This window comes from Rana temporaria, chromosome 10, assembly GCF_905171775.1.
Source record: "Rana temporaria chromosome 10, aRanTem1.1, whole genome shotgun sequence".
NCBI lineage: Eukaryota > Metazoa > Chordata > Amphibia > Anura > Ranidae > Rana > Rana temporaria.
The window spans coordinates 144,623,864-144,768,042 of record NC_053498.1 but is presented as its reverse complement, the minus strand read 5'-3'; the positions used below and the strand labels follow the sequence as shown (position 1 = coordinate 144,768,042).

General features: G+C 48.8%; 5 protein-coding genes across 7 annotated transcripts in view; 2 read left to right on the top strand and 3 right to left on the bottom strand.

Annotated features, from left to right (window-relative positions):
• The window catches only part of VAMP3 (vesicle associated membrane protein 3), a 31,507-nt gene extending 88 nt beyond the window's left edge, over positions 1 to 31,419 (top strand). The window contains exons 1-5 of the mRNA XM_040326485.1: positions 1 to 17; positions 19,596 to 19,671; positions 21,802 to 21,960; positions 23,201 to 23,252; positions 31,292 to 31,419. The exon at positions 1 to 17 is cut by the window's left edge and continues 88 nt beyond it. Of these exons, the coding sequence (XP_040182419.1) occupies positions 16 to 17; positions 19,596 to 19,671; positions 21,802 to 21,960; positions 23,201 to 23,252; positions 31,292 to 31,311 (309 nt within the window). The 5' untranslated portion in view covers positions 1 to 15 and the 3' untranslated portion in view covers positions 31,312 to 31,419. The remainder of the gene's footprint in view (positions 18 to 19,595; positions 19,672 to 21,801; positions 21,961 to 23,200; positions 23,253 to 31,291) is intronic.
• A 28,255-nt stretch (positions 31,420 to 59,674) lies between these two features.
• On the bottom strand, positions 59,675 to 61,616 carry LOC120915728. Its single transcript, XM_040326484.1, has 2 exons — positions 61,350 to 61,616; positions 59,675 to 60,548 (listed from the first exon to the last, which is right to left on the bottom strand). The coding sequence occupies exons 1-2, from the start codon at positions 61,559 to 61,561 to the stop codon at positions 59,849 to 59,851; spliced, it is 912 nt and encodes a 303-aa protein (XP_040182418.1). The 5' UTR covers positions 61,562 to 61,616; the 3' UTR covers positions 59,675 to 59,848.
• On the bottom strand, positions 61,572 to 63,455 carry LOC120915885. Its single transcript, XM_040326697.1, has 3 exons — positions 62,910 to 63,455; positions 61,694 to 61,992; positions 61,572 to 61,628 (listed from the first exon to the last, which is right to left on the bottom strand). Exons 1-3 carry the CDS (start codon positions 63,292 to 63,294, stop codon positions 61,572 to 61,574), a joined length of 741 nt encoding a protein of 246 aa, XP_040182631.1. The 5' UTR covers positions 63,295 to 63,455.
• A 4,426-nt stretch (positions 63,456 to 67,881) lies between these two features.
• Positions 67,882 to 129,385, top strand: RNF207 (ring finger protein 207). The gene is made up of 17 exons (XM_040326696.1): positions 67,882 to 68,599; positions 71,110 to 71,302; positions 80,278 to 80,410; positions 84,481 to 84,625; positions 86,203 to 86,284; positions 87,078 to 87,153; positions 92,303 to 92,428; positions 96,884 to 96,930; positions 100,259 to 100,331; positions 103,746 to 103,814; positions 105,881 to 105,949; positions 109,169 to 109,290; positions 119,852 to 120,041; positions 122,400 to 122,585; positions 123,544 to 123,595; positions 125,955 to 126,072; positions 129,301 to 129,385. Exons 2-17 carry the CDS (start codon positions 71,112 to 71,114, stop codon positions 129,383 to 129,385), a joined length of 1,764 nt encoding a protein of 587 aa, XP_040182630.1. The 5' UTR covers positions 67,882 to 68,599; positions 71,110 to 71,111.
• A 12,797-nt stretch (positions 129,386 to 142,182) lies between these two features.
• The window catches only part of LOC120915727, an 8,089-nt gene continuing 6,092 nt past the window's right edge, over positions 142,183 to 144,179 (bottom strand). For all 3 annotated transcript variants that reach the window (XM_040326482.1, XM_040326481.1, XM_040326483.1), the window contains one exon: positions 142,183 to 144,179. This exon is cut by the window's right edge and continues 925 nt beyond it. In XM_040326482.1, coding sequence (XP_040182416.1) covers positions 142,515 to 144,179 — 1,665 coding nt within the window. In that variant the 3' untranslated portion in view covers positions 142,183 to 142,514.

Here is a 144,179-nt window from a genome sequence, read left to right as displayed (position 1 = left end):
TCTCCGCCCGCAGTCATGTGAGTGTCCGGGGAGGGGGAGGGGGTCACTTCATACGGTAATACTAAATACCATCCCCCACATATGTCACCTGACACCCCCCCCTTCACCTCATAAGAGATATGTCACCTCACACCCCAAACTGCCCCCCCCCCCCACAGTCACCTCATATATGTCACCTGACCCCCCCCCTTCACCTCACCCGAGATATGTCACCTCACACCCCAAACTGCCCCCCCCCCACAGTCACCTCATATATGTCACATGACTCCCCCGAGATATGTCACCTCACCCGAGATATGTCACCTCACACCCCAAACTGCCCCCCCCCCCAGTCCTCTCATATATGTCACATCACCCCCCCCCTCCCCCCCACCTCACCAGAGATATGTCACCTCACACCCCAAACTGTCTCCCCCCCCCCCCCCACAGTCACCTCATATATGTCACCGGACCCCCCACCTTCACCTCACACCCCAAACTGTCTCCCCCCCCACAGTCACCTCATATATGTCACATGACTCCCCCGAGATATGTCACCTCACCCGAGATATGTCACCTCACACCCCAAACTGTCTCCCCCCCCCCCCCACCATCACCTCATATATGTCACCGGACCCCCCACCTTCACCTCACCAGAGATATGTCACCTCACACCCCAAACTGCCCCCCCCCCCAGTCCTCTCATATATGTCACATCACCCCCCCCCCTCCCCCCCACCTCACCAGAGATATGTCACCTCACACCCCAAACTGTCTCCCCCCCCCCCCCCACCATCACCTCATATATGTCACCGGACCCCCCACCTTCACCTCACCAGAGATATGTCACCTCACACCCCAAACTGTCTCCCCCCCCCCCCCCACAGTCACCTCATATATGTCACCTGACCCCCCACCTTCACCTCACCCGAGATATGTCACCTCACACCCCAAACTGTCTCCCCCCCCCCCCACAGTCACCTCATATATGTCACCTGACCCCCCACCTTCACCTCACCCGAGATATGTCACCTCACACCCCAAACTGTCTCCCCCCCCCCCCCCCACAGTCCTCTCACACCCCCTCCCCTAAGTCCCCTTATATGTTACCTGACACCCCCCACCTTCACCTCACAAGAGATATGTCACCTCACACCCCAAACTGTCTCCAACCCCCCACAGTCACCTCATATATGTCACCTGACCCCCCCCCTTCACCTCACCCGACATATGTCACCTCACACCCCAAACTGTCTCCAACCCCCAGTCCTCTCACACCCCTTCACCTAAGTCACCTCACATATGTCACATGACCCCCCCTCCCCCTTCACCTCACCCGAGATGTCACCCCACACCCCAAACTGTCCCCCCCCCCCCCACATAGTCCTCACACCCCCTCCCCACAGTCACCTCATATATGTCACATGACTCCCTTGAGAGATGTCATCTCACACCCCAAACTGCCCCCCCCCCCAGTCCTCTCATATATGTCACATCACCCCCCCCTCCCCTTTACCTCACCCGAGATATGTCACCTCACACCCCAAACTGTCCCCCCCCCCCACAGTCCTCTCACACCCCCTCCCCTAAGTCCCCTTATATGTCACATGACCCCCCCCCCCCCACCTCACCCGAGATATGTCACCTCACACCCCAAACTGTCTCCCCCCCCCCCCCCCACAGTCCTCTCACACCCCAAACTGTCTCCCCCCCCCCACAGTCCTCTCACACCCCAAACTGTCTCCCCCCCCCCCCCACCCACAGTCCTCTCTCACACCCCCTCCCCTAAGTCACCTGACCCCCCCCCCCACCTTCACCTCACCCGAGATATGTCACCTCACACCCCAAACTGTCTCCCCCCTCCCCCCCCCCACAGTCCTCTCACACCCCCTCCCCTAAGTCACCTCATATATGTCACCTGAACCCCCCCCCCTTCACCCCACCCGAGATATGTCACCTCACACCCCAAACTGCCCCCCCCCCAGTCCTCTCACACCCCCTCCCCTAAGTCACCTCATAACCTCATATATGTCACATGACCCCACCTTCACCTCACACCCCAAACTGTCTCCAACCCCCCCCCACAGTCCTCTCACACCCCCTCCCCTAAGTCACCTCATAACCTCATATATGTCACATGACCCCACCTTCACCTCACACCCCAAACTGTCTCCCCCCCCCCCCACCCACAGTCCTCTCACACCCCCTCCCCTAAGTCACCTCATATATGTCACCTGACCCCCCCCCCCCCCTTCACCTCACCTGAGATATGTCACCTCACACCCCAAACTGCCCCCCCCCCCAGTCCCCTCACACCCCCTCCCCTAAGTCACCTCATATATGTCACATGACCCCACCTTCACCTCACACCCCCCCCCCCCCCACAGTCCTCTCATATATGTCACATCTCCCCCCCCCCTCCCCTTTACCTCACCCGAGATATGTCGCCTCACACCCCAAACTTTCTCCACCACCCCCCCACACAGTCCTCTCACACCCCTTCCCCACCTCATATATGTCACCTGACCCCCCCCCACCTTACCCCCCAAACCTTTTCCAACCCCCCCACAGTCCTCTCACACCCCCTCCCCTAAGTCACCTCATATGTCACCTGACCCCCTCCTCCCTTCACCTCACCCGAGATATGTCACCTCACACCCCAAACTGTCTCCAACCCCCCCCCCCCAGTCCTCTCACACCCCGTCCCCTAAGTCACCTCATAAATGTCACCTGAACCCCCCCCCCCCAGTCACCTCTCAACCCCAATCTGTCCTGTAAACCCCCCCCCTCACACCCAAAACTGCCCCAAGTCACATTACACCCCCCCACCTCATACTGCTCCCCCCTTAGTCACCTCAACCTCACGAACCCCATCATCTTGCACCCAAAACTGTCCGCAACCTCCAAGTCACATTAATACCCCCCCCCCCAAACCAGCTCAGACTGGTTCTTCCCCTAGTAACACCCCCCCCCAGCTCACACCGCCCCCCCCCCCTCAGTCACCCCCATCCCCTTCACCTCACCCTCCAAACTGTCTCCTCCCCCCCCCCCCCCCCTTCACTAGCTCAAACTGCTTCTCCCCCTAGTGTCCCACAGAACGTCACCTTACAACCCCCCCCCCCCCCATTCATACTGCTCCCTCATCAGTCACCTTGCACCCAAAACTGTCTCCACTCCCTCTCCACCACCTCAAACTGCCCCCCCCAGTGACCCCACTGAACACCACCTACCCCCCCCCCCCACACCTTACACCCCCAGCTCATACTGCTCCCCCCTCAGTCAACTCCTGACCTCTCCCCCCCCCTTCCAGTCACCTCTCAACTCCAATCTGACCCCCCCCCCCGGTAACCTCACACCCAAAACTGCCCCCCCCCCCATGTCACATTACACCCCCCTCCCCCCTCAGTCACCCCCTCACCTCACCCTCCGTACTGCTCCCCCCTCAGTCACCTCACTGACACTCCCCCTTCACTAGCTCAAACGGCCCCCCAGTGACCCCACTGAACACCACCTACCCCCCTCACACCTGGTTAATTTTATTTTTAAAGCGAAAGATCCCCAAAAATATATATGGGCCCAGATTCATAGAGAGCAGGCGCACATTACGCCGCCGTAGCGCAAACCAATGTACGCCACGTCGATGCAGCGCAGAGAGGCAAGCATGGAATTCAGGAAGCCAGTGCTCCCCACGCGTCGGCGTGGCGTAGGTTTCGAAGGCGCAGGCCGGAGTAGGTGGAAGTGGGCTTGACCCATGCAAATGAGGCGTGACCCCATGCAAATGATGGTCCGAGCGCCAGACAAGTACTTTTAACGAACTGAGCATGCGCCGTGACGTGGACGCACCCCCCCTGCGCATGCTCACAACCACGTCGGAAGAACTGCCTAAGATACGCCCGATCACTGCGTACGCCATGAACGTAACCTACACCCATCCAGACACACGTCCAACGTAAACTACGCCGGCTTGTTTTCCGTGGTGCAGACCTGTGCATGTCTGCTGCTGGGTTACAACTCATTTATGGGGAATAACTTTACGCCGGACGTACAACTTACGCGCACCTCGCATAGCCTGCGTCGGGCGTACGTACGTTCGTGAATCGCCGTATTTTCCTCATTTGAATGGGAGCGCCACCATGCGTCCAGCCTAAATGTTCGCCCACCCTACGCCGGCGTAGGCACGTTACGTCGGCGGGATTAAGCCTGTTTTCAGGCGCATCTTAGTTTGTGGGTACGGCGCACAGATACGTCGGCGCACATTTGCACTTGTGTCGGCGCACATTTGCACTTGCGTATCTTGTTCTACGTCGGCGCAAGTGCTTTGTGAATCTGGGCTATATTTTCTTCCAGCCTGGACCGGAAGTGAGGTCATGACGTCGCTCTGGTCCTCCAAGGCCATAGAGTCCCATCAAAGAGTGATTGCCTATGGTAGCAGCCGACCGCACCGGATTATTTCTTGGGCAAACTGGCGGTTCGCTGGGAACAGTTTTAGGAGAAAGCCAGCTGATAATAATATTAAAAAAAAGACGATGCCAGAGTTATAGGTGATATCTTCAACCGTAAACCACTTGCAAACCGCAACGTATTTTCAACCTTGGTGTGTCAAGCCATCCGACGGTGATGTCATAACTGATCACGTGCAGATCTGAGGCCAAGATGGCGGCTTCCTTAGGATTCCTTCCTTCCTGAAGGATAGGAGGGTTTAGTTCTGCTTTCAGGCTTGGGGTGATTTTTAGGGATTGCAGACTCTTTTAGGTCAGAGTCTGGCTTTGGGGCGGTAAATATATTTGTGCTTCTCCTCTGCTTTGTCCAGCTGCCAGGAGCGAATTTCCTGCTTAGACAAGGCTGTAAACTTTTCCTGTGGACATTGTCACTAGGTGACCGGTCACTGCATGTGCAGGTTTTCCTTTATCACTCCCCCCCTCCAGGCACAAAAACATCCTTGTGGTGGCGCCTCGTTACACTCAGAGGGTTTAAATGCTTTTTGCATCTACAGGAGTGAGGATAGAATACTATTCTCATTACCCCTCCGCTCTGTGCGGCCGGTCACCCGAAGCCTCCTCTCTATGGTGCTCCAGCCGTTGGTTGCAGACGGACCTCATTGAGTACAAGAGGAATCGTTCTGTAATGTATGTGGGGGTGGTGAGGACCTACCTACAACCCTCCTACAAACTGGAGCACCAGAAGCCTGCTGGAGTGAGAAATTGGCCTATTTCTCTACCCCCCCCCCCCCCTAGAGTATTTAACCCTTGCACAGCAGAGAGAGCCAATGCAAGGGTCGTGTTCAAACCCAGAGCTGGGATTGAGGCTGCATTCACATCTGATTGTCTCGTTTTTTCGAGCGTTTCCATGTGTTTGTGTACAGCGTTTTTGAGCTTTGGTGGTTATTTAAATTGGCCAATAGAGAAAAATATCATCGGTTTCATCATTTGTTGCTAGGGGTGCAACGGATCAAAAAACTCACGGATCGGATCGATCCTCGGATCAGGAGTCACGGATCGGATCATTTTCGGATCAGCAAAAAAAAAAAAAAAGACAAATCTTGTTACACCCACCAGAGTTTTAGATTTCACAGTTCTTCTCAACACAAAACGGAGCTTATATGCTTAAATACAGTGTTTGGAAATCCGACGGACTGTTTATTGCTAATGTGACAGAACACCTCTGATTTTCACATTTAAACAGTCCGTCAGATTTACAAATACTGTATTTAAGAGTATAAGCTCTGTTTTGTGTTGAAATAACTGCATCTCGCAATACTTATATGTGCAGCCAAGTGGAAGTCGCAGCCCCATGTACGAAAGTGGTGTCACCAGTTCCCTACTGTGACCTGAACTATCCCAATCATCAGATCCCTTTAGTGTCATTGATCGGCGGGCTGAGTGTCTAGTGAAAATCCCCCCTACATGCTCAGTCCATACAGATCCCCCCGATCGCCTCCTCTCTCTTCTCTGGCAAGCAGCAGGACACCCGGTGCGGCAGCGGCTCCCCGTGTGGATTCCTCAAGGTGCAGCATGGAGCTCATCGCTGGGCTGTTAGGAGTCAATGACATATTGAGCTCAAGTGCCCACAAACTTCCGAGGAGCAGCCTGCATCCCCCGCGCCGGGTGGACCTTGATGGCCGCCGCTTCGATAGCTAGGCCAAAGCCGCGGCCTTTCCTATGGACCGGGAGGCCCGTGGATCGCCGTGTGTCCCGACCCGAAGGTGCTGATCCATACGGATCAGTTGCACCCCTAGTGACAATACTTGATGTGTTCCCACTGTCATATGGCATTCTTGTGCCACAGTGCCTACACACCGTCACGGTTTTATCCACTAAACTCTTTCCTTCATCATTATATTTGACATGGAAGACAAAATGCTCCCATACAGGGGATTTAAATGACGCGGGGCATTCAAGCTCCTCCGTTTGCCATTACCACGCTGTGTGTGGACTGAACATGTGCAAATTATTATTATTATTATTTTTTTTTTTTAGAAAACAATCCTCGGATCACGTGTGTGCGGTTCGGATCAATCTTTTTCGGTTCGGATCACGGATCAATGACGATCCGTTGCACCCCTATTTGTTGCTATGTTTTTCATCCGCTTTTTTTTTCATTAATCTATTATTATTTAATTTTTTTATACTTCTAATCGATTTTGGGTTATGGGGTTATTTTATTATATATCTTTATTTACTTTTTTATTTATTTTGTTAGGTTAGGGATTTATGTTGGGGTTGAGGGTTAGGGGCCAGTGTTGGGGGCTAATGTTAGGATTAGAGGTTAATGTTTGGGGGGGTTAGGGGGGGCAGTGTTGGGGTTAGGGGCTAATGTTGGGGTCTAATGTTAGGATTAGGGGTTAATGTTGTATTGGGGGTTAGTGGGGGCTAATGTTGGGGGTTAATGTTGTGTAGGGGGGTTAGGGGGGCCAGTGTTGAGGTTAGGGTTAATGTTGGGGGGGGGGCCAGTGTTGGGGGTTAGGGTTAATGTTGGGGCCAGTGTTGGGGGTTAATGTTGGGGGAGGGCCCAGTGTTGGGGGAGGTTGGGGGAGGGCCCAGTGTTGGGGGAGGTTAGGGGAGGGCCCAGTGTTGGGGGAGGTTAGGGGAGGGCCCAGTGTTGGGGGAGGTTAGGGGAGGGCCCAGTGTTGGGGGAGGTTAGGGGAGGGCCCAGTGTTGGGGGAGGTTAGGGGAGGGCCCAGTGTTGGGGGAGGATAGGTGGGGGCCCAGTGTTGGGGGAGGATAGGTGGGGGCCCAGTGTTGGGGGAGGTTAGGGGGGGGGGCCAGTGTTGGGGGGAGGTCAGGGGGGGGGCCCAGTGTTAGGAAGGAGGGCCCAGTGTTGGGGGAGGTTAGAGGGGGAGCCCAGTGTTGGGGGAGGTTAGGGTGGGGAGCCCAGTGTTGGGGGAGGTTAGGGTGGGGAGCCCAGTGTTGGGGGAGGTGAGGGTGGGGGGGCCCAGTGTTGGGGGAGGTTAGGGTGGGGAGCCCAGTGTTGGGGGAGGTTAGGGGGGGGAGCCCAGTGTTGGGGGAGGTTATAGGGGGAGCCCAGTGTTGGGGGAGGTTAGGGGGGGGCCCAGTGTTGGGGGAGGTCAGGGGGGGAGCCCAGTGTTAGGGGGGGAGGGCCCAGTGTTGGGGGAGTTTAGGGGTGAGCCAGTGTTGGGGGAGGTTAGGGGTGGGCCAGTGTTGGGGGAGGTTAGGGGGGAGGGCCCAGTGTTGGGGGAGGTTAGGGGGGGAGCCCAGTGTTGGGGGAGGTTAGGGGGGGAGCCCAGTGTTAGGGGGGAGGGCCCAGTGTTGGGGGAGGGCCCAGTGTTGGGGGAGGTTAGGGGGGGAGCCCAGTGTTGGGGGAGGTTAGGTGAGGGCCCAGTGTTGGGGGAGGTTAGGTGAGGGCCCAGTGTTGGGGGAGGTTAGGTGAGGGCCCAGTGTTGGGGGAGGTTAGGTGAGGGCCCAGTGTTGGGGGAGGTTAGGTGAGGGCCCAGTGTTGGGGGAGGTTAGGGGGGGAGCCCAGTGTTGGGGGGGAGGGCCCAGTGTTGGGGGAGGTTAGGGGGGAGGGCCCAGTGTTGGGGGAGGTTATAGGGGGAGCCCAGTGTTGGGGGAGGTAAGGGGGGGGGGGCAGAGTGTTGGGGTTAATGTTGAGGGTGATGGGGCTAATGTTGGGTGTAGAGTTAAGCGTTGGGGATATATCTTATTCTTATTTTGCATTTGAGCCGAAAGAAAAACACTCCAAGTGTTTGCATTTCTATGGAACAAACTCTTCACAAATGCACCAATCCGCCCAATTTGAGCTACAAAAAAAACGCTCCGAAACGTTTTTGAGCTTCAGGAGACTGTGAACCGTCTCCATAGAGAATAGTTGATTTTATTTAAAAAAAAAAAAAATTTCCTTTCTAGTTTTGGAAACGCTGAGGAGTGAATGGGGCTTTAGGGCTCAGCTCAGTTAGAGAGGGTTGGAGCTCTTTTTTTTTTTTTTTTTTGGCGCTCCTGGCTCCTCCTTTCCATGGGGGCACCCATGCAGGCTCGCTCCGGAGTTCCGCTCCTGTGTCACAGGATTTGATTGGCGCCATTGCGTCACAATTTTTTAAATTTAATTGCAGAATATTTCTGCCCACAGTTGGGCTTGAAGACACTATAATATGGAAGAACACTTGCCCTATCTCTATGCAAAACTGAGCATTGCTGCTTGCAGGGGTCAAATGACCGTAATAATAGAACAACAATCGTGCCGTAGTGTTTGGGAAGACACCTTTTGGAAATTCCCTAGCTGCCCATCGCCGGTACCAGCCTGATGACCTCAGTGTAAAAGTGAAAGCACATTCCTCTTCTTTTCAGTTATAGTGGAACTTCATTCCCTCAATCAACACTCGCTATTTGTAACATGTGTGCTGCGAGCATTAGTAAATAGATGGGAAGGTATATTATTATATTGTTTTGAACTTTTTCCTTTTTTTTTTCTTTAACCACTTCAGCCCCGGAAGGATTTACCCTCTTCCTGACCAGAGCACTCTTTTTGTGATGCGGCACTGCGTCCCTTTAACTTACAATTGCGCCGTCCGTGGCAACCAAAAAAATGTATGTCCCCCCCCCCCCCCCCCCACAAATAGATCTTTCTTTTGGTGGTATTTGATCACCTCTGCCGTTTTTATTTTTTGCGCTATAAACAAAAAAAGAGCGAAAATTTTGAAAAATATATTTTTGACTTTTTGCTATATCAGAATATATATAAAAAAACATTTTTTCCTCAGTTTAGGCCAATACGTATTCTTCCAAAAATGAACAAAACGCAATAAGCGTATATTTATAGCGTCTACAAAATAGGGGATAGTTTTTTACCTTTTTTTATTTTTTACTAGTAATGGCGGCGATCTGTGTTTTTTTTTTTTTTTTTTTTTTTTATCGTGACTGCGACATTATGGCGGACACATCAGACACTTTTGACACATCTTTGGGGCCATTGTCATTTATACAGCGATTAGTGCTATAAAAATGCACAGATTACTGTGCAAATGACACTGACAGTGAAGGGGTTAAAGGGGTTGTAAAGGTAAATGTTTTTTCACCTTAATGCATCCTATGCATTAAGGGGAAAAAACATCCAATGGTTTTACTTGCCTGACCCCTCGAAAGTCCCGCGCCCGTCCATGTGATCGTCTTAGGTTCCCAGCCTGGCCGTTGATTGGCTAGGCTGGACGAATTCATAGCAGCGCAGCCATTGGCTGGCGCTGCTGTCAATCACAGCGGATGACGTGGCGCGCCGGGGGGCGGGGCCGAGTGATGCAGTCGGCTTATCACGGGAGCGTGCTCGCAAAAGCTTTCCACCATGCGAGCTGCATGAAGGTAGAAAGCTTTTGTGAGGAGGAGCCGAGACAGCCGCCGAGGGACCCCAGAAGACAGGGTTAGGGGACACTCTGTGCAAAACGAGCTGCACAGTGGAGGTAAGTATAACATGTTTGTTATTTAAAAAAAAAAAAATGTCTGTCTTTTGTGACCCTTTAAACCCTAGGGGGCGATTGAAGGGGTTAAGTGTGTTCTTTGGAGTGATTTAAACTGTAGGGGGGGGGTGGGCTATCACTGACACAACACTGATCACTGCTCCCGATGACAGGGAGCAGTAGATCTCTGTCCTGTCGCTAGGCAGAACAGAAAGATGCCTTGTTTACATTAGCATCTCCACCTTCTGCCTCTCTGTCTCAGTCCCATGCTGCCGGCGAACATCGAGTTTGCGGGGCCCGCGGTCAGAGATTTAAGGGGAACGTACCTGTACGCCCATTTGCCTACCGCAGCCATTGTGCCTACCTATATCGGCGTGCAGCGGTCGGCAAGTGGTTAAAGGGCAACGGACCGCGATTTATTTTTTATTTTTTTAGCTGCTGACTTGAAATAAGGACGCTTATCTGTCCTAGGCACCCTTGATGATGGGCCCCGCCGATGCCGATCCGGATCATTGCAGATCCCGCGCCGCCATCCTCAGTAAGGGAATATATTAGGGCTGTTACTGATTAAAATTTTTGTGTTCGATTTAATCGTTTTATTTTTTTTTAATCTACCAATTCTGATTAATTATAATGCACATACATTTTTCGGATCACCACCATATATAGTCCCCACTGTAATATCCACAGACATCTCCCCCAGCCGGCCAAACACGAGCAGTTGAGGCCAGGTGATGACGTCAGCGCGCCGCTCTAGGCTCACCTAGGCTGCCGCCGGGTGGACCAAGATGGCCGCCGCTCCAGGAGCTAGGCCGAAGCCACAGCCTTTTCTATGACTGAGGCAGCAGCGGAGCTCTGCGGATCACGTGGTGTTGGGATCACGGATCATTTACGATCCGTTGCACCACTAGTACCGATCAAAAGAATATTGATCGATCAAAAAAATTTACGATTAATCAAGAAATTCATCTTTAATTTCCACAGCCCTAGAATACATTTTTAGTCTGTGTGTGTGTGTGTGTATATTTTATATATATATACACACACACATATATATATTTTATGTATTCTAACAGAAAGTTAACATTTTTGTTTTGTTTGTTTACAGCGCAAAAAATAAAAACCAGAGGCGATCAAATACCACCAAAAGAAAGTTCTATTTGTGGGGTAAAAAAAGGACGTAAATTTTATTTGGATACAAGGTTGCACGACAATTGTCAAACTGACAGTGGTCTTATTGCAAAAAATGGCCTGGTCATTAGGGGGTAAATCCTTCCAGGGCTGAAGTGGTTAAAATGGTTCATTCATATGCAATGTAGAAATGAATACGATTTTTTTTTTTTTTTTTTTCATTCAATTTTAAGTTTATTTTCAATAAAAGTACATACATTTGTACTATAACAGCAGTATACAAGTCAATAATATACAAAAAAAAACAATAAAGCAAGTGCATTACTCCACATATTAGACATTCTTGTCGTAGTAACTGTCCATCATATCTATCCATTTCTTATGTTCATCACCATACGGTGAGAGTAAAACAGTTTGTATAAGCAAAGAAGAAAAATTAGGTGTAACTAATAATTTATAATTAGATAAAAGAATAATTCAATATGCTATAGGATCCCTTAGGGCTACCGTTGCCATACAATAAATTATATATAAGAAAAAACCCCCATGGGTGTACTAGACCTAAGTTCACGGAACGAAAAAAGGATAGGATTTCTGGAGAACAATAACCCCTCCGACACCCCCAACGGGAACTGTCTGTGTCCAAGAGGTCAAGCAACCCCTTCAATCCCCCCTCCCTCCCTCCAATAGATGAATACGATTTTAAACTTTGGCCATAGTCGCGCTTTAACAAGACCGTCAGTCCTATCTAACCGTGTAGAATCGCTTCAAGTGCATGACAGGCCTTCTGTTTCCAATCATATTAGTCGGGGAATTTGCTGTACTATACATTGTGTGTGTTCCTGCTGACTCTGAGATACAATCGGCACACAGCCTGTAGTGTCCGGGTACATTCCAGACCACCGTCCTACCAGAGACCCCCCCACTGTCTTCATATTTTATTTCTATAGCACAGGGTTATCGGTTTGTTTCTTAACCACCTAAACCCCGGACCATATTGCTGCGTCCCTTTAACTGACAATTGCGCGGTCGTGCGACGTGGCTCCCAAACAAAATTGGCGTCCTTTTTTCCCCACAAATAGAAATTTCTTTTGGTGGTATTTGATCACCTCTGCGGTTTTTAGTTTTTGCGCTATAAACAAAAATAGAGCGACAAATTTGAAAAAAAATATATATATTTTTTAGTTTTTACCATAATAAATATCTCCCCAAAAAGATATAAAACCATTTTTTTTTTCCTCAGTTTAGGCCGATACAGATTCTTCGACATATTTTTCGTAAAAAAAATCGCAATAAGCGTTTAATGATTGGTTTGCGCAAATGTTATAGCGTTTACAAAATAGGGGGTAGTTTTATGGCATTTTTATTAATATTTTTTTTTTTTACTAGTAATGGTGGCGATCAGCGATTTTTTTTATTTTTATTCTTATTTTTATTTTCTTTCGTTTTGGTGTTTTTTTTTTTTATAAGGTTACCCCCATGATTGTCAAGTCTCGTTTTTTTTTCAGAATTGCCAAATGTCACCTTTTTATGTAGATCTGCAGCAGTTATTATTGACTTTGTTCCCCTTCTGCAGAATGCAACCATCCTTGGTTAAACTGCCCTCATTTGCAGACCGAAGATTATCCCTTTTGATCTAAAATTAAAATGATACAATATTTATTTTCATCTCTCAGAGATGAGCAATGTTGTGATAATCTTTGCTGGCTGCCTTTTTTTTTTATTTTTTTAACTATTTATCATGCAGCTCGAATGCTGGGTCCCTCCTCCGGGTTTAGGTGCATCGACCACCCTGCATGGCGTCATTTCCTGTTTGAAAATAACAAGATGCTACCAGCCAGCAATGCTCATTGACTCCTGGGATCGTTGACGCATCTCCCAGGAACCAATGCGCAGTCGGAAAAGGCATACCTCGCCGCGGCAAGGTTTTTAGGAAGAGGACAAAAATGCCATTAAAAACAAGGTAAATCGACCTAAAAAAAAACACGTATGGGGCAATGTTTAAATTGTGGGTAGAACTCCGCTTTAGGACCAGTTCACACTGCTGCGTGGTGCAAAATTGCATGTGATTCGCACTGCAGGGCAAATCACGTGCAATGCAATTTTAGCCATACACATAGTATGGCTGAAATCGCATTCAGACTAAACTCGCACAGGACCCTTATTTTTTTTTTTTGTCCGCGCCAGAATCGGATCGCTTGAGTGTTCACACATATACGATTCGATTCATGTCCGAACTGACAGTTCGCAGTGCGATATGCAAGCTGAAATGGGGGTGTCATTAACAATGTATTGACACTCCCCAGCAGTTCGCATACGGCAATGTGAACTGCCGTGCGAGTCGGGTGTGCGATGCGTGAAGCGGCAGCGGATTCGCAGGGTTTCCCGGCGTTGCACAAGTGTGAACCCGACCTTAAGGATATTCAGACTTTAAGTATTTCCGCTGCAAGAGAAGATCCTACAAAGCTCCTTTTCCAAGTCACAAGTCTTGGGTCGGGACTGGTTCACACCATACTTTTGCGATCTGGATGCGTTTTTTTTCTAATTGGTTTTCAATATGTTTCGGTGCATTATAACCAGATTGTTTTTTGCAAAATTTATCGCGTCTAAAAAATAGGGAGTAGATTTATAGCTTTCTTTTTTTTACTAGTAATGGCGATGATCTGCGGGTGAGGTTTAGCGGGACTGCGACATTCAGATTGGACACTTGACACTTTATTTAACAATTTTTGTTACATTTATACAGCGATCAGAGCTAAACAATAGTCACTGATTACTGTATAAATGTCACTTTCAGGGAAAGGTTTACACTACAGGGCGATCAAGGGGTTAAATGTGTTCCCTGGGAGGTGTTTCCAACTGGGGGGGGGGGCTGACTGGAGGAGAAGGAGACATCTCTCTCTCGCTCTTAAAGGAACTGATGTACAGCTACGCCAATTCGTAGGAACAAGCCGACCTGCCGCGCTCTCTGCTATGGCTCTTAAAGGAGCTGATGTACAGCTACGCCAATTTGTAGGAACAAGCCGACCTGCCGCGCTCTATGCTATGGCTCTTAAAGGAGCTCATGTACAGCTTGGCCAATTCGTAGGAACAAGCCGACCTGCCGCAGTATGACGAGTGCAATCTGCTGCGAGTGTCAATACAAAGTTAACACCCCCAAAACACAGGCTGCACTGGATCGACAATGCAATTCTGGTTCGGCGCCCCCAAAAAAAAAAAGATGCATGCACTTTTTTTTTTTTTTTTTTTTTTGTGCGATGCGAACCGAGCCCATTCAAAATGAATGGGCTCAAATAGCAGTGCGTTTCCTGCGCTATTCACATGTGGTGTACAGTGTGAACCGAGCTTAAAAGTATAATACTCAACACCTTCAGAAAACAAGTGTGCCCCCTGCATTTCTTCATGCTGGAGCTGTGAATGATTGCAACTTTGGGGGGGGGGGGTATAAGAATCCAGAAAACCTTCTAATGCAACTGAATGATCACCTCTTGGTGGACTGACCCTTTAAATACTGACCTGTTCTCGTAAGCTGCTGCATTGTGAAGTTTGTAGGAAGGCAGAGAGTTCCTTCCTACAAACACGACAGTTCTCAGGGCTGTCTGTTGGGTGTCAGTGATAACAGTTAGCTGAACTCTCTGTGTCAGGAAGGAATGAAGTCAGCTGACTGTTGTTGCACAGAAGTGTCACTACAGAGTACATAGAAGTGTCATTAGAGTCCCGGCTCAGAATGTAGCATGGATGTGGGAAGAGGGTTTTTTTTTTTTTTTTCTTATCACGAGCCTTAACTGTCATGTGAGTGGAGCAGCTTGTTGGGACTTTAAAATGTCTCTTTTTGTTTGTTCCCCCCCCCCCCCCCCCCCCCCCAGCAAGTAATTCCATTACTGCTGTAATCTCATACTTGGGACTGACTAGGACTCCTTTGCAATGGCATTGTTAAACCTTTAACCACTTCCCTCCTCCTACATGTAAAAATCATTATTTGCTTGCTAGAAAATTACTCAGAAATATATTTATAGATATATATATATATATATATATATATATATATATATATATATATACTCTGGGCCAGATTCAAGTACAATTGCGGCGGCGCAACGTACCACGTTTAAGTTACACCTCCGCAAGTTTTCAGTCTAAGTGGCCGATCCTCAAAGCACTTGTCTGGGCGGTGTATCGTAAACATGTCCGGCGCAAGCCCGCCCAATTCAAATGGGGCGGGTACCATTTAAATTAGGCGCGCTCCCGCGCCGGACGTACTGCGCATGCTCCGTTCGCAATTTTCCCGACGTGCTTTGCGCGAAATTACGTCGGCGCGACGTGTTTGTGAATCGCGACGTGCGTAACGTACTTACGCCGGGAAAAAAAAAATTTAAAAATCGACGCGGGAACGACGGGCATACTTTAACATGGTGGAGTAATTTTACGCCATGTTAATAGCAACCCTAACTTTGCAACGGGAAACTAAGACCTGTGCCGACGTAACGACGGGAAAAACCTTCGTGGATCGCCGTAACTGCTAATTTGCATACCCAACGCTGGAAACTCCACCCAGCGGCGGCCGAGGTACTGCATCCTAAGATCCGACGGTGTAAGTCAATTGCACCTGTCGGATCTTAGGGCTATCTATGCGGAAATTATTCTATGAATCAGCCGCATAAATGAATGACTTGTATAGCGCAACGCATGCGAACTGAATCGTTCTGGATAGAATAAGAGACGACGGTGTATCAGGAATATCTCTCTCTCTCTCTCTCTCTCTCTCTCTCTCTCTCTCTCTCTCTCTCTCTCTCTCTCTCTCTCTCTCTCTCTCTCTCTCTCTCTCTCTCTCTCTCTCTCTCTCTCTCTCTCTCTCTCTCGAATGGGCAGAAATGTCCCTCTCTAGATGTGGAAAGCTGGTAGAGACATCCCCAAAAAGACTTGTAGAGAAAAGGGGTTCTACAAAGTATTGACTCCGGGGGGCGCCATACAAATGTACCCCCCACACTTTTCACATATTTGTGAAAATCATTTTACTTCCACTTCACAATTATGTGCCACTTTGTGTTGGTCCATCACATAAAATCCCAATAAAATACATTTACGTTTTTGGTTGTAACATGACAACATGTGGGAAATTTCAAGGGGTATGAATACTTTTTCAAGGCACTGTAAATGCATGCAATCCGTTTTTAATGGTGCCATTCACACTGTGCATTTCCCTGAGTTTTGATGTATTTTTATGAATGAACATTTCCCTCTGGAAAGTTGCTTTGTTGTACATGCAATAGATAGCGCTGTGATGAAGTTTCCTAATACAGTGAGCGGTTGGGTAAGTCCCTGTATTGGTAGGTTGTTTTTATAGGGAAATGCAGGGCGTGAGCTTTAATACAGAGCAGAGTGCATCATTGTGACCTTATGGAGCTCTGCCAGGGAAAAATCCTACTAGGACAGCAACTTTTATATAACCAGTGTGCTCTACACTGACACCTAGTGAGCGGATGTGACATTACAGTCCAGTCTGCAGCTATACACCAATCGGCCATGACTATCGCCACCAATCTAATATTGAGTAGACCCCCCCCCCCCCTTTTGTTCCAAAGCACCCCACAGAAAAACACCACAAGACCTCTGAAGCAATGCTGTGGTATCCGGCACCACGCTGTCAGTAGTAGATCTTTTAACTTCTACGATGCCGGGCATTTTCACCCCCTTCCTGCCCAGGCCATTTTTCAGCGCTGTCGCTGTTTAAATGACAATTGTGCGGTCATACAACTCTGTACCCAAATTAAATGTTGATCATTATTCCCAGCTAGGTGGCAGTGTGTGTGTGTGACTAGGTGGCAGTGTGTGTGACTAGGTGGCAGTGTGTGTGACTAGGTGGCAGTGTGTGTGACTAGGTGGCAGTGTGTGTGACTAGGTGGCAGTGTGTGTGACTAGGTGGCAGTGTGTGTGACTAGGTGGCAGTGTGTGTGACTAGGTGGCAGTGTGTGTGACTAGGTGGCAGTGTGTGTGACTAGGTGGCAGTGTGTGTGACTAGGTGGCAGTGTGTGTGACTAGGTGGCAGTGTGTGTGACTAGGTGGCTGTGTGTGTGTGACTAGGTGGCAGTGTGTGTGACTAGGTGGCTGTGTGTGTGTGTCTAGGTGGCAGTGTGTGTGTGTGTGTGTGTGTGTGTGTGTGTGAGACTAGGTGGCAGTGTGTGAGACTAGGTGGCAGTGTGTGAGACTAGGTGGCAGTGTGTGAGACTAGGTGGCAGTGTGTGAGACTAGGTGGCAGTGTGTGAGACTAGACTAGGTGGCTGTGTGTGTGACTAGGTGGCTGTGTGTGTGACTAGGTGGCTGTGTGTGTGTGTGTGTGTGACTAGGTGGCTGTGTGTGGCAGTGTGTGTGTGACTAGGTGGCAGTGTGTGTGTGACTAGGTGGCAGTGTGTGTGTGTGTGTGTGTGTGTGACTAGGTGTGTGTGTGTGACTAGGTGGCTGTGTGTGTGTGTGACTAGGTGGCTGTGTGTGTGTGTGACTAGGTGGCTGTGTGTGTGTGTCACTAGGTGGCAGCGTGTCACTAGGTGGCTGTGTGTGTGTGTGTGTGTGACTAGGTGGCTGTGTGTGTGTGTCACTAGGTGGCAGTGTGTCACTAGGTGGCAGTGTTGCATTACATGAAAGGGATCTATAGACTTCTGTTGGAGCAAATAAAAAATTGGATTGCAGACAGTACTCAATATTTGCAATCGGGCAATAATTATTTTTATGGAAATATACAGTGGAGTTGAATTGTTATCCCTTTAAGTTTTGAGGCTTGTTCACATAAAACTGGTATTCTTTAACATGTGCAAACATGCTGAAGGGGGGGGGGGGGGGGGTGTTTTTGGCATTGCAACGTCTGAGAGATAAAAACCTATTAGGAGAGACGTGGGGAGTTGGGAGGAATGTAACATGTACGGCCTGAAGGAAAGGAGCATATTTGAAATATTCAAATACTTTTTTTTTTCCCACTTCAGCCCTGGACCATTTGGCTGGCCAAAGACCAGGCCACTTTTTGTGATTCGCACTGTATCGCTTTAACTGACAATTGCGCAACGTGGCTCCCAAACAAAATTGGCGTAAATTTTTCCCCACAAATAGAGCTTTCTTTTGGTGGTATTTGATCACCTCTGCGGTTCTGTTTTTTGTGCTATAAACAAAAATAATAAATATCCCAATTAAAAAAAAAAAAAAAAAAACGAATTCTCAGTTTAGGCCGATACGTATTCTTCATATTTTTTATTAAAAAAAACGCAATAAGCGTATATTAATTGGTTTGCGCAAAAGTTATAGCGTCTACAAAATAGGGGATAGTTTTATGGCATAAATATTGTGGCTGCGACATTATGGCGGACACATCGGACACTTTTGATGCCATTTTGGGACCATTGTCATTGATACAGCTATCAGTGCTATAAAAATATACTGATTACTGTAAAAATGGCAGTGAAGAGGTTGACCAGTAGAGGGCACTGAAGGGGGTTAAGTGTGTCCTAGGGATGTGTTCCAACCGTAGGGGGGGATGGGCTGTGTGTGTGCCACGACACTGATCACCGCTCTCAAATACAGTGAGCTATGATCAGTGTCCTGTCACTAGGAAGAACAGGGAAATGCTTGTTTATATCAGCATTTCTCTGTTTTTCCCCCTCCGTGAGACGATCACGGGTATCCCCACGGACATTGAGTCTGCGGGTCCCGCAGTCAGACTCGCGGTGGGCACGCGCGCCCACCCACAATGCCGCATCTTAAAGAGACGTACCTGTACGCCAATTTTTTGAGCCGTGCCATTGTGCCGACGTATATTGTCGTGCGCTGGTCGGCAAGGGGTTAGGAGCTGATTTCCAGATATAGTTCCATCAATGTGGAAGCAGAGAATTACCGTAGTAGTAGTAGTGTGTGTGTGTGTGTGTGTATATATATATATGTATGTGTATGTGTATATATGTATATATATATATATATATATAAAAAAATGTTCATACTTTGACCAATGCTTTGTTACCATAGTTACACTGTACACCTCTAGGGAGGTGATCAGGATTGAACACTCCTTATAACACTGTTTATCACTGTTATAAGCAATATTTTTTTTATAAATGGCATTTGATTGTCAGTTTATACTAATGTGATATATGTAATTAGCTACAGCTATCACATGGTACAGATGCCCTGTGATTGGCCTTGTCTGTACTATGTGATCACTGTGGCAAATCTTAGAGATGAACACAATGGTACACTATGAATGAAAACCGCTCATTGTCTTGAACGGTCATGTGATTGGTCACAGCAATCACATGGTACCATGGCCAGCCTGGTACAATGATCTGTCATCCTTTCTGTCCAGTGGATACGGGGGGGGGGGGGGGGGTGACAGATCGAGCCGCAGCACGGCCATTGGAGCAAAAATTGAAAAAATAGCAGTGCTCAGCTATAGGTCTACAATACAAAAACGGTCCCTGCCCCCCCCACCTATAACTGGTCTTCACAGCAAGGAGCACTGGAAGGGAAAACGCATGTCAAATAAAACCAAAGACTTTCCAAAGCTCAATTTACCACTTACTAATCTCGCTCTTTTTTTCTCTTTCAGGTCATCACCCGCAGCTCCTAGTGATGCTGGCAGCAGCAACAAGCGTCTCCAACAGACGCAGGCACAGGTGAACGAGGTGGGTATCGTATGCAGCCATTTTTTATTTTATTTTTTTGCCTGTGAAGAAACCACAAGAATAGCCTAGACTAAGGCCGGCCATACACACTTCAATGGGAACCAGCCGAGATTCGAATCGCTAAGGGGCAGTCTAAATGTACCAAGGTCATCACCTTGGGTACAAGCAGCCTGCTGGATTCGCTTGCGATTATCACAAGCGGCTGCTAAAGCCACTAGCGAAAAATCGCTGTCTGTCGGCTCTGTCTGTTGATGGGGCAATTTTGTGTGAATTTTTTTTTTTTTTCTTGCAACCCCCGGAATTCGTGTATGACCAGCTTTAGTTTAGCTCAGCAATGTATTATTTTTCTCTTTGCCCTCTCCGGCACGTCAATGATTTCCAGAAAGGTCAGATCCGATGCCCGGCAAGGGATAAACGGACTGACGTCCCAGTAAGTGTCTACAAATTATGGTAAATGTACTGGAATGTATGCCGCTATATACACTTTACAGGTAATGACGGTGACTGTGATGGTGCGACGGGCGATCTGGCACTAACAGACACCGACATCGCTAGTGACCGCAATACAGTGATTATATTGTACACTGTGCTAACGACACTGGCTGGGATGGGGTTAACGTCTAGGGGCATTCAAGGGGTTAACTGTGTGCCTACCTGTAATATGTGTGCTGCTTTTACTTATCAGGCTGTGGTGTTTTTTTTTTTTTTCCCCTGCTTTTCAGGGAGAAAAAACAGCCAGCCAGATTGCTGTTCATTGTATTTGTAAACACAGAACTCTGTGTGTGTGATTGGACACGGCTGATCAGCAGGTTTGAGCTAAACTTATTGGCTGAAATCTGCTGGCAAACTTGTGCTGTGTCCAATCACAGCACAGATTGGCAGGGTGCGTGTGCATGACAGTGGCGACTTGATGCTCAATTTTTGAGGGGGGTGCAAACTGAAAAATTCTGAAAAAAAAACCATTAATGGCAGCCTCACTGTGCCCATCAATCTGTGCCCAAACCCCCCCCCCGGCTGACGTCTGCCTGGCATTTACCCTGTCTGTGGAGCAGCGTGTGACTGCAGCGAGCGGTGTCCTCAATATCTTCTCCCGTCCTCTCCTATGATTGGACGTCCAATCACTTCGCCTGTCATTTCCGCCAATCAGGTGAACGGGTAACAGACCCGAGCACCTTATTGGCAGAGAGGCGGTTCAGTGTTGGGTAGGCGAAAATTCATTCGCGTTTCGAATACTCCTGGGTGAACTGCGAGTACCCAGCATGACGTCCGCTTTTTACCTTTTTTGACACCTATTAGAGCATGAGTCTTCATGTCTGTGAATGTCGGTGTGTTACAATGCCTCATGGGATGTGTAGTTCTACAACAGCTGGAGGGCCCTAGTTTGAGGATCCCTGTATTGGAGCCTATGGCTCTAATCAGGTGCTTCAAAAACACCAACCACCTTGCTCCCCCCCCCCTCCCTTGCGCTGCTGTAATTCGGATGCCCGGCGCCCAAAAAGGTCAATCAATGTTTGGGGTGACCCCTGTCTTAACACCAGCATCAGTTCTTCTAGGTAGACTTGCACACAGTTTTTGAAGGAACTCGGCAGGTAGGTTGTTCCAAACATCTTGGAGAACTAAGAACAGATGTTCTGTGGATGTCGGCTGCCTCCAAATCCAGGCTCCATGATGAGGTCGGGGCTCTGTGGGGGCCAAGCCATCACTTCCAGGACTCCTTGTTCTTCTTTATACTGAAGATGGTTATTAGTGACATTTTCTGTATGTTTTGGGGTGTTTGTCCTGCAGTAGAATAAATTTGGGGCCAATCCTACGCCTCTCTAAATGTATGGCATGATGGATAAGTATCTAGTACAAGGGTCTCAAACTGGCGGCCCATTATGCCTCTGCCTGTGGGAGTCATGCTTGTAACTGTCAGCCTTGCAATGCACCATGGGACTTGTAGTTCCGCAACAGCTGGAGAGCCACTAGTTTGAGACCCCTGATCTAGTAGAAGTTAAACTTCTTGTATACAGTATTTTACACCTGCCTAGGACTTTTGCACAGTACTGTATAAATAATCCCAAAGTCAGATCGATGTAACTATGCAATAAAGCTCATACGTGCACTTGTTTGTTTTTTTTTGTTTTTTAGGTTGTGGATATCATGCGAGTCAATGTGGACAAAGTTCTGGAGAGGGATCAAAAGCTGACTGACTTGGATGATCGGGCAGATGCACTTCAGGCTGGAGCCTCACAGTTTGAGACCAGCGCAGCTCGGCTAAAGCGAAAGTACTGGTGGAAAAACTGCAAGGTGAGTGGACTTGTCCCAACTTATTTGCATTGCATTTTTTTTATTTTTTGCTGTCACCCGATCATGGGGAACAGTAGATCCCTGACGTGTCACTAGGCATAACAGGGGAATGCCTTGTTTACAAAAGGCATCCCCCCTGTTCTGCCTTTGCCAACCGCAATTGTGGGCCGCCCGGGAACATCGAGTTTCCGGGACCCGCGAGCACACTCACGGGGCACGCGGTGGGCGGCAAATTTAAAGGGACGCCCATTTGCCTGCCCGTGCCATTGTATCAACGTGTGTGTCGGTCGGCAAGTGGTTAACTGACCAGATCAATATCCCAGGAGTTTCATTGACTTAATGCTATACGCTCCTCGTTCAGCAGTACCTCACTCCTGCTTCTGTGTCTCCGGCTCCTATTTTTTATTTTATTTTTGTCAACTAGGCAGGTTGATTGTCAGTTCTGGCATTGACAGCCAGACAAAGAGCATTTTCAGGACAAGTGGTAGCCTCCAGGTTGCTCTGACTGTTTGTGTTTTGTTTATTTTTTTTATTTATTTAAGAGCACAGTCCTTCCCTTAAAGTGGAGGTTCACCCTCAAAAAAAATTCTGACATCACATGGAGTAGAGCCATCCTACCGACAGAATGCCGGTGTTTTTTTTTTTTTTCTCTCAGCACATACCTCGTTATCGCGCGTTATCATTGCCGAAAAAACCCGAACGTCGGTGCGGCTCTATACGGCGCCTGCGCACCGACGTTCGGGTTCTGTCGGCAACCTGTGACGCGCAGTATGCACCGTTCGGAAGCCTGTCAATCACAGGCAGTGCTTGGGAACGCCCAGTCCCGCGGAATTGCCGTGAGGTGAAAATCGTGATAACGAGGTATGTGCTGAGAAAAAAAAAAAAAACACCAGCATTCTGTCGGTAGGATGGCTCTACTCCATGTGATGTCAGAATTTTTTTTGAGGGTGAACCTCCACTTTAACTTTTTTTTTTATACTAAATGCCGTGAAATAAAATAAAAAATTCCCCCATCCGTTTGAACTTTTTTACAAATTGTCTGTACCTGAAATATATCTGTCTAAATCATCATCTTATTGTCATGGGGGATACTGTCTGCAAATTTAGAATAAATGTTGCTTAATGACTGATTTTACAATCCTGTGACCACAGCATGTATACTGTGAAGGGTGTTGGGAACCTTGGTAGAATATGGATATTCTATACAGTGATGTTTCTTCTTCTTCTCTTCATTTTGTAGATGTGGGCTATACTGATAGCAGTCATTGCGGTGATCATCATCATTATTATCGGTGAGTAGTTCAACCTGCTTGTAGTCGGCCATGTGGCACCACGCCACCCTGGCAGTCTAGTATACTTTTACTGTGGCACTGCTGCGCCTGATCACGTACTTGGTAAGTGATTCAACACTTCTGGGTCACACACGCGTGCTGCCAGCGACCCTCTTCTGCTGTGATTTTATATACGGCGAGGAGCTGATCTGCGGGTACTGCCGACTCGATCTCTGCCGGCACCTGCCGATCATCCACCACAGTGGCAGAACAGCGATCTGCCAATGTAAACAAGGCAAATCGCTGTTCTGTCAGGAGGTAAGGCATGGATTTTGTGTTCATGCCTTCCCCTGTTACAAAGTTAACACCCCCCCCCCCCCCAAATACAGTGCGTTTTTTCTTGCACCGAATTTCAGTGTGGCTCCAAAAATGGTGCAGGCACTTCTTTGGTGTGATGCGGGGGAATTTGAGGCTATTAAAAATTATTATTTCTTTCCCTGACTTTTCTTTTTCTTGTTCATTACGAAAGCTGTGGTTGATTATAAAATATTTGGGAGGGAATTTTATAAAGCCCAAGTGTATAGTAACTGATAGAGGTTAAAATGGATGTCTGGGCCAATTATAAAATATATTTATTATGCAATACGTATACATGCATACGTACACCTTTCTGAATATCTTGTTGGCACAAGAGAAATGCCTGTTCAACCACTTGCTGACCGCAATATGTGTGTGTGTGTATATATATGTATGTATGTATGTGTGTGTATATATATATATATATATATATATATATATATATATATAGTTGCGATTTGCGAGTGGTTTAACGCGATTATGGTAGACAATATCATCCATAACCCTGGTATTGTTCTGTTTTTTTTTGGCCGGTGGCTGTCTTTCTCATGAAAGCGTTCTGAGCGTCTCATTAGCCACTGGATCGCTTACAAAAGAAAAACTATATTGAGTGCAGTAGGAGTCAATTATCACTATGGAGGTCCTTCATGACCGTTTATATACAGTGCATCTGGAAAGTATTCAGTGCTTCACTTTTTCCACATTTTGTTCTGTTACAGCCTTATTTCCAAAATGGATTCAATTATTTTCCTCAAAATTCTACAAACAATCCTCCATAATGACAACATGAAAGAAGTTTGTTTGAAATCTTTGAAAATCGATTAAAAATTATAAACAATCCCATGTACACGGCAGGAGCCCGCGATACTTGTGTACACGGGTGTATATATATATATATATTTCTCTTTCGTTCATAGACGGACACAGCCTTCATTGACCTTAGGGTTATGCTTCTTCCTACCAGGAGATTTAGGCAGAATTCTACAGCACTTAAGGTGTTAAAAACTTTCCTTCATGCTGCTCCTCCCAGGGGGCGTGGCTCCCCCAGGCATAACCCACACCCTGCTTTAGCAGCCTCAGTTTGTTTTCTGCCTAACGACAGGAGGTCAAGGCTATCTCTGGAGTTCCTGGACTCTGGAGTTTTTTTCTGGCGATTTTTCTCGCTTTTTTTATTATTTTGTTCCTGCATTTTTGAATCCTGCGATTCTTCTATCAACAGCCGACTGGGTGACAGGCTGGGTCCTCGACTCTTGTAGTCCCCCCATGTTCGGCCTTCGAGCGTGTGCCGGCCCTCAGCTCAGCTTTGGGACGTCCACGACAGGCCCCATTGCTCCAGGGGCGGCCGGGGAACTTTGGTTCTAGGGCACACATATGACCGGTCTCTATGGCTTTGTCACAGTGTGTCTGGCCGACAGCCATGCCGTTTACGGACGTTGGTTCTGTCTGGGATACCTCCAGCCGGGTAGTCGCAGGACAGGTAAGTAGTGGCCCCTTACTCAGGTAAGTGGTCTGGCTGGTGGTTTCCCTGGGGAGGTCGACTGAGGGTCCGCCCTGCTTTCCTCTCTCCCCTTCCTCTCCCTCCTTCCCCTGACTGGGTAGTGGCTGTGAAGGGGGGCCTCCTGGGTTTTCTTTGTTACCACCGGGGCCCGTGTGTTGTTAGGGGGACTGTGTTGTTACTCTGGGGGGTGCTGCTGTGTGCTGCTGTGTTCTATGAGGTAATTTTTACCTCAGACAGCGGCCGTCTTGGAAATCTCCTTGGTAACGCTGTGATTCTTTTCTGAGGTAACAGACAAAGCAGTCAGGGCTGCTGTGTTCTATGAGGTAATTTTTACCTCAGACAGCGACCGTCTTGGAAATCTCCTTGGTAACGCTGTGATTCTTTTCTGAGGTAACAGACAAAGCAGTCAGTGCTGCTGTGTTCTATGAGGTAATTTTTACCTCAGACAGCGACCGTCTTGGAAATCTCCTTGGTAACGCTGTGATTCTTTTCTGAGGTAACAAAGCAGTCAGTGCTGCTGTGTTCTATGAGGTAATTTTTACCTCAGACAGCGGCCGTCTTGGAAATCTCCTTGGTAACGCTGTGATTCTTTTCTGAGGTAACAGACAAAGCAGTCAGGGCTGCTGTGTTCTATGAGGTAATTTTTACCTCAGACAGCGACCGTCTTGGAAATCTCCTTGGTAACGCTGTGATTCTTTTCTGAGGTAACAGACAAAGCAGTCAGTGCTGCTGTGTTCTATGAGGTAATTTTTACCTCAGACAGCGACCGTCTTGGAAATCTCCTTGGTAACGCTGTGATTCTTTTCTGAGGTAACAAAGCAGTCAGTGCTGCTGTGTTCTATGAGGTAATTTTTACCTCAGACAGCGGCCGTCTTGGAAATCTCCTTGGTAACGATGTGATTCTTCCCTGAGATGACTCGGCACAGCCTCTGGTCAGTTTTAGTGCTGTTACAGTTTTAGTGCTGTGAATCTTCCATGAGGTGAATACACATCACAGTCAGCACATCAGAGCACACCTGAGGTTTTTCAGCTCCCTCTGCAGCTGGGTGGGGTGGTGAATACCGGGGGCCCCCATGCTCTGCAATAGCAGCAAGGAGGTGACCAGTGGGGTTTTTTTGTCCTGCCTTGCAGGGTGGGTGACTCAGCGCTGACACTATGGAACTCAAGCTATGCCTGAGTTAACCCTTACCGCCCCTCCCCCTGCCACATCTGTTATGTTGGCTGTCCTGGGTTTCTTGCCAGGTTTGAAGCAGCTAGTGCCCGGATGGGGGGTAAAAAAGCGCCCCCTCCCTGAAGCCTGCTTCTGGGGATGACACAGAATCGCTGTTTTTTTCTGGTTCTGTTATGTCAGAGGCTGCGGGTTTTAACCCTTATGGATAGTGAGGATGACTCTGCTGCAGTCAGTTGCTGGCAAGAATTTGTTGGAGCTCTTGTTTCTGCGGTGCGTGAGGCTCTAAAAATTGAGGATGTGGCGGAGACACCTCCGTGTCAGTACCAGCAGACTACCACGCATCGCTGAAGTGTTTCCTTGTGTTCCTTATTTGGACTATATGTTATACAAGGAATGGGATGCACCGCAAAAAGTTTGTCAAACTTTGCAACCCGTTACCCCCTTGAGGGGGGCTTTAAAAAAAAAAAAGTAGGTCTCTCCTCCGCCAGTGGACCCCCCTGTGTCCAGACTGCGCAAGGCCACCACATTGCCTGTGGAAGGGGCTCCTGTATTTCAGGATCCCGCTGATAGGAGAGTGGAGGCCGTGGCCCGCTCCCTATTCACGGTGGTGGGTTCGGCGGTGAGGCCGGCTCTGGCCGGGGCCCTGGCAGGCCCCGACAAAAAGGGCGAAGCTCCTGCTGCAGGAGCTGGAAGAAGGACCTCTAAGGTGGCCTTGGTGATCACCGTTAAGGGTGAACGGTCCTTTTGGGTCTTCCCTGACTGGCATCATTGAGGATGCCACAGGTGGTAAGCGCATGCTGTTCCCACGGTTTGGGAAGGGCTAGGGACCTCGCCCTGTGCAAGGACCCTCCTTGCCTACCTCCGAGCGTTTTTTCGCTCGCCCTGTGCGGTGGGGGTAGGTCTACATGGTGCTTGAATCCCCGCTGCGGGGTAGCAGCGCACCGGATACCGCATGCCTAACAAGTCTGCGGACATACCTGCTTCCGCCTGAAGGTCTGCTCCCGCCCGTGTCTCGGGTGGGAGACTGGCTTCGCATTGCGAAGTGTTTTCCTTGGGGTACAAGATTGAGTTTCTCTCTTGTCTGCCAAACAGGTTTTTTCCCTCCGGCTTCTGGCCTCCTCCGGTTCGCCGGTTGACTCAGTCAGGGGCTGTCCAGGATCTTCTGGTCAGGGGAGTGATTGTGCCAGTTCCCTCGTTGGAACGGTCTCGGGGTTTTTACTCCATTCTGTTTGTGTCCCCATGGAGGATGGGGCCCGGTCGATCCTGGGCCTCAAGTCCCTCGTTTTGTTTTTGTCAGGTTTTTCTGGCATCCTTGGATGTCATGAACGTGTACCTGCATATCCTCAAACCACCAGAGATTCTGTGCTTTGCGGTCGGGGGGGACCATTTTCAATGGTGTCCTTCCCATTCGGCGGGTTTTCGCCAAGGTGCTCGTACCGATACTGGCCCGGCTGTGACAGCGGGGGTTTGTTATCATGGGATGTCTGGACGACATTCTCCTACGAGCTTCTTCGAGCTCTGCATTGGTGGAGCCGTGTCTATCACGTGTCAGGCTCTCCGAATGTTCGGCTGGTTTCTGGATTGTCCTGAAATCAGGGTTGATTCCGTCTCAGGGATACCTGAGACTGGTCCTGGATTCCTCCGGGGCGGGAGTGTTTTTCTCCTAGCGGAAAAACTTCAGACTCTGCTATCTGCTGTGCAGCAGTTGCCGACCCAGAAGCGGTCATCTCTGCGATTCTGCAGGAAGGTTCTGGGTCAGTTGGTAGCCTCTTTCGAGGCGGTTCCGTATGCCCAATTCCACGCCAGGGTACTACGGAGGGAACTGCTGTCACGATGGGACTAGCTTCCGTCATCTCTGGATTACCAGATTCAGTTGAGTCATCTGATCATGTCTCCCCTGGTATGGTGGCTGGCGTTTCCGGTGCTTCGGGCCGGAAAGTCATTTTTCTGCAGGCCACTGGACAGTGGTCACGACGGATGCCAGCCTCTCCGGTTGGGGAGGGGCGCTTGGGGCACCCAGTCAGCCCAGGGGCACTAGACTCAGGTGGAGTCCTGCCTACTGATCAACGTTCTGGAGCTCCGAGCAATCAAGCTTTGCCTTACCAGGTGGTCCCTGGATCTACAGGGCCGACCGGTCAGGATCCTGTCCGATAACACCACGTCCGTGGCGTAGGTTGATCATCAGGGAGGCACACGGAGTTCTGTTGCAGCGACGGGGGTCGCGCGCATCCTTTCGGTGGGCCGAAGGGTCCGTTCCGGCTCTATCGGCCGGGTACATTCCGGGAATACGGAATTGGCTAGCCGACTACCTAAGTCGCACTGCACTGGGCCAAGGAGAGTGGTCTCTCCACCCGCAGGTGTTTCGGGGTCTGTGCCGAAAGTGGGGCACTCCGGACGTGGACCTTCTAGCGTCCCGTCTCTATATCGGTAGGTGCCACGGTTCGTGGCCAGGTTTAAGGACCCGTGGGCGGACGCGTCAGGCGCGTTGGTGGCTCCTTGGGGTCGCTGTCGCCTACTTTACACCTTCCCTCCTCGGAAGCTTCTTCCTCGCCTGCTGCGCAGAGTAGAAGCTGTAGGGATTCTATCGGTCCTGATTGCCCCAGATTGGCCGCGTCACTTCTGGTACGCGGACCAGGTGCGTCTGCTGGCAGACGCCCCCTAGCGTCTTCCCCTGGGAATTGATTTTCTGTTACAGGGTCCAATCTTCCACCCTGTTTCACAGCCACCGGCCTTAGCGGCGTGGCTGTTGAGAGCCAGGGGCTTAAGGACCGAGGCCTATTGGGCTCGGTGGTCTCTACCGTGCTGCCTGCACGGAGGTCTACCTCACGTAGGTTTTTTCCTCATACATGGAAGGCCTACTTCTCTGTTTGTGGGGAGATGAACTGGCACTCTCGTACATGCGTTGTGTACAGGATTCTGCTGTCTTTGCAGCAGGGAGTGGTTCAGGCTCTCGCCTTACGTACGGTTAGGAGCCAGATTTCTGCTCTGGCTGTTTTTTACTTGCAGCGACCCTTGGCATAGCACTCCTGGGTGCGTGCGTTGGGTCAGGGGGTCTGGCAGGTGGCCCCTCCGGTGCGCCCTCCATTACCCCCATGGGACTTGAATTTAGTCCTTTCAGTGCTTCGGGATGCTCCCTTTGAGGACATTCGGGAGGTTTTTTGTTTTATTGTCACAAAAGGTGATTTTATTTCTGGTAGCAATTGCCTCGATCAGACGGGTGTCTGTCTGTTCTGGTGGCCTTGTCTTGCAAGGCTCCCTGCTTGGTCATCCGTAAGGACGAGGTGGTGCTGCGGCCGCAGCCGTTTTTCTCCCTAAGGTCGTTTCGGCTTTTCACTTGGATGTGGACATTGTTCTTCCATCCTTGTGTCCTCAGCCGAAGAACCCGAAGGAGGCCACTTTACATTCTTTGGATGTGGTTCGGGCCCTTCGAGTTTACTTGTCGGCGACAGCTCCGTTCCGGATGTCGGACTCGCTGTTCGTGTCTGTGTCCGGTCCCAGTAAGGGCCTGGCAGTTTCGTCGGCCACCATTTCCAGGTGGATCCGACGGATTGTGCTTCAGGCCTACGCCCTGAAGGGGCGGGCGCCTCCCTTTCGGGTCACGGCGCATTCGACCAGGGCGATCGTGGCCTCTTGGGCTTCCGACACCAAGCCTCTGTGTGGTGTGTAAGGCTGCGACCTGGTCGTCGGTCCACGCTTTTTCAAAGTTTTATATGGTGGATGTGAGTGCATCTTCGGATGCCTCCATTGGCCGCAGGGTGTTACAGGCGGCAGTTTAAGGTTGGAGTTCCTCCGTTGAGTAACTCCGGTTTTTGTTTGGGGTGTAACCTGTTTTTGCTGTGTTATTTTTCCCACCCCTCAAATTTTTTTGACACTGCTTGGGGACGTCCCTAAGGTCAATGAAGGCTGTGTCCGTCTATGAACGAAAGAGAAAAAAGGATTTTTGTACTCACCGTAAAATCCATTTCTCTGAGTTCATAGACGGACACAGCACCCACCCCTCCTTTGTTTGTACTGCTTGTTACGAACTGAGGCTGCTAAAGCAGGGTGTGGGTTATGCCTGGGGGAGCCACGCCCCCTGGGAGGAGCAGCATGAAGGAAAGTTTTTAACACCTTAAGTGCTGTAGAATTCTGCCTAAATCTCCTGGTAGGAAGAAGCATAACCCTAAGGTCAATGAAGGCTGTGTCCGTCTATGAACTCAGAGAAATGGATTTTACGGTGAGTACAAAAATCCTTTTTTACACCCGTGTACACAAGTATGGCGGGCTCCTGCCGTGTACACAAGTATGGCGGGCTCCTGCCGTGTACACAAGTATGGCGGGCTCCTGCCGTGTACACAAGTATGGCGGGCTCCTGCCGTGTACACAAGTATGGCGGGCTCCTGCCGTGTACACAAGTATGGCGGGCTCCTGCCGTGTACACAAGTATGGCGGGCTCCTGCCGTGTACACAAGTATGGCGGGCTCCTGCCGTGTACACAAGTATGGCGGGCTCCTGCCGTGTACACAAGTATGGCGGGCTCCTGCCGTGTACATGGGATTGTTTATTATTTTTATTAGATTTTCAAAGATTTCAAACAAACTTCTTTCATGTTGTCATTATGGGGGATTGTTTGTAGAATTTTGAGGAAAATAATGAATTTAATCCATTTTGGAATAAGGCTGCAACATAACAAAATGTGGAAAAAGTGAAGCGCTGTGAATACTTCGAATGCTTGGTGGTCGCCTTAATCACTTGGTTAAGCGCACCAGGACACTTTTTTTTAGATTACCGTTTCCTGAGTCTTGTGGTCTCTGGGTTTCGACACTCTCACGTTTTATCAATTTCACTTCATTTTTTATTTTTTATAGATTTATTTAAAAAAAAAAAAATAATAATAATAATAATAATATTGGTTTAAAAAGTGGGTGAGATAAGTAAAGACTCTCTCTTGAATAAAATAACTTCTGTATTTTGCAATGCCAGGTTTTCTTTGGCGTTTTTTAATTTAATTTTTATTTTAATACACTCTGACCTCTCTCTCCTGTTGTATTTCAGTGTGGAGCGTGTCGACATAAGGCCCCAGGAATCGGAGGAAAGAAGCCGAAGTCTGTAAAAACAAGCTGCATTTCCTGATATCAAATCTGCTGTTTTCAATAGTTATATATATATATATATATATATAATATATATATATATATATATATATATATATATATATATATATATATATATATATATATATATATATATATATATATATATATATATATATATATATATATATATATATATATATATATATATATGTTCTCAGATCACTATGACTCCTTGTTTATGTTGGGCTCCGTTCACCCCCGAACGTGCGGGTGACGCGTCTTCTTTTTAATAGCACCCCAAACGGCGGTGCAATTTTTGCCGCGATTGTTGAACGTGCTATTTACGGCAAAAATCGCAATGCTAAAGGCTCCTTGCTCTGTGCCAAGATTGGATACCTGAGCTTTGTTTTGGAGCGGAGGGAGGCCCATTCAAATAAATGGTGCCACACCAACATTTTTTCCCAAAAAATCTTAATAAAAAAAACACTGTGCAGCAGCTATCGACGCACTACGCTTAGGTGTGAATGGAGCCTTTAGAGCAGGGGTCTCAAACTGGTGGCACTTCAGCAGTTTTTGCGAAACTACAAGTCCCATGTGGCATTGCAAGGCTGACAGTTACAATCATGACTCCCACAGGCAGAGGCATGATGGGACTTGTAGTTTTGCAACAGCTGGGTGGCTGCCAGTTTGAGACCCCTGCTTTAGAGTTTAGTATTTTTATTACTATTTTTTTTTTGTTCAGTTAAGTGCCTTCACTGGGATTTTGAACATTCTGGGGGGACATTTATCAAACAAGTTAGCATTGCAGTTAGTCGTATATCGGACAGCGTCTTCAGCGAAGTGTCTGACAGGTTTAAAGTGTGTTTCTACTTTTTCAGGCCAATTAGGCGAACACCTTTTGGATGTAGTTTACCTTTCTTAGACACTCCTATTCTAGATTCTCCTGTAAAATCCTACTAGTTCTCTTTGGTTGGTGGGGGGAGCTGAGAATCTGTGTTTGCATAAAATGTACCCTGTCTGTAGTGTTCAGGCAGATCTTCATTGTGTCATCTTTAAACATAGTCTGTCCTAACAAAGGGTTGCAGAGATCTCCAATCTATGGCCCTCCCGTTGTTGCAGAACTACACATCCCATGAGGCATTGTAAAAACTCTGACATGACTAGGCATGATGGGAATTGTAGTTCCTGATCAACTGGAGGCCTAGACAAACTAGTTTGGAGACCCCTGGTTTAGAGGCTTTTGGCATAATTTTCTGTAGATGAGGATACAACATAGTTGGGAGTCTTCTCAAACTTGACTGAAAAAGTGGAAGTACGCTATAAAGACAATTTATTACCGAAGGTAACCGATGCAGATTTTTCAGTCCAAGGCTCAGTTCGCACTGATGCGATGCGGGAACCAGCGTGATTCCAGTGCGGGTTCCCGCATCGCATTTCACTCGCAGGCAGTTCACATTGCTATATGCCAGTGATGGAGAACCTTGGCACTCCAGATGTTTTGGAACTACATTTCCCATGATGCTCATGCACGCTGTAGTGTAGTTAAAGCATCATATGAAATGTAGTTCCAAAACATCTGGAGTACCAAGGTTCACCATCACTGCTATATGCGAACCGCTGCCGGTGTCCATGTAAATTTAAGGGCACCCCCACCCAAATCAGATCACATGGGTGTTCACAAATCCAAAACCACTGTGGACCAAAAAAGGGTCCTGCACCATTTTGGTCCGAATGCGATGCAAATTCAGCTTTACAAACATTGCATGTGATGTCTGTGATCACACAAGTGTTAATTTGAGCCTCAACGGATGTATGTTGAGTGGTCAGGGTCAGGTCTCATTCACTGGTCAGTGTGACTTTAGAGCAGGGGTCCTCACTCTATGGCCCTCCAGATGTTCAGGAACTACAATTCCCATCATGCCTAGTCATGTCTGTAAATGTCTGCTTTTCAATGCCTCATGGGACTTGTAGTTCCGCAATAGCTAGAGGGCCGTAGTTTTAAGATCCCTGCTTTAGAGCAACCAAAGGAAGAATTTACTTGGGTGTATCCTTGTAATCTGTATCTCACTGCGTCTATTTAGCATTGCCTTTCCTTAGGATAGAATTGATAAATGGCCCCCCTTTGTATTTGTACAGCTTGCACAGTTTGCACTGTCTGTCTGTTACTACCGCGTGATGTTTTTTCAAGGCTGTAACCTCCTTTTATACTCCATGTTGTTTCACTGTACTAAAGCTGGCCATATACTAAGTGTTTTTTTTTTTATTTATTTTTTTTTCGTTTAGGCTGAGGTCACACGCATGCGACTTGGAATGCGGATTTTCCTCCACATCCAATTTGCATGACAGTCAAGTTTGACCAGCTCTGTGGAGCTAGTTCACACAGGCCCAAGGTGGCCACGGTTGAAGGTTCCTGTGCATCTTTTGGATCCAATTTAGGGCAAAAATTCCGACCTGAATAGCACCTGAACCGGTAGAACGGACACACCAGACCTCAGGCACGAACCTGCGGCTGCACATATGTGAACCCGGCCTAAATGGAAAAAAAAAATCCAACCTATTCTCTCCTGCGGCTATTGTATTTTAACAGCCAGCCTAAACGTCAGTGGCATCAGATTGGATAGCAAACATATATTATTGTTGCGCTACTTGAAATCAAATTACAAAATGGTAGTCATGTGGCAAAGTCAAGCAATGATGCAATACTATAAAAATTTAATATACATCCATGATTTCAAAAGTCCTTCCAATCAAGGGAAAACATGTCCTGATTTGATACCACAACTCCAGTGCTGTACGGCAAACACAAGCTCCGCCTCAGTGTTATTAATGCCCTCACCTTTAATGCTCGGACCTATATAAAGGTCAACTGCGCATAACACCCTTTCTTGAGGGTAACAAATGAGCTTTTGAGGTCTCTTCACAATTGGTATTTTATCATCCACCATTCCAGAAAATGTGTGTTCCCCCTTTAAGAAGCAGACAGTCCCACCTTGAAGCTGCAAATATGCTCAAAGCATACGAGAGACCACCATAGTGCAGTATTTGCACTCCACAAAAAGCTTTACTAAAAAAAGCTGCATTCACATAGGTCATCCTAGCATTCACATATGGTATCGCTGTTGTAAAATTCCAACTCTGTGCCGCACTTTCCTGCGTCGGTAATGGTATCGCCCATCTCGGCCCCAACGCGTTGCGTCTTCTATCACTTGACTTCATCAAGGGGAACACGTGACTTCTTCATCTAATTGGATGCAGAATCTGGCCAACAATTTTTCTACATGGCTGCTTCAATTTTTCAGTTGCAGGATATCTGGCGGGAAGCTGCTTACAGCCACCTACTGAGCAAATTTTCTGCAGTGTATTTATTTGCACATTTTGTATGACCATCCAACGTTTCTTGGTACTATCCGCCGTAAAATTTTGTAGCATTTTTTTTAACTTTAATTTTGACCGGCATTTTTGCCCACAATGAGCTGTAAACTCACTTAAAGGGGTCCTCTGTCAGACAAACTTACATTTAAAAGGGGTTTTGGGAGGCGAGTCTTTTATTTTTATTTTTTTATTATTATTTCTAAATATATCTTGCTTCAGAAATGTTGTAGTGGGGTTTTTACCTGAAGACTAGGAGACTCGGGTAGTACCTAATTTAAAGCTGATCTCTAAACAGAATTGTTAAAGCCACTTTAGAAATGTTATTTTCTACCTTTTAACCCCTCCTAGGCCCTTTAAGAGTTCCAATAGACGGGCGTCAGGCATTCGGTGGTCATGTGACCTCTGTGGTTGGCTGCCAAAGTGGTCACATGATTGGAAAGCTCCTGATCGCAAGTATGCATTGGGAGCTTACCGATCCCTACTGGCCACCATGCTGGGAGCATGCTGTCAGCATGGTAAGTTTTTTTTTTTTATATAGGGCCTCATATATGTGGCCACTTGGCGTTGGGCACACCCGCCTATAGAGTTCGCATATGTGTGTACTGTTGGCGCCAAGGGGTTAAAGCTCAATTCCAGAAATTCAGCCACTTTGTTAATGCTTTTGGATTGTCTTTTCTCATTTATTGATGCTTTTTGGGGTTTTATATGGGCATTTACAACACACTCCGTTTTTTTTTTTTTATTGTCTTAAGGGCTATCACCAAAGTGCTTTAGTGTCTAATCACAATGACTACGTATATCCCTCACAAAGGAGCGTCTTGCTCCCAAGTGCCTCCTTGTAATTCCAATGTACCTGTTTGGAAATTAAAAGTAAAGCTATCTTGTAGGCAACCTCGGCCCTCCAGCTGTTTTGAAACTACAAGTCCCATGAGACATTGCAAGACCCTGATGACTCTTGGAGGCAGAGGCATGATGGGATTTGTAGTTTCACTACAGCTGGAGTGCCGCGGTTGCCTACCGCTGTTTGTAGGCCAATCCAGTGAGGAGTACCTTTTTCCTTCTTGTGCCAAAGTTCTGGGGGAACCGATGAGTGGAGAATTTTAGGTCAGGCTTCCTTCCCTCTACTTGTTATCCATTCTTATAGAATAGTCTGTATGTTAGGTTGGGCGCCAACATGGACTACCTTTTGTGTTTAAGGACCCTATCACCCGATCGGCTGTACCTGTCTGGACCTGATCGCGACCCTCCATTCTCTGTGGAGCTGGGGGGTCTAAACGGACTTGTACCCGTTTTTTACCCGCCTTCCTCCGATCTGCTAAACAACCGAGAAAGGGATCTGTTCCTCTCCGTCTGGGCGGATCGGAGGGCAGTCAGAGCTTTAAAAAGACAGCCGCTTACATCCAACCACCCATAGAGTGGACATGGACAGAGCCCGCTCTGCATGAGCGGACACGGAGCTGTCATCCACTCGCTCTGCTCAGATCAGCAGACAGATTCCCAGATGAGCAAATCAGAGCCCTCACCATGTGAATGGGGCCCAAGTGACAGGTACTCTTTAGGTCTTGATTGTAAGCTACAGTCTTGGCTTCAGCTGAATGAGAAGATTCATGTTGGATATGAGTGCTGCCATAGCGAAATCCCCCAGGCTGTTACCCCTTCGCTTTTATATATAGCGAGTCGCCTGGAACTAACCGCTTCACGCCGACGGTGTGCCAATATGCTCCCTATAGGTGGGTGGGGCTTAACGGCGAGCGGCCGCATATTTGCATACCTGATTGTAAATGCAGCTGAGAAGTGCGCTCCTGATGGTTAACAGTGGCCAACAGAAAGCTCCTGATCGCTACTTGCGATTGGCTGTCGCGTGATCGGAAAGCTTCCAATCATATCGGTCACATGATCATAAAACTCAGCCCACTGCATCTGCAACTCCTTAAAGGGCCGGAAGGCACAAGCGCAAAGGGGGTCAAGTATAGTTCCAGTGAACGTAAAACTTCACAATATCCATCATTTCAGATTTGTGACTTGGGGGGGAAGCCCAAACAATTTGGGATAGTGGTTTACGGTTAAAAAAAGTCGTCTACTATCACACTCCTCACAGTGCCTGGCTGATTTGTATCGAATAGCTGCCTGTTGTTGCTTCTCCAAAAGTGCCTGGATGTCTAGTGAATTTGTAAATGTTTATTACAATGTTCTTGTAAATGTTGTCATTTATCTGCCAAACTCTCTCAACGTGCGACAGTCTCTGCCAAAGGTGCCTGGTGCCAAGATGTGCCTGCAATTTTTCATTTGCCAAATGATGGGGGGGGGGGATTTTAAGCCAATGTTACAGCAAGATGTTTGATTTCAATAAATATGTTTAACTTAACAAGTGTCTGCTCTGTTCTTGATCTTTTATTTATGGTCCTAGTCCAGAATTGTTTTATTTATTTTTTAATGAATGAATGACTTGTATAGCGCTACACATGCAAACTGAATCGTCTCTAGGCACTTTTTGCAGCCAGTGTCTTCCTGGCTGGTGCGGTCATTTACCCCGTAGGATCTTGACGCGCTTGGGATACACAGTCGTACACACATATATACTGGGCCAATTTGGCCAGGATCCAATTAACCTACCAGCATGTCTTTGGAGTGTTGGAGGAAACCCGGAGTACCCGGAGGAAACCCACGCAGACACAGGGAGAACATGCAAACTCCAAGCAGATGGTGTCGTTGTCGGGATTTGAACCAGTGACCCTTTTGCTGCTAGATGAAAGTGCTAACCACTATGCTGCCCCACAGAAGTTTTTTGCAACCACTGGAATGCCGGATTTGCCTTCATATCTGTCCAGATTCCGGACACAGGCTTGGTATTCATAGACCCCGGGTTATAGTATGGTACCTCCAGATGATTGGACACCGGTGAAGCTTTTAACGGCTTGCCGACCGCCACACGCAGATGTACGTCAACAGAATGGCACTGGCAGGCAGGTTGGCGTACATGTACGGCTCCTTAAATCTGCCGCCTGTGAGCGTGTTCGCGGGTGCCAGGAACTCTGTTCCCGGGCGGCCTGCGATTGGGGTCGGCAAGGCAGAACAGGGGGGAATGCCTTTTGTAAACAAGGCATTCCCCTATTCTGCCTAGTGACACTGTCATTGATAGCCGTTTCCTGTGATCGGTACAGTCATCAGTGATGTCACGTGTAGCCACGCCCCCAAACAGTAAGAATCACTCCCTAGGACACACTTAAAGGGGTTGTAAAGGTACATTTTTTTTCTCCTCTAAATAGCTTCTTTAGTGCAGTCCTCCTTCACTTACCTCATCCTTCGATGGGGTAAAGGGGTAGTAAAGGTAAAAAAAAAAAATCCCTAAATAGCCTTCTTTGCCTCAGTGCAGTCCTCCTTCACTTACCTCATCCTTCCATTTTTGCTTTTAAATGTCCTTTCTTCTGAGAAATCCTCACTTCCTGTTCTTCTGTCTGTAACTCCACACAGTAATGCAAGGCTTTCTCCCTGGTGTGGAGTGTCGTGCTCACCCCCTCCCTTGGACTACTGGAGAGTCAGGACGCTTTCTACATTGCAGATAGAGAAAGGACGCCCACTAACACACAGCTCCTGACTCTCGTGCAGGCCAAGGGAGGGGGCGAGTACCACACTCCACACCAGGGAGAAAGCCTTGCATTACTGTGTGGAGTTACAGACAGAAGAACAGGAAGTGAGGATTTCTCAGAAGAAATAAGGACATTTTAAAAGCAAAATGGAAGGAGGACTGCACTAAGGAAAAGGGAAACATTTGTTTTACCTTTACAACCCCTTTAACCCCTACAGCGCCACCTAGTGGTTAACCCCTTCACTGCCAGTGTCATTTTCACAGTACTCTGCATTTTTTTTATAGCTCTGATCGCTGTAAAAAATGACAATGGTCCCACAAATGTGTCCGCCATAATGTCGCAGTCAAGATAAAAATCGCTGATCACCGCCATTACTAGTAAAAAATACTAATGAGGTCAGCTGCTTCCTGTGTCAGGACCTACAGTCTGTAAGGACGCAAGACAGAAGCAATAGATACGTTTGGAATCATGGATGGAGGACAGTAAGGCACGTGTCTGTAGATCTTATGGAAAGCTTTTATGCTTTGCAAAATAAGTACATGAATGCCATATTTGTGCATAGGGGAGCTGTAATTTAGGGGGGGAGGTGAACTTCGCCTTTAAGTGACTTGGAACGTGGCATGGGTATTGGTGCCAGACTGGCTGGTCTGAGTTGTTTTTTTAAACTGCCGATCTATTGGGATTTTCACGCGCAACCATCTCTCGGGCTTAGAGAATGGTCCGAAAATATCCAGAGCTCAGAGGAGAATGGACGGGTTCCAGATGATAGAAAGGCAACAGTAATTCGAATGACCACTCGTTGCATCCATGGTATGCAGAACACCATCTCTGAACGCACATCACAGCCAACCTTGAAGCAGATGGTCTACAGCAGCAGAAGACCACGCCACTCCTGGCAGCTAAGAACAGGAAACTGGGACTACAATTGGCGCAGGATCACCAAAATTGGACGATAGAAGATTAGAAAAAAACGTTGTCTGGTCTGATGAGTCTGGATTTCAGCTGCGACTTTCGGATGGTGGGGTCAGAATTTGGCGCATGGATCCATCCTGCCTTGTATCACCGGTTCAGGCTGGTGGTGGGGGTGTAATGGTGTGGGGGATGGGGTATCACCGGTTCAGGCTGGTGGTGGGGGTGTAACGGTGTGGGGGATGGGGTATCACCGGTTCAGGCTGGTGGTGGGGGTGTAACGGTGTGGGGGATGGGGTATCACCAGTTCAGGCTGGTGGTGGGGGGGGGTATTTTCTTGGCACACTTTGGGCCCCTTAGTACCAATTGAGCATCGTTTTACCCACTTCCAGACCTTAGGTGTTTTTCAGATTCGGCGTTTACAAGACTAAAACAGTTTTTTCTTCTAGAAAATTACTTAAAACCTCCAAACATTATATATTTTTTTTTCTAACACCCTAGAGAATAAAATAGTGGTCATTGCAATACTTTTTGTCACACCGTATTTGCGCAGCGGTCTTACAAGCGCACTTTTTTGGGAAAAAAATAACTTTTTTGAATTAAAAAATAAGACGACAATAAATTTGGCCCAATTTTTTTATATATTGTGAAAGATAATGTTACGCCGAGTAAAATGATACCCAACATGTCACGCTTAAAAATTGCGCCCGCTCGTGGCATGGCGTCAAACTTTTACCCTTAAAAATCGAAATAGGCGACGTTTAAAAAATTCTATAGGTTGCATTTTTTGAGCTACAGAGTAGCTCTAGGGCTATAATTATTGCTCTCGCTCTAACGATCGCGGCGATACCTCACTTGTGTGATTTGAACACCGTTTTCATATGCGGGCGCTACTCGCGTATGCGTTCGCTTCTGCGCGCGAGCTCGTCGGGACAGGGCGCTTTAAAAAAATAAATTTTTGTTTTCTTATTTATTTTATTACTTTTTACACTGAAAAAAAAAAAAATGATCACTTTTATTCCTATTATAAGGAATGTAAACATCCCTTGTAATAGAAAAAAAAGCATGACAGGTCCTCTTAAATATGAGATCTGGGGTCAAAAAGACCTCACATCTCATATTTAGACTAAAATGCAAGAAAAAAAAAAAAAAAATTGAAACTGTCATTTTTTTCAAATGACAAAAAAAATTTTTTTCTTTAAGACGCTGGGCGGGACTGACGTTTTGACATCACTTCCGCCCAGCAGAGCTATGGGGAGGGGCGGAGGAGATTTTTCCTTCAGTCTCGTCCCCAGTCAGCAGCCGAACGTACCCGATCTCCTCCGCCGCTACCAACGGCTCCGGTAAGCGGCGCGGGAGAGCGGCGGGAGGGGGGGGGGGGCCCATCTCCCGGCACAGATAACGGCGATCTCATGGCGGAGACCGCCGTTATCGTGTACCGGACCGCGCACACTAAAGATGGATACCTCGGTTGTGGCAGCAGCTGCTGCCGTTACTGAGATATCCATCTTTAAAAAGAGGACGTACATCGTCGTGCGCAGGTCTGGAAGTGGTTAAGCACCACGGCCCCCCTGAGAATTGTTGGTGACCATGTCCATCCCTTTATGACTACAGTGTCCCCCCCCCCCCCCATCTTCTGATGGCTCCTCCCAGCAGGATAATGCACTATGGACCAAAATCACTGAGGAATGTTTACAAGACCTTGTTGAATCTGTGCCACAAAGAATGAAGGCAAAAAGGGGTCCAACCCAGTACTAGCAAGGTGTACCTAATAATAAAGTGGCCAGTGTGTGTGTGTGTATGTATGTATGTGTGTGTATGTATGTGTGTGTATGTATATGTGTGTGTGTGTGTGTGTGTGTATATATATATATATATATATATATATATATATATATATATATATATATATATATATATATATATATATATATATATATATATATATAATCTCACAAAAGTGAGTACACCCCTCACATTTGTGTAAATCTTTTCTTCTATCTTTTCATGTGACGACACTGAAGAAATGACACTTTGTATCTACAATGTTGTGTAGTGAGTGTACAGCTTGTATAACGGTGTAAGTTTTCCGTCCCCTCAAAATAACTCAACACAGCCATTAATGTCTAAACCGCTGGCAATAAAAGTGAGTACACCCCTAAGTGAAAAATGTCCAAATTGGGCCCAGAGGGTCAATATTTTGTGTGGCCACCATTATTTTCCAGCACTGCCTTAAAGCGGAGGTTCACCCTTTTTAAAACATTTTTTGACATCACACAAAGTCGCGCCATCCTACCGACACAATGCCGGTGTTTTTTTTTTGTTTTTGTCAGCACATACCTCTTAATCCCGATTTTCACCTCACAGCGATCCCGCGGGAGTGGGCGTTCCCAAGCACTGCCTGTGATTGACAGGCTTCCGAACGGCGCATACTGCGCGTCACAGGTTGCCGACAGAACCCGAACGTCGGTGCGCAGGCGCTGTATAGAGCCGCACCGACGTTCCGTTCGGAAGCCTGTCAATCACAGGCAGTGCTTGGGAACGCCCACTCCCGCGGGATCGCCGTGAGGTGAAAATCGGGATTAAGAGGTATGTGCTGACAAAAAAAAAACAAAAAAAACACCGGCATTGTGTCGGTAGGATGGCGCGACTTTGTGTGATGTCAAAAAATGTTTTAAAGGGTGAACCTCCGCTTTAACCCTCTCGGGCATGGAGGTCACCAGAGCTTCACAGGTTGCCGCTGGACTCCTCTTCCCCCTCCTCCATGACGACATCACGGCGGTGGTGGATGTTGGAGACCTTGCGCTCCTCCACCTTCCGTTTGAGGATGTCCCACAGATGCTCAATATGCTTGGCCAGTCCATCACCTTTACCCTCAGCTTCTTTAGCAAGGCAGTGGTCATCTTGGAGGTGTGTTTGGGGTGGTTATCATGTTGGAATACTGCCCTGCGGTCCAGTCTCTGAAGGGAGGGGATCATGCTCTGCTTCAGTAGGTCACAGTACATGTTGGCATTCATGGTTCCCTCTATGATCTTTAGCTCCCCCAGTGCCGGCAGCCCCAGACAATGACATTCCCACCACCATGCCTGACTGTAGGCAAGACACACTTGTCTTTATCCTCCTCACCTGGTTGCCGCCGCACACGCCTGACACCATCTGACACCAACTAAGTTTATCTTATCGGACCACAGGACACGGTTCCTGTAATCCATGTCCTTAGTCTGCTTGTCTTCAGAAAACTGTTTGCGGCTCTTTCTTGTGCATCATCAAAAAGTTTTTCTTACATTCTGTTATAGCATTTTGTAAATAAGTAATTCATTTTTCTCCTTCACTGATGAGGCAACACCGATGGGTACTGATAGGCGGCAATGATTGTAACTGGGCGGCACTAATAGGCAGCAATGATCGGCACCGATGTGCACTGATAGGCGACAATGATGGGCACTAATATGCAGCAATGATCGGCACTGATAGGTGGCAATGATGGGCAATGATTGGTACTGATAGGCGGCACTGACAGGCTTCACTGATAGGCGGCAATGATGGGCGCTAATATACAGCAATGACTTGCACTGATGGCCGGTACTGATGGGCAATGATCAGCACTAATGGGCAGCATTGATGGGCACTGATAGGTGGCAATGATGGGCACTAATAGTCAGCACTGATGGGCGGCACTAATAGGCAGCACTGATGGGCAATGATCGTCACTCATGCACTAACAGGCTTCACTGATAGACACTGAAAAGCAGCACTAATGTGCACTAATATGCAGCACTGATAGGCGGCACTAATATGCAGTACTGTTGGGCAATGATCGGCACTGACAGGCTTCACTGATAGGTGGCAATGATGGACACTAATATGCAGCTATGATGGGCAATGATTGGCACTGATAGGCGGCACTAATGGGCAATGATTGACACTGATGTGCACTGACAGGCATCACTGATAGGAGGTAATGATGGGCACCAATAGGCAGCACTGATGGGCAATGATTGGCACTGACAGGCTTCACTGATAGGTGGCAATGATGGGCACTAATATGCAGCGATGATTGGCACTGATAGGCGGCACTAATGGGCAATGATTGGCACTGATGTGCACTGACAGGCATCACTGATAGGAGGCAATGATCGGCCCTGACAGGCTTCACTGATAGGTGGCAATGATGGGCACTAATATGCAGCTATAATGGGCAATGATTGGCACTGATAGGCGGCACTAATGGGCAATGATTGGCACTGATGTGCACTGACAGGCATCACTGATAGGAGGCAATGATGGGCACCAATAGGCAGCACTGATGGGCAATGTTCGGCCCTGACAGGCTTCACTGATAGGTGGCAATGATGGGCACTAATATGCAGCTATAATGGGCAATGATTGGCACTGATAGGCGGCACTAATGGACACTGATGTGCACTGACAGGCATCACTGATTGATAGGAGGCAATGATGGGCACCAATAGGCAGCAATGATTGGCACTAATAGGCAGCACTGATGGGCAATGATCAGCACTGACAGGCTTCACTGATAGGTGGCAGTGATGGGCACTAATATGCAGCTATGATGGGCAATGATTGGCACTAATAGGCAGCACTGATGGGCAATGATCAGCACTGACAGGCTTCACTGATAGGTGGCAAAGATGGGCACTAATATGCAGCTATGATGGGCAATGATTGGCACTGATAGGCGGCGCTAATGGGCAATGATTGGCACTGATGTGCACTGACAGGCATCACTGATAGGAGGCAATGATGGGCACCAATAGGCAGCACTGATGGGCAATGATCGGCACTGACAGGCTTCACTGATGGGCACTGAAAGGCAGTACTGATGTGCACTGTTTGTCATCAGTGGTGTGGGCCCTGACAGGCATCATTGATGGGGCTCCAATGATGATCAGGGCACTGATTATCAATACAGATGTCCCCACTGAGGAAAGACACATATTGGCTCTCCTGACAGCTCTTGAGGAGAGGAATGCCGATTACTGGCATTTTCTATTTACACTGTGATTGGGCCCTTTATTGTGATCAGTGATGTGGTCCTAGGAAAACGTCGCACCGCCGATCACAGCACTTCGTGCCCCCGGGGGGGAGGGGGGTGTGCATGAGCGGCCCGTTCTGAAGGGCGTCATATGACTTCCAGTCCAGTCCACCGCCTGGCTGTCACTCTGCTTTAGGCTGGAACTGGTTAATGAAGTTCTTCAGACAAAGTTTTAGCTTTCTACCAAAATGTTTTATTTACTTTTTGTTTTATTTAACCGGTTCCCATCTGGTCAATTGTCCGATGGCGGCTCGGCGGGACCACTGTTGTTCTGGGAGGACGTCCTATGACATCCTCCCATTCTTGGCGCACATCGATCAGTAGTGAGCTGTGTCCCTTTATAAACGGCACATCACTAATCAGGGTAAGGAGCCAATGACATTGGCCCTTTACCATCTGTTCAGCTGTGTCCAATTACAATGGACAGGGCTGGACTTACCATTGGGCTTGACTGGGTTCAAGCCCATGGGCCCCGTCCAATATGGGGCCCCTGCCTGTTAAAATCTCCTTACTTTTTTCTTTGATTATTTCTCAAGCGCATGCGCTTCCCGTCCACTGAGTCACGGCACGCTCTGTGCCTGCTGTCCCTCCATCTCTCTTTTCCTCTCTCTCTCCCTCTTTCTCTCCTTCTCTCCCTCCATCTCTCTTTTCCTCTCTCTCTCCCTCTTTCTCTCCTTCTCTCCCTCCATCCCTCATTCATCTCAGACTCTAACCACACCCCCTTCAGAGCCATGCCCATTGAGCCACGCCCACTATTTTGCATGAACCACACCCATGTTTCATAATGTATAGAAGGTAGGGCCCGAAAGTGACTCAAGCCCAGGGGCCCCCACCACCCTAAGTCCTGCCCTGACAATGTATCACATGTAAACAAATGACGGTTATCTGCATTTCTTTTCTTCAGCGCTTTCACCATCTGAGGAAAGGAAAGCCGATAACCAGCTTTCCTGTGACAGGGGACATTTAGCCCCCCCCCCGTTCACACTGGCGCAATTTGACATGCCAAATCGCATGCAAAAACGCAACCGATTGCCGGCAACTTTAGCGTCCCAATCGGTGCGACGTCGACTTTGTGGCGCCACACCGATTTCCAAAAGTAGTTCCTGCCCTAGTTTTGGCAACTTCGGGGGTGATTTCAATAGAAACAGTGCAAGTTCAGATGAACCCGCATTCAGTAAGAACGTACCCTTGCACTGATAATTGGGCACTGATTATCAGTGTAGCCCCATCAGTGCAGCATATTAGTGCCTAACAGTGCAGTGGGGGGGGGGGGGGGGGTGTTAGCAACCCTGTTGGGAAGCCATAGTCCAATCTGAATAATGTGTCTGAGTTTCAGGCGGTCTGAAACCCGGATGTATAATTCCAAACCCGAATCTTTTACAGGTGGCAACCTTACGCCACAGCGATGCAATGCACGCCAAGTAGGCCTCAACCCCTCCTCTGCTGTACGCTAGGGTGACCAGACGTCCCCGTTTTTGGGGGACAGTCCCTGGATTGAAGATACCGTCCCCAGAGCCTGTCTGTCCCCGGATTGGAGGGAGTGTGTGCCCACGGGATCTCCCTGGGGGCTTGTAGTTCTCTTCCCGACTGTATACAGAAGAGAGGGGAGGAGCCTGTGACCCGGGCAGCTATCAGTACAGTAACAGTGTACAAGCAGAGCGACTCGCTTATACACTGAAAAGTGATGGCGTTGCATGCCAGGGTCAGAGGCCCCTCCCCTCTCCACTGTATACAGTCAGGAAGAGAATATACAATTTCTGGATAATGATCCATGCAGCAGAGCAGGGTCAGTCAGGAGGCAGTGGGGAAGAGGAGGGGGGAGCCAGGCATCGGAGGTGAACAGAGGGCACAGGATGTGGCCAGGGCATGGCATGGGCAGAAGGGGGTACCGACCCTGGGAACGGGCTTAATCTTTATTGAGAAGGTTGCGCTGGGAATTTTAGCATTCTCCTCCTCCTCACTGAACGGGCAGACTGTCATTCTTCTTTGGTCTCATGACACAATGTATTCCCCAACTCCTCCATTCCATCAGCCCATCTCTTCCTTATCTCTCCTACTAATCATTCCCCCCTCCTTCACTAAGCTCCACTCTGCTGTCAGCTGGTTCTCCTTCTCTTTGTGAGTCCGACTCATTTCACCTCCACCCTCCCTGTATGTACGCCTCTCTCTGTCTTCCCTGCAAAACCATGTAGTAAGTCGGCACGATCCTTCTGTTTTATCTTCTGTCTTCTCCATAAATCTGCAGTACTCACATTCTGCAGCCTCCTGTCTCCACTCTGGGTATTCCACAACCCATCTGTATGACACCCTTTCCATCTCCGTTTACTTCTATCACTATTAACTGTCCTGTCACCATCATGCACATTCTCTCCTGTCCACTGCGCCTCCTCCAGTCTCACTACCTCCCTCCTCCAGTCTCACTTCCTCCCTCCCTCCTGTCCCACTGACATACACTCCTCTCCTGCAAATACTACCCACCGCCATACACTCCACACTCCTCTCCTGTACATACTACCCACCACCATACACTCTGCACTCCTCTCCTGTACATACTACTCACCACCATACACTCTGCACTTCTCCCCTGCAAATACTACCTACTGCCATATACTCCGCAGTCCTCTCCTGCATATACCACCCACTGCCATACACTCCTCTCCTGTACATACTACCCACCGCAATACACTCCACACCCCTCTCCTATACATACTACCCACCACCATACACTCTGCACACCTCTACTGTACATACTACTCACCACCATACACTCCGCACTTCTCTCCTGTACATACTACCCACCACCATACACGCCACACCCCTGGCGTAGTACTCACCACCATACACTCTGCACTCCTTTCCTGTACATACTACTCACCACCATACACTCTGCACTCCTTTCCTGCAAATACTACCCACCACCATGCACTCCACACCCCTCTCCTGCACATACTACTCACCACCATACACTCTGCACTCCTTTCCTACAAATACTACCCACTGCCATACACTTCACACCCCTCTCCTGTACATACTACTCACCACCATACACTCTGCACTCCTTTCCTGCAAATACTACCCACCACCATGCACTCCACACCCCTCTCCTGCACATACTACTCACCACCATACACTCTGCACTCCTTTCCTACAAATACTACCCACTGCCATACACTTCACACCCCTCTCCTGTACATACTACTCACCACGATACACTCTGCACTTCTCTCCTGCAAATACTACCCACTGCCATATACTCCGCAGTCCTCTCCTGCATATACCACCCACTGCCATACACTCCTCTCCTGTACATACTACCCACTACCATACACTCCACACCCCTCTCCTGTACATACTACTCACCACCATCCACTCCGCACTTCTCTCCTGCAAATACTACTCACTGCCATACACTCCGTACTTCTCTCCTGCAAATACTACCCACCGCCATACACTCCACACCCCTCTCCTGTACATACTACCCACCGCCATACACTCCACACCCCTCTCCTGTACATACTACTCACCGCCATACACTCCGCACTTCTTGCATATACCACCCACTGCCATACACTCAGCACTCCTCTCCTGTACATTCTACCCACTGCCAAACACTCAGCACTCCTCTCCTGTACATACTACCCACTGCCATACACTCCTCTCCTGTACATACTACCCACCGCTATACATTCCGCTCTATACAGTCACAATTTAACATTACTCTGATGTAAGGGGGCTGCTGATGGGGACACTCTGATGTAAGGGGGCTGCTGATGGGGACACTCTGATGTAAGGGGGCTGCTGATGGGGACACTCTGATGTAAGGGGGCTGCTGATGGGGACACTCTGATGTAAGGGGGCTGCTGATGGGGGCACTCTGATGTAAGGGGGCTGCTGATGGGGACACTCTGATGTAAGGAGGCTGCTGATGGGGACACTCTGATGTAAGGGGGCTGCTGATGGGGACACTCTGATGTAAGGGGGCTGCTGATGGGGCACTCTGATGTAAGGGGGCTGCTGATGGGGCACTCTAATGTAAGGGGACTGCTGATGGGGACACTCTGATGTAAGGGGGCTGCTGATGGGGACACTCTGATGTAAGGGGGCTGCTGATGGGGACACTCTGATGTAAGGGGGCTGCTGATGGGGACACTCTGATGTAAGGGGGCTGCTGATGGGGACACTCTGATGTAAGGGGGCTGCTGATGGGGACACTCTGATGTAAGGAGGCTGCTGATGGGGACACTCTGATGTAAGGGGGCTGCTGATGGGGACACTCTGATGTAAGGGGGCTGCTGATGGGGCACTCTAATGTAAGGGGACTGCTGATGGGGACACTCTGATGTAAGGGGGCGGCTGATGGGGGACACTCAAACTGTGGGCCGCTCTGGATGAAGTCCAGGGCCAATTTTTTGTCCCAGTCCAGCCCTGTGCATGTGTGAGGCAGTGTGATGGTGAACAAAACCATAACTAAAATCATACAAAAAGGTATCAATGGAGTTGTTTGATGTGAATCAATCACTAAGACAATGACATATAGTCATAAAATCATAATAAATGGAATACATTGTCATTTCATTTGTGTCAATAATATATTGGCTCAGGTTGGCGGCAGCGCAGGCGCACGTATATTTTATTCAGTAAGTGAGTGCAATTATAATAATAATATATTTCATTCTATAAAATTAATTTTACATTACAATACCTTTTTTTTTTTGTTTAGATTTTAATGGTTTATGTCTTGTCTTATGCCACATACACACGACCAGTTTTCCCGTCGGGAAAACTTCCATGACAGCTTTTGGCCGTGAAAACTGGCCGTGTGTATGCTCCATGGCAGTTTTCCTAACGGAAAAACAGCTGGGAATCGCGGCAGGAAAAAAAGAGAGCTGGTTCTCTATTTTTCCCACCGGGATTCGAGGCGGTTTTTAACCCGGCAGTTTTCTTATGGCAAACACTGCGATGGAGCATACACACGGCCGCGATTACCGGCCAAAGTTCTCACTGCAGTTTTCCAGCTGGGAAAACCTCTGGTGTGTACAGGGGGAAAGTTACTGAGCAGGTTCTCGGTTTTTTTCCCCCTTTTTACCTCTGGGAATTCCGGTTGTGTGTACAGGGCTTTAGTGATCTTTTCACCAGTGGCGGCCCGTCCATAGGGGGCGCCCGGGCGCCGCCCCCCCTCCCCCCAAGTCAGTAAAAAAAAAAAAAATTAAAAAAAAAAAAAATTTTTATTTAAACATGTCCCTTTAAAAAAAAAAAAAAGCAAAAAAAGGTCCCTATGTGCACTGTTCCCGGGCGCTGGGCGCCGGGTGCAGTGCGGTACGAGTAGCGCCACGTCTGTGCAATCACAAGATTGCAGACGAGGCGCTACATTGGCAGGCAAAATATGCCTTTGTGGCTATGCCCATCGCGCCACTTGCTTCCGGCGCGATGGACTTGTGACCGGGCGGGTGCACGGCACCCAGTGTATACTGTGCATAGTGCCGACAACAGGAAGTGACGTCAGCACTATGCATCTCAGAGGGACGCATCAGAGTGAGCCTGCAGCCAGGTGAAGATGCCTGCTCCTGATCCCCCTCTCCCTTAGTAAACTTATGGAGGCAGGAATCGGATCACTAATCCATCACTAATGGATGGGCACTCGAGCTGACAGTGCCGAACCTGCTCCTGAAGCTGAAGGTGAGTGTGGGGATCGGAGGTTCTCTCTCCAGCTGAGAGTTAATTTCTCCTCTCATGTGTCACTCTCTTGCAGCCAGCATGGCTCCGTTTGTGTTCACCCCTCTCCCCCCCTCCCTCCAGAATGTTCTCCACTGGCTCTCCCTGTCATATCTCCCCTCTGTCTCTGTGAAGCTGCACGATGTTTTTATCTTTACAGTCACACTGAGCTAGGATTGCAGCCCACTGAGCTAGGATTGCAGCCTTTTTCTCTTGTACTTTGCCTCTTATCAGACCAGTTTTCTCCCTGCAATCCCAGCATTCCAACTGCTTAGCCTAGTAATATATATATATTATTATCTGCTCTCCCCCCCAACACAGGCACAGCTGATCAGTTTAATTCCAATGGAATGTACAATTAACTCTACACTGTCCAGCAGCTGCCTTTTTACCTTGTGCCCTATATAATGTGCCCTGCACCCCTCCCCATGTAATGTGCCCTGCACCCCTCCCCATGTAATGTGCCCTGCACCCCTCCCCATGTAATGTGCCCTGCACCCCTATCCATGTAATGTGCCCTGCACCCCTATCCATGTAATGTGCCCTGCACCCCTCTCCTACATGCACCGCCATACACTCCGCACCCCTCTCCTACATGCACCGCCATACACTCCTCACCCCACTCCTACATGCACCGCCATACACTCCTCACGCCTCTCCTACATGCACCGCCATACACTCCTCACGCCTCTCCTACATGCACCGCCATACACTCCTCACCCCTCTCCTACATGCACCGTCATACACTCCGCACCCCTCTCCTACATGCACCGCCATACACTCCGCACCCCTCTCCTACATGCACCGCCATACACTCCTCACCCCACTCCTACATGCACCGCCATACACTCCTCACGCCTCTCCTACATGCACCGCCATACACTCCTCACGCCTCTCCTACATGCACCGCCATACACTCCTCACCCCTCTCCTACATGCACCGTCATACACTCCGCACCCCTCTCCTACATGCACCGCCATACACTCCGCACCCCTCTCCTACATGCACCGCCATACACTCCTCACGCCTCTCCTACATGCACCGCCATACACTCCTCACCCCTCTCCTACATGCACCGCCATACACTCCGCACCCCACTCCTACATGCACCGCCATACACTCCTCACGCCTCTCCTACATGCACCGCCATACACTCCTCACCCCTCTCCTACATGCACCGCCATACACTCCTCACCCCTCTCCTACATGCACCGTCATACACTCCGCACCCCTCTCCTACATGCACCGCCATACACTCCGCACCCCTCTCCTACATGCACCGCCATACACTCCTCACCCCTCTCCTACATGCACCGTCATACACTCCTCACCCCTCTCCTACATGCACCGCCATACACTCCTCACCCCTCTCCTACATGCACCGCCATACACTCCTCACCCCTCTCCTACATGCTCTGCCATACACTCCGCACCCCTCTCCTACATGCACCGCCATACACTCCGCACCCCTCTCCTACATGCACCGCCATACACTCCGCACCCCTCTCCTACATGCACCGCCATACACTCCGCACCCCTCTCCTACATGCACCGCCATACACATACCACCCACCACTATACACTCTGCAGTATTTGCAGTCTTTGATTCTGTCCCGTATGCTGTTAGATCATGGTATTGTAAAGCTGTTTAAAGCAATGTAGACATTTCTTAATTTTTCATTGCATTAATTTTTTTTCTTGCTAAATACTCCTGACACTAGTGGAATACAGGGGCGGAGTGGGTGGATTACATAAGGGGTGTGGCTTATGAGAAGAGGGAGTGGTCAACAAGGAGGGGCGGAGTCTGGCGCCCCCCCATTCTAAAAATTCACCAGCCGCCACTGCTTTTCACAAATACAGTGTAATTTTTTTAAAATAGCAGATAAAAATAAACATATTTCTTCATTTTCTGACTGCTTGAATACATTTTTTGATGAAAAGTTGAAAACCACAGGCACTTGGGTACTAATCGTGATGCATCGCGGAATGGAATCGAATCGTGGACAGGATAATCGTAATCGAATTGAATCTTGAGACCAGTGAAGATGCGCACCCCTAATAGAAGAAGCCATAGAGCCCCTTCCACCCTTGCAAATGTGGCTTGTGCATCCAAGTGGTAATGACCTCCGGTCATTAAAGGGATTAAATAAAAGAGGAAGCAATTCAAATGTAAATATACCAAATTTTTATTGGGTGTTCTATGAAAGTATAATTATGGACCTAAACACATTTTTTTTCCTTTTCCAACTATATATACTCTGATTAAACCAAGAGTCCTTTAGTAACATCCATTGGCCAGAAGTGAAGATCTAGTGATCGTCTCGCCCATTCGCTGACACACTTTTGACCAAAAGATTTCTAAGCCTGCCCACCACGGCAAGGTAGACTCTTCTAGGGCAGGACCTACACTAACTACACTAAGCTACCCTACTGGATGCTAGTCATCCTTTTTCTAATGTTGGGTGTATGTTTGTAGTACGGCCTCATCCTATAATCTGTGTGTGCGATCTACTCTCTCCTAATTTGGTTGTGTGTGTATATCTATCTAAAGCATGGAGCGGTCAGTTTATGTACATCTGGACGTCCTCTGTTCGTGTAGATCAGTGCATGCCAGTCATTGTATGTTGTCCAGTGTGTGTGTCTTACCCCCCCCCCCCCCTTACTGTGCCCTCTTACCCCCCCCCCCCCTTACTGTGCCCTCTTACCACCCCCCTTAATGTGCCCTCTTACTGTGCCCTCTTATCAGCCCTCTTAACCCCCCTTACTGTGCCCTCTTACCCCCCCTTACTGTGCCCTCTTACCCCCCTTACTGTGCCCTCTTATCCCCCCCCTTACTGTGCCCCTTACTGTGCCCTCTTACCCCCCTTACTGTGCCCTCTTATCCCCCCCCTTACTGTGCCCTCTTACCCCCCCCTTACTGTGCCCTCTTACCCCCCCCCTTACTGTGCCCTCTTACCCCCCCCTTACTGTGCCCTCTTACCCCCCCCTTACTGTGCCCTTTTACCCCCCCTTACTGTGCCCTCTTACCACCCCCCTTACTGTGCCCTGTTACCACCACCCTTACTGTGCCCTGTTACCACCACCCTTACTGTGCCCTCTTACCACCCCCCTTACTGTGCCCTCTTACCACCCCCCTTACTGTGCCCTCTTACCACCCCCCTTACTGTGCCCTCTTACCCCCCTTACTGTGCCCTCTTACCCCCCTTACTGTACCCCCTTACTGTGCCCTCTTACCCCCCCTTACTGTGCCCTCTTACCCCCTTACTGTGCCATCTTACCCCCCCTTACTGTGCCCTCTTACTACCCCCCTTACTGTGCCCTCCTACCACCCCTTACTGTGCCCTCCTACCCCCCCCTTACTGTGCCCTCCTACCCCCCCTTACTGTGCCCTCTTACACCCCCCTCTTACTGTGCCCTCTTACCCCCCTTACTGTGCCCTCTTACCCCCCTTACTGTGCCCTCTTACTGTGCCCTCTTACCCCCCCCTTACTGTGCCCTCTTACCCCCCCCTTACTGTGCCCTTTTACCCCCCCTTACTGTGCCCTCTTACCACCCCCCTTACTGTGCCCTGTTACCACCACCCTTACTGTGCCCTCTTACCACCCCCCTTACTGTGCCCTCTTACCACCCCCCTTACTGTGCCCTCTTACCACCCCCCTTACTGTGCCCTCTTACCCCCCTTACTGTGCCCTCTTACCCCCCTTACTGTACCCCCTTACTGTGCCCTCTTACCCCCCCTTACTGTGCCCTCTTACCCCCTTACTGTGCCATCTTACCCCCCCTTACTGTGCCCTCTTACTACCCCCCTTACTGTGCCCTCTTACCCCCCCTTACTGTGCCCTCCTACCCCCCCTTACTGTGCCCTCCTACCCCCCCTTACTGTGCCCTCTTACACCCCCCTCTTACTGTGCCCTCTTACCCCCCTTACTGTGCCCTCTTACCCCCCTTACTGTGCCCTCTTACCCCCCCTTACTGTGCCCTCTTACTCCCCCTTACTGTGCCCTCTTACCCCCCTAACTGTGGCCTCTTACCCCCCCTTACTGTGCACTCTTTCCCCCCTTACTATGCCCTCTTACCACCACTTACTGTGCCCTCTTACCCCCTCTTACTGTGCCCTCTTACCCCCCCTTACTGTACCCCCTTACTGTGCCCTCTTACCCCCCCTTACTGTGCCATCTTACCCCCCTTACTGTGCCCTCTTACTACCCCCCCTTACTGTGCCCTCCTACCCCCCCCCCCTTACTGTGCCCTCCTACCCCCCCTTACCGTGCCCTCTTACACCCCCCTCTTACTGTGCCCTCTTACCCCCCTTACTGTGCCCTCTCACTGTGCCCTCTTACCCCCTTACTGTGCCCTCTTACCCCCCTTACTGTGCCCTCTTACTGTGCCCTCTTACCCCCCCTTACTGTGCCCTCTTACCCCTCCTTACTGTGCCCTCTTACCCCCCCTTGCTGTGCCCTCTTACCCTCCCTTACTGTGCCATCTTACTGTGCCCTCTTATCCCCCCTTACTGTGCCCTCTTACCGCCCCCTTACTGTGCCCTCTTACCCCCCTTACTGTGCCCTCTTACCCCCCTTACTGTGCCCTCTTACCCCGCTCTTACCCCCCCTTACTGTTCCCTCTTACCCACCCTTACTGTGCCCTCTTACCCCCCCCCCCCCCTTACTGTGCCCTCTTACCCCCCCCCCCTTACTGTGCCCTCTTACCCCCCCCCCCTTACTGTGCCCTCTTACCACCCCCCCCTTACTGTGCCCTCTTACCACCCCCCTTAAAGTGCCCTCTTATCAGCCCTCTTACCCCCCCTTACTGTGCCCTCTTACCCCCCTTACTGTGCCCTCTTACCCCCCTTACTGTGCCCTCTTACCCCCCCTTACTGTACCCCCTTACCCCCCCTTACTGTGCCCTCTTACCCCCCCTTAGTGTGCCATCTTACCCCCCCTTACTGTGCCCTCTTACTACCCCCTTACTGTGCCCTCCTACCCCCCCTTACTGTGCCCTCTTACACCCCCCTCTTACTGTGCCCTCTTACCCCCCTTACTGTGCCCTCTCACTGTGCCCTCTTACCCCCCTTGCTGTGCCCTCTTACCCCCCCTTACTGTGCCATCTTACTGTGCCCTCTTATCCCCCCTTACTGTGCCCTCTTACCGCCCCCCTTACTGTGCCCTCTTGCCCCCCTTACTGTGCCCTCTTACCCCCCCTTACTGTGCCCTCTTACCCACCCTTACTGTGCCCTCTTACCCCCCTTACTGTGCCCTCTTACCACCCCCCTTACTGTGCCCTCTTACTGTGCCCTCTTACCCCCCCTTACTTTGCCCTCTTACCCCCCTTACTGTGCCCTCTTACCCCCCTTACTGTGCCCTCTTACCCCCCCTTACTGTGCCCTCTTACCCCCCCTTACTGTGCCCTCTTACCCCCCCCCTTACTGTGCCCTCTTACCCCCCCTCTTACTGTGCCCTCTTACTGTGCCCTCTTTCCCCCCCTTACTGTGCCCTCTTACTCCCCCTTACTGTGCCCTCTTACCCCCCCTTACTGTGCCCTCTTACCACCCCCTTACTGTGCCCTCTTACCACCCCCCTTACTGTGCCCTCTTACCACCCCCTTACTGTTCCCTCTTACCCCCTTGCTGTGCCCTCTTACTGTGTCCTCTTACCCCCCCTTACTGTGCCATCTTACTGTGCCCTCTTATCCCCCCTTACTGTGCCCTCTTACCGCCCCCCTTACTGTGCCCTCTTGCCCCCCTTACTGTGCCCTCTTACCCCCCCTTACTGTGCCCTCTTACCCACCCTTACTGTGCCCTCTTACCCCCCCTTACTGTGCCCTCTTACCACCCCCCCTTACTGTGCCCTCTTACCACCCCCCTTAATGTGCCCTCTTACTGTGCCCTCTTACCCCCCTTACTGTGCCCTCTTACCCCCCCTTACTTTGCCCTCTTACCCCCCTTACTGTGCCCTCTTACCCCCCTTACTGTGCCCTCTTACCCCCCCTTACTGTGCCCTCTTACCCCCCTTACTGTGCCCTCTTACCCCCCCTTACTGTGCCCTCTTACCCCCCTTACTGTGCCCTCTTACCCCCCCTTACTGTGCCCTCTTACCCCCCCTTACTGTGCCCTCTTACCCCCCCTTACTGTGCCCTCTTACCCCCCCTTACTGTGCCCTCTTACCACCCCCCCTTACTGTGCCCTCTTACCACCCCCTTACTGTGCCCTATTACCCCCCCTCTTACTGTGCCCTCTTACCCCCCTTACTGTGCCCTCTTACCACCCCCTTACTGTGCCCTCTTACCCCCTTGCTGTGCCCTCTTACTGTGTCCTCTTACCCCCCCTTACTGTGCCATCTTACTGTGCCCTCTTACCACCCCCCTTACTGTGCCCTCTTACCCCCCCTTACTGTGCCCTCTTACCCCCCCTTACTGTGCCCTCTTACCCCCCTTACTGTGCCCTCTTACCCCCCTTACTGTGCCCTCTTATTCCCCTTACTGTGCCCTCTTACCACCCCCTTACTGTGCCCTCTTATCCCCCCTTACTGTGCCCTCTTATCCCCCCTTACTGTGCCCTCTTACCACCCCTTTTACTGTGCCCTCTTACCCCCCCTTACTGTGCCCTCTTACCCCCCCTTACTGTGCCCTCTTATCCCGCTCTTACCCCCCCCCTTACTGTGCCCTCTGACCCCCCCTTACTGTGCCTTCTTACCCCCCCCTTACTGTGCCCTCTTACCACCCCCTTTACTGTGCCCTCTTACCACCCCCTTTACTGTGCCCTCTTACCACCCCCTTACTGTGCCCTCTTACCCCCCCTTACTGTGCCCTCTTCCCCCCTTACTGTGCCCTCTTCCCCCCTTACTGTGCCCTCTTACCCCCCCTTACTATGCCCTCTTACCCCCCCTTACTATGCCCTCTTACCGTGCCCTCTTACCCCCCCTTACTGTGCCCTCTTACCCCCCCTTACTGTGCCCTCTTACCCCCCCTTACTGTGCCCTCTTACCCCGCTCTTACCCCCCTTACTGTGCCCTCTTACCCCCCTTACTGTGCCCTCTTACACCCCCTCTTTCTGTGCCCTCTTACCCCCCTTACTGTGCCCCCCTTACTGTGCCCTCTTACCAACCCCTTACTGTGCCCTCTTACCCCCCCTTGCTGTGCCCTCTTACCCCCCCCCCTTACCGTGCCCTCTTACCCCCCCTTACTGTGCCCTCTTACCCCCCCTTACTGTGCCCTCTTACCCCCCTCTTACTGTGCCCTCTTACCCCCCTCTTACTGTGCCCTCTAACACCCTCTTACTGTGCCCTCTAACACCCCCTTACTGTGCCCTCTTCCCCCCCTTACTGTGCCCTCTTACCCCCCTTACTATGCCCTTACCCCCCTTACTGTACCCTCTTACTGTGCCCTCTTACCCCCCCTTACTGTGCCCTCTTATCCCCCTTACTGTGCCCTCTTACCCCCCTTACTGTGCCCACTTTCCCCCCCTTACTGTGCCCTCTTACCCCCCTTACTGTGCCCTCTTTCCCCCCCTTACTGTGCACTCTTCCCCCCCCCTTACTATGCCCTCTTACCCCCACTTACTGTGCCCTCTTACCCCCCTTACTGTGCCCTCTTACCACCCCCTTACTGTGCCCTCTTACCCCCCCTCTTACTGTGCCCTCTTACCCCCCCCCTTACTGTGCCCTCTTACTGTGCCCTCTTACCACCCCCTTACTGTGCCCTCTTACCCCCCTTACTGTGCCCTCTTACCACCCCCTTACTGTGCCCTCTTACCACCCCCTTACTGTGCCCTCTTACCCCCTTGCTGTGCCCTCTTACTGTGTCCTCTTACCCCCCCTTACTGTGCCATCTTACTGTGCCCTCTTATCCCCCCTTACTGTGCCCTCTTACCACCCCCCTTACTGTGCCCTCTTACCCCCCCTTACTGTGCCCTCTTACCCCCCCTTACTGTGCCCTCTAACACCCCCTTACTGTGCCCTCTTACCCCCCTTACTGTGCCCTCTTACCCCCCTTACTGTGCCCTCTTACCCCCCTTACTGTGCCCTCTTATTCCCCTTACTGTGCCCTCTTACCACCCCCTTACTGTGCCCTCTTACCCCCCTTACTGTGCCCTCTTACCCCCCTTACTGTGCCCTCTTACCCCCCTTACTGTGCCCTCTTACCCCCCCCCTTACTGTGCCCTCTTACCCCCCCTTACTGTGCCCTCTTATCCCCCTTACTGTGCCCTCTTATCCCCCTTACTGTGCCCTCTTATCCCCCTTACTGTGCCCTCTTACCCCCCTTACTGTGCCCTCTTACCCCCCCTTACTGTGCCCTCTTACCCCCCTTACTGTGCCCTCTTACCCCCCTTACTGTGCCCTCTTCCCCCCCCTTACTGTGCCCTCTTCCCCCCCCCTTACTATGCCCTCTTACCCCCACTTACTGTTTCCTCTTATCCCCCTTACTGTGCCCTCTTACCACCCCCCTTACTGTGCCCTCTTACCACCCCCCTTACTGTGCCCTCTTACCCCCCCTTACTGTGCCCTCTTACCCCCCCCTTACTGTGCCCTCTTACCCCCCCTTACTGTGCCCTTGTACCCCCCCTTACTGTGCCCTCTTACCCCCCTCCTTACTGTGCCCTCTTACCACCCCCTTTACTGTGCCCTCTTACCCCCCCTTACTGTGCCCTCTTACCCCCCCCCCCCCCCCTTACTCTGCCCTCTTACCCCCCCCCTTACTCTGCCCTCTTACCCCCCCTACTGTTCTCCTCTTACCCCCCTTACTGTGCCCTCTTACCCCCCTTACTGTGCCCTCTTACCCCCCTTACTGTGCCCTCTTACACCCCCTTACTGTGCCCTCTTACACCCCCCCCCTTACTGTGCCCTCTTACACCCCCTACTGTGCCCTCTTACACCCCCTTACTGTGCCTTCTTACACCCCCCCTTACTGTGCCCTCTTACACCCCCCCTTACTGTGCCCTCTTACACCCCCCCTTACTGTGTCCTCTTACACCCCCCCTTACTGTGCCCTCTTACCCCCCTTACTGTGCCCTCTTACCCCCCTTACTGTGCCCTCCTACCCCCCCTTACTGTGCCCTATTACCCCCCCTTACTGTGCCCTCTGAATGTAATCAAAAGAATTGCCAGCAATACAATTTGAAGATATATCAGCATGGGGTTCCCCCCAATCCATACTATGCCCATCAGGTCTGGTATGGATTTGAAGGAGAACCTCACGCCAAAATGTAAAAAATAATTATGTGGGTTCCACCTAAATTAATACCAGAGATTTATCAAAGCATGCAACCTGGCAGGCTAGGAAAGGGAGGGGCGAGCGAGCGCCCAGTATCCCCACCCCCAACCATACCAGGCCACATGTCCTCAACATGGGGGGTGCTTTGGGGTAGAGGGGCTCCCCTCCCCCTCCCCCAAAGCACCTTGTCCCCATGTTGATGCGGACAAAGTACTTTGGGGGAGGGGAGTCCCCTACTCCAAAACACCCCCCATGTAGAGGACATGTGGCCTGGTATAGTTCAATGGGTGGGGGGGGAGGACGCTCACTCGTCCCCCTCCCCCCCTTTCCTGGACTACCAGGCTGCATACTCGGATAAAGGTCGTATTTTGGGCCCCCAAACCATTATTTTTTATTTCATTTTGGCGTGAGGTTCCCCTTAACATCCATACCAGACCTGATGGACATAGTATGGATTGGGGGGGACCCCATGCTGATTTATCTTAAAATTGTATTGCTGGCAATTCTTTGGCTTTCATTCAGATGTCAGCGGGAAACCTGCCGACAGCTGATAAGTCATTTGTTGTTAAGGACACACAGGTCCCAGAAGACAGCGGGCACCAGTGACATCGCGCAGCACGAGTCGCGCATGCGCAGTAGGGAATCGGGAAGTGAAGCCGGACCTCCTCTTTAGTCTTAGTCTTCTTCCCTCACTTGTTTTTTTAGTTGCTGACGGTTCTTCTTTTGTCCCTGCAAATTTTTCTTACTGCTCACTGCGAGTTCTTCGCTGGCAGTTCTTTTTTTTTTTGTCTCTTCTTGGTCACTGCCAGTTCTTTTTCCTTTTTTTTGTCTCTTCTTGGTCACTGCGAGTTCTTTTTCCCTCGCCGCACTTTCATTTTTAGTCACTATTTGTTCTTTCATCACTGCGAGTTCTTCATCCAAGGCCATGATTCCTTCTATCTCTATGAGTATTTCTTCATACTTTTTTAGTATGCCTGACAATCTTTCTAATCTTTCTCTTGTCTCTGCAAGCATTTCCCTCGCTGACAGTTCTTGCGTCTCTACACAATTTTCTTGCGTCTCTACACAATTTTTTTTCCTCGCTGCGAGTTTTTCTTGCACCCGTGTTTGCATTTTGTTCCTCTCAGTGATTCCTCCTTCCATATCTCCGCTTTGCTCCATCATGATGCGCGTTTCATCCTTTGCTGTGCATCCATCTTCTATTTGCACTATGACACCATCTTCCTTTGCGTCTCCTTCTCTCATTGTGTGTACTCCCTCCATCTCTTGGGATCCTCCTTTTATCTGTGGGGATCCTCCGTTTATCTCTAGGCGTCCTTCTTCTGCCATCTTTAGAAAGTTTATCTCTCTTGGTCTTTCCTTGCAGTAACAAATTCTGTGGAGATAAAGAAATGTTATAAGAATGTGTCCATAAACCAGCAGAAATGTTCAGAATTAATAGCTGACGCCACTTAAATCTGTGTTTGATCGAAAACAAATAGTCACATGCCATCACCCCATTTGTTACTGTTACCAGCAGCCTCCGTTCATTCACCCCTCCCCCATAGAACAAATGTTATGTCCCGTACACACGATCGGATTTTCCGTTGGGAAAAAAACATCGACGGAATACCGCTCAAGCTTGGCTTGCATACACACGGTCACACAAGTTCTCTGAACTTTTTAACGTCAAGAACGTGGTGACGTACAACACTACGACGAGCCGAGAAAACTAAGTTCAATGCTTCCCGAGCATGCGTCAAGTTGTTTCCTGAGAATGCGTCTGAATTTTGCGTGTCGGAATTGCCACAGACGATCGGAATTTCCGATCTGAATTTTTTTTTTCGTCGGAAAAATAGAGAACCTGCTCTCAATCTTTTGCTGGCGGAAATTCCGCCAGCAAAAGTCCGATGGAGCATAAACGCAGTCAGAATTTCCGACCAAAAGCTCACATCGGACTTTTGCTGGCGGAAAATCCGATCGCATGTACGGGGCATAAGAGGTGCGTTAATCTCATTATGACCAGTGAGGGGCTTGTGCTGCTAAACCCCGGGCAATAAGTACAGAAAAACACACCGCCTCGGTCTGATCAACTGCCCACCTATAGGAAAAGTGGTAAATATTGGGAGGGCTCATACAGTGGGTGATAGCATGAAGTGTAATGGAGAAAACCTATGAAGAATTTGCAATAACTTACGTAAAGTAAAGTCCTAATGAAATGATGACGATGACTACTAGAAGAACGACTCCAGCTAAGATGCATGCTAATGGAAGGTAGCCATTTCTCTTCAGTTGATAGTAGGTCTTGATGATAAATTTCACACTGGGATCGATGAATACTATTCCTGTATTATAAGTACTGGTCTCCGTTGTTGTTGTCGTTGTCACCGTCATTGTTGGAAACATCATGGGGACCTCCTCAGTTGAAGTGACTAAAGGGGTCTCCCTCTGTATCTCCACATTGCTTTGGTCCTCGCTGACCGTCTTAGTGTCAGCGGTCTCAGTGGAAGCGCCCAAAGGGGTCTCCCTCTGTATCTCCACATTGCTTTGGTCCTCGCTGACCGTCTTAGTGTCAGCGGTCTCAGTGGAAGCGCCCGAAGGGGTCTTCCATTTTTTTTTCAGGTTACTTTGGTCCCCGCTGACCGTCTTAGTGTCAGCGGTCTCAGTGGAAGCGCCCAAAGGGGTCTTCCATTTTTTTTTCAGGTTACTTTGGTCCTCGCTGACCGTCTTGGTATCAGCTGTTTTAGTGGAAGCGACTGAAGGAGTCTTCCATTGTGTTTTCAGGTTTCTTTGGTGCTTCTTGAATTTCTCGGTATCAGCGGTCTCCGTGGACGTGGGATCTGATGAAATAAAAACAAAGGAAATTAATTTAAATGTCCAAATAATGAGCTATAATGTTCAACAAACCAGTTTCCATTCATGACTATAAATCTATTCCAAATGTCCCTCTGCCCCCATCAAACTGCCCCCATCAAAATTGCCCCCATCAAACTGCTCCCATCAAATTTGCCCCTATTAAACTTCCCCAATCAAAATTGGCCCTATTAAACTGCCCCATCAAAACTGCCCCCATCATATTCCTCTACTGTAAATGATAAGTGTGTCTGTCCCCTCCCCCGGGCTCTGTATGTAATCAGAGCTGAGATTTTCCAGCCCCCTCCCCCCCATCACCCATCACTGTGTATAAGAAGCTTTGTGTAACCATGGCAACTAAGCCTGGCTGCCCTTTTAAAACATGGCGCCAGATGTGCGTCGCGTAATTTCTGGTTCGCCAAAAAAAACGCGACGCCCCATTGATGACGCACATGATCTCCCAGGAGGCATTGCAAACCCGGAAATGACGGCGAGAGAAGGAGGAGGAGGAAGGGAAAAAAAATACTCAATTTACACAGAAAGTGCTAGAGGGAAAAAAAGTATCCAATTTGTTTCCAGTGCACAGATTAGTGAGGGGTGAGGAGGAGGAGGAGTTATAAAAGTTGGTGGAGCTCCGCTTTAAATGTAATATCATTGTATAGTGTGAGAAGTGATGAAGAGATACAATACATCACATTGTAATCACCAGATGTCTCCTGTGTGGGGGGATTTCTGTATAAGATTTCGTATTGTGTGGGGGGGGGGGGGAAAACTGGCAGGGAAAGGGTTAAACAAATTACCCAGAAGCCCCTCTGAGCTGGACCTGCCCAGCCTGGTCCTGGTCCCACCCCCACAGTAGACCCCCCCATAGATTGAACAATAAACCAAAAGCTGTAACACTCACGAGTCACATGGACGATGACCACCATGAATGGCTCATACGGGACGTCGTCCACGATTAATCTGGCCTCGTAGGTTCCGATGTGTCTATACCAGATCGAGTGGATCATAATACCACATTGCACATAATCCTTCTGCGGGTTTTTCACCTGATCGTACACATCATCTTTCAGGATAAGGGTGTAGGGACCTCCTCCTTCCGGAGTCATTCCCCACTCCAACTTAACACTCCTTGCATCAGATAGAAGATCGGTGCGGACCTTACACGGGATATATACGTTAGAGCCAGCTGTAACATCCAGACGGGCGTACACTGGCCCGGCGTGAGAATATTCTACACCAAGAGCCAGAAGAATGCAGAAAACGGCAATCGTTTTCCAAAGGCTCATTTTTCCAAAATTTGTCACGAAAAGATATAAAGAAATGTGACAAGGAAATGAATTTATTATTATTATTATTATTCGCTTATCTAATCAGATAGATCTGAATAAATTGCTTAGTAAATCGAATGAGAATTCTCAGAGCAGTCAGAACACTTCTGATCGTCTCAGAGTCTTGATCTCAAATGACAGATTCACCCTGCGCATTGTTTATAAAGGCTCAGATGATGATGTCACAGTGTCACGGTGGCAGACATGTCACCATGGCAACATTGGCCGTTTAACAACACAGCTCAGATAGGTCGCTATGGCAACACTGGCCGTTTCACAACACAGCTCAGTCGCTATGGCAACAGAACATTCCAGCTCACTTGACCCAACTGTCACTTTGTTTATTAACCCCTTAGTGACTGAATCAGTGTGTGTGTATATATATATTATGTATGTATATTTCTATCTGTGTGTATATATATATATATATATATATTCTCCAGGAGGTAAAAAAATAAATATATAATTTATAAATATATATAAACACATTGGGCCAGATTCACAAAGAGATACGACGGTGTATCTACAGATATCTACAGATACACCATCGTATCTCTGACTTACACTGGTCCTATCTATGCGCCTGATTCATAGAATCAGATACGCATAGATAGGGCTAAGATCTGACAGTGTTACACTGTGTTACACTGTCGGATCTTTTTTTCAATTTAAAAATGGCGCCGGGGGCGTTCCCGCTGATTTACGATAAATAATATGTAAATCAGCGAGATACGCAAATTCACGAACGTACGCGGACCCGACGCAGTGTTCTTACGTCGTTTCCGTAGCGGCTTTCCCGTCGTATACTTACCCCTGCTTTTATCAGGCGCAGCCAATGTTAAGTATAGCCGGCGTTCCCGCGTCGAATTTGAATTTTTTAACGTCGTAAGCGTACGCCGATTCACAAACACGCGCGTCGCAAGTCACGCTCACGTCGAAACCACTGACGTCCTAGTGACGTCAGTGGGAGCAATGCACGCCGGGAAATTCCCCGGACGGCGCATGCGCATTTAAATCGGCGCGGGAACGCACCTGATTTAAATAGTACACTCCCCCTAGCCGCGGAATTTGAATTCCGCCGGGGGATTTAGGATCCGCCGCCGCAAGTTTGGAGGTAAGTGGTTTGTGAATTAGCCACTTGCCTCTCAAACTTGCGGGAGCAGATCTTAAATCGCGTAGATCGAGCGGATCTATAGATCCGCTGATCTATGTGAATCTGGCCCATTATATATTATTTACAATTTTTTTACCTCCTGGAGATAGAGATATATATCTCCAGAGGGTAAAAAAAAAAAAATTATATATTATATATATTTGATATATTTTTTTACCCCCTGAAGATGGATAGCTACCGATCTATCTTCAGGAGGTAAAAAAAAAAAATATATATATATATATATATATATATAATAAATATATATATTTTAGATAGGTGTATTATATGTATATATGGGGGGGAGTACTATACGTATATTTGGGGGGTGTAGTATATGTATATATATGGGGGGGTGTATTATATGTATATATATATATATATATATGGGGGGGAGTATTATATGTATATATATATATATGGGGGGGTGTATTATATGTATATATATATATATATATATGGGGGGGAGTATTATATGTATATATATATGGGGGGGTGTATTATATGTATATATATATATATATATATATATATATATATATATGGGGGGGAGTATTATATGTATATATATATGGGGGGGGTGTATTATATGTATATATAAAGAAAAACCAAAAGGTTGACGCTGCGCTAAATTAAATATTGAAATATAAATGTAAATAGCTGCTAGCACTAAATTGTGTACAACAACTTGGTAACATAAAAAAGAGAAAAACAGTGCAGCGCTAGTGAGTGATAATGTGCTCATATAAATTAATAATAAACAAAAAAGTCATTCCGGAATAAACTGAAAATTTAGCCAGAATAAGAAAAAACATAAAAATGCAGATGAATATATGAAGAAAAAGTCTTAAAAAGCCACGAAACAAAGTTCATATGACTCTATCCAGTGATTTTCCTTGTGAAAGAAAAGTGGATTGTGCAGACAATGTGAAAGACTCTTGATTGATGTGAGGTAAGCTGTCACCAATACACCCGTGAGGAAGGATAAGATTGCCTGCTTACCAGATGAAAAGACTGTTTTGCATCAGTCTAATAGGGCCTGTGGGAAGTCTGGTCTCCCAATACCTTAGCCGTCAAGATAACCACGGTATAGCTCAGCATACAATCCGAAGAGTCATAAACCAAAAAAAGAAGAAGGACCTCTCATAGCGTATAACGTATGAAAATAGAAGAGGGTTTAATAAAAATTGCACTTACAATTAGGCAATAAGCGTTTATCGGTTTGTTTGCGCAAAATTTATAGCGTTTACAAAAAAGGGGATCGTTTTATTGCATTTTTATAAATTATTTATTTTTAACTACTAATGGCGGCGATCAGCGATTTTTTTCGTGACTGCGACATTACCGCGGACACTTCGGACAATTTTGACACATTTTTGGGACCATTGTCAATTTCACAGCAAAAAATGCTATAAAAATGCATTGTTTACTGTGAAAATGACAATTGCAGTTTGGGAGTTAACCACAAGGGGGCACTAAAGGGGTTATGTATGACCTAATATGTGTTTCCAACTGTAAGGGGGTGTGGCTGTCGGTGTGACGTCATCGATTGTGTTTCCCTATAAAAGGGAACACACGATCGATGCAGCCGCCACAGTGAAGAACGGGGAAGCTGTGTTTACTGGGGACGGGGAAGCTGTGGAGACTGATCGCGGGACTCCAGCGGCGATCGGGTCCAGTGGTCCCGGAGCTTCGGACCCACGGCTGGGCACTAGCACAGGACGTACCTGTACGTGGATGTGCCCAGCCGTGCCATTCTGCCGACGTAAATGTGCAGGAGGCGGTCCTTAAGTGGTTAAGAGACAGCAATGCAGAATATACAGTAATAAGCTATGATTATATGTAGGGTTGTCCCGATACCACTTTTTTTAGGACAGAGTACAAGTACCGATACTTTTTTTCAAGTACTCGCCGATACCGAATACCGATACTATCCCAAGCAAGATAGCTGTTCGGTGGGGAGTCCGCCTGAGGAGAGCCAAGAGAGGCTAACAATCCAACAGGGCCTCAACGATCCATCGGGGATCGAGGTAACTGGACACGGAAAGGTTGGATGTTAGCCACCTGTCAGTCGGTGACCCAATTGAGAACTACCTGAAGGAGATCCAGGCACAAATATTACTAAGGAGGATTTCTCCATGATCTAAGTTCTAGGAAGGGTCTGTGGCAGAGACTTGTTTCCCTCAAAGTTCCGAGTGATACCCCCCGGGTGCCAGGTCGGTGTGAGAGGCCTGTCCGGGTACACTATGCCCACTCCGGCTGGAGTGGCGACGAAAAGCAAAGTGTCATTGGAAACAGGACTGTTTCCGTATTGTTAAGCCTGAATCTGTTATTTCTTCTCCTCATACATCTTTGCTATCTACCTCAAGTTTTACTGTTTACCGTGTTGGGTAAAATAAAAGCACAAGAAAAGACACCTGCTGTGTGGACATTCCATTGCTTTGGCTCTCATCATCTACCCTAGACGGCGGAGTCACAGAGGTAACGTGCCACCCAATCTATAACCAGTGGCTTCTTCGGGGGTGAGCGCTACATATGTATATATGGGGGGTGTACTATATGTATATTTGGGGGGGGGGGGGGAATATGTGTATATATATTGGGGGTGTATAATATGTATATATGGGGGGTGTATTATGTATAGTTGGTGGGTATATGTATATATAGGGGGTGTATTATTTATATATATATATATATATATATGGGGCCTGTTGGGCCCCTCCCACAGCGCTGCACTCTTTGTGCAGGAGGGCAGGTCTTGTCTCCGCCCCCTCCTGTAGTTTTCTGCAGGCAGCTTGTAGTGGGTGGAGCCCGCTGGGCCCCTCCCTCAGCTCTGCTCTCTTCACTGGCTATCTCATTGCTCCTTTTACAAGGTAATATCTGTGTTTGGAAAGGGATACAGGGAACACAATGTGGATTTATATCTTTTGTGAATTTTAGGGATTAGGGAATATATTTAAAGAAAAGTTTTTGTTGTCCGGAGTTCTGCTTTAATTGGTGTCTATTTCAGGGATCTCACTCTGCACTGAGTAGCTTGTCAGTGGAAGATATTTAGTTGTGGCGGAGTGTTGTCACTCCCGATACCGTCCACACGTCACTGCCATGTATCCTGCCCTGGGGAAGCCAACACATTTCTATCATTCCTCTGTACGAGGAGCCAAAGCTGTGACTGCCAGAGCGAGGGGGCACAGCCGCTACTCATCAAAGAACCAGAGCGAGGGGGCACAGCCGCTACTCATCAAAGAACCAGAGCGAGGGGGCACAGCCGCTACTCATCAAAGAACCAGAGCGAGGGGGCACAGCCACTACTCATCAAAGAACCAGAGCGAGGGGGCACCACCACTACTCATCAAAGAACCAGAGCGAGGGGGCACCACCACTACTAATCAAAGAACCAGAGCGAGGGGGCACCACCACTACTCATCAAAGAACCAGAGCGAGGGGGCACAGCCACTACTCATCAAAGAACCAGAGCGAGGGGGCACAGCCGATACTCATCAAAGAACCAGAGCGAGGGGGCACCACCACTACTCATCAAAGAACCAGAGCGAGGGGGCACCACCACTACTCATCAAAGAACCAGAGCGAGGGGGCACAGCCACTACTCATCAAAGAACCAGAGCGAGGGGGCACAGCCGATACTCATCAAAGAACCAGAGCGAGGGGGCACCACCACTAGTCATCAAAGAACTAGAGCGAGGGGGCACCACCACTATTCATCAAAGAACCAGAGCGAGGGGGCACAGCCACTACTCATCAAAGAACCAGAGCGAGGGGGCACAGCCGATACTCATCAAAGAACCAGAGCGAGGGGGCACAGCCGCTACTCATCAAAGAACCAGAGCGAGGGGGCACCACCACTAGTCATCAAAGAACCAGAGCGAGGGGGCACAGCCGATACTCATCAAAGAACCAGAGCGAGGGGGCACCACCACTATTCATCAAAGAACCAGAGCGAGGGGGCACCACCACTATTCATCAAAGAACCAGAGCGAGGGGGCACCACCACTAGTCATCAAAGAACTAGAGCGAGGGGGCACCACCACTATTCATCAAAGAACCAGAGCGAGGGGGCACAGCTACTACTTATCAAAGAGTCAGTCTTAAAAGGTAAGTTTTCCCCCAGTTTGGGGTAAATGTATCTTCATTTTTATTGTCTAGACTCTTTATATTGTTGCAGAACATTGTGGAAGAGGAGTGAAGATAAAGTGTCTGTTAGGGTTCATTCACACTAGGGGGTGGGGGGGCGTGGCTCCCCCCTCCCCAACCACTTTCCTCTTTAGCTGCAGGGGCATTGGCGGGGGGGGGGGGGGGTGGGCGCGCACACATGGTGCGGCCATGATGCTTTGCAGCCATGACAGCAATACCCCCTGTTGCTTTAGGCAGGTGTAGCGCCCACTGAACACGACCCATTCGTTTAACCCCTCACGCCCCCCCACTGGCATACCACAACCACGTGAATTGCACTCATTTGTATGGTGTTTGCAGAGTGGCAATAGGACTTAATTGTGTTGCGTTTAGCGGGTGTAATGCCTGCTGAAAGTGACAGAGGGTATAAAGAGGAGCAGCTATAGAGAGTAGTGTGTGGGGGAGTAAAAGTCGGGGTTTTCCCCCCCCCCCCCCCGCCCCCAACCACTAGTGTGGACTAGCCCTTATGCATTTTTTTCATATGCCCCCACTGAAGTGTATGGGGCCAAAAATGCCCCAATAGAAACATCTTGAATGTTTTATTATATATATATATATATATATATATATATATATATATATATATATATATATATATATATATATATATATATATATATATATATATATATATATATATATTTATTTATTTATTATTTCTTTTATTGCACTTTTTATTTTTACACCATCCCTTTAAAAAATGTTTTATCCCTTTTATTGCTATCACAAGAAATGTAAACATCCCTTGAGATAGCAGTACAGCATGACAGGTCCTCTTTATGGAGAGATCTGGGGGTCAATAAGACACCACATCTCTTCTCTACCTTTTAAAAGCAAAAACATTATTTATTTATTTTTTATCTTTTGCTTTAAGAAACTTAAGAACTGGAAGTGATGTCATGACATCGTTCTGGTCCTCCAAGGGCATAGAGATGAGTGGCGGCCACCTTGCCATTGCTTATCTCTGTGCCAAGTAGGGTGACCACATTTCCAAACTACCATTCAGGGACACTCCCCCCCCCCCGCCTCCCCTTCCCAAAAATCAGCTTGTGCTGTAACAAATCACAGCACAGTGATTGGACACGAGGCGGGATTTATTATTTCTCCAATCACAAGCAGGGGGCGGGGACTGTGCTCCTCCAGGCATTTTCGGCCAGGACAAGTACTGTCAGTGAGTAAAGCGGTGATGTGGCGGCCTTTTTTGGGGGCATCAGGTTGGCCCGGGGGTTGGCTGTGTCAGTTTCATTCCGGGACACTGTATTGTCCTGGAATGAATGTGCCCGGGACAGACCTGCAAAATGCGGGACTGTGCCGGGCAATCCGGGTCACATGGTCACCCTAGTGCCAAGCCAGTGATTGGTAAAATAAACCTGGGAACCAGTGGGGGTTCCACTTCTAAAACTCAGCTTGGGGATCACATTTATCTTCAGGTCTGGCGCCTGAGGTAAAGAAGATACCAAAGTTTTGGCATCTAGCTGGAGCCATAACCCCCGTCAACGTCAACCGATGACGGATTTTCCCAGTTAGGACTTCCTTGTAATGGAAATCAAAGTGCATTTATTTCACTGCTAGAGTATCTGGGGGGTCTAAGAATCCTCTTCATCAGTGGTCTCCAAACTGTGGGGGGGGGGGGGGGTCAGATGTGGTCCTTTGCTTGCTTTTATCTGGCCCTTGGGACATTATTCCCTCCACTATCAGCAACAGTGGATCACTGTACCTCCCACTGACACCAATGATGGGGCACTATTCCTCCCACTGACACCAATGATGGGGCACTATTCCTCCCACTGATACCAATGATGGGTCACTATTCCTCCCACTGACACCATTGATGGGGCACTATTCCTCCCACTGACACCAATGATGGGGCACTATTCCTCCCACTGACAACAATGATGGGGCACTATTCCTCCCACTGACACCAATGATGGGGCACTATTCCTCCCACTGACACCAATGATGGGACACTATTCCTCCCACTGACACCAATGATGGGGCACTATCCCTCCCTCTGATACCAATGACGGGGCATTTTCTTTTTCCACTGGCCACAGTTTGGCCCCCTAAAGTCTGAAGGACATAAAATTGTCCCTTTGCTTGGAAAGTTTGGAGAGCTTTGCTCTAGAATGGTTAAACTCTCCAGCAACTTTCAAACACTAAAACATCATTGGTGGAGTAACCCTTTACTATCAGGGAGGGTGGGACACACGGAGTGACTCCTACACCTGGCATGACGGGGGCCCTAGACAGTAAAAGCTTTCTAGAAGTCCTCTGGGTGATGTGAACTATCAGGCGTTCCTCGGAGTTTATCATTGGCTGGTTGGCTGGGAAATCTTTTATATCGTTTATCTTTCTATAGTTTTGTCTCATACAATGTTCTCATGTGGTATCTATAGGTGATATTGTGTATTTGTTGTGTTTTGTGTTCACAGAGATGTCTGGAGGGATATTCTCACCCCTGGAAACCCTGCAGGATCTGGACAAGGCCAGCTGCCACCCCCTGGCATGTTACCTGTGCCACGAGCAGTACGAGCGCCCGTGTTTGCTGGACTGTTATCACAGCTTCTGTGCCAGCTGTCTCCGGGGCCGGACCACGGACAACCGACTTACCTGTCCTCTCTGTGGGTAGGTGGCTTTGATTACAGTACACGCCTAAGATGTAGGGAATTCTTTATATAAGTATAAGTCTGCGCCACAGGTTACTTTATAGATACGCTGTATTGCCAAAAGTATTGGGACGCCTGCCTTTACACCCACATGAGCTTTTAGGCTGCATTCACACCTTGGCGTACAAGATCGCGGCGTTTTGTCCCGCGAATTGCGGCGACAAATTGCGGCGTTTTGTACCGCGATTTGCGGCGACAAAACGCCGCGATTGTGAATGCAGCCTTACCCCCTCTATGGAGATGGTTCACATCTCCTATACCGAACGCCGAAAGCCGCCTGAAAAAAAGGTCCGGGACTTGTTTGCAGGCGTACGGCGTTCATCGTGGAGATGTGAACCATCTCCATAGAGGGCAATGTGAAATCATCCCTCCAGCGTCTCAGGGGCGGCTGCGGCGTCGCACTACAGGCGTATATACGCCTAGGTGTGAACGGGGGCTTAATGGCAACCCAATTTTAGTCCGTAGAGTTTTACCGCTTCAATACCGGGCACTTATACCCCTTTCCTGCCTAGGCCAATTTTCAGCTTTCAGCGCTGTCGCAATTTGAATGACAATTGCGCGGTCATGCTACACTGTACCCAAACACATTTTTTATCATTTTGTTTCCACACATAGAGCTTTCTTTTGGTGGTATTTCATCATCTCTGCGGTTTTTATTTTTTGCAAAAAAAAAAAATGAAAATTTTGAAAAAATAAAGATTATTTTGTTTATGTTAATTTTTTTTGTAAATAAGTATGTTTTCTTTTTCAATAATGGGCACTGATATGGCTGCACTGACGGGCACTGATAAGGCGGCACCGATGAGGTGGCACAGATGGGCACTTATAGGTGGCACTGATATGTGGCACTGATGGGCATACTTAGGCAGCACTGATAGGTACTTATGGGTGGCACAGATGGGCACTGATAGGTGGCACTCATAGGCGACACTGATGGGTACTTATGGGTGGCACTGATGGTCACTGATAGGTGGGCACGGATGGGCACTGATAGGTGGCACTGATGGGTGGCATTGCATTAATTTGTTTCATAATGGTGCCAGTCAGATTGGCACATATTGGGAATGTATTTGCATATGTGGATGGCCATGGGGGATGTACCTGGCCATCCACATGCTAGGGGCCTCCCTGGTGGCCCAGTGTGGGCATCCGTGGGAGGGCTGCGCGGATAAACAATCAGCGCAGACCCCCCCCCCTGTCAGGAGAGCCACCAATCGGCTCTCTTCTACTCACGTCTGTCAGATGCGAGTGAGGAAAAGCCGGTCAACGGCCCTTCCTGTTTACACTGTAATCAGCCGTGATTGGACACAGCTGATCACGTGGTAAAGAGCCTCCGATGGAGGCTCTTTACTGAGTTTGGTGTATCAGTGTGTCAGACTGACACACCACACCACCGATCGCCGTGATGCGCGCTCCCACGGGTGCACGGCGGCTGTTATCCTGCTGGACATCATATGATGTCCAGTCAGGATAACGCAACCACCGCCCGGCCGTCATTCTGACATAGGCCGGGCGGTAAATGGTTAATATTTTGTTGCCCCGCCCTTTGCCGCTATAAGAGCTTCAACTCTTATGGGAAGGCCATCAACAAGGTTTAGGAGGGTGTCTATGTTGGTAATTATGATTCCCCAGTGTGTGGGAATGTGTCCCCCCCCCCCCCCCCAGGATGTGAGTTGTCCCAGAAGTGATAGAAGAGCGGCACTTCAGATAAACTTCTTCCCTCATCTCATTCCAGCCTGGCAGAGAATGTGTCACCCCGGTCATCCCCATCCTACCCGATCCGTTTCCCGTTCACTGCTGAGCCTGCTGGTCTCCAGCCAGCCCGGCCCGGCACGCGGCAGTACACAACCGCCACTCACCTGGGCTCTTCCTGTCTCCCATATGCGGAATACAGGTGTGGTGGAAGCCGGCCAGGCACAGCCAGCTATGAGCTCTGCCTGCTGCTGCACCTACACATGACTAAGTGCAGCCAATCTCAGAGAGTGTCCATCGCTGAGGCCGGACAGCTGGGGAAGCTCCGGTGTTCTGTCGATATGTGCATGGAGAGCGGCAGAGGCAGGGCGCAGACAGTGGTACACTCGGTACTCCCGGGTGTGGAGTCTCGAGTCGGAAATCGGAATGGCGGGAGTCGGGACTTCCACGCCCCCCTCTAAATATTGTGCCCAGGGCCTGGGCCCCCCTGCACCCCCCATGCTACGCCACTGCGGACATGGACTCCTTTCCTCTATGGGGCAGTCGAATGAAAACAGACCGCATGTCCGTTTACATCTGACTGTCATCCAACCCAATCCACCAGACAGATGGGAAACGCATACCTATCTGTCTGTTTTTACCGGACAGGATCAGACCGGAAGTCGGCGAGTGTCACCAAATCCATGTCCATTGACGTCCGCCGCTTCATAGAGGGCAATGGGTGGTCCGCTGGGGTCCATCTGAAAAACTGACGGGTGGTCCCGATTGATCTGTCAGTGTGAAAGGGCCGAAAAAAGGCCCAATAGTGAAGAGCGGTTGCAGAATAGTCAGAAACCAATTCTTCTTTTACATGGAATCAAAGTCATTATCTGATAGGTCGACGTGTGTTTGCAGTTTCTTATTGGATGAACACATATAGGTAGATCCACAGAGCATGCCGCAACTTTAAGGCGGCGTAGCGTATCGTATTTACACTACGCGGCCGTAAGTTAGCCAGGAAAGTACATGATTCACAAAGTACTTGCCTGCTAAGTTACGGCGGCGTAGCGTAAATCGGGCGGGCGTAAGGGCGGCTAATTCAAATTTAGTTGAGGGGGCGTGTTTTATGGTAATGAGGGGTGACCTTACGTAATTTGCCTACATATCCCAGTGTGCATTGCGGCTAAGTACGCCGCACGGTCCTATTGATTTCGACGTGAACGTAAATGACGTAAATCCCCATTCACGGACGACTTACGCAAACAATGTAAATTTTTCGAATTTCGAAGCGGGAACGGCGGCCATACTTTCACATTGGCTACGCCACCTAGGGAAATGACTATGTTTAGGCGGCATATCTCTTACGGAAACGGCGTATCTGTACTGCGTCGGCCGGGCGTACGTTCGTGAATAGACGTATCTAGTGATTTACATGTTCTACGCCGACCGCAATGGAAGCGCCACCTAGCGGCCAGCCTAAATATTGCACCCTTAGGCCCCATACACACGAGAGGATTTATCCGCGAATACGGTCCAGCGGACCGTTTCCGCGGATAAATCCTCTCGAGGATTTGTGCGGATTTCCATGCGATGGAGTGTACTCACCATCGCATTGAAATCCGCGCCGAAATCCTCTGGCAATGACGTGTCGCGCCGTCGCTGCGATTATGACGCGGCGACGTGCGCGACGCTGTCATATAAGGAATTCCATGCATGCGTCGAATCATTACGACGCATGCGGGGGATCCCTTCGGACGGATGGATCCGGTGAGTCTATACAGACCAGCGGATCCATCCGTTGGGATGGATTCCAGCAGATGGATTTGTTTAGCATGTCAGCAAATATTTATCTGCTGGAAATCCATCCCAGGGGATAAATATCCGCGGAAACAGATCCGCTGGAGTGTACACACCATAGGATCTATCCGCTGAAACCCATTCGCTGGGATTTTTCAGCGGATGGATTCTATCGTGTGTATGGGGCCTAAGATAGGACGGCGCAAGCCGTCGTATCTTAGATCGGTTTAAGTGTATCTCTGTTTGAGAATACACTTAAACTTAGGTCGGCGCAGATTCCGAGTTAGGTCGGCGTATCTACTGATACGCCGGCCTAACTCTTACTGAATCTAGCTAATAGAAGGGTTGAGCACTCCCTGTGCACCTTCCCCTATTATTACATTATATAGGAATGGACGGGGGGGGGTCACTGTGCAGATTAAAATGTTGGTGGGTGATTAGCAAGGTCACAGGACGCGGGGAATATACACTCAGCGCCGGATCGCTCTGCCTGCACCCACCAAACACAATCTCACCAATCACAGAGGATTTAGCTGGGCACAGCTGCAGGACAAGTGCTTCTACTTATAGCTCAGACCGAATGTGGGACAAAGGCTGCCGGGACAGGAACTGATAACAGGGACCCGCTATTGTCATCCTGCGGAGTGCCGACAGCGCCTAAATTTTTAAAGCACATGATCAAGAAAAATCATATAAATAAATATTTTACTCAAATTCTCTTTATTGAAATAGTTTTATAGGATTTGAGGAATATGGAATGCGTACAAATATTCCGCGTTTTTTTTTTTTTGTTTCAATAGACTTCAATGGAGAAGCTGCAGAAAAAGCATGTAGTGCGTTTTTATAGTGCGTTTTTGATGCGTTTTTGCATCATTACATCTGGAAAAACAACAAATTGAATTAAAAGAAAATAAAGAATCCAAAACGCATCAAAATCACACGTCTGAAAATGCGGAGAGCACAGCAAAAAGCACTGCTGAAACGCTCAAAAGCAGCATGCATGTGTGTGAATCGAGCCAAATTCAGGAGCGAGCCGTCATCAGTGCTTCACCCGGGCCGGCCCTACCATGGGTCCCAGTGGGTCCATAGGACCCAGGCAGCACTTTGAGAGGGGCAGCAAAATGACCCATGGCCACCTCTCCTTCTCTTCTATTTACCCAGCAAACTGACAACCAAGATTTTTTTCCAGCAGTTTTGGAGGCTGATCCACCTGTCCCTACACTACCCCAGCCTGCCCCTATACTACCATAGCCTGTCCCTTTACTGTCCCAGCCTGTCACTATACTACCCCAGCCTGTCCCTACACTACCCCAGCCTGCCCCTATACTACCCCAGCATGTACCTATACTGCCCCAGCCTGTCCCTATACTACCATAGCCTGTCCCTTTACTGTCCCAGCCTGTCACTATACTACCCCAGCCTGTCCCTACACTACCCCAGCCTGTCCCTACACTACCCCAGCCTGCCCCTATACTACCCCAGCATGTACCTATACTGCCCCAGCCTGTCCCTTTACTGTCCCAGCCTGTCACTATACTACCCCAGCCTGTCCCTATACTACCCCAGCCTGTCCCTATACTACCCCAGCCTGTCCCTATACTACCCCAGCCTGCCCCTATACTACCCCAGCCTGTCCCTATACTACCCCAGCATGTACCTATACTACCACAGCCTGTCCCTATACTACCACAGCCTGCCCCTTTACTGTCCCAGCCTGTCACTATACTACCCCAGCCTGTCACTATACTACCCCAGCCTGTCCCTATACTACCCCAGCCTGTCCCTATACTACCCCAGCCTGTCCCTATACTACCCCAGCCTGTCCCTATACTACCCCAGCCTGTCCCTACACTACCCCAGCCTGTCCCTATACTACCACAGCCTGTCCCTACACTACCCCAGCCTGTCCCTATACTACCCCAGCCTGTCCCTATACTACCCCAGCCTGTCCCTATACTACCCCAGCCTGTCACTATACTACCCCAGCCTGTCCCTACACTACCCCAGCCTGTCACTATACTACCCCAGCCTGTCCCTATACTACCCTAGCCTGTCCCTATACTAGCCCAGCCTCTGACTATACTGCCCTAGCCTGTCCCTATACTGCCCTAGCCTGTCTATACACTACCCCAGCCTGTCCCTATACTGCCCTAACCTGTCCCTATACTACCCTAGCCTGTCCATATACTACCCTAGCCTGTCCATATACTACCCTAGCCTGTCCATATACTACTCTAGCCTGTCCATATACTACCCTAGTGTGCCCGCTTACTACCCCATCCTGTGTATACACTACACTAGCCTGTCCATATACTACCCTAGTCTGTCCCTATACTGCCCTAGCCTGTCCATATACTACCCTAGTCTGCCCCTATACTGCCCCAGCCTGCCCCTATACTGCCCTAGCCTGTCCATATACTTACCCTAGCCTGTCCATATACTACCCTAGTGTGCCCACTTACTACCCCAGCTGTGGTATACACTACACTAGCCTCTCTATATACTACCCTAGCCTGTCTATATACAGCCCTACCCTGTCCCTATACTGCCCTAGCCTGTCTATATACTACCCTAGTGTGCTCGCTTACTGCCCTAGTCTGTGTATACACTACCCTAGCCTGTCCATATACTACCCTAGCCTGTCTATATAGTACCCTAGCCTGTCTATATACGCTTACTACCCCAGCCTGTGCATACACTACCCTAGCCTGTCCATTTACTACCCTAGCCTGTCTATATACTGCCCTAGCCTGTCCATATACAACCCTAGCCTGTCCATATACTACCCTAGCCTGTCCATATACTACCCTAGCCTATCTATATACTACCCTAGCCTGTCTATAAAATACCCTAGCCTGTCTATATACTTACCCTAGCCTGTTCATATACTACCCTAGCCTGTGCATACACTACACCAGGCCTCAAAATTTTAAGTCCTGAGCTACTAGCCAGGCCTTAAGAGTTAAATGTTTTATTCAGTATTAAGTTACAAAAATACATAACAACAACAACTTTAACAATATTAACATAAATTAATGTTATCATATCCCCATTCTATCATATCTATGCCTCCAATTCCGCCCCCCTCCCCCATTCTATCATACCTATGCCTCCAATTCTGTCCCCTGCCCCCATTCTATCATATCTATGCCTCCAATTCTGCCCCCCTCCCCCATTCTATCATACCTATGCCTCCAATTCCGTCCCCCTGCCCCCATTCTATCATATCTATGCCTCCAATTCCGCCCCCCTCCCCCATTCTATCATACCTATGCCTCCAATTCCGTCCCCCTGCCCCCATTCTTTCATATCTATGCCTCCAATTCCGTCCCCCTGCCCCCATTCTTTCATATCTATGCCTCCAATTCTGTCCCCCTGCCCCCATTCTTTCATATCTATGCCTCCAATTCCGTCCCCCTGCCCCCATTCTATCATATCTATGCCTCCAATTCCGTCCCCCTGCCACCATTCTATCATACCTATGCCTCCAATTCCGTCCCCTTGCCCCCATTCTATCATACCTATGCCTCCAATTCCGTCCCCCTGCCCCCATTCTATCATATCTATGCCTCCAATTCCGTCCCCCTGCCCCCATTCTATCATATCTATGCCTCCAATTCCGCCCCCTCCCCCATTCTATCATATCTATGCCTCCAATTCCGTCCCCCTGCCTCCATTCTATCATACCTATGCCTCCAATTCCGTCCCCCTGCCCCCATTCTATCATACCTATGCCTCCAATTCCGTCCCCCTGCCCCCATTCTATCATACCTATGCCTCCAATTCCGTCCCCCTGCCCCCATTCTATCATACCTATGCCTCCAATTCCGTCCCCCTGCCCCCATTCTATCATACCTATGCCTCCAATTCTGTCCCCCTGCCCCCATTCTATCATATCTATGCCTCCAATTCCGCCCCCCTCCCCCATTCTATCATATATATGCCTCCAATTCCGCCCCCCTCCCCCATTCTATCATACCTATGCCTCCAATTCCGTCCCCCTGCCTCCATTCTATCATATCTATGCCTCCAATTCCTCCCCCTGCCCCCATTCTATCATACCTATGCCTCCAATTCCGTCCCCCTGCCCCCATTCTATCATACCTATGCCTCCAATTCCGTCCCCCTGCCCCCATTCTATCATATCTATGCCTCCAATTCCGTCCCCCTGCCCCCATTCTATCATACCTATGCCTCCAATTCCGTCCCCCTGCCCCCATTCTATCATACCTATTCCTCCAATTCTGTCCCCCTCCCCCCATTCTATCAGGCTTATGCCTCCAATTCTGTCCCCCTCCCCCCATTCTATCATACCTATGCCTCCAATTCCTCCCCCCATCTATCATATGGTATGATAGATGGGGGGGGGGCAGAATTGGAGGAATAGGTATGATAGAATGGGGGGAGCTGGACGGAATTGGAGGCATAAGCCTGATAGATTGGGGGGAGGGGGCAGAATTTGGGGCATAGGTATGATAGAATGGGGGGAGGGGGGAAGAATTGGGGGCATAGATAAAATGGATTGGGTGGATGATTTAAAGTCTAAATCTGCAATTAACCCCCCGCCCCCCCAATCCAGCACATGTTCCTTCAATCCCCCTCCCAGCAAACTCCCAGTGCCTCCAGAACACACATCAGACATCTGTCTTAATAAACATAACGTTTTACTGCGGGCACGGTGCACTCCTTGGATGTGTGGGAGGTGGAGAGGGGCGGTCCGAGGCGGAAAGGGGCGGTCCCGGGTGGCGTCTGGTATAGTAGTGGCGTGCTGTGACTGTGAGACTAGTGTGAGAGGCGGAGAGGGGCGAATCCGGGCGGCAGTTCTAGGTACATTTGGACTGTACTATTGGACTGTAGGCGGTGAAGAGGCGCGGTCCCGGGCGGCATGGAAAAGTTGTGGGACGTACTGGCCTATGGGAGGTGGATAGGGGCGGTCCCGGGAGGCGCGCGCTCGTGTCCAATCTGCTGCTAGCCTGTGAAGGGACGGCGCGGCAGCTTAGTTGAACTACTGGCCGCAATGGGTGTGTCTGAGCGGCACTCGCACTGCACATAAATCTCCTCGCCAAATGTGAGGAGGCGAGCACAAATTTTGAGCCCTACACTACCCTAGCCTGTCTATAGACTACTACTGTCTATATACTACCCTAGCCTGTCTATATACTACCCTAGCCTGCCCCTTGGAATTGAACATAATGGTATGTCATATCATTTTGCATGTAGACAAGGGGCTGTTGCATGTAAATCTGACTTCCTGATAAATTTCCTTTAAGTTTTAATTATCATGATATAAAATAATGAATGTGGGGGCCTTTTGGTGGGTGTGATTATTTTTTTTTGGGGGGGGGGACAGCATTCAATTCTTAGACCCAGGCAGCACAATGTCTTGGGCCAGCCCTGGCTTCACCAGTAGAGATGAGTGGAGACTGATGATTCTGACTGATAATGATGTTCCTATTTCTCTTGCAGACAGCACTCCATAGTAAAGGGGAATAACGGATTGCCCCCTGTGGACCGGTTGCTAAAGTTCCTGGTGGACAGTTCCGCTGACTCTGAAGAAGTCCTACAATGTGCCAACTGTGACCTGGAATGCAAGAAACAGGTGACTTCACCCCGCAGGCATCTGCAGGAAATGTGTACTTGGGACCGGCTGGGTCTTCCATAGGTAGGGTGACCACGTATCCTGGATTGCCCGGGACAGTCCCGCATTTAGCTGGTCTGTCCCAAGCACATTTATTCCAGGACAATATAGTGTCCCGGAATGAAACTGACACAGTCAACCCCCTGGGCCAATCTGATGCCCCCAAAAAAGCCGCCACATCACCGCTTTACTCACTGACAGTACTTGTCCTGGCCGGGAATGCCTGGAGGAGCACAATCCCCGTCCCCTGCTTGTGATTGGAGAAATCATAAAATCCTGCCTCTTGTGTCCAATAACTGTGCTGTGATTCATTACAGCACAAGCAGATTTTTGGGAAGGGGGGTGTCCCTAATTGGTAGTTTGTAAATTTAGTCACCCTACTTATAGGTCAGAGGACGGGAGGGGGCGGCGGTCCGCTGTCACTGAAACCGGCCCACTGAGCCATCGGCCCGCCGGGTAGTCCCGATGGCCAGTACATGCCTGCATCCAGGTGGCACAGAACCTGATCATCTGACCTCACCCAATTAAATAGGCCCTTCCAGCAGGCCAAGGGACCCAAGAAGATCTCTGCTCATTGGCTGAGACACAGGGCCATATTCTCATAGAAGTTACGATGGAGTATCTCAGGATACTCCATCGTAACTCCCTTTTTTGGCCCGTGTATCTATGCGACTGATTCTTAGAATCATTTTCGCATAGATACACTTAAGATCCGCCATCTGTAAGTCACTTACACTGGCGGATCTTAAATGTAATGACGCCGGCCGCCGCTAGATGGCATTTACGTGAAGGACTCATTTGCGTATGCAAATGATCCTTCTACGCCGATTCCCGAACGAGTTCGCGTCGCGTAACCGTCGCTAACGTCGTTTGCGTAAGCGGAAACTTACTCCTGCTATATGAGGAGTAAGTTTCCGCAAGTCCCACGTAGGCCATGTTACGGATGGCGTCGGGTCCGCGTCGTGTTTTTTCGTCGGGTACGTCGTTTTACTAAGTCGTTCTTGAATACGACTTTACGTCAATGACACACACGTCGGCGTCATTGACGTTTTCCACCGAGAACTGGAGCATGCGCACTGGGCTTTTTGAAGCCCGGCGCATGCGCAGTTCATTAGAATCGGGGGCGCGCTTAATTTGAATACAAGCCGCCCCCTTGGAGATCCGCCAGGCTACGCCGGGGCATTTACACTCCGCCGTCCCAACTTATGGAGCAAGTGTTTGGGGAATACAACACTTGCTCCTGTAAGTTGGGACAGCGGAGTGTAAGTGCCTTAAGCGCAGCCCGCAGATTTTTAGAGAGAATATGGGCCACCCTATTTATTCCTAATCTGTCCTTACAATGCCTTAGTCTTATCCAATGTCACCAGATACCCGGCCATCTAGTGACAGAAGAGAGAAGTGCAGCAATTCCAGAATTCGGCTGGAATCAATCGATCGCCTAACAATTGGCCAAGGCAAATATACCTGGCAGGTAAATTTACTAGCAACCCTGCCTAAACATCAGGGTGCTACATCAGTTAAAGCGACGCAGTGCCGTATCGAAAAACACGGCCTGGTCAGGAAGTGGGTAAATCCTTAGGGGGCTGAAGTGGTTAAGTGTTCTGTGAATTGCACCCATTTAGACCGGGTTCACACCATTGCGAATTGGATGCGGTTCCCTCGCATTCAATTCGCAATAGCAGGAGAGTTTGACCGTCTCTCTATGGAGCCAGTTCACATATCTCTGCAGCAGGTCCGGTGCGTTTTGCACAAAAACGCTGTGCGTCTATTGGTCCGAATCTGACCTGTAACGGTGAACCAGGACGCAACGGACCCCTGCAGACGCCAGTAGAGCCAATCGGCTGCTCTCCTGACAGGGGGGGGGGGGGGGGGCTGTGCTGATTGTTTATCAGTGCAGCCCCCCTCGGATGCTCTGCCCAGGACCACCAGGATGCCGCCAGAACCACCTAGGATGGCCACAACACTGGACCACCAGGTATGCCACCCTAGACTACCAGGGAAATGCCAATCAGTGCCCATCCAAAATGCCTGTCAGTGCCATCAGTGATGCCCATCGGTGCCATTTCAATGCTGCATATCAGTGCCCGTCAGTGGCATGTATCAGTGCCCAGCAGTGCAGCCTTTCAGTTTCCATCAGTGCCACCCATGAGTGCCCAGCAGTGCCGCCTATCAATGCTCATCAGTGCTGCATATTAGTGCCGCCTATCAGTGCCCATCATCAGTGCCACCTCATCGGTGCCACCTTATGAGTGCCCATCAGTGCTGCCTTATCAGTGCCCATCAGTGAAGGAGAAAACATACCTTTTTACAAAATTTTATAACAAACAAAAGAACAGGGTTTTTTTTTCAAAATTTTCTGTCTTTTTTTATTTGTTTAGTAAAAAATAAAAACCGCAGAGATGATCAAATACCACCAAGAGAAAGCTCTATTTGTGGGTAAAACATGATAAAAATTCTGTTTTGGTACAGTGTAGCACGACTGCGCAATTGTCATTTAACCGGTTCAATACCGGACACTTACACCCCCTTCTTGCCCAGGCTAATTTTCAACTTTCTGCGCTGTCACTGTTTAAATGACAATTGCGCGGTCGTGCTACACTGTACCCAAACAACATTTTTATCATTTTGTTCCCACAAATAGAGCTTTTTTTTGGTGGTATTTGATCACCTCTGGGTTTTTTTTTATTTTTACTATACAATAAAAAACAAATATAACATTTTGTAAATAAGTACGTTTTCTCCTTCACTGATGGGCACTGATAAGGGGGCACAGATGAGGCGGCGCCAATGAGGTGGCACTGATATGCGGCACTGATGGGCACTGGTAGGTGGCAATGATGGGTGGCACTGATGGGCAGCACTGATGGGCACTCGGGTGGCACTGATAGGCGACAACGATGGGCACTGAAAGGCAGCAATGATGGGTACTTATGGGTGGCACTGATAGGCAGCACTGATGCGCATTGATACATGGCACTGACATGCCGCACTGATATGTGGCACTAATAGTTATCCCTGGTGGCACTGGCAGGGATTTTGGGTGGGCACTGGTTAGCAGCTGCCTGGGCATTGATTGTCAGCTGCCTTGGCACAGATTTGCATTTCCCTGGTGGTCTAGGGGGGGCATACCTGGTGGTCCAGTGTGGATGCCCATCCCTGCTCATCCCTGGTGGTCCTGGGCGGGTATCTGAGGGGGGGGCTGCCCTGATAACCTATCGGCACAGAACCCCCTGTCGGGATAGCAGCCGATCGGCTCTCCTCCAGGAATGGACTGGCCATTGGGACTACAGGGAGTTTCCCGGTGGGCCGATGGCTCAGTGGGCCGGCTTCAGTGACAGCGGACCGCCGCCCCCTCCACCTCTGCTCCTCTGTCTCTCCCTCCCCGCAGTGCTCACCTGGGGGGGGGGGGACAGAGAATCAGGGGAAGGACCAGAGGAGCAGGGGGGGTGACAGGAGCATGGGGGAGGGGACAGACAGCTGACTCAACAGCTATGGCCTGGGAGTTTCTCACTTCTGCCTAATCTTGTCCCATAAGGGGGGGGGGCACCGAACTGATTGTTTTCCCCGGGTGAAATAATGTCTAGCTTCCCCACTGGTACTGCCTATAAGAGTACCAGTACCAACCGTTCTACTCTAAGTAGAGTGGCTAGTGAAGGGGGAGAGGGGGCTTGGGTGGCCGGAGGGGGGGGGTGTGGGAGTTGTCCCGGCCGCCACAGGAGAGACATGTCAAAGTGGGCCAGTCTGGATGAAGTCCAGGGCCAAAAAAGCCGATCAGCGGCTCTTCCTGTTTACATTGTGATCAGCCGTGATTGGACTCGGCTGATCAGGTAGTAAAGAGCCTCCGTCGAAGGCTCTTTACCGAGATCGGTGTAGAGTTGTGTCAGACTGACACACCTCACCACCGATCGCCGTGATGCGCGCCCCCACGGGCGCGCGGGGCGGCTGTTATCCTGCTGGACGTCATATGAACCACTTCCCAATTGTCACCCGCCCTTCTCCTCATTCTCTCCCTTTTGTATGTTTGATTCTAGGATGGGGACCTTATGTACTATTGTAATACCTGCAACCAGCCTCTGTGTGTTAAATGCCGAGAGGAGACTCACAAAGCCAAAATGTTCTCCCGCCATGAGATCGTGACTCTGGCTAAACGTGCCAAGGACATCCATAAGAAGTGCCGTAAGTGTCATCTCATTACATAAGATTAAAGTCATCTTTTCGTTGCATAGAAGGATTGTTCCTGATAGGATGGTGAGGTGGCCAAAGACGGATTGAAATTAGACAGATTCAGCAGAGACTAACCGAATGTCGATCCATGTGTGTGTCCCTGCAATTAAACAGAAGCTGATCTACTGATCAACTTCTGTTCAATCACCCTGTCGGATAAAAGCCACTAGATACAGGAGATGGTCAGAGACTGCAGACATGATACAGGAGATGGTCAGAGACTGCAGACATGATACAGGAGATGGTCAGAGACTGCAGACATGATACAGGAGATGGTCAGAGACTGCAGACATGATACAGGAGATGGTCAGAGACTGCAGACATGATACAGGAGATGGTCAGAGATAAGAGACATGATACAGGAGATGGTCAGAGACGGCAGACATAGTTCAGGAGATAGTCAGACTGCAGACATAACACAAGAGATGGTCAGAGACTGCTGACATGATACAGGAGATGGTTAGAGACTGCAGACATGATACAGGAGATGGTCAGGGACGTGTTAGAAGAGTTGGTCAGAGACTGCAGACATAGTACAGGAGATGGTCGGTGACTGCAGACATGATACAGGAAACGGTCAGAGACTGCAGACATGATACAGGAAATGGTCAGAGACTGCAGACTTGATACAAGAGATGGTCAGAGACTGCAGACAAAAGATGGTCAGAGACTGCAGACATGATACAGGAAACGGTCAGAGACTGCAGACATGATACAAGAGATGGTCAGAGACTGCAGACAAAAGATGGTCAGAGACTGCAGACATGATACAGGAGATGGTCAGAGACTGCAGACATGATACAGATGGTCAGAGACTGTGGATATGATACAGATGGTCAGAGACTGCAGACATGATACAGGGGGTGGTTAGAGACTGCATACATGATACAGGAGATGGTTAGAGACTGCAGACATGATACAGGAGATGGCTAGAGACTGCCGACATGATACAGGAGATGGTTAGAGACTGCAGACATGATACAGGAGATGGTTAGAGACTGCAGACATGATATAATAGATGGTCAGAGACCATGTGAACATGCTATGGGAGTTGTTGGAGACTGGAGATATATTACATGAGACTGCTAGAAATCACTGCTATAACAGGCCAATAAGGAAACACAGATTTGTGTCTGCAGGGTCCCAAGGAGTTACATTTTTCCCCACTTTCTCTGTATACTACAGAACACCTCCCTCCAGGGTTTTTAGGGGAGAGTGGGATCTGTAGTCTTAACACACTTTCTAGGGTGAAACCACTGCGTCTCCATAGATACAATATGATGAGTGATTGTTGTCACCCGAGTACAGGAAATGTGTTTCTGGCAGGATCACCAGGTGAAAAGAAAGGTATACGATTGTAAATAAAGGACACTAATGCAGCCACCACCTGTAAGGACTGGTATTCTGCAATGAACATTTTGGCTGGAGTTGATCTGTAACCTATGCGGACTGTCAGTGTGCTCTGCAATGATTTACCGATACCTGGATACAGATAAATGACTTTAATTTGCTGTCTCATATTTTTTCAGCTTTACATGAAGAACCGTTTATCATGTTTTCTACGGAGAAGAAGTCAATGTTGTGCATCAACTGTTTCCGTGACATGCAAGTGTGAGTGACGGCTTCCATGTTATTCCTCCAGCGGTTGTAAACCGTCGAGTATTTTTTTTCTTTTTCCAAACCTGAAAGGCAATGTCATAATGTGCTAGTGTGCATCTCATACTAGCACATTATGTGAAATGTACCTGAAAACGAAGCCTTCCAGCGGCACGTTGTCACCACTGAAGGCGCTTCCATCTTCACCCGGTCTTCCTTGCGGGTTCGCAGACTCCGGCTCTGTGAGTGGCCTGAGATGACATCACTCCTGCGCATATGCGTGTCAGCTGCTGTCAGAATCGGTGACCCGTCAGATTAGGTAACGGAAGGGACTGTCCGTCAGCTGCACGTGGGTTAACCTCACACCCCCCCCCCTTGCACGCCAATGACAGTTGATCACGTGATGTAAACAGAAAACCGGTAATCGTTTTTTTCCCCCCCGCAAGCAGCATCTTTGAGGCGCTGTAGGATTGATGTATAACACCACTCCTATAGAGTCCCTGCCCATTGAAATCAATGGGCAGCGCCGCCGAAGCGCCTCGGCAATGACGCTTTGCGGGTGCTTTTAACCCTTTTTCAACCACCTTCAAGGGATAAAAGCCGACGCCCCCAACGCCCCAGTGTGAAAGTGCCCTTATACTTTTTGTTTGCTGCGCCAGGAATTTATACAGCTGATTTAAACATTTATTTGAGTTTTAAAAAATTGTACGTAAATATCTGTAATTTTACAACTCTTGATCTGGAGATCTTATTAAATATGATCGCTACATATAATTATCTAATTCATGGTGCGCTTCTGTTTTGGCAGGGAGAGCCGCGCTCATTGCATCGATATTGAAACGGCTTATGTCCTGGGATGTGAAAAGCTGGACCAAGCTGTCATGGTGAGTCCATATAAACTCCACACCAGCGCCCCCCTCCGGTGACGTCACCAGTGCCAAGGCAATGGTCACATGGTCTGTGCCAGAAAATCGGGGAATTCCAGAGCGACCATCTGCACTGATTATCTGCTAAGTGTAGGATCTGTTCTTCCTCCGTCGTCCAGTAGGTGGGGAATGACAACTTCTAGAGATGGTATCTAGTGGTGTCTGGTTCTGACATTTTTTTGGGGAGGCGCAAACAAACTGAAAAAAAACCCCCATCAAACGCAGCCACGGTGCCCATCAAACGCAGCCACGGTGCCCATCAAACGCAGCCACGGTGCCCATCAAACGCAGCCACGGTGCCCATCAAACGCAGCCACGGTGCCCATCAAACGCAGCCACGGTGCCCATCAAACGCAGCCACTGTACCCATCAAATGCAGCTACTGTGCCCATAAAACGCAGCCACGGTGCCCATTAAATGCAGGAAATGTGTCCATCAAAAGCAGCCACTGTGCCCATCAAACGCAGCCACGGTGCCCATCAAACGCAGCCACTGTATCCATCAAACGCAGCTACTGTGCCCATAAAATGCAGCCAATGTGCCCATCAAACACAGCCACTGTGCGCATCAAACGCAGCTGCTGTGCCCATCAAATGCAGCCACGGTGCCCATCAAACACAGCCACTGTGCCCATCAAACGCAGCCACTGTGCCCCTCAAACGCAGCCACTGTGCCCCTCAAACGCAGCCACTGTGCCCCTCAAACGCAGCCACTGTACCCATCAAACGCAGCCACGGTGCCCATCAAACGCAACCACGGTGCCCATCAAAAGCAGCCACGGTGCCCATCAAACACAGCTACTGTAGCCCATCAAACGCCGCCAGTGTGCCATAAAACGCAGCTACTGTACCCATCATATGCTGCCATTGTGCATCCCCCACCTGCCCAGCACTTACCTGTCTCGGTGGGTCATGGTGGCGATGTCCTCCGCTCCTCGATATCTTCTCCCATTCTCTCTTCCCATCCTCTGCTATGATTGGACGCCTGATAGGCCTGTCGTTTCAGCCAATCAGGTGACAGGTAACAGACCGGAGCATCTGATTGGCTGAGAGGAGGTTCAATGTTAGGAAAGCGAATATTCCTTTGCTTTCCTAACGCAACACTGAGTGAACTGCGACCGCCCAGCATGGTGCCCGCTGTTCACCTTTTTGGACGCCTATTAGAGCCTCTGGCTCTAATCAGGTGCTTCCAAAAAATACCCCACCGCTGTAATTCAGGTGCCCAGCAACCGAAAAGGGGCCGGACACCTGAATAGGCCGGGGAACTCTCATCCAATTCGCAATGGGGTGAACCCGGCCTAAACAAACAGAAGAGAAATCCAAATCTAATCAATATTTAGACAGTAGAAGGATGTACCCGAGTCCCACTGGTATCCACCAGACTAATCCGGACAGTAGAAGCGTGTTCCCGGGTCCCACTGGCATACCTCCCAACAAGCACGGATTCTGCGGGATTATCCCGCACTGACTGCATATTCCCGCAGTCCCGCAAAAGGGTTAAATATCCCGCACTAAGAGGAGGAGGCGGGCGGAGCTGAAGGACGGCAGCCGTACTATTGGAGGAGGCGGGCGTAGCAGAATGGACAGCACTGCTGGAGGGGGAACCGTAGCGACGCTCAACAACTTCGATCCCCCAACCCCCCCTCCCCGGTCAACAACTGTATGGTATGGGAGGTATGGTTGTCCTAGCAGTGGTACTACATCCTTGTAAAGTCTGTGCTTGCATAGGTCATGACTTTTCACCATATGTCTCTGGTTTTTACTGCTTCAGGGAGTTTACTGTGTTTATCAGTTCAGTATCAACGGTCCGATTTATTCACATTAGAGAAAAGCCGGGTACACACTACAACCACTGGGTTGCACGAAAGAAAACTGACAGCTCCAGTTGGAGACACTATACGAACCACCAGTGGTGGTGCGTCCACATACCTCCCAACTGTCCCTGATTTCGAGGGACTGTCCCTCATTCGGAACAAAGTCCCCCTGTCCCTCTTTCCCCCTCATTTGTCCCTCATTTTGGTCTGATCTATATAGTTGTAAATTAAATGCACTTTTAATCTTTCAAAGAGTGTTTCCCAGAGCTAAACCCTTTGATCCAATTTCTAAATTTCTGCATTTGTACATTTTAAAAGCCAATATAAAGGAATAGTTGTGGTAAAAAAAAGTCATTGTGGATTTAATTAACCTTTTTTTGATTTATTTTCCTTTAAGGGGGTGTGGCAGGGGGCGTGTCCCATGCCTACATACGTTTGTTAGTAGGTGTCCCTCATTCCCATCTCAAAATGTTGGGAGGTATGCCCACTGGTTTCCACCAGACTAATCCAGACAGTAGAATCGTGTTCCCGGGTCCCACTGGTTTCCACCAGACTAATCCGGACAGTAGATGCATGTTCCTGGGTCCCACTGGTTTCCACCAGACTAATCCGGACAGTAGATGCATGTTCCTGGGTCCCACTGGTTTCCACCAGACTAATCCGGACAGTAGATGAGTGTTCCTGGGTCCCACTGGTTTCCACCAGACTAATCCGGACAGTAGATGTGTGTTCCCGGGTCCCACTGGTTTCCACCAGACTAATCCGGACAGTAGATGCGTGTTCCCGGGTCCCACTGGTTTCCACCAGACTAATCCGGACAGTAGAAGGGTGTTCCCGGGTCCCACTGGTTTCCACCAGACTAATCCGGACAGTAGAAGGGTGTTCCCGGGTCCCACTGGTTTCCACCAGACTAATCCGGACAGTAGATGCGTGTTCCCGGGTCCCACTGGTTTCCACCAGACTAATCCGGACAGTAGAAGGGTGTTCCCGGGTCCCACTGGTTTCCACCAGACTAATCCGGACAGTAGAAGCGTGTTCCCGGGTCCCCCTGGTTTCCACCAGACTAATCCGGACAGTAGAAGCGTATTCCCGGGTCCCCCTGGTTTCCACCAGACTAATCCAGACAGTAGAAGCGTGTTCCCGGGTCCCACTGGTTTCCACCAGACTAATCCAGACAGTAGAAGCGTGTTCCCGGGTCCCACTGGTTTCCACCAGACTAATCCGGACAGTAGAAGCATGTTCCCGGGTCCCACTGGTTTCCACCAGACTAATCCAGACAGTAGAAGCGTGTTCCCGGGTCCCACTGGTTTCCACCAGACTAATCCGGACAGTAGAAGGGTGTACCCGGGTCCCACTGGTTTGCACCAGACTAATCCGGACAGTAGAAGCGTGTTCCCGGGTCCCACTGGTTTCCACCAGACTAATCCGGACAGTAGAAGGGTGTACCCGGGTCCCACTGGTTTCCACCAGACTAATCCGGACAGTAGAAGCGTGTTCCCGGGTCCCCCTGGTTTCCACCAGACTAATCCGGACAGTAGAATCGTGTTCCCGGGTCCCACTGGTTTCCACCAGACTAATCCGGACAGTAGAATCGTGTTCCCGGGTCCCACTGGTTTCCACCAGACTAATCCGGACAGTAGAAGCGTGTTCCCGGGTCCCACTGGTTTCCACCAGACTAATCCGGACACTAGATGGGTGTCCCCGGGTCCCACTGGTTTCCACCAGACTAATCCGGACAGTAGAAGAGTGTACCCGGGTCCCACTGGTTTCCACCAGACTAATCCGGACAGTAGAAGGGTGTACCCGGGTCCCACTGGTTTCCACCAGACTAATCCGGACAGTAGAAGCGTGTTCCCGGGTCCCCCTGGTTTCCACCAGACTAATCCGGACAGTAGAATCGTGTTCCCGGGTCCCACTGGTTTCCACCAGACTAATCCGGACAGTAGAATCGTGTTCTCGGGTCCCACTGGTTTCCACCAGACTGATCCGGACAGTAGAAGCGTGTTCCTGGGTCCCCCTGGTTTCCACCAGACTAATCCGGACAGTAGAAGCGTATTCCCGGGTCCCCCTGGTTTCCACCAGACTAATCCAGACAGTAGAAGCGTGTTCCCGGGTCCCACTGGTTTCCACCAGACTAATCCAGACAGTAGAAGCGTGTTCCCGGGTCCCACTGGTTTCCACCAGACTAATCCGGACAGTAGAAGGGTGTACCCGGGTCCCACTGGTTTGCACCAGACTAATCCGGACAGTAGAAGCGTGTTCCCGGGTCCCACTGGTTTCCACCAGACTAATCCGGACAGTAGAAGGGTGTACCCGGGTCCCACTGGTTTCCACCAGACTAATCCGGACAGTAGAAGCGTGTTCCCGGGTCCCCCTGGTTTCCACCAGACTAATCCGGACAGTAGAATCGTGTTCCCGGGTCCCACTGGTTTCCACCAGACTAATCCGGACAGTAGAATCGTGTTCCCGGGTCCCACTGGTTTCCACCAGACTAATCCGGACAGTAGAAGCGTGTTCCCGGGTCCCACTGGTTTCCACCAGACTAATCCGGACACTAGATGGGTGTCCCCGGGTCCCACTGGTTTCCACCAGACTAATCCGGACAGTAGAAGAGTGTACCCGGGTCCCACTGGTTTCCACCAGACTAATCCGGACAGTAGAAGGGTGTACCCGGGTCCCACTGGTTTCCACCAGACTAATCCGGACAGTAGAAGCGTGTTCCCGGGTCCCCCTGGTTTCCACCAGACTAATCCGGACAGTAGAATCGTGTTCCCGGGTCCCACTGGTTTCCACCAGACTAATCCGGACAGTAGAATCGTGTTCTCGGGTCCCACTGGTTTCCACCAGACTGATCCGGACAGTAGAAGCGTGTTCCTGGGTCCCACTGGTTTCCACCAGACTAATCCGGACAGTAGAAGCGTGTTCCCAGGTCCCACTGGTTTCCACCAGACTAATCCGGACACTAGATGGGTGTACCCGGGTCCCACTGGTTTCCACCAGACTAATCCGGACAGTAGAAGGGTGTACCCGGGTCCCACTGGTTTCCACCAGATGTGTCTTTCAGTATGTGTATCGGCTGACTTTTCAATTTTGGAAAAGGGGGGGGGGGGACTCTGCTTTAATCAATATTGTTGTTGGATACCAGTAAGAAAATACTGCATTGTGGTCATTAGATGGAGCTGAAGAGCAGAGGAAATACATGTTTGTAACAAGTGATTAACTGTAAGAATTTTCCAGAATGCTGGAAGGAATTAGGAAATGATTGTACATTCATTCATGTTTTGTGGAATGTAGACGGTGAAGGAGTTGCAGACCTCAACCCGAGAGGCGATTTTTCTTCTGAAGGCCATGATCGAAGAAGTCCGCAGCAGCGCTGAGGAAGAGGAGACGTCAATCAACACGCTCTTCAGCAGCATGCAGGTAATCTGGAGATCCTCAATGTTTTTGGGATTCCCCCAGAATAAGAACCACAAACTAGAAATCCCTGACATCTCCTCCCATAGGTGTGTGCGGCCCATTACATTGGAGGGGGAGGGGGTACCCCAAAGCTTACACACACACCCCTTTCTCTGCAGCCTCAGCTGCACTGCAAAAAATCAATTAAAATAATTAATGGAAAGCAGTGGGCTAAAAAAAACTGACGCGTTTCGCACAAACATAATAATAATATTTACACTTATATAGCGCCAATTACACCGTTGCCGATGTGCCCAAGCGCTGTTATGACTAAGCGCTGATTGTGCGAAACGCGTCAACATTTTTTATCCCACTGCTTGCTGTGCTGTGTTTTGTGGCGCTTTTTATCCTTTTTATACCAATAAAGGCTACCTTTTTAGGTTCATTTTGGTGTGCGGCTGTCCATTAATTCTTTTCATTGATTTTTTGCCTTGTGCATTGCCAGCACCCACGGTCTTTGAGGAGGACATTGATTGCTTATTGCATTTGCCTGGAGCGGCGGTCTTTTTTTCTTCAGCTGCACTGCACAGTGAATGAATGGGAAGTGCTCTGTGCTGAGCGGTTTGCTGTTCATTCACAAACCCGAAGCATAGTAAACTGTTTACTATGCTTCCATTATGAATGGACACATTGAGTGAGCGTATTCACTATGTTCATTTAAAAAAGGAAGCGGCCGTTAAATGACATATTTACTAGTCCATTCCTCTGCTGTCCATCCTGTAACATCCCCCTCAGCAGATGGAGGGAGAGGGGAGGAGGGAAGCCAGCAGTGCTGCAGGGTGGGAGGAGGGGTGCGGGGGGAACAGGAAAGGGGGAATCGGCACTGCAGTGATTAGGGTGTGCTCAAGCACACCTGGCACACCCCCTGCGCACGCCTATGTCTCCTCCCATTTCTGAAACCCACAAGACCTTGGTTAAACTAGAGCCGTGATGGTGAACCTTGGCACCCCAGATGTTTTGGAACTACATTTCCCATGATGCTCCACTACACTGCAGAGTGCATGAGCATCATGGGAAATGTAGTTCCAAAACATCTGGAGTGCCAAAGGTCGCCATCACTGTACTAGACAGACTTGTGTCTTTTTTTTTAACTGCTTCAGCCCCGAACCATTTTGGTGGTTAAAGACCGGGCCACTTTTTGCGATTCGGCACTGCGTCGCTTTAACTGACAATTGCGCGGTCGTGCGACGTGGCTCCCAAACAAAATTGGCGTCCTTTTTTCCCCACAAATAGAGCTTTCTTTTGGTGGTATTTGATCACCTCTGCGGTTTTCAGTTTTTGCGCTATAAACATAAAAATAGAGCGACAATGTTGAAAAAAATTCAATATTTTTTTACTTTTTGCTATAATAAATATCCCCCAAAAATATATAAAAAAAAGTTTTTTTCCTCAGTTTAGGCCGATACGTATTCTTCTACCTATTTTCGATAAAAAAAAAATGCAATAAGCGTTTATTGGTTTGTGCAAAAGTTATAACGTCTACAAAATAGGGGATAGTTTTATGGCATTTTTAGTAATATTTTTTTTTTTTTTACTAGTAATGGCGGCGATCTGCGATTTTTATCGTGACAGCGACATTATGGCGGACACTTTTGACACCATTTTGGAACCATTGTCATTTTTATAGTGATCAGTGCTATAAAAATGCACTGATTACTTTAAAAATTACTACTGGCAGTGAAGGGGTTAAACGCTAGGTGGCGCTGTAGGGGTTAAGTGTTCCCTAAGAAGTGATTCTTGCTGTTTGGGGGCGTGGCTACACGTGACACGTCACTGATGATCGTTCCTGATCACGGGGGAACGGTCATCAGTGACAGTGTCACTAGGCAGAATAGGGGAATGCCTTGTTGACAAAGGCATTTCCCCGTTCTGCTCTTCCCGACCGCAATCGCAGGACTCCCGGGAACATCGAGTTCCTGCGGCCGCACTTGAGAGGCTCGCAGCTGGTGCGCGCCTGCTGGGCGGCAGTTTCAAATGGATGTACCAAACTGGAGAGTGCCAAATCTGGTGTAGCTCTGCATGGGAGCCAATCGGCTTCTAACTTCAGCTTGTTCAATTAAGCTTTGACAAAAAAAAAAAAGCGGATTGGTTTCTATGCACGCCTGCGCCAGATTTCGCACTCTCCAGTTTTAGTAAATCTCCCCCCCCAGTGTGTATTTCTTCTCAGTTGTCACTAGGTGGCACTAAACAGCTAATATTAGTTATAAGGAAGGGGGATTTACTTTCAGGATAACGCCGACCACGCATCTGGGAACCACTTCTAGGAAGATTTACAGAGAAATGCGAAGATTATTCAACTATAATTACATGTTGTTGTTTTTTTTTTTTTTTTTTTACCACTTCAGCCCCGGAAGGATTCTCCCTCTTAACCTCTTCCCGCCCGCTGTATAGTCATATGACATCTGCAGGAACCTTTGGTCCCTCCGGGCGGACGTCATATGACATCCGGGGATTCCCTGCTGTGTGGAAGATTCCCTGGGGATTCCCTGCAGCGCACTCGCCGCTTTACCGGGGACCCGATGCGCATGCCTGGAGGCCGCTATGTCTGCCGGGCACCCGCGATTGCTCGTCACAGAGCCAGGAACGTGGATCACTGTGTGTGTGTAAACACAGAGATCCACGTCCTGTCAGGGAGAGGAGACCGATGGTGTGTCCCTTGTACATAGGGAGACCGATCAGTCACCTCCCCCACAGTTAGAATCACTCCCTAGGGAACACATTTAACCCCTTGATCGCCCCCTAGTGTTAACCCCTTCACTGACAGTCACATTTATACAGTAATCGGTGCATATTTATAGCACTGGTGGCTGTAAAAATGTCAGTGGTCCCAAAATAGTGTCAAAAGTGTCCGATGTGTCGGCCGCAATATCGCAGTCCTGACAAAAATCGCAGATCGCCGCCATTACTAGTAAAAAAAAAATAAATAAAAATAAAACTATCCCCTATTTTGTAGACGCTATAACTTTTGCGTAAACCAATTAATATACGCTTATTTTTTCCCCCACAAATATGTAGAAGAATACGTATCGGCCTAAACTGAGGGGAAAAAAACGTTTTTTATTTTTTATTTATTGGGATATTTATTATAGCAAAAAGTAATAAATATTGGCCCGGATTCACAAAGCACTTACGCCGATGTATCTCTAGATACGCCAACGTAAGTATAAATGTGCCCGTCGTATCTGTACGCCTGACCCACAAGCTAATATACGCCTAAAAATAGGCTTCATCTCACCGACGTAACTTGCCTACCCCGGCGTAGAGTGGGCGCATATTTACGCTGGACGCATCTGGCGCTCCCATTGATTTTCTATTCAAATATGCAAATGAGGGAGATACGCCGATTCACGATCGTACTTGCGATCGGCGCATAATATACGCGGTTGGCGTAAGTCGTACGTCCGGCGTAAAGTTATTCCCCATAGATGAGGCGCAACTCATGCAAAGGTATGGACCAGGGAACACAAGCCGTCGTATTTTACGTCGTTTACGTTGTACGTGAATATGACTAGGCGTAGGATATGTTCACATCGTAGGCAGTGATCGGACGGCCCATTCGCCGTTCGATATTCGTATCTGTCTGCCCATCATTTGCATGGGGTCACGCCTCATTTGCATGGCTCACGCCCACTTCCACCTACTCCGACTTAAGCCTAAGAAACCCAGTGCAGATTTGGGAGCAAGTGCTTTGTGAATACTGAGCTTGCCTCTCTGCGCTGCGTCGGCGTAGCGTAAAGAAGATACGCTACGGCGGCATAAATATGCGCCGATGTCTGTGAATCCGGGCCTATGTGTTTTTAAAAAGAAATTGGCGCTCTTTTTTTTTTTAGCGCAAAAAATAAAAACCGCAGAGATGATCAAATACCACCAAAAGAAAGCTCTATTTGTGGGGGAAAAAGGACGTCAATTTTATTTGGGAACCACGTCGCACGACCGCGCAATTGTCATTCGAAATGTGATAGCGCTGAAAGCTGAAAAATGGCTTGGGCAGGAAGGGGGTGAAAGTGTCCAGTATTGAAGTGGTTAATGACCAGCCAATTTTTTTGCAATTCGGCACTGCATCGCTTTAACTGACAATTGCGCAGTCGTGCGACGCTGTACCCAAACAAAATTGACGTCCTTTTTTTCCCCACAAATAGAGCCTTCTGCTATAATAAAAAAACAAAAAAAACTTATTAAAATAACAAATTTGTTCATCAGTTTAGGCCAATATACAGTCTTCTACGTATTTTTGGTAAACAAAATAAATAAAATAATAAAAATGAATTTCTTCATCAGTTTAGGCCTATATATATATATTCTACATATTTTTGGTAAAAGCATCTTCACCACTTGGAATAATCATAATTAGTAAATAGAAACCTGTGTCTGGTTTTCTGAGGATCTGTTCTGTTATTACTGTTTTTTTTTTTTTTACAGGAAAAGTTGGCAGAACGCAGGAAGAGCCTCTTGAAAGCTGTCCAATGGTAAGAGTCTACTTCTTAACCACTTGACCTCCAGAAGATTGAACCCCTTCATGACCCAGGCAGTTTTTTGTTATTCAGCACTGCGCAACTTTAACTGGTAATTGCGCGGTCATGCAATGCTGTACCCAAATTGCATTAATATATATTTTTTCACACAAATAGAGCTTTTTTTTTGGTGGTATTTGATCAACATTGTTTTTTTTTTGTGCTAAAAGCAAAAACAAATACCGTATATACTCGAGTATAAGCCGACCCGAATATAAGCCGAGGCGCCTAATTTTACCACAAAAAACTGGGAAAACGTATTGACTGGAGTATAAGTCTAGGGTGTCCATCTGCATGCCTCACTGTGCCTCACTTTGCCTCACTGTGTCCATGTGCATGCCTCACTGTGTCCATGCCTCACTGTGTCCATGCCTCACTGTGTCCATGCCTCACTGTGTCCATGCCTCACCGTGTCCATGCCTCACCGTGTCCATGCCTCACCGTGTCCATGCCTCACCGTGTCCATGCCTCACCGTGTCCATGCCTCACCGTGTCCATGTGCATGCCTCACTGTGTCCATGCCTCACTGTGTCCATGCCTCACTGTGCCCATGCCTCACTGTGTCCATGCCTCACTGTGCCCATGCCTCACTGTGTCCATGACTAGACTGACGTTTAACATGAGGAGAAATGGGGCTACATGTGCGCCAAGTTTCGGGTCCAGGAGACCTATGACCAGCCAGTACCGGGTCCCCAAAGTCACCGGAGAAAAAAACGTTTAACATGAGAGTCTATGGAAGGGGTGCCCGGATTTGAAAAATCGGTGCTCCCCGGCCAACAAACTTTGCACACTTGTAGAGAAAGAATGGGGCTATATGTGTGCCTAGGTTTGGGTCCAGGGGACCTACGGCCGGCCGATACCGGGTTCCCAAAGTCTAAGGCCCCGTACACACGAGAGGATCGATCCGCTGAAATGTATCCGCGGACCTGTTTCAGCGGATAGATCCCCTGGTGTGTACGATCCAGCGGATATTTTTCCGCTGATTTTTTCCCCCGGGGATGGATTTCCAGCGGACCGTTTCCGCGGATCGATCCTCTCGTGTGTACTAGGCCTAATGCCGCGTACACACCATCACTTTATGTGATGAAAAAAAACGACACTTTCTGTGAAGTAAAAAATGACGTTTTTGAAACTTCAATTTTCAAAGACGAAGTTGCCTACACACCATCGTTTTCTCACAATGATCTTGCAAAGTGAGGTTACGTTCTCACCACTTTTTCCATTGAAGCTTGCTTCATAAGTAGCTTCTGGGCATGCGCGGGTGAAAAAACGTCTTAGAAAACGACGTTTTTTGCTACACACGGTCAATTTCTGTGAAGTAAAAAGTGCACTTTTGAAAAACGACACATAAAATTGAAGCATGCTTCAATTTTTTTTGGTCGTTTTTTACAAGACATAAAACGACGTTTTCCCCCACACACAGTCAATTAAAGTGACGTTTTTAAAAACGTCATTTTTTTTCATCACATAAAGTGATGGTGTGTACGGGGCATAAGAGATCAGGCGCAAAAAGGTGACTCGAGTATAAGCCGAGGGGGGCATTTTCAGCACAAAAAGAATGTGCTGAAAAACTCGGCTTATACTCGAGTATATACGGTAACAGAATTTTTGAAAAAATATTTTTTTTTGTTTTCCGCTATAAAACGTATCAAATAAAAAAAAAGTAAAAAATCGAATTTCTTCATAAATTTTGGCCAAATTGTATTCTGCTCCATGTTTTTGATTAAAAATAAAATCCCAGTAAGTGTATATTGATTGTGAAAGTTATAGCGTCTACAAACTATGAGATATATACTGGATTTTTTAAATATAATAGTAATGGTGGCAAACAGCAACCAATAATGGGACTGTGATAGTGCGGCGGCCAATCCACCACTAACTGACTTGGGGGGACATCATCAGTGGCAATAATACATTGATCTGTGATAATACTATACACTGTCAGGGGTTAACATCTAGGGGTGATCAAGAGGTTAAATATGTGCCTAATGATGTGTATTATGTGCTGTTTTTTACTAAAGATCTCTGTTTCTCATCCCTGCACTGACAGATCACTCCCTCTGTAAAGAGCTTTACCAACACAGACCTCTGGGAACACCAGTGGCTGGGCGCCCTAGTAGCTAGATTCAGGATGGCGAGCGCATACTTGCGGCGGCGTAGCTTAAGGCATTTAAGCTACACCGCCGTAAGTTAGCGAGGCAAGTACATGATTCACAATGTACTTGCCTGCTAAGTTACGGCGGCGTAGCCTAAAGTGGGCGGGCGTAAGGGCGCCTAATTCAAATTTGTCTGAGGGGGCGTGTTTTATGATAATGAGGCTTGACCCGACGTGATTGAAGTTTTTTTTTAACTGCGCATGCGCCGTGCACCTACATTTTCCAGTGTGCATTGCGGCTAAGTCCCCCGCACGGGCCTATTGATTTAGACGTGGACGTAAACGACGTAAATCCCTATTCACGGACGACTTACGCAAACGACGTAAAATTTTCGAATTTCGACGCGGGAACGGTGGCCATACTTAACATTACTATTCCATCTATTTGATGGAATAACTTTAGGCCGCTAATGCGTTACGTAAACGGCGTATCTGTACTGTGTCGGCCGGGCGTACGTTCGTGAATAGGCGTATCTACTGATTTACATATTCTACGCCGACCGCAATGGAAGCGCCACCTAGCGGCCAGCCTAAAAATTACACTTTAGGATACGAGGGTGTAAGACACTTACGCCGCTCGTATCGGAGCCTAATTTAAGCGTATCTGGTTACCAGAATACGCTTAAATTAGCGCCGACGCAAATTATGACTTAGGCTGGCGTATCTACTGATACGCCAGCCTAAGTCTCTCTGAATCTGGCTATAGGTGGCTGCCTAGTTTGCCTAGTGGTAGCACCGGCCCTGGTTCCTGAGCAGAATTCAAGCCTCTGGGGTGTGCAGTACTGCATGTGGCCAGAGGTGCGGGGGTGCTGGAGACACTCAGAGACCACTTGGAGACACTCGGAGATGCTCGGGAACCGAGCGTCTCCGAGTGTTTCCTATTGTCTCTGGCGCCCCACCTCTGGCCACATGCGGTACTGCATACACACTCAAGTTTCCATTGATTCCTATGGGGAAAACTGGCTTTGATATAGGAGTGCCTTGGATTACACGCATTCTTCTGGAACGAATTATGCTCATAATCCAAGGTACTACTGTATTCGATTCTAAATATCACTCATTGTTTTATTATGAATATTTTACAATTATTTATTCTAAATGTATGTGTTTTTTACATTGGGTTTCAAGTCAACATGAAGAAAAGGAAAAGGCATTTAAAGACCAGCTCTCCCACCTGGCTTCTCTACTACCCACCTTGCAAGTAAGGATCCATCTATCTCTCTCTCCATTGGGGCAACAACACACACATCACCACCTAGGAATTCCTATATTGCTTCATTTATTATTTACCAAACACAGTTAGTTAAATATATTTAAATATTGATAAAAAAAAAAAAAGATGATTATTATTATTTAAAAATAAAATGTTTATTCAATTAATAATCTCTTTTTTATTTATAAATTATTAACATTATTATAAGTTACAATTGAAATTTTGTTTCTATTTTAATGGTTTATTGCATGATTTTTATATTTATTCTTATATCTACACTCACAGATACTTTATTACGTCCTCCTTGCTAGTAGAGTGTTGGACCCCCTTTATTAGGTCCTCGCTAGTAGCGGGTTGGACCCCCTTTATTAGGTCCCCCTTGCTAGTTGCGGGTTGGACCCCCTTTATTAGGTCCCCCTTGCTAGTAGCGGGTTGGACCCCTTTATGGTCCCCCTTGCTAGTAGAGTGTTGGACCCCCTTTATTAGGTCCTCGCTAGTAGCGGGTTGGACCCCCTTTATTGGGTCCCCCTTGCTAGTAGCGGGTTGGATCCCCTTTATTAGGTCCTCCTTGCTCGTAGCGGGTTGGACCCCCTTTATTAGGTCCTCCTTGCTAGTAGTGGGTTGGACCCCCTTTATTAGGTCCTCCTTGCTCGTAGCGGGTTGGACCCCCTTTATTAGGTCCCCCTTGCTAGTAGCGGGTTGGACCCCCTTTATTAGGTCCCCCTTGCTAGTAGCGGGTTGGACCCCCTTTATTAGGTCCCCCTTGGCTAGTAGCGGGTTGGACCCCTTTATGGTCCCCCTTGCTAGTAGAGTGTTGGACCCCCTTTATTAGGTCCTCGCTAGTAGCGGGTTGGACCCCCTTTATTGGGTCCCCCTTGCTAGTAGCGGGTTGGATCCCCTTTATTAGGTCCTCCTTGCTCGTAGCGGGTTGGACCCCCTTTATTAGGTCCTCCTTGCTAGTAGTGGGTTGGACCCCCTTTATTAGGTCCTCCTTGCTAGTAGCGGGTTGGACCCCCTTTATTAGGTCCCCCTTGCTAGTAGAGTGTTGGACCCCCTTTATTAGGTCCCCCTTGCTAGTAGCGGGTTGGACCCCCCTTATTAGGTCCCCCTTGCTAGTTGCGGGTTACACCCTCACCACCAGCCTAAACCGTAATACCCCATCCCCCACACCATTATACCCCCACCACCAGCCTGAACTGGTAATACCCCATCCCCCACACCATTACACCCCCACCACCAGCCTGAACCGGTGAATACAAGGCAGGATGGATCCATGCGCCAAATTCTGACCCCACCATTAGAATGTCGCAGCTGAAATCCAGACTCATCAGACCCGGCAAAGTTTTTCCAATCTTCTATCGTCCAATTTTGGTGATCCTGTGCCAATTGTAGCCTCAGTTTCCTGTTCTTAGCTGACAGGATTGGCACCCGGTGTGGTCTTCTGCTGCTGTAGCCCATCTGCTTCAAGGTTGGATGTGGTGTTTGTTCAGAGATGGTATTCTGCATACCTTGGATGTAACGGGGGGTTATTTGAGTTACTGTTGTCTTTCTATTATCTGGAACCAGTCTGCTCATTCTCCTCTGACCTCAACAAGGCATTTTCCTCCACACAACCGCCGCTCACTGGATATTTTTTCTCTTTTTCCCACCATTCTCTATAAATCCCGAGAGATGGTTTTGTGTGAAAATCCCAGACCAGCCCATCTGCCATGAACAGCCATGCCACGTTCAAAGTCACTTAAAGTGGAGGTCCACCCTAAAAAAAAAAAAAAAAAATACACCAAAATCCTGCAAAAAAATTGAAGATTTTTTTTTTTACTTCCCAGAAATGGCGGTTGCTATGCGGAACTTTCTAATCTGGTCTTCTTCTTCCTTCTTCCGCAAGACGCTTTCCCCGACTTGTTCATTCCCCGACTTAGTTAGGGTAGGCGGTACACTTTGGTGGGGGTGGGTCAGCCACGCCCTGTGACCTTTTACCTCTGGGAACCCGCCTTCTGACCTTTGACCTTTGGGGGAGGTCCCTGTTCCAATTCCTGAGTCCTAGCCATATTCTTCAATGGGAAACCCTAACCCTAAGCATATCCCTAACCCTTCTTCCTCGTCCTCCTCACGTTGGGGTAGATTCAGGTACCGCTGCGCACTTCTTACGGAGGCGCAGCATCCCGTTTTTACCCTGCGCCTACGCAAATTATCTGCGCTACGCTTCATTCATGAAGCAGTAGCTACGTAATTTGCGCGGGCGCTCCTTAAAAATGCCCGGCGTAAGGGCGCGTAATTTAAATGATCTCGTAGGGGGCGTGGATCATTTTAATTAGGCGCGTTCCCGCGCCGAACGTAGTGCGCATGCTCCGTCGGGAAACTTTCCCGACGTGCATTGCGGCAAATGACGTCGCAAGGACGTCATTTGCTTCAAAGTGAACGTAAATGGCGTCCAGCGCCATTCACGATTCACTTACGCAAACAACGTTAAATTTTAAATTCGCGACGCGGGAACGACGGGTATACGTAGCATTGGCTGCCCCTGCTAATAGCAGGAGCAGCCTTACGCGGAACCCGACGAACGTAAACTGCGTACGCAGGGCTCGCATAGGGTTGTGAATCGGCGTTAGTATGCAATTTGCATACTATACACTGACCACTACGGGAACGCCACCTAGCGGCCTGCGTAAGAATGCAGCCTACGATACGACTGCATAAGGAGCCTTATGCCAGTCATATCTTAGGCTGCAGTCGGCGTATCGAGGTTCCTGAATCAGGAGCATTCGAGACGCCGGCGCTAGTAAGCAATTGCGCTGCGTAACTATGGTTACGCAGACGCAATTGCTGCCTGAATCTACCCCGTTGTCTTCTGGGGAATGGGGCGCGCTTCCTTCTGGGAACTGTGTGTGTATCCCAGAAAGCAGCCGCCCATTCACAAAGCACCGCAAGACTTGCGCATGCGCAGTAGGAAACTGGGCAGTGAAGCCGCAAGGCTCCACTGCCTGTTTCCCTTAGTGAGGATGACGGCGCCGGGAGCCGCCAGGATCGAGGGATCGGCCTCGGGGGGGGGCGACATTGCGGGCTTCAAGGACAGGTAAGTGTCCTTATTAAAAATCAGCAGCTACAGTGTTTGTGGCTGCTGACTTTTAGAAAAAAAAATCGCGCTTTAAATCCCCTTTCTTCCCCATTCTGATGCTCGGTTTGAACTTCAGCAAGTCGTCTTCACCACGTCTAGATGCCAAAATGAATTGAGTTGCTGCCGTGTGATTGGCTGATTAGCAATTTGCGGTACCAAGCAATTGAACAGGTGGACCTAATAAAGTGTCCGGTGAGTGTATGTACCACTGGGGCATCAGTTAAAACCTGACCACTTGCTCAGAGGACCCTTTCTTGGTACAGAGCCGTTGTCGTCTTCTCTCTCAGGTCCATCTTGCCACATATTCAGCTTTCCTGAGCTCAGCGAACAAGGCGGAGTTCCTGGATTTGGGTTATGTAAGTATTTATTAAATTATCTACTGTGTGTTACTCTATTCATAGTCCGACCGAGGCGTCACCCTACCAGACTACAAGGTGCAGGGGCGGACTGACAACTCATGGGGCCCCCGGGCAATAGGAGATTATGGGGCCCCTGGGCAATAGGAGATTATGTAGCCCTCCAGGCAATAGGAGATTATGGTGCCCCCGGGCAATAGGAGATTATGGGGCCCCCAGGAAATAGGAGATTATGGGGCCCCCGGGCAATAGGAGATTATGGGGCCCCCGGGCAATAGGAGATTATGGGGCCCCCGGGCAATAGGAGATTATGGGGCCCCCGGGCAATAGGAGATTATGGGGCCCCCCGGGCAATAGGAGATTATGGGGCCCCCTGGGCAATAGGAGATTATGGGGCCCCCTGGGCAATAGGAGATTATGGGGCCCCCGGGAAATAGGAGATTATGGTGCCTCCGGGCAATAGGAGATTATGTGGCCCCCGGGCAATAGGAGATTATGGGGCCCCCCGGGCAATAGGAGATTATGGGGCCCCCGGGCAATAGGAGATTATGGTGCCTCCGGGCAATAGGAGATTATGGGGCCTCCGGGCAATAGGAGATTATGGGGCCCCCGGCAATAGGAGATTATGGTGACCCCGGGCAATAGGAGATTATGGGGCCCCGGGCATTAGGAGATTATGGGGCCCCGGGCATTAGGAGATTATGGGGCCCCGGGCAATAGGAGATTATGGTGCCTCCGGGCAATAGGAGATTATGGGCCCCCTGGGCAATAGGAGATTATGGTGCCCCCCGGGCAATAGGAGATTATGGTGCCCCCGGGCAATAGGAGATTATGGGGCCCCTGGGCAATAGGAGATTATGGGGCCCCCGAGCAATAGGAGATTATGGTGCCTCCGGGCAATAGGAGATTATGGGGCCCCCGGGCAATAGGAGATTATGGGGCCCCCGGGCAATAGGAGATTATGGGGCCCCCGGGCAATAGGAGATTATGGGGCCCCAGGGCAATAGGAGATTACGGGGCCCCCGGGCAATAGGAGATTATGGGGCCCCCGAGCAATAGGAGATTATGGGGCCCCCGAGCAATAGGAGATTATGGGGCCCTCGAGCAATAGGAGATTATAGGACCCCCGGGCAATAGAAGATTATGGGGCCCCGGGCAATAGGAGATTATGGGGCCACCGGGCAATAGGAGATTATGGGGCCCCCAGGCAATAGGAGATTATGGGGCCCCCCAAGCAATAGGAGATTATGGGCCCCCCGGGCAATAGGAGATCATGGGGCCCCGGGCAATAGGAGATTATGGGGGCCCCGGGCAATAGGAGATTATGGGGCCCCCGGGCAATAGGAGATTATGGCGCCCCCGGGCAATAGGAGATTATGGCGCCCCCGGGCAATAGGAGATTATGGCGCCCCCGGGCAATAGGAGATTATGGTGCCTCCGGAAAATAGGAGATTATGGTGCCTCCGGGCAATAGGAGATTATGGGGCCCCTGGGCAATAGGAGATTATGGGGCCCCCGGGAAATAGGAAATGATGGGGCCCCCAGGCAATAGGAGATTATGGGGCCCCCGAGCAATAGATTATGGGGCCACACAGAATACACACACACACAGACAGTATACATACAAAGTATTCACACACAGACACACACACACTGAAAAGGTACTGGAGAGGCGGGGCAGCTATAATCTTGGGATTTTTAGACCAAAAGGATGTCGGTAAGGGACATTTCAGGGACAGATGTAAAAAAACACAGATTTTGACATACTGTCCCTGGTTTTACTAAGTCTGGCAACCCTGATGGGCCCCCCAGGGGCCCTCGGGCAGTGCCCGAGTGCCTAAATGGTCAGTCCGCCCCTGACAAGGTGCCAACCCTCGCCTCAGCTGGCAACCATTGGGTGGCGGCAAAAAGCCTGACATTTCTTTCAAATTTTATCTCTAGATTTTATAGTCTAAAATGATGATTTTTTTTTCCTGAATTTTTTTGTTCCGTCTGTAAGTTGGTGAAAGAAAAGTCTTGGCTCAGTTGAATTACTTCATGACTTCTTGTATTTGTCGTTCTTTCAGCAACTAATGGAAAGACTGCAGAAAATTGTGAAGCTCCCGTATCGCCTGAGACCATCACAGAGCAGCAAGGTAATTACCTGTGTTTTGGATCAGACCAATCGTCTGCCCCCGTTTTGATTAACCACTTAAGGACCGCCTCCTGCACATATACGTTGGCAGAATGGCACGGCTGGGCACAAGCACGTACAGGTACGTCCTCTTTAAGTGCCCAGCCGTGGGTCGCGCGGACCCGATCGCCGCTGGAGTCCCGCGATTGGCCCCCACAGCTAAAGAACGGGGAGAGGTGTGTGTAAACACAGCTTCCCTGTTCTTCACTGTGGCGCCGTCATCGATCGTGTGTTCCCTAATATAGGGAATCACAATCAATGACGTCACACCTACAGCCACACCCCCCCTACAGTTAGAAACACATATTAGGTCATACATAACCCCTACAGCGCCCCCTTGTGGTTAACTCCCAAACTGCAATTGTCATTTTATATGCATTTTTTGCTGTGAAAATGACAATGGTCCCAAAAATGTGTCAAAATTGTCCGAAGTGTCCGCCATAATGTCGCAGTCACGAAAAAAATCGCTGATCGCCGCCATTAGTAGTAAAAAATAAATAATTAATAAAAATGCAATAAAACTATCCCCTATTTTGTAAATGCTATACATTTTGCGCAAACCAACCGATAAACGCTTATTGCGATTTTTTTTTTTTACCAAAAATAGGTAGAAGAATACGTATCGGTCTAAACTGAGGAAAACATTTTTTTTATATATTTTTGGGGGATATTTATTATAGCAAAAAGTTAAAAATATTGCATTTTTTTCAAAATTTCACTCTATTTTTGTTTATAGCGCAAAAAATAAAAACCGCAGAGGTGATCAAATACCACCAAAAGAAAGCTATATTTGTGAGAAAAAAAAGGACGCCAATTTTGTTTGGGAGCCACGTCGTACGACCGCGCAATTGTCAGTTAAAGCGACGCAGTGCCGAATCGCAAAAACCGGCCGGGTCCTTTATCTGCCTAAAGGTCTGGGTCTTAAGTGGTTAAACCTATGTAGTTAGGTGCATGCACAGAGAATAAACCACACTGGAGCCGTGCTCAAGGTATGAGTTACTCCTTTTTTTTTTTGCTTCCGGATGCATGGGGGTTTTATAGGCGGGCTACTAAGGCGGTGAGCATATGACAGGGTTTGACAAATTTTCTTGGAATCTAGGAGCCAGCTAAAAAAGTTAGGAGCCAAAAAACGCACCCCCCGTCCTGCCAAGCTCGCGCGTAGAAGCGAACGCATACGTGAGTAGCGCCCGCATATGTGAACAGTATTCAAACCACACATGGGAGGTATTGCCGCGATTGGTAGAGCGAGAGCAATAATTCTAGCTCTAGACCTCCTCTGTAACTCAAAAAATGCAACCTATAGAATTTTTTTTAAACGTCGCCTATGGAGATTTAAAAAGGTTAAATGTTTGTCGCCATTCCATGAGCGGACGCAATTTTGAAGCATGACATGTCGGGTATCAATTTACTCGGCGTAACATTATGTTTCACAATATAAAAAAAAAATTGGGATAACTTTACTGGTGTCTTATTTTTTTATAAAAAATGTTTTTATTTTTTCCCAAAAAAAGTGCGCTTGTAAGACCGCTGCGCAAATACGGTGTGACAGAAAGTATTGCAACGACCGCCATTTTATTCTCTAGAGTGTTAGAATAAAAAATATATATAATGTTTGGGGGTACTAATTAGAGGGAAGGAGATGGCAGTGAAAACAGTGAGAAACACATTAGAACTGCCGTTTTGCTACTTGTAATGCCAACGGCCACCACAAGATGGCGCCAGATCACAGAAGGAAGCTTAGGCCTGCAGAAGGCCGCAAAGCCGCGGCCTCAATTACCGGCAAAGCCGCGGCCTCAATTACCGGCTGGCGCGGGCCCGCCGGTAATTGAGGGCGCGGCTTTGCGACCTTCTACAGGCCTAAGTTTCCCTGGGCACCAGGTCACAATTTCTTGTCGCAATTGCGACCAGGCGCCCGTATTTTGTCGAGCCCTGAGCATATGTATCATTAGCATGTTATCTAGGTATTAGTAGTTTCCGATTTGTTATGTCCGTGTAAATTGACCTTCCTCCAGGATCTCTGATTCATCAGATGGGGTGTAGTCCTGGGCGGAGGCGCCATGTATGTTTCACATTCTTCATTCGATGGGAGGGGGTGGTGTTGGAGAGGCAATGACGCTGAAAAATCACCCGTTGCTGTGAAAAAAAAAAGACGAAGAAAGCTGGCTGATATGCAAGCTGAGCCAAGGATGTAAAAAGTTAATGATAAGAGTCCGCTGCCGTACTGAAACATAATACAGTGGAACCTCGGATTGCGAGTAACGCGGTTAATGAGCGCTTCGCAATACGATCGCTGTATTTAAAAAAAAAATCGTGACTCGGTTTGCGAGTTTTGTCTCACGGTACGAGCAGGATTCAGGCCAAAGCGGTGTGCAGTACCGCTTTTCGCCTGAGGTGGCGCGCCAGAGCCGAGCAGAGCCAAACATCGCAGATCGCCGCCGTTTCAGAAATGCGCGGAAAGGCCTGAGGACAGCATGGCTGACCTCTGCAAATCTCGGGTAGGAAGTCATTCCGAGGTTTGCCGAGGTCAGCCGAAGTGTCCTCTGGCCTTTTCGGACGTTTCCAAGGCTCTCTGGCTCCCCTCTCTGGCCGCATGCGGTATTGCATCCCATTGAAGTCAATGCCGAACAAATTATTTTAGTTTCCTTTGACTTCAATGGGGAAACTCGCTTTGATATGCAAGTACTTTGGATTACGAGCATTCTCCTGGAACGGATTATGCTCGTAATCCAAGGTTCCACTGTATTTCCAAGGCTCTCCGGCGCCCCCTCCCCCACCTCTGGCCACATGTGGTATTGCATGCCATAGAAGTCAATGTGGAAAACAAATTATCTTTGTTTCCATTGACTTCTATGGGGAAATTTGCTTTGATATGCGAGTACTTTGGATTACAAGCATTCTCCTGGAACGGATTATGCTCGTAATCCGAGGTTCCACTGTACCTCACACGGGCAGTCAGAAAAGCTGCTAGCTTTCAGTTCTTAGTAGGGAATAAGAAAGCACTTATTTATATAGATACAAAAATATAGGCTTTGTGGTATAAAAAGAATGCATAGAATATGTGCATTTTTACCTGATCCATCACACCTGAGCCAGAGCCCAACCTTCCGCTCTTCTCCATGTTCCTGTACTTGTTCTTGGACTTTTCATGTTAATTACTGTAACTAATTCATATGGTCTGCAGATCAATACAGATTATGGGGCGGAGTTTGCACGGTGCCTGGAACCACTGTTGATGCTGAGCCTTCGCCGGGCTGGCAATGTGAGCGGCGGTTGTGGAGGAGCGGGACATGGCAACGGAAGCATGTAAGTGTTCCTATCTAATACCATGAAGATGTATCCATTACCTTGTGGAGGAGATCTTGTAGCTATGTGACTGTCCTGAGAACATAGTAAGCATTCCCACGTCACCACCACATCCATCACCACATAACTTACCAACAGTCTCCTCCCATATATACTCCCAACAGCCGACGAGAGAGGAGAGGAGGGAAGTCGGGCGTGTGGTGGGAGGGGAGGTCAGTAGGGGGAATCTGTGCTGCACAGGATGATTAGGGTGTGCCTGGGCACACCTGGCACACCCTGTGCGCACGCCTATGGTACCAAGGATCCTCTCCTCTAAAGGTATTGCCATCTTTTACTAAAAAGACATCTTATCATATCACTGCAAGCATCCTATTCTCTACAGCAGGGGTCTCTAAACTTTTCAAACAAAGGGGCAGTTTGTCATTAGGGGGGCTGGAGTGTGGTCAGTGGGGGTAGAAAATGTACCGGGCCCAGCATCATTGAGAATAAACATGGCCTCAGAGTTGGTGGTCAGTAGGAGGAGGAGTAGTGCCCTATCATTGGTGTCATAGTAAGTACCTCAAGGGCCAGATAAAGGCTAGCAAAGGGCCACAGTTTGGAGACTCCTGATCTAAACCATTCCATTGTAGCTCTGGCTGTACTTTAGGGTCGTTGTCCTGCTGGAAGGTGAACCTCCACCCCAGTCTCAAGTCTTTTGCAGACTTTTCATCTAAGATTGTCTTGTATTTGGCTCCATCCATCTTCCCATCAATTTTGACTAGCTTCCCTGTCCCTGCTGAAGAAAAGCATCCCCACCACATGATGCTGCCACCAACATGTTTCACGGTGGGGATGGTGTGTTCAGGGTGATGTGCAGTGTTAGTTTTCCCCCACACATAGGCCCGGATTCACATACATTGACGCATATTTATGCCGGCGTAGCATATCTAATATAAGATACGCCGACGAAGCGCACAGAGGCAAGCACAGTATTCAGAAAGCCAGGGCTCCCACTCGCTCTCAAATCTGCGCTGGGTTTCCTCGGCGTATTCCGGCGTAAGTGGAAGTGGGCGTGAGCCATGCTAATGAGGCGTGACCCCATGCAAATGATGGGCCAAGCGCCATAGAAGTACTTAAAAAGAACGGCGCCTGCGCCGTCCCGTGGCCGCATCCCAGTGCACATGCTCAGAATCACGTCGAAACAACTGCCTAAGATACGTTGAATCACTGCCTACGACATGAGCGTAACCTACGCCTAGCCATATTCACGTACTACGTAAACGACATAAAATACGACGGCTTGTGTTCCCTGGTTCATACCTTTGCATGGGTTGCGCCTCATATATGGGGAATAACTTTATGCCGGACGTACGACTTACGCAAACCGCGTATATTATGCGCCGGGCGCAAGTACGTTCGTGAATCGGCGTATCTCCCTCATTTGCATATGTGCATAGAAAAACAATGGGAGTGGCAAATGCGCCCGGCGTAAATATGCGCCTACGATACGCCGGCGTAGACAAGTTGCGACGGTCGGACGAAGCCTATTTTCAGGCGTATCTAGTTTTGTGGGCACGGCGCATAGATATGACGACGCACATATTTACACTTACGCGGCGTATCTCGAGATACGTTGGCGTAAGTGCTTTCTGAATCCGGCCCATAGTGTTTTGCTTTTAGGCCAAAAAGTTCAATGTTGGTGTCATGTGACCAGAGCACCTTCTTCCACATGTTTGTTGTGTCCCCTCCCCCACATGGCTTCTCACAAACTGCAAACAGGACTTCTTATGTCTTTCTTTCTCCAATGTCTTTCTTCTTGTCACTCTTCCATAAAGGGCAGATTTGTGGAGAGACCACTAATAGTTGTCCTGTGGACAGATTCTCCCCCCCGAGCTGTGGATCTCTGCAGCTCCTCCAGAGTTACCATGGGCCTCTTGGCTGCTTCTCTGATGAATGTTCTCCTTGCCTGGCCAGTTTAGGTGGACGGCCATGTCTTGGTAGGTTTGCAGTTGTGCCATACTCTTTCCATTTTCCGATGATGGATTGAACAGAAGCTCCGTTGAGATCTTCAAAGCTTGGGAGATTCCCTTATAACCTAACCCTGCTTTATACTTCTCCACAACTTTATCCCTGACCTGTCTGGTGTGTTCCTTGGCCTTCAGGATGCTTTTTGTTTACTAAGGTTCTCTAACAAACCTCTGAGGGCTTCACAGAACAGCTGTATTTATACTGAGATTAAATGACACACAGGTGGGCTCTATTTACTAATTGGGTGACTTCTGAAGGCGATTGGCTCCACTCGATTTAGGGGTATCAGCAGTGCCGGGAAAAGGTTATCTAGAGCCCAGGGTGAACATGCCAAACTGCGCCAACCCCCATGATGTATGAGCAGTATGCGTTAGCAAAAATCCCCCCCCCCTCCAAAAAGTGCACAAATCTTTCTCCCCCCCCCTCCTCCCAGGACAAATCTGCCCCCCCTGCTGAAATCCCCCCTCCAAACACAAATCTTTGCCCCCCTTCCCCATCCCTCCTCCCAGCTCAAATCCTCTCTTTACCCAAATCCCCCAGCACAAATTCTCTCCCCCCAACAAATTTCCCCTCCTAGCATAAATACCTTCCAATCATCCCTACTAGCACAATCCCCCTATTTGTACCAATCCCCTTCCCCCTCTACCATATTGCCTCTTCTATCACAAATCCTCTTCCCCCATCAAATCACCATTCCTAGCCCCCTTCCCACAAAATGTCCCCATCTAAAACAATTCTTACCCCCGTTGCCACCCAAACTCCCCCACCCAACCCACCCCCCCCCCCCCCAACTAATCTCCTTGTGGTGCCCTGCACCTCACATGAAACCACAGTGCCCAGGGCAGCCGTCTCTTCTGCCCACCCCTTGTCCCGGCCCTGGGTATCATAGTAAAGGGGGCTGAATACAAATGCCCCCCCCCCCCCACACTTTTCACATATTTATCTGTAAAAAATAAATAAAAAACATTTATTATTTTCCTTCCACTTCACAATCATGTGCCACTTTGTGTTGGTCTATCACATAAAATCCCAATAAAATACATTTACGTTTTTGGAAAATTTCAAGGGGTATGAATACTTTTTCACGGCACTGTAAATAAAAGGTTGCAACTGCCAATTCCTCTTTAAGAAAACGACAATTTGTAACATAAATGACTTTTTATTCCACTCAAAGAAGAAACATTGGCCCAGATTCAGGTAGCAATTGCGCCTGCGTAACCATAGGTTACGCAGCGCAATTGCTGACTTGCGCCGGCGTAACGAGTTCTCCTGATTCAGAGAACTCGTTACGCCGACTGCAGCCTAAAATCTGCGTGGCATAAGGCTCTTATGCCACGCAGATTTTAGGCTGCATTCTTGCGTTGACCGCTAGGGGGCGCTCCCATTGTGGTCAGCGTATAGTATGCAAATTGCATACTTACGCCGATTCACAATGTTGCGCGCCCCCTGCGTACGCAAGTTACGTCGGTTGCGTACGGCATCTTTAGCGTAAGGCTGCCCAAGCTAAAAGCAGGGGCAGCCAATGCTAAAGGATACCCGGCGTTCCCGCGTCGCGACGTTCGAATTTTACGTTGTTTGCGTAAGTGAATCGTGAATGGCGCTGGACGCCATTCACGTTAACTTTGAAGCAAATGATGTCCTTGCTACGTCATTTGCCACAATGCACGTCGGGAAAGTTTCCCGACGGAGCATGCGCTGTACGCTCGGCGCGGGAGCGCGCCTAATTTAAATGTTTCCCGCCCCCGGCGGGATCATTTACATTGCGCGCGCTTACGCCGGGCAATTTTGCCGGCGCGCCCTCGCAATTTACGGGGCTACTGCTCCGTGAATCGAGGGCAGCGCAAAATATCTGGGCCATTGTGTAAGTTGTCTGCTGGTTCTTGTCACAGAAGAATGAAAACAGCTGTAGGGACTGATGACAGGCCGGCCGCAATCACCACCTGAACTGACAATTCCAGGAAAACCAAACAAGAGAAGAACAGATGATCTTCAGAGGGGGGGGGGGGGGGGGGGCTCAGCACTTAGGAAGAGTTTATATTCTCACATGGGGAATGAAACGGCAATTTACAGCTGAACTCCAGACAAGCAGAGAATACATACGTGTGACGTGTCTGATCTGTCATATTGTGTAGAATTCTGTGCAGCCGCTTGTGTGATTTGTACAGCTCTGCCAGACAGCGCAGCTAGGAGGCCGACACCACTAAACCTTGATGTGAAAAAAGGCTTACCTTTGCGTTTGCTTTTCCAGCCCGACCTTTGGTTTTGGTGCTCCACTTCTACAAAAATGCCCCATTTTCAAGTTCTTGTCTTCAGCAATCTGCATGACCGCTACCCCCCCCCCCCTTCCTATGTCTTCGCTCCCCCAATCTCCACCCCACCCCCTTGTCTTCAGTGCGCACGCTCCACTCCAATCCCCTCATGTCTCTGCAGTGCGCACACTCCACTCCCCCACTCTCTATTTTACTCCCCCACTATCCACTCCCCCCTTCTCCACTTCATCCCCTCTCCTGTCTCCTCAGTGCACACACTCCATCCCCCCCCCCCCCCACTATCCACTAAATTCCTCTCCTGTCTTCACAGTGCCCATGCTCCACTCCCCCACTACCCACTCCATTCCTCTCCTGTCTCCTTCGTGCATACTCCACTCCCCCACTACCCACTCCATTCCTCTCCTGTCTCCTTAGTGCCCATGCTCCACTCTCCACTCCCCCCTCCAGTTCCAACAGTGCACACTCCACTCCCCCACTATCCACTCCATTCCTCTCCTGCCTCCTCCGTGCATACTCCACTCCCCTACTCTCCACTCCATTCCCCTCCTGTCTCCTCAGTGCCCACTCCTCCACTATCCACTCCATTCCTTTCCTGTCTTTTCAGTGCCCACACTCCACTCCTCCACTATCCACTTCTCCCCTCTCCTGTTCCTATAGTGCACACTCCATTCCCCCACTATCCACTCCATTCCCCTCTCCTGTCTCCTCAGTGCATACTCCACTCCCCTACTCTCCACTCCTCTCTTTCCTGTATCATCAGTGCACTTTTTCCACTCCCTCACTCTCCACTCCTCCCCTCTCCTGTTCCCACAGTGCACACACTCGATTCTCCCACTATCCACTTCATTCCTCTCCTGTCTCCTCAGTGCACACTCCATTCCCCCACTATCCACTTCATTCCTCTCCTGTCTCCTCAGTGCACACTCCATTCCTACTGACTCCAATGTTGGAGCACCATTCCCCTACTGACACCAATGATGAAGCACCATTCCCCCACTGACACCAATGATGAAGCACCATTCCCCTACTGACACCAATGTTGGAGCACCATTCCCCTACTGACACCAATGATGAAGCACCATTCCCCCTACTGACACCAATGTTGGAGCACCATTCCCCTACTGACACCAATGTTGGAGCACCATTCCCCTACTGACACCAATGATGGAGCACCATTCCCCTACTGACACCAATGTTGGAGCACCATTCCCCTACTGACACCAATGTTGGAGCACCATTCCCCTACTGACACCAATTTTGGAGCACCATTCCCCTACTGACAACAATGTTGGAGCACCATTCCCCTACTGACACCAATGATGAAGCACCATTCCCCTACTGACACCAATGATGAAGCACCATTCCCCTACTGACACCAATGTTGGAGCACCATTCCCCTACTGACACCAATTTTGGAGCACCATTCCCCTACTGACACCAATGTTGGAGCACCATTCCCCTACTGACACCAATGTTGGAGCACCATTCCCCTACTGACACCAATGATGAAGCACCATTCCCCTACTGACACCAATGATGAAGCACCATTCCCCTACTGACACCAATGTTGGAGCACCATTCCCCTACTGACACCAATGTTGGAGCACCATTCCCCTACTGACACCAATGTTGGAGCACCATTCCCCTACTGACACCAATGTTGGAGCACCATTCCCCTACTGACACCAATGATGAAGCACCATTCCCCTACTGACACCAATGATGAAGCACCATTCCCCTACTGACACCAATGTTGGAGCACCATTCCCCTACTGACACCAATGATGAAGCACCATTCCCCTACTGACACCAATGATGAAGCACCATTCCCCTACTGACACCAATGTTGGAGCACCATTCCCCTACTGACACCAATGTTGAAGCACCATTCTCCTACTGACACTATCAATGGTGCACTATTCTTTTTGTTGCTATTAGCAATGGGGCACTATTCCTTCCATTAAAACCAATGATGGGGCATTGATGCCAGGGCATTTTTTACTTCCACTGGTCACAATCTACCCCCCCAAAGCCTGAAGGACAATAAACTGGCCCTTAGAACTGTAGAAAGCTTGAAGACCCCTGCTCTAGAACACAGTCACTGGTGTGCAGTAGGATGGCAGTGGTGCCAATCCGCCATCTCTGGCACTTAGCACTGTTTCCTTTTTTTTATTTTTGAGCTAACTTTATTGAAATGTCACAAAGTGACGTTTCATTGGGTTCTATTGGCTGCAGCACAGAACAAGGTGGTGGATTGCAGTCACTGCACTGGGAATAATACTGCAAGCCGTACTTTTCTCACTGCACACATCGGGCCTGATAGGAACATTGGCATATTGTGCGGCGTTCTTGAAAATAAATCTTCAGATTCCTGCCTAAGCCCAGTCATGACTGGTCCTCTTTACATAATGCAGCCAGGGGCGGACTGACCATTGAGTCACTCGGGCACTGCCCAAGGGCCCCATGCCACTAGGGGGCCCCATCAGGGTTGCCAGGCTCAGTAAAACCAGGGACAGTATGTAAAAATCTGTGTTTTTTTTACATCTGTCCCTGATATGTCTGAAACCGACATGCTTTTGATGTGAAAATCTTGAGATTTTAACTTCCCCGCCACTGCACTGCCTCCTGGCATGGTGGCCATCTGTAAGCCCGGGGGCCCCATAATCTTCTATTGCCCGGGGGCCCTATGAGTTGTCAGTCCGCCCCTGAACGCAGGTTTTGCATTTTTATTTTGTTTGCTTTATAACTGTGAGCTAAAGACTCAACCCGCCCGCTCCAATTCTTTTATCTGCATCCTGCCGCCACTATTTTCCACGTACAATAAATCACATGAGTCCCTCTGTGGTTTTCACCTGGGTGATTAGCAGTGCCGGGGGGTTATAGAGGAACTGCGGGGGCACGTGTTCCGCCTGCAACTATTTATATCAGAATTTCAAGGAACTCTCAGCACTCGGGTCTTTAGCACCAGCTATATATATAATGTCACCCACAGAGCAGGCATCTTAAATGCGGCGGGCAGAGATGGCCTGGTCCTACTGACGGAGTCACTGAGGCTGGATCCATAATACTAAACACCGGGATATTATAGAAGACGAGAATCCGACATTTCTGGTAAATTGGATTTTTTTTATTACATTATAAACAGTGAAACAGCCAATCACAGTGTGCCTTACATAAATTAATAGAACAGCTGCTTGTCTTTCAGCACTGATCTACTAAAGGAGTATATTTTACATCACTTTGTTAAACTGAAGCAGCCAATAAGATGACGGTGTGTGTGTGTGTGTATATATATATATATATATATATATATATATATATCGTTTTTGTTTTTTATTACAGTTCTAATTAATCAAAAGTGAAAAACCTTCCTGCTTCCTTGCATAAAAAAAATGTTTGTAGTTATGTTTTAGGAATAAATCATTTATTTTGAAGCTATAATTTGACTTGAATATGCTATAAATCAAACGTTGCAAAGAAAATGATATTGCTACTATAATCTTAATATGTTTCATGTGTAAAATAAAAGTTATTTTTCTTTAATATAAACATATTTTTGATAAATACTAGTAGTATATAAACATTTATTCATTATCATTTAAAAAAAATATTATTGTAACAATATATATATGTATATATATATTTAATCATTTTTATTGAGTTTAAGAGAGCGTACAAGCTGGTTTCACATACAGTAACACACATTGTGGGAGCCGGTTCACACAGGGGCGACTCAGCCGCCTGACAAGCCGCGCTCCGCTCTGTTCGATGAAACCGTTCTAATAGGAGCAACTCAAGTCGCTCCGACTTAGAAAAAGGTTCTTGTACGCCCCCAAAGTCATGCCGCCCCTGTGTAAACCGGGTCACTGGGCCTTTTGTGATAATTAATAAAAATAGTCTGTAAACAAAACCAACAGCAACATTAAGTTGTACACAATAATGTATCTGTAACAACAGCTAGAAAACGGAATTTACAGATTTTTTTATTGTTTTTTGTTGTTATTATTATTATTTGGTTGTATATAAAACTTTATACATGAAAAATATTTTTTATTTAATTTTAAATTAAAATCAATTTAATTTAACGAAATCTAAAATGCTGAACTACTTCTTTCTTTCTTTCTTTCTTTCTTTCTTTCTTTCTTTCTTTCTTTCTTTCTTTCTTTCTTTCTTTCTTTCTTTCTTCTTCTTCCTTCTTCTTCCCTCTTCTTCCTCTTCCTTCTTTTTATTCCTTCTTCTTCTATCTTCTTCTTCTATCTTCTTCTATCTTCTTCTTCTTCTTCTTCTTCTTCTTCTTCTTCTTCTTCTTCTTCTTCTTCTTCTTCTTCTTCTTCTTCTATCTTCTTCTATCTTCTTCTTCTTCTTCTTCTTCTTCTTCTTCTTCTTCTTCTTCTTCTTCTTCTTCTTCTTCTTCTTCTTCTTCTTCTTCTTCTTCCCTCTTCTTCTTCTTCCCTCTTCTTCTTCTTCCCTCTTCTTCTTCTTCCCTCTTCTTCTTCTTCCCTCTTCTTCTTCTTCCCTCTTCTTCTTCTTCTTCCTTCTTCTTCTTCTTCTTCTTCTTCTTCTTCCCTCTTCTTCTTCTTCTTCTTCCCTCTTCTTCTTCTTCTTCTTCCCTCTTCTTCTTCTTCTTCTTCCCTCTTCTTCTTCTTCTTCTTCTCTCTTCTTCTTCTTCTTCTTCTTCTTCTTCTTCCCTCTTCTTCTTCTTCTTCTTCTTCCCTCTTCTTCTTCTTCTTCTTCCCTCTTCTTCTTCTTCTTCTTCTTCCCTCTTCTTCTTCTTCTTCCCTCTTCTTCTTCTTCTTCTTCTTCCCTCTTCTTCTTCTTCTTCTTCTTCCCTCTTCTTCTTCTTCTTCTTTTTCCCTCTTCTTCTTCTTCTTCTTCCCTCTTCTTCTTCTTCTTCTTCTTCCCTCTTCTTCTTCTTCTTCTTCTTCTTCTTCCCTCTTCTTCTTCTTCTTCTTCCCTCTTCTTCTTCTTCTTCTTCCCTCTTCTTCTTCTTCTTCTTCTTCCCTCTTCTTCTTCTTCTTCTTCCTTCTTCTTCTTCTTCCCTCTTCTTCTTCTTCTTCTTCTTCCTTCTTCTTCTTCTTCTTCTTCTTCCCTCTTCTTCTTCTTCTTCTTCTTCTTCTTCTTCTTCTTCTTCTTCTTCTTCTTCTTCTTCTTCTTCTTCTTCTTCTTCTTCTTCTTCTTCTTCTTCTTCTTCTTCTTCTTCTTCTTCTTCTTCTTCTTCTTCTTCTTCTTCTTCTTCTTCTTCTTCTTCTTCTTCCTTCTTCTTCTTCTTCCTTCTTCTTCTTCTTCCTTCTTCTTCTTCTTCTTCTTCTTCTTCTTCTTCTTCTTCTTCTTCTTCTTCTTCTTCTTCTTCTTCTTCTTCTTCTTCTTCTTCTTCCCTCTTCTTCTTCTTCTTCCCTCTTCTTCTTCTTCTTCTTCCCTCTTCTTCTTCTTCTTCTTCCCTCTTCTTCTTCTTCTTCTTCTTCTTTCTTCTTCTTCTTTCTTCTTCTTCTTTCTTCTTCTTCTTCTTCTTCTTCTTCTTCTTCTTCTTCTTCTTCTTCCCTCTTCTTCTTCTTCTTCTTCCCTCTTCTTCTTCTTCTTCTTCTTCTTCCCTCTTCTTCTTCTTCTTCTTCCCTCTTCTTCTTCTTCCCTCTTCTTCTTCTTCTTGCTTCTTCTTTCTTCTACCATGAATATAGCATTTAACTATCTGTTTATTACATAAACCTATGTGCTTTGTTTCTATTTTTTTTTAATTGTCATTTCTTAAAAAAAAAACATAAATTTAACTATTTTTAAGGGTCAATGTCATTTCCCGCAGATAATAATTGATTACTTAGAACAAAATGTATATTTTAGGGCAAATAACACAAAGAAAATACACCCTGCTTGGATACTGTCTGCCATTTACGGTATATCTTTCCCACAAAGTATGACGTTTAAGTCTCTATTATATGTGATAAACAATGGTGTGGTTATTTTTTTGTTGACATTGTACCTATTAACCATTGAAACATCGTCCTATAGAATAAGCTTGGAATGTGTATCTTATCTCTATGCACAACTCTGCACTGTCTGTATCCTTGAACATAAAAATATTTCCCTGGTCACCTGGAAGTTCTCTGAAGGTGTGTGTACACCTCTGTTAACCGCCAACCTGCAGTAGTTGTGGGACACAAAGCAGCTTATAGACCTGGCTGTGTGCAGAAAATGTAAAGTGCATTGCAGCTAATTTTTCCAGTTTTGGTCAGAATGTTCCTTTTTTTTCCATGGGGACGTCTCTAGTGAGATCTTTTGGTTTTGTTCTCCAGGATCTCCAGTGGTCAGTGCTCAAAGACATTAATGATACCCGGGTGTTCCTCCTGTGATAAAATGTCCATCGCTGGGTCCATCGTCCGGAAGCCCACCATGCACCGATACATCAGCACCAAAGTCCTGCTGGCCGAAGGAGAGGACAACCCATTTACCAAACATTGCCGCAGCTATGAGGATACGTACCGGGTAAGGGGCTGACATGCAGATCAATAATTAGGGCCAGATTCTCAAAGGACTTACGACGGCGCAGCGCCATGTACGCCGTCGTAAGTCCTAATCTGGGCCGTCGTATCTATGCGACTGATTCTTAGAATCAGTTACGCATAAATATCCATTAGATCCGACAGGCGTAAGTCTCTTACACCGTCGGATCGTAACTGCAATTTTTTTTCCCCCGCTAGGTGGCGCTTCCGTCGATTTTCGCGTTGAGTATGCAAATTAGCTAGATACGCGAATTCCCGAATGTACGCGGGGCCGACGCAGTAAAGTTACGACGTTTACGTTGGGCTTTTCCCGGCGTAAAGTTGCCCCTGCTATATGAGGCGCAGCCAATGTTAAGTATGGCCGTCGTTCCCGCGTCGAAAATTTATAAAATTAAGTCGTTTACGTAAGTCGTCCGTGAATGGTGCTGGACGTAATTTACGTCCACGTCAAAACCAATGACGTCCTTGCGACGTCATGTAGAGCAATGCACGCTGGGATATTTTAGGGACGGCGCATGCGCAGTTCGTTCGGCGCAGGGACGTGCTTCATTTAAATGAAACACGCCCCCTACCCGCCGAATTTGAATTCCGCCGGGTGATTCACGCTACGCCGCCGCAACTTTACAGGCAAGTGCTTTGTGAATAAAGCACTTGCCTGAAAAACTTGCGGCGGCGTAACGTAAATGAGATACATTACTCCCGCACATTTTTGCGCCCATCTACGAGAATCTGCTCCACAGACTCTGAAATAGTTCTATAAAGATGACCTGTTAAGTGGCAGTGCGTCCATAGTGGGTGCAGGAGCACCACCCCCTCTCTCCTGCACTCGTCACGCAACAATATATATATTCATGTATTGCATGAGTATATCTATTTTCGGCGCTGCCGCCCACTATTCAGGTGTCCGGCCCCCTGTTGAGTGCCAGCTATCTGAATTACAGCGATGGGTGTGTTTTGGAAGTGCCTGATTAGAGCCATAGGCTTCCTGATTTGGAGCCTGTGGGCTCTAATCGGCTTCCAAATTGTAAAACAGCGGGCGCGTGGCTGTGTGTTCCCTGTTTAAACCATGCTGTGTTAGGGAATCGCGTCCCTAACACTGACCCGCCTCTCAGCTAATCAGCCGATCGGCTCTCCTTTCCTCGCGTCTGTCAGGCGCGAGTGAGGAATAGCCAATCCAAATAAAAGACTGCAAATGTTGAAAAAAAAATAGTTTTGCGTTTGTTTCTGTTATAAAATGTTGTAAATAAGTACGTTTTCTCCTTCACTGATAGGCACTGATAAGGTGGCACCGATAAGGTGGCACCAGTGAACGGGCACTGACAGGCACCGACGATGGGCACTGGTAGACGGCAATAATGGGTGGCACTGATATGCAACACTGATGGGCATTGATAGGCGGCACTGATGGGTGGCACTGGTGGGCACTGATAGATGACACTTATGGGCACTGAAAGGTTGCAAAGATGGGTACTTATTGGTGGCACTGATAGGCGGCACTGCTGGGCACTGATACATGGCACTGATGGGCACTGATACGTGGCACTAATATGTCGCACTGATAGGCATCCCTGGTGTCACTGGCAGTGGTGGGCATTGTGGGTGGGCACTGATTGGAAGCTGCCTGGTCATTGATTGGCAGCTGCCTGGCCACAGATTTGCATTTCCCTGGTGGTCTAGGCATACCTGGTGGGGTGGCCATTCTGGTGGTCCTAGGCGGCTTCCCTGGTGGTCCTGGGTGGGATCCGAGGGGGGGGTGCTGCACTGATAAACTATCAGCACAGACCCCCCTGTCAGGAGAGCAGCCGATCAACTCTCCTTTCCTCGCGTCTGTCAGGCGTGAGTGAGGAATAGCCAATCTATGGCTCTTCCTGTTTACATCGTGATCAGCCGTGATCAGCCGTGATCCTCTTTACCGAGATCGTTGTAGCGGTGCATCAGACTGACACACCGCACCACCGATCGCCGCGATGCGCACCCCCACGGGCGCGCGACGGCTGTTATCCTGCTGGACGTCATATGGCGTCCAGTCAGGATAACTGAACCACCGCCCGGCCTCCATTTTGCTATAGGCTGGGCGGGAAGTGGTTAAACTTCAGAACACCTATGTCATGGGGAAGAGTGGGGATGTTCTGTAGTCCTAACATTGTGCTCTTGTAAGGTGGCAACATGCACCTCGGTAAATACAGTACAGCGAGTTTGTGTTGTCACTCTAGGACAGGAAGTGCGCTAAATCTAATGTGATTGCAACATATTGCACTTGAGTTCTTGGAATGAGATACTCTCTAATGGTTTGACGTGATTTTCCTGTTGGGGACACTCATTCCTTTAGCTTCTCCTTCAGACCATCCAGACAGAGATCCAGAATCTGAAGGACCAGGTCCAGGAGCTGCACAGAGACCTGACCAAGCACCATTCCCTCATCAAGACGGACACCATGAGCGAGATCATCCAGAAGTCTCTGCAGGTGGACGTGCAGATCGCCTCCGAGTATTCCTCGGTGGAAATTATGAGGGTGGCATTTGAGGAGGTGAGTTCATTTATCAGATCCATTGGGGGCATCTGTGATGGCCAGACTATGGGAAGAGATGATAGGAGTTCCAAGAATCCAGAACCGGGGACACACTATGAGCCACAGGGCAAATATTTGTTGTCAGAGGCCTCTAAAGCCTTCGGAGTGAAGCAGGGATGGACTGGCCATTGGGACTACAGGGAGTTTCCCGGTGGGCCGATGGCTCAGTGGGCCGGCTTCAGTGACAGCAGACCGCCGCCCCCCTCCACTCCCCTGTCTCTCCCTTCCCGCAGCGCTCACCTCCTCTCCCTTCCTGCAGCGCTCACCTCCTCTCCCTTCCTGCAGCGCTCACCTCCTCTCCCTTCCTGCAGCGCTCACCTCCTCTCCCTTCCTGCAGCGCTCACCTCCTCTCCCTTCCTGCAGCGCTCACCTCCTCTCCCTCCCCGCAGCGCTCACCTCCTCTCCCTCCCTGCAGCGCTCACCTGGGGGGAACAAAGAAGCAGGGGGATGACAGAGGGGCATGGGGGGAGGGGACAGATATCTTACTCAACAGCTATGGCCTGGGAGTTTCTCACTTCTGCCTAATCTTGTCCCATAAGGGGGGGCACCAAACTGATTCTTTTCCCCAGGTGAAATAATGTCTAGCTTCCCCACTGGTACTGCCCATAAGAGTACCAGTACCAGCCATTCTACTCTAATAAAGTAGAACAGCTAGTGGCTAGTGAAGGGGGAGAGGGGGCTTGGGTGGCCGGGGGGGGGGGGGTGCGGGAGTTGTCCGGCCGCCATGGGAGAGACCTGTCAAAGTGGGCCAGTCTGGATGAAGTCCAGGGCCAAATTTCTGTCCCAGTCCAGCCCTGGAGTGAAGAGTGTCCTCAAAAATATTCTTTCTGCTGATCCTTTTCTAGATTTTCATAAATTGTATCATTTTCATTATATTCAGAAACCTGTATTACAACCTTTCACTTTTTAATTCTAGATTTGGGAAGAAACTTACCAAAGGGTGGCAAATGAGCAGGAAATTTATGAAGGTAATATGACGTGTTTCTACAGTATTCACAGTTGGGTTGTACTTGTGTATTTATACAGAGGCCTTGCCAAAAAAGTTAACCCCATTAGCACCCTGTAGGACTATTGAACCCCCTTTTTTTTTCCCGCCTTCCTGTCTTTGAGGCCGATATTGATGAACTTGGGTTTGGCACAAGGTCATCCGAACCACCGAAGTTAGCCGTCACTGCTGGGCCAAGGGCCTAATATAACACATGGTCATTGTAGGGCAATGTGATTGACTGATGCCGCGTACACACGATCATTTTTCGGCATGAAAAAAAAAAACGTAGTTTTTCAGCGTGCCCACACACCATCGTTTTAAAAAAATGATAAACAAAGCGCGGTGACGTACAACACGTACAACGGCACTCTAAGGCCCCTTTCACATTGAGGCGTTTTTCATGCGGTACAGCGCTAAAAATAGCGCTGCTATACCGCATGAAAAATCATGCCCTGCAGTTATCAATGTGAAAGCCCGAAGGCTTTCACATTGAAGCGGTGCGCTAGCAGGAGCGCACCAAAAGTCCTGCTAGCCGCATCTTTACCGCGGTATAGGAGCGGTGTGTTTACCGCTCCTATACCGCGCCTTCCCATTGAAATCAATGGGAAAGCGCGGTAATACCACGGTAATACCGCCCGCAACGCGGGCGGTATTAACCCTTTTTCGGCCGCTAGCGGGGGTTAAAACCTCACCGCTAGCGCCCGAATATCGCGGTAAATACGATGGTATAGCCGCGCTACAAATAGCGCGGCTATGCCGTCACCGCGGCTGCACGCCTCAGTGTGAAAGCAGCCTAAAGGGGAAGTTCTATTCGCCTTTGGGCTGCTTTAGCTGATTCAGCGTTAGTAAAAGACGATTCGCGCTTTTTTGTCTGCTACAGCGTGATGAATGTGCTTACTCCATTATGAATGGTAGTTTTACCAGAACGAGCGCTCCCGTCTCATAACTTGCTTCTGAGCATGCGCTGGTTTTTAACGTCGTTTTAGCCCACACACGATCATTTTTTACCACCCCGAAAAACGACATTGTTTAAAACGACGTTAAAAAATGCAGCATGTTCGAAAAAAATTTTTTGCTCGTTTTTCATAAGATGAAAAACGATGTGCAGCCCACACACCATCATTTTAAATGACGTTTTTTAAAAACAACGTTTTTTTCCATGATGAAAAATGATCGTGTGTACGCGGCATTAGAATAGCCATTTCGCTATACACCAATCAGCTACAAATTTATGACCGCTGACATGTTAAGTCAAGAACATTGATTGTGTCCTCTTTAACCACTTAAGACCCGGACCTTTAGGCAGCTAAAGGACCCAGACAGTTTTTGCGATTTGGCACTGCGTCGCTTTAACTGACAATTGCGCGGTCGCGCGACGTGGCTCCCAAACAAAATTGGCGTCCTTTTTTTCCCACAAATAGAGATTTCTTTTGGTGGTATTTGATCACCTCTGCGGTTTTTATTTTTTGCGCTATAAACAAAAATAGAGCGACAATTTTTAAAAAAATTCAATATTTTTTACTTTTTGCTATAATAAATATCCCCCAAAAATATATATATAAAAAAAAAAAAATCCTCAGTTTAGGCCGATACGTATTCTTCTACCTATTTTTGGTAAAAAAAATCGCAATAAGCGTTTATCGGTTGGTTTGCGCAAAATTTATAGCGTTTACAAAATAGGGGATAGTTTTATTGCATTTTTATACATTTTTTTTATTTACTACTAATGGCGGCGATCAGCGTTTTTTTTTTTTTGTGACTGCGACATTATGGCGGACACTTCGGACAATTTTGACACATTTTTGGGACCATTGTCATTTTCACAGCAAAAAATGCTGAAAGGGTTTATGTATGACCTCATCTGTGTTTCTAACTGTAGGGGGTGTGGCTGTAGGTGTGACGTCATTGATTGTGGTTCCCTATAAAAGGGAACACACGATCGATGACGGCGCCACAGTGAAGAACGGGGAAGCTGTGTTTGCACACAGCTCTCCCCATTCTTCAGCTTCGGGGACCGATCACGGGACTCCAGCGGCGATCGGGTCCCGCGGTCACGGAGCTTTGGACCGGGTCACGGGCGCGCGCCTGTGACCCACGGCTGGGCAATTAAAGAGGACGTACCTGTACATGCTTGTGCCAAGCCGTGCCATTCTGCCAACGTATATGTACAGGAGGCGGTCCTTAAGTGGTTAATGACATCTGAAAGTGGCGTGAGATATAGTAGGCAGCAAGTGAACATGTTGTCCCTGAAGTTGATGTGTTGAAAGTAGAAAAAAATGGCCACCCTGCCACCGATAATGATGGCCTCGCCCCGTGGTCTGGTCTCTCGTTCTCTGCAGCTCAGCTACACGACCTCCAGCAACTGAAACAAGAAAACGGCTACCTGACCACAATCGCCAAGCAGATCGCGCCGTATGTGAGATCCATCGCCAAGGTCAAAGAGCGCCTGGAGCCCAGGTAGGAATGTTTATACTTCTGTAATTTGGTTCAATCATTTATATCCAAGAAAGAATTCTGAATATCTTTCCATCCTGATACGCTTTAGGGTGTCAATATCTGTTCAATTGTTCCCCATTGGACACAACCTGCCGATCCTGACTGCTAGTCCCGTCTGATACACTAACACAGGGGGCTCCACACTTATAAAGCAAAGGGCCATTTTACTGTCCTTAAAATTAGGAGGGGGGCTGCACTTGGGCCAGTGCCAATAAACAATGCCATAGGCTTGGAGGTCCATGGGAGTAAAACAGATTACATCATTGGTGTCAGTGGGAGGAATAGTGTCCCTTCATTGGTGTCAGTGGGAGGAATAGTGTCCCATCATTGGTGTCAGTGGGAGGAATAGTGTCCCATCATTGGTGTCAGTGGGAGGAATAGTGCCCCATCATTGGTGTCAGTGGGAGGAATAGTGCCCCATCATTGGTGTCAGTGGGAGGAATAGTGTCCCATCATTGGTGTCAGTGGGAGGAATAGTGTCCCATCATTGGTGTCAGTGGGAGGAATAGTGTCCCATCATTGGTGTCAGTGGGAGGAATAGTGTCCCATCATTGGTGTCAGTGGGAGGAATAGTGTCCCATCATTGGTGTCAGTGGGAGGAATAGTGCCCCATCATTGGTGTCAGTGGGAGGAATAGTGCCCCATCATTGGTGTCAGTGGGAGGAATAGTGTCCCATCATTGGTGTCAGTGGGAGGAATAGTGTCCCATCATTGGTGTCAGTGGGAGGAATAGTGTGCCATCATTGGTGTCAGTGGGAGGAATAGTGCGCCATCATTGGTGTCAGTGGGAGGAATAGTGCCCCATCATTGGTGTCAGTGGGAGGAATAGTGTGCCATCATTGGTGTCAGTGGGAGGAATAGTGCCCCATCATTGGTGTCAGTGGGAGGAATAGTGTCCCGTCATTGGTGTCAGTGGGGGGAATAGTGTCCCGTCAGTGGTGTCAGTGGGAGGAATAGTGTCCCATCATTGGTGTCAGTGGGTGGAATAGTGTCCCATCATTGGTGTCAGTGGGAGGAATAGTGTCCCATCATTGGTGTCAGTGGGAGGAATAGTGCCCCATCATTGGTGTCAGTGGGAGGAATAGTGTCCCATCATTGGTGTCAGTGGGAGGAATAGTGTCCCATCATTGGTGTCAGTGGGAGGAATAGTGTCCCATCATTGGTGTCAGTGGGAGGAATAGTGCCCCATCATTGGTGTCAGTGGGAGGAATAGTGTCCCGTCATTGGTGTCAGTGGGGGGAATAGTGTCCCGTCATTGGTGTCAGTGGGAGGAATAGTGTCCCATCATTGGTATCAGTGGGAGGAATAGTGCCCCATCATTGGTGTCAGTGGGAGGAATAGTGTCCCATCATTGGTATCAGTGGGAGGAATAGTGTCCCATCATTGGTGTCAGTGGGAGGAATAGTGCCCCATCATTGGTGTCAGTGGGAGGAATAGTGTCCCATCATTGGTGTCAGTGGGAGGAATAGTGTCCCATCATTGGTGTCAGTGGGAGGAATAGTGCCCCATCATTGGTGTCAGTGGGAGGAATAGTGTCCCGTCATTGGTATCAGTGGGAGGAATAGTGCCCCATCATTGGTATCAGTGGGGGGAATAGTGCCCCATCATTGGTGTCAAACGCGGTGCGTTTTTATTTTATTTTTGCCTTGATTGTCGGGCCACAAAACGCACTAAAATTGCAGCAATTTGCGGCTCTGGTACATGAACTTTTCTTGCCGTGCTTTTGGAGTGAAGAGAGGCCCATTCATATGAATGATAACGCTCCAAAAACGTGATCAGCGACTTACGCTGGGACTGCGACATTGCTGCGGACACATCTGACACTTTTTGGGGACCAGTGACACCAATACAGTCATTGGTGCTAATAAAAACAGAATGCACTGTCACTGTACTAATGAGACTGTCAGGGAAGGGGTTAACATCCGGGACAAAGGGTTAAGTGTTTCCCTAGGGAGTGTCTTCTAACTGTGTGGGGGAGGTGCTTTGTCTGGGGGAATGTAAAGATCTGTGTTTCTGCTTAGCAGAAACACAAGATCTCCATCTTCCCCCTCTGACAGAACAGCGATCTGCCCTGTTTACATAGGCAGACCTCCGTTCTGCTTCTCCTCAGAATGATCGGCGGGTTCCGAACGCGCCCCAGACTCCGTGCACAAAATCATGTACAGAGTGCGTGATTTTGCACAGGAGGGCCGCTATTGCTGCAGTATATCTGCGTAGGGCGGGCCTTAGGGGGTTAAGGACTGAGGGCTCTGAGAGGAGTACGGTGGCCCGGGGGGCTGTGATGTTCTCAGGAAGATATGTACAGCCCCCTGCAGGCTCCTCCCACCATCTGTGATCTGCCTGCATTGCATAGAGAAGCACTGAGACTTAGTGATGACATCACTGGGGCTAAAATAGGGTCTGTGATAAAGAAAGGTTTTGTTTAACCACTTCCTTACTGGGCACTGGTAGGTGACACTGATGGGCGGCACTGGTAGGTGACACTGATGGGCGGCACTGGTAGTGGACACTGATGGGCGGCACTGGTAGGTGACACTGATGGGGGCACTGATGGGGGGAACTGATGGGCGGCACTGATAGGCACTGGTAGGTGGCACTGATTGTCACTGGTAGGTGGCACTGATGGGCACTGATAGGTGACACTGATGGGTGGCACTGATATTCACTGGCAGGTGGCACCTCTCCTTCATCGGGACCGATGTCCTTCTGACAGCCGCTGGTGTTCGGCTATTTTTTTTCTCCTCATGCTATCAGCTTAAGGCTGCATTCACACCTGAGCGTTTTGTCGCCTGAAGCGCGACGCTCAAAGACGCCAGAGGGGAAAAATAACATTATTCTCTATGGAGATGGTTCGCATCTCCAACGCAAAACGCTGAACGCCAAACGACCTGAATTTCAAACAAGTCCCGGACCCTTTTTTGACGCGCAAATCGGGCGGCTTGGGCGTTTTACATTGATGCCAATGACCTGTACAAAACCGCGGGAAAAAACGCCACAATTTGTCGTGGTAAAAAACGCCGCAAATCGCCTACGCCTAGGTGTGAATGCAGCCTAAGGAGTAAAAATAGCCGATTACCGGCTCTGTTTACATCACATGATCAGCTGTCATTGGCTGACAGTGAGGAGATGCATTGCACACAACTGTACTATATATATATATATTATTATTATTATTATTATATATAACAGACTGAAAGAACCTCAAGAGCTGAGAGACGATGTATCTGATAAAACCTCTGAAGATTCCTCCATGGTGGAGCTGCATGGCAGGTAACATAAAAATATATATATATATATATATATATATATACTGTGTATGTGTGAGTGTATATATACAGTATCTCACAAAAGTAAGTACACCCCTCAGTCACATTTCTGTAAATATTTTCTTGTATCTTTTCATGTGCCAACACTGAAGAAATTATACTTTTCTACAATGTAAAGTAGTGACTGGCATCACTCTATTCCCCAAAGACAACTCCTGGATATGACGCTAATCACGTGCACTTAACTTCTTTGGTGGACCATGGCAAGGTCTGTTCTGAGGGGAACCCGTCCTGTTATACTGCTGTATGGTCTTGGTCCCCGTGCTGCAGCTCAGTTTCAGGGTCTTGGCGATCTTCTTATAGCCTCGGCCATCTTTATGTAGAGCAACAGTTCTTTTTCTCTTTCGTTCATAGACGGACACAGCATCCTTTGACCTTAGGGTTATGCTTCTTCCTACCAGGAGATTTAGGCAGAATTCTACAGCACTTAAGGTGTTAAAAACTTTCCTTCATGCCGCTCCTCCCAGGGGGCGTGGCTCCCCCAGGCATAACCCCCACTCTGCTTTAGCAGCCTCAGTTTGTTTCTGCCTAACCGTCAGGAGAGTCAGGCTCTCTCTGGAGTCCTGGACTCTGGAGTTTTTTCTTGCAAATTTTTTTGCATTTTGCGAGTTTTTTCCTCGCTTTTTTATTTTATTTTTATTTTTGAATCCTGCGATTCTTCTATCAACAGCCGACTGGGTGACAGGCTGGGTCCTCGACCCTTGTAGTCCCCCCAGGTTCGGCCTTCGAGCGTGTGCCGGCCCTCAGCTCCGCTTTGGGACGTCCACGACAGGCCCCATTGCTCCAGGGGCGGCCGGGGAACTTCGGTTCTAGGGCACACATATGACCGGTCTCTATGGCCTTGTCACAGTGTGTCTGGCTGACAGCCATGCCGTTCGCGGACGTTGGTTCTGTCTGGGATACCTCCAGCCAGGTAGTCGCAGGACAGGTAAGTAGTGGCCCCTTACTCAGGTAAGTGGTCTGGCTGGAATGTTTTCCCTTGGGAGGTCGACTGAGGGTTTTCCCCTGCTTTCCTCTCTCCCTTATTCCTCTCCCTCCTTTCCCCTTTGGGTGACGGCTGTGCAGGGGGTTTTTTCCCTGGGGCTCATATTTTTTTTTTTTTTTTTTTTTTTTTTTTTTTCACTCGGGTATGGCTGGGGCTGTTCTGTGTCACTGCAGGGGACTGTGGTGGACATTCTGGGCATTTTTATGTGTGCTGTGTGCTGTTTTGGTGTACTGTCATTTTTGGGTACACTGTCTTTTTAAAACTGCGCAACGGCGGCCATTTTGCCGGAGCCGCGCTTGTATTATTCGGCGGCCATTTTCTTGTGGCCGGCGCCATTTTCAGCACTAGTTCGGCCTCTAGTGGCCGTTTCGGCGGGGAAAAAAGACCGCGAATCATCTGAGGGGACAGACGCAGCGCTGCAGCTTCTCCTCAGCACACACTTGCCTTCACAGACCGCGCTGTACCAGGGGGTGGTGAGTCTCAGGGGGCCCCATACTGTGCTCTAGCGGCCGGGAGGTGACCTGTGGGGGACTTTTTTCCTGCCCTTGGCAGTAGGGGTGAAATGGCAACGGCAATATGGAGCCTGAATCAGGCCCCTCATTTCTTACAATGCCGGAATTAACCCTTAAGCGCCCCTCCCCCTGCCACATCTGTTGAATCGGTGTCGGCTGTCCTGGAGTCTTTTCTCACCAGGTTTGAAGCAGCCAGTGCTCGGTTGGGGGGTAAAAAAGCGCCCCCCCCCCGGAGGCTGTTTCTGGGGATATCTCTGACGCAGAATCTGATGCTTCTGGTTCTGTCATGTCAGAGGATGCGGGCTTAACCCACATGGACAGCGAGGATGACTCTGCTGCGGAGTCTGCTGATAAGGAATTTGTTGGAGCTCTTATTACTGCGGTGCGTGAGGCTCTTCATTTAGAGGATTTGGCGGAGACACCAGCGGTGTCAGTCCTTTTGGATTCCGCAAACCACCGCGTACCGCTAAGGTATTCCCCTGTGTTCCTTATTTAGACAATATGTTGTATAAGGAATGGGATACACCGCAAAAGGCTTTTACGGTTCCTAAAAGCTTTGCTACCGTTACCCCCTGGAGGAGGACTTTTTTAAAAAAGTGGGTCACTCCTCCGTCGGTGGACCCTCCTGTGTCCAGACTGAGTAAGGCTACTACGTTGCCTGTGGAGGGGGCTCCTGCTTTCAAGGACCCCGCTAATAGGAGAGTGGAGGCCGTGGCCCGCTCCCTGTTCTCGGTGGTGGGTTCGGTGGTAAGGCCGGCTCTGGCCGGAGCCCTGGTAGCTCAGACGCTGACTGAAAGGGCGAAGCTCCTGCTGCAGGACCTGGAGGTCCAGGGGGCTTCCGAGTCCTCTAGGGACCTGGCTGAACAGTTGATTCAGGGTCAGAAGTTTCTCTGCGAGGCGGATATGGATTAGATTCCTTTGCTTTCCAGGGCTTCTGTCTACGCAGTGGTTCTGCGCCGCCTTATATGGCTGAAGTGCTGGTCGGCTGACCAGTACTCAAAAAAGGCCTTGGTAGATTTGCCCTTTAAGGGCGGACGGCTTTTGGGGGCATCCCTGGATGACATCATTAAGGATGCCACTGGAGGTAAGAGCACCTTGCTCCCTCAGTCGGGGAAGGGTAGGGAACCTCGCCGCAAGCAAGGTTCTACTTTTACTACCCCCTAAACGGTTTTTTTCGTGCGCCAGCGCGGCTGGAAAAGGTCCGCAAGGTGCAAAAGCCCTTGCTGCCGGGCGTAAGCGCCCCTGGTTCAAAAAACCGAACAAGCCTGCGGACAAGCCTGCTTCCGCATGAAGGTCTGCCCCCGCCCGGGTCTCGGGTGGGGGGACGGCTTCACGACTTCGTGGATCGGTGGAATTCTCTTCTATCCGACCGTTGGGTTTGCGAGGTGGTCGCCTCGGGGTACAAGATAGAGTTCCTTTCTTGTCCCCCAAACAGATTTTTTTCCATCCAACCTCCAGCTTCCTCCGGATCGTCGGCTAGCCCTGTCCGGGGCTGTCCAGGATCTTCTGGACAGGGGGGTGGTTGTGCCGGTCCCCTCGCTGGAACGGTTTCGGGGGTTCTACTCCAATCTGTTCGTGGTCCCCAAGAAGGGAGGGGTTCGCCCTATCCTGGACCTAAAGGCCCTCAACTCCTTTGTCAAGGTGCAGCGATTCAGGATGGAGTCGGTCCGTTCTATCATGGCGTCCCTCCACCAGGGGGACTTCATGGCGTCCTTAGACATCATGGACGCATACCTGCATGTTCCCGTTTGCACAAGCCACCAAAGGTATCTGCGCTTTGCGATCGGGGAGGACCACTATCAATTCGTGGCCCTCCCGTTCGGGCTGGCGTCGGCACCACGGGTGTTCACCAAGGTGCTCGCCCCGATCCTGGCCTTGCTACGGCAGCAAGGGATCGCTATCGTGGGATACCTGGACGACCTTCTCCTGAGAGCTTCTTCAGGCTCAGAGTTAGAGGAGGACGTGTCCATCACGTGTCGGACTCTGCAGGAGTTCGGCTGGTTTCTGAATCTCAGAAAATCAGTGTTGGTTCCGTCCCAGAGGCTGGAACCCCTGGGGCTGGTTTTGGATTCGGGGGAGACAAAAGTGTTCCTCCCATCGCAAAACCTGCTGACCCTGCAATCTGCAGTGAGACAGTTGTTGACCCAGAAGTGGTCATCTCTTCGCTTCTGCATGCGGGTTCTGGGTCTGATGGTGGCCTCCTTCGAGGCAGTTCTGTATGCCCAATCCACACCAGGGTACTACAGAAGGAGATTCTGTCACGATGGGACAGGGTCCCATCTTCTCTGGATCACCAGATTCGGTTGAGCCATCTGGCCAAGTCTTCCCTGGCATGGTGGCTGACGTCTCCGGTGCTTCGGTCCGGGAAGTCTTTTCTTCCGTGCCGCTGGACAGTGGTCACGACGGATGCCAGCCTCTTCGGCTGGGGGGGCGTCTGGGGCACCCAGTCAGCCCAGGGGCGCTGGACTCGGGAGGAGTCCCGCCTGCCGATCAATATCCTGGAGCTCCGAGCAATCAAGCTGTGCCTTGTCAGGTGGTCGCTGGAGCTACAGGGCCGTCCTGTCAGGATCCAGTCCGACAACGCCACGGCCGTGGCGTACATCAATCATCAGGGCGGCACAAGGAGCTCGGCCGCGGCGACGGAGGTCGCTCACATACTTCGGTGGGCCGAAAGGTCCGTTCCGGCCCTGTCGGCGGTATACATTCCGGGAGTTCTGAATTGGCAAGCCGACTCCCTAAGTCGCATGACTCTGGATCAAGGGGAGTGGTCTCTCCACCCGGAGGTGTTTCAGATCCTGTGCCAAAAATGGGGCACTCCAGACGTGGACCTTCTGGCGTCCCGTCTCAATCGGAAGGTACCACGGTTTGTGGCTAGGTCAAGGGACCCGTGGGCAGACGCGTCAGACGCGTTAGTGGCTCCCTGGGTCAATATCACCTGATTTACGCCTTCCCTCCTCTAAGGCTCCTACCCCGCCTGCTGCGCAGGGTGGAAGCCGAAGGTATTCCAACGATCCTGATCGCCCCGGATTGGCCGCGTCGCTCTTGGTACGCGGACCTGGTACGTCTGGTGACAGACGCCCCCTGGCGTCTGCCTCTGAGGGAAGATCTCCTGTCTCAGGGCCCGATCTTCCATCCTGCTTTACGGTCACTGGCTTTAACGGCGTGGCTGTTGAAAACCAGGTACTGAAGGACCGGGGCCTGTCGGGCCCGGTAATCTCTACCATGCTGCGTGCACGGAAGTCCACTTCTCGAAAAATTTACCATCGTACATGGAAAGCATACATCTCTATGTGTGAGGAGATGAAGTGGCACCCCCGTACTTACGTGGTGTCCCGGATCCTGCTGTTCCTACAGCGGGGAGTGGACCAGGCTCTTGCCTTGAGCACGATCAAGAGTCAGATTTCTGCTCAGGCTGTTTATTTTCAGCGTCCCTTGGCAGCGAATTCTTTGGTTCGCACGTTTGTGCAGGGGGTCCGGCATGTGGCCCCCCCGGTGCGCCCTCCGCTACCTTCTTGGGACTTGAACTTGGTCCTCTCGGCGCTTCAGCGTGCCCCCTTTGAGGACATTCGGGAGATCCCCTTGCTGACTTTGTCGCAGAAGGTGGTCTTTCTGGTAGCTATTACCTCTATCAGACGAGTGTCTGAACTGGCGGCCTTGTATTGCAAGGCCCCCTACTTGGTCATCCATCAGGATAAGGCGGTGCTGCGCCCGCAGCCCTCTTTTCTTCCGAAGGTCGTTTCGGCCTTTCACATTAACGAGGACATTGTTGTTCCATCATTATGTCCTCAGCCGAAGAACCCGAAGGAGGCCTCTTTACATTCTCTGGATGTGGTTCGGGCCCTTCGAGTTTACTTGTCGGCGACAGCTCCGTTCCGGAAGTCGGACTCGCTGTTCGTGTCTGTGTCCGGTCCCAGTAAGGGCCTGGCAGTCTCGTCGGCCACCATTTCCAGGTGGATCCGACAGGTTGTGCTTCAGGCCTACGCCCTGAAGGGGCGGGCGCCTCCCTTTCGGGTCATGGCGCATTCGACCAGGGCGATCGGGGCCTCCTGGGCTTCCGACACCAAGCCTCTGTGTTACAGGTGTGTAAGGCAGCGACCTGGTCGTCGTTCCACACTTTTTCAAAGTTTTATAAGGTGGATGTGAGTGCATCTTCTGATGCCTCCTTCGGCCGCAGGGTGTTACAGGCGGCAGTTTAAGGTTGGAGTTCCTCCGTTGAGTAACTCCGGTTTTGTTTGGGGTGTAACCTGTTTTTGCTGTGTTATTTTCCCACCCCTCGAATTTTTTTGACACTGCTTGGGGACGTCCCTAAGGTCAAAGGATGCTGTGTCCGTCTATGAACGAAAGAGAAAAAAGGATTTTTGTACTCACCGTAAAATCCATTTCTCTGAGTTCATAGACGGACACAGCACCCACCCCTCCTTTGTTTGTACTGCTTGTTACGAACTGAGGCTGCTAAAGCAGAGTGGGGGTTATGCCTGGGGGAGCCACGCCCCCTGGGAGGAGCGGCATGAAGGAAAGTTTTTAACACCTTAAGTGCTGTAGAATTCTGCCTAAATCTCCTGGTAGGAAGAAGCATAACCCTAAGGTCAAAGGATGCTGTGTCCGTCTATGAACTCAGAGAAATGGATTTTACGGTGAGTACAAAAATCCTTTTTTTTCAGATCCTCAGAGAGTTCTTTGCCATGAGGTGCCATGTTAAACTTCCAGTGACCAGTATGAGAGAGTGAGAGCGATAACACCAAATTTATCACACCTGCTCCCCATTCACACCTGAGACCTTGTAACACTAACGAGTCACATGACACCGAGGAAGGAAAATGGCTAATTGGACCCAATTTGGACATTTTCACTTAGGGGTGTACTGACTTTTGTTGCCAGCGGTTTAGACATTAATGGCTGTGTGTTGAGTTATTTTGAGGGGACGGCAAATTTACACTGTTATACAAGCTGTACACTCACTACACAACATTGTAGATACAAAGTGTCATTTCTTCAGTGTCGTCACATGAAAAGATACAAGAAAATATTTACACAAATGTGAGGGGTGTACTCACTTTTGTGAGATAGTGGGCTAGATTCAGATAGGTTAGCGGATCTTTAGATCCGCGTAACCTATCTGATTTCCGATCCGCCGCCACAAGTTTTTGAGGCAAGTGCTTTATTCAGAAAGCACTTGCCTCTAAAGTTGCGGCTGCGTATCGTAAATCCCCCGGCGGAATTCAAATTCCGCGGCTAGGGGGCGTATAAAATTTAAATCAGGCGCGTCCCCACGCCGATCGAACAGCGCATGCGCCGTCCGCAAATTTTCCCAGCGTGCATTGCTCCAAATGACGTCGCTAGGACGTCATTGGTTTCGACGTTACCGTAAATTACATCCGGCCATATTGGCAAATGACTTACGCAAACGACGTTAAAAATTCAAAACTCAGCACGGGAACGACGGCCATACTTAACATAGGATACGCCGCACTTACCCCTCCTATAGCAGGGGTAACTTTCCGCCGGAAAAAGCCGAACGCAAACGACGTAAAAAAAAAAGCGCCGGGCGGTCGTTCGTTTCTGAATCGGCGTAAATGCTCATTTGCATATTCGAAGCGTAAACGATACGGAAGCGCCACCTAGCGGCCGGCCTGGAATTGCAGCCTAAGATCCGACGGTGTAAGTCACTTACACCTGTCGGATCTTAGGCATATCTATGCGTAACCTGATTCTATGAATCAGGCGCATAGATACGACGGCCGGACTCAGAGATACGACGTCGTATCAGGGGATAGTTTTTAACACCTTAAGTGCTGTAGAATTCTGCCTAAATCTCCTGGTAGGAAGAAGCATAACCCTAAGGTCAAAGGATGCTGTGTCCGTCTATGAACTCAGAGAAATGGATTTTACGGTGAGTACAAAAATCCTTTTTTTTCAGATCCTCAGAGAGTTCTTTGCCATGAGGTGCCATGTTAAACTTCCAGTGACCAGTATGAGAGAGTGAGAGCGATAACACCAAATTTATCACACCTGCTCCCCATTCACACCTGAGACCTTGTAACACTAACGAGTCACATGACACCGAGGAAGGAAAATGGCTAATTGGACCCAATTTGGACATTTTCACTTAGGGGTGTACTGACTTTTGTTGCCAGCGGTTTAGACATTAATGGCTGTGTGTTGAGTTATTTTGAGGGGACGGCAAATTTACACTGTTATACAAGCTGTACACTCACTACACAACATTGTAGATACAAAGTGTCATTTCTTCAGTGTCGTCACATGAAAAGATACAAGAGAGCAAAATCCGGTGCAGCTCTTCATAGAAACCAATCAGCTTCCAGGTTTTATAGTCAAAGCTTCATTGAACAAGCTGAAGTTAGAAGCTGATTGGCTCCCGTGAACAGCCGCACCGGATTCTGAGTCCTCCAGTTTCAGTAAATCCCCCCCCCCCCCTATGGCTGTCCACTTTATAAGCTTCTCATTGGTTGAGGGAGAATCGGTCACAACTGCTCTTATGAGCTCCTCCTCTTCAGGCCCCTGAAGACTTGGGGACTGCAAAGTCGCATGACAAGTCGTGCCCCCATGATTTCCAACGAGTACCGTCCATATCTGTGCGACTTTGGCTCCATTCACATCTCCGCGACAAGCAACGCCGCGTACGCGGCGTATTTTGCCGCGGATAGTGTATCTTTTTTTTTTTTTTTTTTTTCAAATTCTTCCCATTGCTGTCAATGGGCGAACGCCAATGTCGCCTGAAAAAAAGGGTCCGGGACTTTTTTTCAGGCGACAGGCGTACGGCGTCTATGAGATGTGAACCATCTCCATAGACAGCAATGGGAATTTCCCCCTCTAGCGGCACAAGCGTCGGGCGTTTTGTCGCCTAGATGTGAATGGAGGCTTAAAGTTGCAGCGACGTCATAGTATTCCCTGCGCTACTTTGGTCTGACTTTGATGCGACTTGAGGTCCATGACACAAGAATTGCTTCAAGTCATGTCTTTATTATGGGCAGTAGTAAAATACCGCAACTTGTCTATAAAAACTCCATTCACAAGCCAGGAAGAGGAAAGTTGTGTCGGTTGCCGGTAGTAACCGTTGTCGAGGGACGACTTGTATCTGTTTCTTGAGATGACTTGGCCAGACAGAATTTTTCATGGATGAAGAGCTAATTTTTCTTCCTCATGTCGTCTCCTAACCGCCGAATAACCAAATTCAGCCCCGTGAATATCTCCTCTGTGATTGGCTCCTGTTTTCCTTTATATAAAGTTGGTTGACGACAGACAATGGCCCAGATTCAGGTACATTTGCGCTTTATTTGCGGAGGCACAGGGCAACGATTTTGCCCTGCGCCCCCGCAAATATTTTGCGCTGCCCTCGATTCACGGAGCAGTAGCTCCGTAAATTGCGAGGGCGCGCCGGCAAAATGTAAATGATCCCGCCGGGGGCGGGAATCATTTAAATTAGGAGCGCTCCCGCGCCGAGCGTAGAGCGCCAACGTAGCGTAGAGCGCAAACTTTCCCGACGTGCATTGCGGCAAATGACGTCGCAAGGACGTCATTTGCTTCAAAGTGAACGTGAATGGCGTCCAGCGCCATTCACGATTCACTTACGCAAATGACGTTGATTTTAAATATCGCGAGGCGGGAACGTGGGTATCCTATAGCATTGGCTGCGCCTGCTATTAGGATGTGTAACCTTACGTGAAACCCGACGTACGCAAACTACGTAATTTGCGTACGCAGGGCTCGCGCAACGTTGTGAATCGGTGTTAGTATGCAATTTGCATACTATACACAGATCACAATGGGAGCGCCCCCTAGCGGCCAACGCAAGAATGCAGCCTGAAATCTGCGTGGCATAGGAGCCTTATGCCACCCAGATTTTAGGCTGCAGTTGGCGTAGCGATGTTCCTGAATCAGGAGCATTCGCTACGCCGGAGCAAGTAAGCAATTGCGCTGTGTAACCTATGGTTACACAGGCGTAATTGCTTCTTGAATCTGGCCCATTGTTTAGAGTAAAAAAAAAAGGGGGAATTTTTCAAACCAACTTTTGTCGATTCTAAAAAAGTGTTATTAAAACTCTTCTTAAAAAATAAAAATAAAATTGTATCTCTTCTATTGATATTTGTGTGTATCATAATAACAAGCTTTTATAGATCCCGGCTTGTGAGATCTTACTCTGCCGGGAATCACTGCGTCTGAGGTCCCGGGAGGGAATTAACATGGGGGGAGGGGCCTAAAAATACTCCTAACCTCTACATATATAGGGCTAGATTCAGAGAGACTTATGACTGCGTATCAGTAGATACGCCGTCGTATCTTTGCGCGCATTCTTTAAATGAGATACGCCTCACTGTTGCCAAGATACGACCGACGTAAGTCTCCTACGCCGTCGTATCTTGGCTGCATATTTACGCTGGCCGCTAGGGGCGTTTACGTTGATTTACGCGTCGAATATGTAAATGAGAAAGATACGCCGATTCACGAACGTACGTACGCCCGTCGCAGTAAGCTACACCGTTTACGTAAGACATACGCCGGCGTAAAGATAAAACACCTCTCTAGGTGGCGCAGCCCATGCAAGGTATGGACGTCGGAACTGCCGTCAGATTTTACGTCGTTTACGTAAGTCGTACGTGAATGGGGCTGTGCGTAGGTTTACGTTCACGTCACAGGCATTGAGCCGGCGTAACTTAGGGAGAAAATTCAACGTGATACTGAGCATGCGCGCGCATGCCCAGTTCGACCGGCCATTCATTTACATGGAGTCACGCTTAATTTAAATAGATGACGCCCCCTACCAGCCTACTTTGAATTAAGCGGGCTTACGCCGGCCAATTTACGCTACGCCGCCGCAACTTACGGAGCAAATGCTTTTCAAATACTGCACTTGCCTGTCTAAGTTGCGGCGGCGTAGCGTAAATAGGATACGCTACACCCGCACAAAGATGCGCCCAGATACGTGAATCTGGCCCATATACTACTGACCTCTGCATTGTGTTACATTCTACTGACCTCTGCATAACCTACTACTGACCCCTGAGTTACTTTCCTCCTACTTTTCCTTAGCAGCAGCTTGGCATTGCATGTCATTGCTGAGCCTATCATCTACTAGGACCCCCAGGTCCTTTTCCATCCTAGATTCCCCCCAGAGGTTCTCCCTCCAGTGTATAGATTGCATTCAGATTTTTGCCACCCAAATGCATTATTTTACATTTTTCCACATTAAACCTCATTTGCCAAGTAGTTGCCCATCCCATTAATGTGTTCATATTTTCTTGCAAGGTTTCCACATCCTGCGGAGAAGTTATTGCCCTGCTTAGCTTAGTATTGTCTGCAAATACAGAGATTGAGCTGTTTACCCCCATCCTCCAGGTCATTTATGAACATATTAAATTGGATTGGTCCCAGGACAGAACCCTGGGGGACCCCACTTCCCACCCCTGACCATTCCGAGTACTCCCCATTTATCACCACCCTCTGAACTCGCCCTTGTAGCCAGTTTTCAATCCATGTACTCAGGGCCGGACTAGGAATAAAAACCAGCCCTGGAAAGGACAGGATTGAGGGTGGAGAATTGGCTGGGGAGGGTGAGTTCCTGCACCCATTTTCTGAGAAAAAAAAACCCTGCTTATATTTAAATTGTTGTTTTTTTTAGTACAAGTCACAGTGGAGGGAGAGAGCTGGAGGTGACAGAACAGAGTTCTGCCTCGTCCTGGTTGGGAAAAAGCCCTTGGGGGCGAGGGCCACATGAAATGGCCTGGCGGGCCGGATTCGGCTACCCGGGCCTTGTGTTTGACACATGTGGTATAGGAGGATGCTTCGGCTCTTTGACATTTATTTGACACTGGTTATGCCTTTTGTAAACCTTCTAAACTTTGCAATAAAAATTATTAGAAAATAAAAATATGTCCAGTGGATCACATAATTAATTTTCAACACTGTAAAATAGATAGAAAATATCAAGCATAATTGCATTAAAAAGTCACTGGCAATTTATTTATTTTATTTACAATAAAAGTGTGAGAGTTACACAATAGGTTGACTCTGTAACAATTGGTCTCCACAGACCATCCATACATTTCCATGTTTGTTATTCCTTATAAACAGGGCTTTTCTTCTCAGAGAATAGCTGCAGGAACTCACCCCTTGTCTCTGCCTCATACCCACCTCTGAGCACCGTTCCTTGGTTCCACCCCCACCCCACCTCCCAGTACCACCCCTTTTAGAGAATACAGAACCAAGTTTAATTTTGTGGTGCTAAGTAATTTGTATGGAATTTGTTAAATGAAAACAAGAAAGACGATGGGCCAGATTCTCAGCAGAGTTACGACGGTGTATCTCAGGAAACACCGTCGTATCTCTGTTTTTTGGCCCCGGGTATCTATGCGAGTGATTCCTAGAATCATTTTCGCATAGATACGACCAAGATCCGACAGGTGTAAGTGACTTACACTGTCGGATCTTAAATGTAATTCGCCGCTGGCCGCTAGGTGGCGTTTACGTTCAGGTCTCATTTGACTATGCAAATGAGCCTGATACGCCGATTCCCGAACGAATTTGCGTCGCGTAGTCGTCGCTTACCTCGTTTCTGTAGGTGTAAGGTTACCCCTGCTATATGAGGGGTAACCTTACGCCAGTCCGCCGTATGCCATGTTGTTAAGTATGGCGTCGGGTCCGCGTCGTCCTTTCCCTTCGGATACGTCGTTTTCCTAAGTCGTTCTTGAATACGACTTTACGTCAATGACGCCGACGTGTGCGTCATTGACGTAAAGTTTTCCGTCGTGAGCTGGAGCATGCGCACTAGGCTATTTTTCAGCCCGGCGCATTCGCAGTTCAATCGACGCGGGGGCGCGCTTAATTTAAATAGAAGCCGCCCCCTTTGATTTACGCGGGGATACGCCGGGCCATTTACACTACGCCGCCGCAAATTACGGAGCAAGTGCTTGAGGAATACGGCACTTGCACCAGTAAGTTGCGATGGCGTAGTGTAAATGACTTACACTATGCCGGCGGCGTATGTACGAGAATCTGACCCAGTAAAATAGATTCCCTGTAGCTAGCAACATTCCCCCCCCCCCCCCCCCCAGCAATATTAGACTCGCAACAGCCAGCATCAATAGAGCCTCCAACAGCCAACAACAGTATATCCCTCCCATCAACGATTGACACCCCCCCCCCATGGAACATATGCCCCCCTAGGAACATATGGCACACCCCCAGCAGCAATAGATGCTCCATCAACAACAATAGCACCCCCCTGCCCCCCGCAAAAATAGATCCCCTCCAGCAACATTCGATTCCCCAGCAGCCAGCATCAATAGAACCTCCAGAAGACCCAAAGCGCCTCTTGATATTACATATATTCAGTGCTGGAGGTGCCGGAACTGCGTCCCCCCCCCACGTTCCCGCTGAAAAAAAGCCCTGCTTATAAAGGAATATAAAGCCTTAAATTTTTAGGTAAGAAACAGCATTGCCCATGAATAACTAATCCATTTTCAACCTTCTGGAATGACGTCATAGCTTTTGTAATGACAACGATGGTTTGTCAACAGGGGCCATATTTTTGGGATAATGATGACTTAGTGAAGCCCACCAAAACTAAAGTTGACCTCGGAGAGCAGAAAAGATATGGTTGTATATGCCGTACACAAAGTCTTGACGACGTGCTTCATATACAACCCTTAAAACCCATTGACCTCTCGCCGTACTGCTGTAACCTTCACTTTTGGTTCGGTCCCTGTTGCTTTGGTCTAAACTAGTATCCTGTAAATTTGAATTGTGCTCAAGGATAGACAGCTGTGTCCTTGCGACCATAGCGTCCATAAAAAAATGATTGCTTTTCGGCTTGTATTTTAATGCCGTGCTATGGAATATTTCTAGATTCCCCGTGTGGCAAAATAAAGTAAGTCTTTCGATATCTCTAAGCCAAGTCTTTCTTAGAATGATGTCTTTCAGCTCTTTGTAGGCACATGATCCTTCTCTCAACCATTTCCTTGTTATATTGGATTTTTCTCTAATGGAAGAATGCTTGCATTCTTTGTAGTGTTCACATCCACGCCATTGATGCACATTGATCACGTGATATAATACCGAACACCACTGTTCTTTTAATTTTAGAGCGTTGCGCTCACAGTTAGCTGATGCCCACCGTAAATGTTTTTTTATGGATGGAATCCATGGCGCCAACTCAGAACATCTTTTTTTTTTACTAGCGGCTCTAAGCTTTGCCCCTACCGATTTCGCCATACGCCCGACGTCAAACTGATGTAGAATGTTGGAGTATTTTTCTTGTAGTAGTTTTCTAATAGTAACATTCCTGTCTGTGCAAATAATGCGGACATTGAGCCCTCTGTCTTGCAGCTCATCTAGCGCCTTCACAAAGGCTTTGCCCTCCAAAGCAATGAAACTGGAACTCGGTGTTCGTTGTTCCACAGCAAAGCCAACTATTTTTTGGGTTTTTGCCTCCACAAAAGAATAGGTGCAATATTTGGCGTTGGAACCAGGGCTATCACATTGTCGGTCTCCCGATAAACAGACTGCATGGCCAGATAGTTGGGATATTGTATTGTTTTGATCTAATTGCCAATGGTAATCGATCGCAGGGAATAAGTAGTTTTTCTGATATTCGTAATATGTGGTTTTGCTAATGGACGTCATCCCTAGTAGCCGAAGAAAACTTTCTATTGTCAGGAAATTGGATCCGCTGCATAGAGTTGAACTTGCGATTAAAACATCGCCTACTGGACGGTTTCCTATATTAGGCTGACTTTGCCAAAGTAGAAAGCGATGACCTTCTTTACAAATGGCATAAACGGACAGGCAAGAACCGCACAGTTTTTTTTTTACTTTTGAAATGGAGGCATTGCAATCCCCGTACTTGCAGTGCACCATGGCCAAAAGATTATCCAGACAGCTTTCGAAAACTAAAAACTTTCTTTCCTTTGCAAATCCAGAACCGGAAACTGCAGATGTTAATTTTGACTTCTCAAGGCTGTAAAACTGATCTTCACGTGGAGCGCCCAAGTCGCTTTGCTCATTGTCAATGTTGGAATCATTGGCCGGATTGTAAGATAGGTCAACATCGTCCATTTCACTCTTTACAGATGGCCCCTGGCTGAAAACGATCGGCGTCTCACGTTGCACTACATCTGAAATTGGGAGGTCGTCATTTTCTTCGTCTGGAGAAGTGCCGTTTATCAGTTTCACTCGTGATAAACCTTTTTTTCTTTTTTTCGAAGAGCTGGATAAATCACACTGTATGCC

Excerpts from the sequence above, each read along its gene's own strand:
- LOC120915885 (XM_040326697.1), bottom strand. The coding sequence starts at position 63,294 with ATGAGCCTTTGGAAAACGATTGCCGTTTTCTGCATTCTTCTGGCTCTT. Across the intron at positions 61,993-62,909 it reads GGTCATCGTCCATGTGACTC|ATCCCACGTCCACGGAGACC; the intron begins GTGAGTGTTACA and ends TTATTTCATCAG. Across the intron at positions 61,629-61,693 it reads TCAGCGAGGACCAAAGCAAT|CGAGGACCAAAGCAATGTGG; the intron begins GTGGAGATACAG and ends TAAGACGGTCAG.
- LOC120915728 (XM_040326484.1), bottom strand. The coding sequence starts at position 61,561 with ATGATGTTTCCAACAATGACGGTGACAACGACAACAACAACGGAGACC. Across the intron at positions 60,549-61,349 it reads TCATTAGGACTTTACTTTAC|AATTTGTTACTGCAAGGAAA; the intron begins GTAAGTTATTGC and ends TTATCTCCACAG.
- RNF207 (XM_040326696.1), top strand. The coding sequence starts at position 71,112 with ATGTCTGGAGGGATATTCTCACCCCTGGAAACCCTGCAGGATCTGGAC. Across the intron at positions 109,291-119,851 it reads GGACATGGCAACGGAAGCAT|GATCTCCAGTGGTCAGTGCT; the intron begins GTAAGTGTTCCT and ends TTTGTTCTCCAG. Across the intron at positions 126,073-129,300 it reads AAAGAGCGCCTGGAGCCCAG|ACTGAAAGAACCTCAAGAGC; the intron begins GTAGGAATGTTT and ends TATATATAACAG.